At 38.9% G+C, this 134,781-nt stretch overlaps 3 protein-coding genes across 4 annotated transcripts; 1 reads left to right on the top strand and 2 right to left on the bottom strand.

Moving 5' to 3' along the window:
- Positions 1-616: 616 nt before the first annotated feature.
- On the bottom strand, positions 617-51,263 carry antxr1b (ANTXR cell adhesion molecule 1b). Its single transcript, XM_057819697.1, has 18 exons — positions 50,944-51,263; positions 41,012-41,083; positions 40,859-40,930; positions 40,717-40,798; positions 37,811-37,844; positions 33,939-34,018; positions 29,839-29,907; positions 29,698-29,778; positions 27,372-27,432; positions 27,072-27,170; positions 15,380-15,449; positions 15,166-15,244; positions 12,550-12,645; positions 8,544-8,588; positions 8,299-8,391; positions 5,609-5,776; positions 1,992-2,072; positions 617-1,478 (listed from the first exon to the last, which is right to left on the bottom strand). The coding sequence occupies exons 1-18, from the start codon at positions 51,096-51,098 to the stop codon at positions 1,179-1,181; spliced, it is 1,737 nt and encodes a 578-aa protein (XP_057675680.1). The 5' UTR covers positions 51,099-51,263; the 3' UTR covers positions 617-1,178.
- A 10,050-nt stretch (positions 51,264-61,313) lies between these two features.
- Positions 61,314-109,252, top strand: LOC130906002 (bone morphogenetic protein 1-like). 2 transcript variants are annotated; one of them, XM_057819850.1, is made up of 20 exons: positions 61,314-61,532; positions 69,649-69,747; positions 71,738-71,902; positions 71,972-72,089; positions 72,195-72,373; positions 72,433-72,538; positions 77,445-77,569; positions 77,640-77,755; positions 80,793-80,895; positions 80,974-81,090; positions 81,166-81,311; positions 83,282-83,477; positions 83,551-83,676; positions 85,494-85,657; positions 88,770-88,950; positions 94,426-94,551; positions 97,710-97,837; positions 97,915-98,128; positions 98,243-98,493; positions 105,384-109,252. In XM_057819850.1, exons 1-20 carry the CDS (start codon positions 61,403-61,405, stop codon positions 105,516-105,518), a joined length of 2,925 nt encoding a protein of 974 aa, XP_057675833.1. In that variant the 5' UTR covers positions 61,314-61,402; the 3' UTR covers positions 105,519-109,252. The 2 variants fall into 2 exon arrangements, with proteins under 2 accessions (XP_057675833.1, XP_057675832.1); XM_057819849.1 differs by having other exon boundaries at positions 81,163-81,311.
- A 1,586-nt stretch (positions 109,253-110,838) lies between these two features.
- On the bottom strand, positions 110,839-121,685 carry trim69 (tripartite motif containing 69). The gene is made up of 6 exons (XM_057819206.1): positions 120,839-121,685; positions 117,448-117,543; positions 114,810-115,043; positions 114,321-114,343; positions 114,131-114,246; positions 110,839-111,472 (listed from the first exon to the last, which is right to left on the bottom strand). The coding sequence occupies exons 1-6, from the start codon at positions 121,466-121,468 to the stop codon at positions 110,928-110,930; spliced, it is 1,644 nt and encodes a 547-aa protein (XP_057675189.1). The 5' UTR covers positions 121,469-121,685; the 3' UTR covers positions 110,839-110,927.
- Between the last annotated feature and the right edge of the window lie 13,096 nt (positions 121,686-134,781).

The raw sequence follows: 134,781 nt of genomic DNA, 5'->3' as shown, positions 1-134,781 counted from the left end.
TAATTTTTTAAATTAATCACGTTAAAATATTTGACGCAATTAACGCACATGTCACGCTCAGAAAGTATTCTGCCTTTTGGCAAGTTTTACAGCAAGGCTTTTTGTGCTGTCCAACAGCGAACTCTTGTGGTCGCTTTGCGACATGGTTTATTGTTTTCTTGCCAGTTCATTATGGCTGCACGACGTCTCGGGCTGATAATGTTGTGCTTATATGATCTTTGGACAAGATTTGTCCGTAAGTATGGTTGTTGTAAAGAATGTACATATTATGTCAGTAAGCGAAATGTTATATTTTTTGTATGAGATGCTTTTTGTTTATGTTTAGTGAACCTGTATAGCGTGCTAAGCTAACGTTGTTGCTAATGCAATGCTTGTGTACTTTTTGTAGTTTTACGACGGCCTAAAGAGGACAATGGTTTGAGGCCATTTTATTAATAAATGAGATGAAAAAGGAAGAAGTCTAATTATTAAGGCGTCGTTCACTAGCTGTCTAGCTTTGGAAAAAGTAGACGCTTCGGCGTGAGGACAGCATAGACAGATTTAAATGACGGTAGAGTGAAATGCCCACTACAGTCTTTATGTACAGTATGTTGAATGTATATATCCACTTGTCTTATGTTTCCATTCCAACAATTTATTTTACAGAATATATATATAATTTACAGAAAAATATGGCATATTTTATAGATGGTTTGAATTGCGATTAATTGCGATTAATTACGATTAATTCATTTTTAAGCTGTAATTAACTCGATTAAAAATTTTAATCGTTTGACAGCCCTAATTATTATTTATTTTGCATTTTGTTTTCTTACTGTACCGAAAATGTACCGAACCGTGACCTCAAAACCGAGGTACGTACCGAGATTTTTGTGTACCGTTACACCCCTAGTTCTGAAACAAACAATTGTGTTGTTTCAAACATAACTGGATGTCAACCAGCATTCTGAAAAAGATCTTGTTGTCCTTGGATGCTTTTTATTACACAGCGATGCTTTTACAAGCCAATCTTTTCGCTGTGCTAAGCGATCTCCGAAAAAGCATGACCTACTATTACAAGTACAATTTAAGATACTTGGTCAACTCTAATATGAAACGTCATTGCACATCAGCCCCTGTAATATCAAAAAGTACAAACATTTTCCCTGTGAGTTGTTTTCCTTACGACTCGGGATGCGTCAGCAGTCCTCGTGGTTGGGGCGTGGCGGGGGGCGGGATGGAGGTGGGGCCCTACAGAGCGTCTGCACGGAGACGGAGGAAGATCTGTTAGGAGGGGGTGTGTAAAATGGTGGCGGCGGAGGCGAGCTGGGCAAAGGGGGCAGCGTGGCGGTGGGTGAGGGCGGCAAGTCCGACAAGTCGAGCGAGGAGCGACGTCGGGGACTGTAGGGCAGCGTGTAGATGTGCGCGGACGTGTGCTTGTAGATGGGGTAGCGAGGAGCGGGGTAGGATTTGCTTCGTGTCCAGTTGATGCACTTGCCCTTCAATCACAATAACCACACATTCATTAAAAAAATATTTTACAATGTTTTGTCATTGCATTGTTTGGGAACTTAATTGCAGAAATCTATTTAAAGATTGCAGTTTTTTTTTTAATTTTTTTTTTAAATAGGTGTTATCTTGACGAGGGACGTCCCCGATTGGGCCATTTTTCAGAGGATCGGAATGGAGTGGAAAAGATCGGATTTTTAATTTTTTTTTTTTTTTTTTAGATAATGTGCTGGCTAGAGTCTACAGTGTTAAGAGCCAGTTGACATTTTATTGTACATTACTGCTATCTTGTGATCATAATAATTAATTGCCCCGTACAATACAATTAGTTTTGCAGTATTTTCTATACACTAAAATGGCAAAATAGCACTTTAATGTACCAAAATGTCATACAAGGCACAAAACATGCAAAATGTAGCATTTGTTGTGGTGTTTATTTTTTCACCAAGACTACATATTTAGAGGGTGAACTTTTTTTTTATGGAACATACTATAAATCTTACCTTATCTCCAGGATGAGGTCGCATGATGGACACTCTGTCATAGCCTCTTCTAAGGAAAACCCACAAAGCATCCAGTTTGCCCTGCACAGCACAGTAAATAATGCGTATTGAGGAGTTGTTCAAAACGAGCCTTTAAACATTGTAGTTCTTAAAGGATAATGTTAGTATGAGATATAATAATTTAATATTCAAACTTGATGTTTTAGTCAGGTGCGCCATATAGTGCGAAAATTACAGAATTTAACAAGTTACATTGACTCCACCATCAGTTGACAAGACAGCTCCCACAGACTTTGCACCACGCCTTCCTGTAGGGGGCCGACCCATGGAGCGTTGAGGTGGCTTTCACTATTCACAGTGGTAAACACACGCCGCGTTCTAACACCGGATTTAGGTGGAAATAGAACGAAGGTATTACTGCATACAAGCAGGCAGGAATGTCTCAAGGGTGATTGTGAATTAACTGAAATTAATGGAAAAAATAGCCTATCTGTAGCTTGAAATATTTACATAAAATGGATGATAACTGCCCGTTTTTTTTGCTTTTAACCAAGAGTCTAGACCAGGGGTGTCCAAACTTTTTGCAAAGGGGGCCAGATTTGGTGTTGTAAAAATGTGGGGGGCCGACCTTGGCTGACGTCCTTTACCTAGACCAATATATTTAAGCAAATTTTAGCAAGCCATTCTGTGTGTCACATTTGCTTTAGAATTTTTTTAAATCAATAATTTCAACAATCTCGCAATTAGCCTTTGTGGCGTTCTCTTTCGACTCTCGGGCTCTTGCAAAATACTGCTGCTGTGAAATTAAACTAGCTTCAAGTTGCTTCAATTTCTCACTGTGTATCTTCCCTGTAATCTTGTCGTACATGTCAGCATGTCTTTTTTGGTAATATCACCTCACATTGAACTTTCTAAAAACAGCGACTGTCTCTTTGCAAATGAGGTAGACACAAATGTTGCGTATTTTAGTGAAAAAAAATAGTCCAATTTCCACCTATCCTTGAAGTGTTGGCCGTTGCAGTCAACTTTCTTTTTGTTGTTGTTGATCGTCGCCATTTTAGAAAATTGGAAGTCAAGGCTCACATGGGGTAATGTTGCTTAGAGTACTGCTGCCTTTTAGTGGGTAAATGAGGAGCAGCATTTAGTGTGTAAGCTACTTCATTTTCTGGTAGCAGTACTTCTGACCAATTTATTAAGTCTGAGTGTGGGCCAGACGTTATTGATCTTATGACCGAGGCTGGGGGCCGAATGAAATTTGGCCACGGGCCGCATTTGGCCCCCGGGCCGCACTTTGGACACGTCTGGTCTAGACCATTTTACGTCATATCTACAGAAATGCCGTGATTTAAGCATTTATTCGCAAGAATTTTCAACTTGAAAACCTTTTTGTTCCGTGACGGCCGCCATGTTGGATTAAACAATATCGTAACTATGGCTTGAAATATTTACGTAAAATGAATGATAACTGCCCGTTTTTTGCTTTCAACCAGGAATCTAGACTGTCTTACGTTCATTGTTATAGAACTTTCACGATTTAAGCATTTATTTGCAAGAATTTTCTACTTAAAAAGCTCTTTGTTTTGTGACGGCCGCCATGTTGGATTTTTTATCACTACACAATAGCGGAATTCAACCTAAATAAGTTGTGATTGTATATAGAAAAATGCAAATTTTGCTTTTGTTGGGTAAAATTAAGATGGTTCATTCTGCATGCTTTCTTCAAGTATTAGGTTTCTGGTGTGAAAACGGTATATACTGTATATATTACGGTTATTCCGATCACGTTTTTTTTTGCTCCCGATCCGATCCCGATCGTTTTATTTTTAGTATCTGCCGATCCCAATATTTCCCGATCCGATTGCTTTTTTTTTTGCTCCCGATTCAATTCCAATCATACCCCATAATTTTTCCCGATCATATACATTTTGGCAATGCATTAAGAAAAAAATGAATAAAATTCGGACGAATATATACATTCAACATACAGTACATAAGTACTGTATTTGTTTATTATGACAATACATCCTCAAGATGGCATTTACATTATTAACATTCTTTTTGTGAGAGGGATCCACGGATAGAAAGACTTGTAATTCTTAAAGAATAAATGTGACTTTGTATATTGTGACTAAATATTGCCATCTAGTGTATTTGTTGAGTTTTCAGTAAATGATACTGCAGCCATTTCTGCCCAAATGCATGATGGGAAGTGCAACCATGACTGTGCGTCATGGTACCAATTGATATATCTTCTCTGCGTTGGGAAAGAACATAGGGCGTTAGGAAAAAGATCAACATTTATTCTAATCGTTGGGAGAGGGAATGTAAGGCTTTAGCCATTCAAAAAAGGCTCCAAAGGCTGCCAAAATTCACTCTACTCATTTCACGCATTTAGCTCTACATACTGCATGGGTAAAACGCCACCATTATAAATTGAACACGACAATGCATGAGTGGGTCGTGCAGCGCATGCGTTAAATATTGTAACGTGATAAATGTAAAAAATATTCATTCTCGCCGTTAACGTGATAAATTTGATAACCCTACCTTAAGCTTAAACTAAAGACTCTGGAAGAGTGTAACACATTATGTCTGTAACGTTAAATACAATTAGAAAACGATTTAATTAAAAAATCTATATATATATATTAAAAAAAAAAAAAAAAAAGGCATGTCCAATATTTTTTTGCAGATTCCGATAATTTGAAAATGACGTGATCGGGCCCGATCGAACGGGATGCCGATCGATCGGGACATCTCTAATATATATGCTATATTAGCTGCTGAAAACTTGCACTAAATTACAAAGAAATAAAGTTGTTATTTTGAGCAAAAACTTGTATGACATGTTAAATATTGCTATTGATCCTGAAAATATAGGTGATTATTTCTGCATTTGGTGATTTTTGTGCATCTAGCGTAAAATCTGATTTTTTTTTAATAGCCATTTTAAGTTTTATTTGTCATATATGTTTAAGAGAGGTGTCTGTTTTAGTTTTAGGTCGCTGGCGGCTTTGATTTTGAAAATATTTTGGTTTTGAAAATAGGCTCCCTACGGATCGGCCCCGAGCCCTATGTCCTGTCAACTGATAGTGAAGTCTGTGCACGTTAATTCGCCCCTCCTGTCAAAATAGATTGGATGTCTATCGCCGTCAATGGCAGCTAATAAGTTAAATGTGTGGTCTATAAAGAGTTCACTTAGTAATTGCTACTGACATGACTCTGGTTGGACTAATTGCCATCTCCACATTTTTTTGTCATTCTAGATGTCTCACGTGGCAAATTTTGATGGAAGAATTGTTATTATTTTAAGGAATAATGACACCTGTTGAAAAAAAAAATCCATCATTGAGAAGTGAGCTCAGTTCACGTCTGCTTCTCATTAAAGCTGACTGATAAATTAGAAAGGACATGGTAATTAACTATTTCCTGGAAACTCATAAACATTGCGTACATTAGAAGGTATCTCGATTCTTTTCCGTCAAATACTGTATTCTACTGAATTCTTTTAACATCTGGCTTTAATAGAAAAAAGCTTTCTGCAGTGCATCGATAAGGAAATAACACTGTGCTCATTATTTTGAGTACATGAAGCTAATGTTTGATTGTATTCGTACCTTGATGGGCGAATACCATTTATGAGAATGAACGGATCTTCTGACATGGTAACGCGGTCGCGGCGGAGCGGGCTCGTCGGGTTCCTCTTCGGGCATCACCACCCGAGCGTTCTTAGCTTTTTCTAGCTTCGCTCCCTCCTCAGTGGAGCCCTTATCGCCCCATCGGACCTGAAATGGAAAAACAATCGGACTTTGTGGAACATAATCCATTCGGTGACGAGTTGTTTTATTTCCATAGCAAATGTTCCCATAGCAAATGATGTACAGTAATGTTGTGAGATATTTTTGTTTCTGAAAATGTTTTATGCCTTCACATTTTAAATAATCGACATACAAAATACTATAACACAAGGTTTCTGAAAAAACTCCCTCGCTTGAAGCTGTAAGGCTTAACCTTCCCCCACAGGTTGTTGCTCAGTGTCAGTGAGTCAGCTGTGCTACACGATGGCTGGAGGAAGTGAAACTTCTGAACTTTTCCCCCATCGAAGAAAATGAAATCACTGGTATGGGAATACTTTGGCTACAGAAAAGTTACAGATGGCCGAGGCTTAGAGGAGGGCCAACCAACATGTAAAACATTTTTGCAGAGGGTGATGCTGGGGAGGAAATACCGCCAATATGCTTTTGCATTTATACAAAATTAAAGGTTAGTAAACATTGTCATGAACATTTCCCAACAGCTACGGGAGTTAAATCCAGCGTGTTTAGTGTGTCTAGTGGTGGTAAAACGTGTTTTTTTTTCTCTCTGGCAACTGTCTGTGTTCAGAAAGAGTGTGTGTGTATAATGTAAACATCATCCGAGTCATACACACATTTTTATGGAATTCCATTATTTTTGTTCTGATGGTAATAATGTTGAGCTGTGGGTTTAGGCTCACCTAAAGGACTGCATTTATTTTAATTTTAATTAGAATGTATACAGTATATACATATATATTCAGGGGTGCACATAAGTGGTCCGCATGCGCGCATGCGTACTGGACATAGACAAACGCGCTGGCCCTCAACGGCTTCCATACGCTTTTGCGTACCGATGGCTGACCACTGTATTTGCGGCGGACACGAGAAAATCACTTCACAAAATGTCAAAGAGGCAGCCCCCGCTGAGTAATTATTTCCGTGTTCCCCCACCCCCGCCAAAAGACAGACAGACGACAGAGACGTCACCGGAGCTATCGAAAAAAAGGACTTTTGGTGAAAAGTGGCTGCAGGAGGTACCATGGCTAGAAGCAAATGATGCTTGCACGGAAATGTGGTGCTAAATTTGCCGTGGGAATCCCAATGTCGCTGATAAGAGCACCCCTGTATATATTGTTTTAACTTAACATCATACTTGTGTTCCAATTTGATAATGGTTTGAAAAATAATCCTGTTCAATTGATTTTTTTTTAAACGCAGATATCTCAAAGTAACACATTTTAAAGCTGTAATTGCAATACCGTGATACTGTGAAACCGTGATATTTTGGTTTAAGATGATCATACTGTCAGAATATCATACCGACACATGCCCATTCATGAACTACATTTCTACACAAGCGCACATCAAGATATCATATAGCTTAGCAAGGAGAGCCATTTTTCAAGTATCTCAGAGCTCACAAAAACCTTCTAAAAAAAAAAAAAAAACATTTATTAAGGTTTCATTGGTCGTTATTTGTGTGCATCCGTCCGATGAAACAGCCTGAAAGCACAAATATCAGTTCATCTGCCCCTCTGCTATTGGATGCGTTGTTGATGTCAGCACGGAAATGCTGTGAAATTTTTATTGTTGCGCTCTGCCCCTCACCGAAAATTCACTCGAGACTTAACGCTCCGTCCAAAACGGCCACCACCGCTCCCCTTCACAGAGAAGTCCTCTCACACATACACAATGAATGGGTTGCCGCGCACCCTTTCGGTGTGAAATGGCCTCTACTACTGATTTGTAACCCTCCAACTATTATTATGCTATATATGATAAATGCGAAAAAACATGTATTAAAGATTTTTACCATTGATTTGTAAACTGAGCTAATTGATCTTTTGATAGTGTAATTACCCAATATTTGTTGCACAAAATTAGAAACGGGACAGCTTATTTTCCAAGAATTTTCAGGCCAAAATGTCCCCCGCAATTCTTGTATGACCCAAAATTTTACAACATTCAATTTCCTGTAACAGGAACTCATAAAATTAGAACAAAGTTGAGTTTCACATTTCAACCGTACTCCCACATTGTATAAAGTTGTGATTACCACGAGAAAAAAAAAAAGATCCAGCACATTGAAAGTGAAAGCGGTGATGTCAAAGCGACCTTGACGGTCCATTAGAGAGACGTAGTCTTCTACTGCTGCCACAAACAAGTCATGAAAGCTTCAACTTGGCAGTGAAGCTTTCAAACAAAGACGTGCATATTTTCCATTGCTCTGTTTGCGAGCTTCCACGACTCCAGACTGCCAAGTCGTCACCTCGCACGTGCTTTACCGCTATCTCCTTGACTTTCATCATGGATGGCAGATGCTAGACGTGAACCCTCTTAACCTATGGCGCTTGGCTATTAAGTAAAACCCTTGCTGTCATTTTCTATAAAGCATAGTACATTCAATTACATCTTGACCTTAACCGATATGAGCATCATTTCTCTTTCAAACGGCAAAGTGTGGGTAAATGCTGACAGATGCTTTGACTAAGCACAAGAAATCAAGTTACCTCCATCCTTTTGATGCCTCCAACTCCTCTGCCTCCGTAGTATGAGGCGTCCACAGTGGGCCATCTTTTCTTATGAAAATCGTCCTCGTCGTCCTGGCAACATAGCCATATTGTCATGCTCAATTGTGGGTAGTAATGTGATACATTTACTCCTTGTTACATGTACTTTTTCGGTGCAATTGTATTCTTGTAAATTCAATGTGAAGTATATATATATATATATATATATTTTTTTTTTTACTTACAGAGAAGTCCTCTTCTGCGGGTGGTGGAGGTGGTTCGTGTATGACCTGCATGACAATGATAATACCCAATAATTTAATGTTGGGTTTTGGATTTTTAGCCCATTTTTTGGTCTTACACAACCAACTTAAAGTGCCTATGACGAGGGTTGTTCCGATCATGTTTTTTTGCTCCTGATCCGATCCCGATCGTTTTAGTCTGAGTATCTGCCGATCCCGATATTTCCCGATCCGATTGCTTTTTTTTTTTTTTTGCTCCCGATTCAATTCCAATCATTCCCGATAATTTTTCCCAATCATATACATTTTGGCAAAGCATTAAGAATAAAATGAATAAAACTCGGACGAATATATACATTCAACATACAGTACATAAGTACTGTATTTGTTTATTATGACAATAAATCCTCAAGAGGGCATTTACATTATTAACATTCTTTCTGTGAGAGGGATCCACGGATAGAAAGACTTGTAATTCTTAAAGGATAAATGTGACTTTGTATATTGTGGCTAAATATTGCCATCTAGTGTATTTGTTGAGCTTTCAGTAAATGATACTGTAGCCATTTAACTTCGGTCCAAATGCATGATGGGAAGTGCAACCATGAATGCGTCGTGGTACCAATTGATATATCTTCTCTGCGTTGGGAAATAACATAGGGTGTTAAGAAAAAGATCAGCTACTACCTTTCTTCCCCACATTGCTTCCCACGAGTATTCTAATCGTTGGGAGAGGGATTTTAAGGCTTTAGCCATTTAAAAAAAGGCTCCAAAGGCTGCCAAAATTCACTCTACTCATTTTACGATGCCTTTTTAGCTCTATATACTGTATGGGTAAAACGGCGCCATTTTAGATTGAACGCGACAATGCGTGAGTGGGTCGTGCAGCGCATGCGTTAATTGCATTAAATATTGTAACGTGATGAATGTAAAAAATATTAATTCTCGCCGTTAACGCCATAAATTTGATAACCCTACCTTAAACTTAGACTCTGGAAGAGTGTAACACATTACGTCTGTAACGTTAAATACAATTAGAAAACGATTTAATTAAAAAATATATATATATATTAAAAAAAGGCATGTCCGATATTTTTTTGCCGATTCCGATACTTTGAAAATGATGTGATCGGACCGATCGAGCTCTACCTATGACAGCAAAAAGCATGTTTATGTCATATTTCACGTAGTATTTTATGCTCCTGAATGAAATGGACAGCTTTGATGTGTGTGGAAGCGATCGATATATTTGTTCAGTTTTATGAATCCGGCCAGAGTCTAGATTGAGGAAGAAGGCGAATGTGACGTCAGCGGACTAAACATCTTAGCTATACAGCCATTACTATATTATGCATAAGGATTTTGCGGATTAAATCGTTTTTTTTTTTTTTTGCATCGCGCCAGCCCAATGTGCTGCAGGCTTTTGTTGCGGCACCAGGGCGAGGCGTGTGAGCCTTTTGGGGTTTCAAAAAGATCCTGTTTACCACGAAGAATGGACAAAACAGGTCTGACAACTGTGGGACCATTGGATGGACAAGGAAGTGAGTAATAGGGTTGGGCATCAAGAATCGAGCATCGATGGGAACTGGTTCTAACACGCCGATGCTCGTGGAATCGTTCAAATTTTTAAATTTCGATTCCTTGTTTCGATGCCCTGACCGCCGAGCGGGAAAAAATTGCTCGAGTATAAAGACTGATATTTCTATACAAGTTATAATTAGCCCTGTGAGAAGTTCATTTAATTAAAAAAAAACGTCAAGAAGAATTTAATATATACTATGCAATTTTTGGGACCCTGCATTTTTTTTTCTTCTTTTTTTGACTCTGCCTCTTAAAAGAATCAGAATCGGGAATCGTTCGGAACCGGAATCTAAGTGTGGAATCGGAAACGGAATCGTTCAATTTCAAACGATGCCCAACCCTAGTGAGTAAGCTACCTGTTTTATATTATGTCAAATACTGGGATCATAGCACACGTTTTAATAAGGAGGTGGCTTGTATTTTATGGGTGACAATGCTCCCTGTCCACCGAAAAGGGGGGAGTGGCCGCCTCCCACAACGGACGACCGGCATCTTTTCGCACACCATGGTCGCTGGCCAATGAACGTCCGTGCTCGGGCAGCTACTAGCTCTCGTCTGCGGTTCTTGATTGTGTAGAGACTTCCACCCATCTCGGCCCTCTTCGTGTGCCCGCCGAGAGACAAACCCGGTTTGTCCACAGAGAATGCGCCATTTTTGGGAGTCAACAATGAGCCGAAACTCACTCGCCGCCAGGGGCTGGCCGATCGGTAAAGGCTATCACCCCCGCCGCCATGTGTGACATGAGTCGGGGTAGTTTTTTGGGGATTTTTTTTTTTTTTTTTTCGAAAGGCAGGGAAAAGCATTGTTATGAATGTAATTAAAAAAGAAATCATGCGGTGCGGCTATGTATGTTTTTGTTTTGTTTTTTTAAACAAACGTGCTGGTGTAGACTTAATTATTTTTTCAGGCTGTATGACGGCAGGATCGTCGGTTTTAAAAAACGCTAGCAGGTGTAGGCATGACCTCAAACTCAACAGAAAGTGACCTGTAAATGCCCCGAAAATCGGAAAGACTGGCTACGAATCCTCTTTTTTTGGATGAACGAACATTCACTCACCCCTCTTAGTCTAAATGGATTGGGCGTCTCGCGCCGTCAGTGGCAGCCATTGAGTTAAAAGAGACACTATTCTAGTGGAAGACATGGTTAGCAACTTGTTTGTTCCTTTTTTATGTTTTTAAAGTGACACAATTTTTAAAACGATATATCGATCCTTGGCAGGGGCATATCAATAACCTTTTTTTATACGAAGGATCACGCTATATCACCATTTCGATATTTTGTCACACCCTGATTGTGAATATCCATCTATCAGTGGCATTGACAGTGGTAGATGTCCAATCCATTTTGATCGTGATTAGTGCTGCCACGATTATTCGATTAACTCTAGTAATTCAATTAGAAAAAAGTTCCAATTAAAATTTTCCTGCATTGAGGATTCGTTTAATTCGAGTGGCGTTGTAATGGTTTGTTTTGAAAGTGTTTGCATTTAGTTTTATTGTCTTGGGAGGATACACTGCCCTCTGGTGGCAACAGTGAATATGACAATTAACATGGCTGAATCCAGATGCTCCCTGTTAAGACCAACATAAGGTAGGTTTTTGTTTGAGCTAATGTTTTTATCATGCATTCGTCATTTAGTTGTTCGGTATATTTAGCAGTTTTTGTGGGAATATGAGTTTGAACGATTTGTTAAGAGCATTGTAAAAAAAAACAAAAAAAAAACGTTAGCATTTTATAGCATTTAAGCTAGCGAACTTTTGCTATGTAGGTTAGCCAATTGTTCTTTTTTTGTACTTAATAAAAAAATTTTTTATACCATTTGACGCTCAGCTCAGGTATTTTTATTTTTTTATGTTCCTCATCCGATTACTCGATTATTCAAACTAACTAGTTCATCGATTAATCGACTACTAAAATAATCTTAATCCTTACCACTTGCTTATTGCATTTTATAGCATTTAAGATAGCTGATTTTTGTTCTTTTGTTGTACTTAGATCCTCATTTATTTATGTTTTTTTTTTTTTTGTACCATTTGAGGCTACGCTTAGGTATTTTATTTTATTTTGAATAGTTTGAAGAAACACTCAGGAATATCATTTTGTATTTGCATGTAATGCTCTGTTGAAAGTGCAATTTTAGCAAACCTTTGTTTTACATCTCCTAAAGTTTTTCTACAACGCATTAAAGGTTCCTAATCTAATTGCTCGATTATTTAAATAATCAATAGCTGCAGCCCTAATCGTGATCGTTCTCTACCAGCCTCTTCCAGTCGAAATGGATTGGACATCTAGTGACATCAATTGCAGGCAATAAGTTAAATGAGTGCCCTATAAAAGGTCAATAGAAATTTGTATCACTTGACCACATATGCTTCATTTTTTTGTTTAGTCATATTTATTTTATTGTGTAATTGAATATTGTCTTACCACAGTGCAGCAGAGAGGCCAGAACCACCACAGAAGAAGAATGATGAGCAGGAGGAGTAGGATGAGGAGAGCAATGGCCACAAAGGTGCCGTCAGACTTGACAGAAAAATATATTTGTGTCATGAAATTCAGTGATTTATTTATTTTAAAAAACAGTATTTGCTCCTTCTTAAATGATCCCCCCCCCAGAGTGTTCGCACTTGAAGGCTCCTTTGTGACTCCTTGGCTAAGTAGTCGCTATTTTTTGGGGGTTGTTTTTGTAGGCCGGCAAATACCGGGAAGCTCTCACTGTGATTCCTAAAGCTTCAGAAATCACTTCATTTCTCATTTGTTCTTGAATCTATTTGCATTTTTGCCGTGGCGTTTCAAGAGCTTTTGGAAAACTTTTGTCTTGCCAGACAGGTTTTATTTAAGTTATGAGTTAATTGAACAGGTCTGGAAGTAATCGGGCTTGGGTGTGGTCAATGGAAATAAACTCGGCATTACAAGAAATGTGATCAGCCGCAGTGAATTCATGATTTAACGATGCGGGCATTTACTTTTTCATACTGGGCCAGTTCGCTTTGAATAGTATTTTTCTTTAATTAATAAAATGTCCAATCAACCCCTTGATGCCTGGATTTACATTTAACAAATGCTGTATACAGCATAATAATAATAATGATAAAATATACATATATACAGTACATGCACATAAAAATAGTATTAATAAAAACATACTATAGAAAATTCAATTGAAAAATCCAGGTATCAATTACAAAAATCCTCAAATTAAATAAAACTAAAAAAAAAGATCAAATTTGATTAAAATATATATATTTATTTTGAAGTGAAAAAATAATTGAGTATATCTTTTTAAAAAATGTTTGTTTTAAATAAATGTATTTTTAATTAATTTCCTCTACTTTCTTTCATTTTGTCATCTTTTTGATTTTTAGTAATTTTTTTATTTTAGAATTTTCAAATATTTTAAATAATATATATTTTCCTCTGATTCTTTCATTTTTGGGGGGCATATATAAATAATTACATTAAAAACATAACCCCAAAAAATGAAAGAATTAAAAAATACATTAATCATTTTTTGATAATGATGTATTTTTTTCAGATTTCTTATTTTAAAATATTATTTTTCAAACAATATATGGTATTTTCCCCGAAATCTTTAAATATTTTGGGCCAGTATACCTTTAAATTTAAAAAGATATATATAAAAATAATATTAATAAATAAAATTTTTTGGGGCATATGTAAATAATTAAATTTAAAAAGATAATCCCCCCCAAAATTTAAAGAATTAGAAGAAAGAAAAAAAAATATATATCTTTTTAAATTATATATGCCCAAAAATAAATACATACCCAAAATATTTAAAGATTTAGAAGAAAATATATTGTTTGAAAAATATTAATTTACAATAAAAAATTAAAATAAAAAAATAAACGAAAAACATCAAAATCAAAAAAAGGATGAAGAAATAAAATGACAGAAGGAAAAATATAGGAAATATATTTTTTAATAAAATACTTTTTTATTTACGTTTTTACGTTTTTTAAAAATATATAAATTACTTAATTTTCTATTTTTACTTTACCTTTTTTTGTTGTTTTTTTTGTTTTTACTTTTAGAATTTTCTAATTCATATCTGTATTCTTCAATTGAATTTTCTATAGTATGTCTTTATCAACACTATTTTTTGTACTTTGATATTCCTGCAATGCTTTATGTGCGTTTGTTAATTCTTTGGCTGCCATTGACGTCCACTCCATTTGAAGTGAGAGGGCTGGTCCTCCTCCACTTTGAGCGCCTTGAAAGGTGGAAATGCGCTATATAAGTATAACACCATTCACCATTTACCATTCAAACGGATTGGACTTCTACTAGTTACAAGCTCATCAGGCATAAGGGGTTAGAAACTCCATTTTGTGTTTATTTCGGGTATTGGGTAAGATAAAACATTGAAAACCAGAGGAGCTATGTGGGGGAAAAAAAACCTTTTTCGCTCCATTTTTTTCCCTTCTGCAATAACTTGGCCTCGTTGTTTCTCAAAACAAAGCTTCCATCTTTTTATGTCCACGGAGGATAGTCGTCAAAAGGATGTTCTGGATGCAGGCCTAACCCCCCCCCCCCGAGCGAAACTGAAGAATGCTGATGTTGTCAACTAAGAGCAGAAGTGTTTTCACAAAGTCACATGTATAATTGATAGCAGAAACGTACACAGAGAATTAGACCGGGTTCCTGCAATCGATCATAAAAATATTTCTTCATTGAATTTGGCACTCACGGTGACAGCTCAACTTTGCAAATTTCCTGTACGTTTGATGTGCTGAAAGGCACATTTTTAAGGTGTGCGTGCTCTAAAATGAACACTAAAATAATACTTTCTTTTGTTTTTCTAGGTCAAAGTTGCTTGGAATGCGGTCACAGAAGAAGAAGAAGGTATACAGTATATGTGACAGATGTTTTTCATATGCGAGATTTTATGATCAGCAGAAGCAAAACAAAATTTAACAGCACATGTGACAGTACATAGAATGCATGTTGCAAGTGTTAAAGAACAAAATGTACATTAGACAGTAATTAACTGCCATTGATAGACTTAAACATTATACTCACACAAGTGACAGCTTTAATTGTGACGGAGCTGGATATGAAACTCAGCCCGTTGTTCATGCTGACGTGAAGCGTGGCAGCCCTGCAGAGAAGAGCGTGCGTGATGTGAATAAGATTAATGACATTTTCCAAAATATTTGGCGCTATAACGAGCGCTCCTGTAACTGCTTACTCGTGGTGACTTTATCTTGGATGAACTGTAGTGCTTTTGACTTACGTTCCTTCTTTTTCCAAAACAGGAGCCGGGCACAACAGGTAGGTGTCTCTCACCACCAAAGGTCTTTTCACTGTGCAATGAAAAATATGTTGCGTGTAAATGATTTTTGATCGATGGATTTTTATTACGAGCGGTTATAAACTAAATACAACAAGAGGAGACAGTAATAATAATAGTACTTTCTGATCATGTTAATAGCAAAATAATAATAACAAAATATATACAATTGGGCAAATAAGTATAAGTAAACCCTAACTCTAACCCTACTTGAAACGATTAGAGAGGCCTGTAATTGTCAACATGGGTTAACCTCAAACATGAGAGACAGAAAGTGGAAAAAAAAAAAAAAGAAAATCACATTGTTTGATTTTTTAAAGATTTCCAAATTAGAATGGAAAATAAGTATTTGGTCACCTAAAAACAAACAAGATTTCTGCCTGTCAAAGAGGTCTAACTTCTTCTAACGAGGTCCACTCGTTACCTGTATTAATGGCACCTGTTTTAACTCATTATCGGTATAAAAGACACCTGTCCACAAGCTCAGTCAGTCACACTCCAAACTCCACTATGGCCAAGACCAAAGAGCTGTCGGAGGACACCAGAGACAAAATTGTAGACCTGCACCAGGCTGGGAAGACTGAATCTGCCATAGGTAAAACGCTTGGTGTAAAAAAAATCAACTGTGGGAGCAATTATTAGAAAATGGAAGACATACAAAAACACTGATAATCTCCCTCGATCTGGGACTCCATGCAAGATCTCGCCCCGTGGCGTCAAAATGATAACAAGAACGGTGAGCAAAAATCCCAGAACCACACGGGGGGACCTAGTGAATGACCTACGGAGAGCTGGGACCACAGTAACAAAGGCTACTATCAGTAACACAATGCGCCGCCATGGACTCAAATCCTGCACTGCCAGACGTGTCCCGCTGCTGAAGAAAGTACACGTCCAGGCCCGTCTGCGGTTCGCTAGAGAGCATTTGGATGATCAAGAAGAGGACTGGTAGAATGTGTTATGGTCAGATGAAACCAAAATAGAACTTTTTGGTAGAAACACAGGTTCTCGTGTTTGGAGAAAAAGGAATACTGAATTGCATCCGAAGAACACCATACCCACTGTGAAGCATGGGGGTGGAAACATCATGCTTTGGGGCTGTTTTTCTGCAAAGGGACCAGGACGACTGATCTGTGTTAAGGAAAGAATGAATGGGGCCATGTATCAAGAAATTCTGAGTGAAAATCTCCTTCCATCAGCAAGGGCATTGAAGATGAGATGTGGCTGGGTCTTTCTTTGGATCTAAACAAGGTAAGTACGCGATAATCTTGTTTCTAAAATCATCGTGTCTTTAATGATGCTCGCTCATGCTCGCACCTCGAGTTACTGGAAAGCTACAAAAAGACATCCATTGCAGTCGAACGCTAGCGCGAGAATTATAGACACAGCAGGCTAACTGACTAGCGTGTTGTCCATTATCTTTTCGACCCTTGCTGCCGTTTGGATTGCTTATTATGGGATGATATTGATGTATTAGATATATTAGATGCCTTAATTATAAAGCCAAGGTCCTCTGCTTCAAGGCTAAATACAATAAATAAATAGTGTTATGTACTCACATTTATGCATGTGGCGCTTTTTATTCGGAGTATCTCGCATTCACATTCTTTAATAATAGTGATTTTTTTTTTTTTTTTTTTTTAAAGCCCACTGCAAAAATTTAAATATTATTGTATTGGAATTTAGCCCTTAAAATTCCCCTGGAAATGTTTTTTCTTTGCACAGATTAAAATCAAGCCAAATCAAAAAATGTATGCGGTAAACTTATCATTAACTATACAGCTAACTTCCCGTTTAGCCATGGTTATTTACAAAATAAAACACTGAGCTAAATTGACTCTACATCTACTCACACACCAATTTCCTTTATTATTGTACATCCACCCACATGCCCTAGTGCATGTACAGGTATATTGATTATCAAAGACTTGAGTAGACAAAGGTGGATCATCTTGAAGTGTTCCTTATTTATTATGTACCAGTGTTAGGTTTTGTGTAGGTTCCCTCCTAGTGTGTCCCTGTGATTGCCCATTGATTTCACCTGTTGTGCCTGCTCCTTGTATATCCTCCAACCTGCATCCTCCTGTGTCACCCATCTGTTTCTCGTTGTCTTATTACCCCTTGTCTCCGTGTGTATATAAACTCAAAGTTTCTGTTCACTCCTTGTTGCGGCATTGTCAATGTCAGTGTTCATGCCAGCGTCAATTCTCGCCCGTTCCTACGTCACAGCCCTCGTGTTCCTCTGCCTCAGTAAGTTTCTGATACCCAGCCTTTTGTTAGTAACCTGAGTTTTGTTTGCTACTGTGTTTTTTGGGGATCATCTCAGTTTTGGCTTGTACTTTGTTTTTCCGTCGGCTTTAATTAAATTACTTTTGCACCACCTTTTTGCCTCGCTTCCCTTTCCCTGCACTTGAGTCCACACACCACCTGCCTGCCCGCATTCCTGACAACCAGGTTGGGTGTACAAAACCTTTTTTTTAAATGAAAAAGAAAATTTCAATGGTCTCAAAAATGTTTATTTTCCCTCACCTGATTTGACATACTTTTAAGGTGTCAAAAAATGCCCTCCTGTTCAAATTGTTTCTCCCCCCAGAAAATAGAGATATTAAGCTTCCAATGATGTATCACACATGCATATTGGACAATTTTTAAATTTAGCCAAATTGGGGGTCTCAGAGTAGTTACACCGTATTTTTTCAGAGTATAAGTCTCTCAAGCCAAAGAAAGTACAAAGAAGACGGAAACAAACATATACTAGTAAGTCGCACAGAAGTATAAATTGCTTTTTTTTTTTTTTTTTTTTTGCGAGGGAGGTGGCAAACTAAAGAACCAAGATTATATGTTAAAGTAATAATGGTTAAATGGAGGGCAACAGGCTTTAAATAGGCATCTGGTAATATGCCATATTAATTTTTTTTTTTTTTTTTTTAGATTAATAACATATACAATATATATATATATATATATATATATATATATATATATATATATATATATATACATACACACATATATATATATAAACATACATATATATATATGTATATATAATAACATACATACATATAATAATATATATAACATAACAATCTCGCAGTTGCCGGAATGGGAAAAAAAAAAAAAAAACATGTACAGTATAAGTCGCACCTGTGTATAGACTATCAAAACGTACGGCTTATATACCATAAAATACTGTGTGTATTTTATTACACTTATTTAATCACTGTATTTTTTTCACATTATTTTCATATAATTATAAATAAGTATATTCATTAATATGATGTTGATAAAATTCAAATGTGGAAAAAAATGGCCCTAAGTAAAACTCAAAAGTACTTTTTAAAAAACAAAAGTTTCCTACTATTTAACTCATTGGCGTCCAATTCATTAAAGTGGGAAGACTGGCTGTGAATGCTCATCTGAAGTGCCATTGACATTCATTCGCATCTCAAAGTCAAAATGGTTTGGACATCTTGCGCCGTCTACGGCAGTCTCACCCCCCAAAAACAATCACAAATCTTGCATGAAATGGTTAATTTGACTTCCAAGCCCCCAAAGTGCAAAGATTATACCAACTTTACATAAGTTTATAAGAGATAGCTTCTCAAGACATGAAGCCATCACACATTTCAAGCTTCAGCAATTTGCGGGAAAATAAATTCCAGCACTTCCTCACTTGCAAGTGAGACAAGAGGCCAACGAGCAGGGCCGCGGTTTATTTACACTGGCCAAGAAGGCGAGTGTCTAATGTGTGCACAAAGCCGCCGCGCCTCCATGACGGGACCCGGGGTCCCTCCTTGGATATCTGAGAAGTCTTGAGCGTTATACCAGCTGATCCTAACTCAGAGGGAGCGGGTGCTGATGTGGTCTTTTTTTAGAGTGGGGGTGGGGGGGGCAGGGATTGGAATCATTGTGAGCCAAAGAATCAGAGTCAAGAGTAGGTGTGGGACCTGTGGGTACCTCACGATATGATTTGCGATATAAGGCTCACTCTGCAATTCTACAATACAACAGAAAGAGAAGCTCTTTTCATTCATCTTCTGAGAATTGAACTGAGTTTATCAATAGTAGACGTCCAATTCATTTGAAGTGGGAGGGTGGCAGCGAATGAAAGTTCGTTCATTCGCTGCCATCCCTCCCACTTCAAACGGATTGGACGTCTATAGTGGTCAATGACAAGAAATTAAATTTGGGGGCATTTCAGGTCATTTGCTGTTGATTTTCAGTCACTTCTTGTTGATAATGGGGCATTTCTGGGTCACTTCATGTTGATTTTTAGGCACTATAGGTCACTTCCTGTTGACGTTGGGTTACAGAACCGGAAGCAACCTGGGAATATCTTCAAATGAATAGGCAGTGACTCAAACTCAACAGTAAGTGACCTGTAAATGCCCTACAATGAACAGAAAGTGACCTGGAAATGCCCCGAAAACTGGAAAGTTATAAATGGTGTTGAGCGTCATCAATGGCAGACATTGAGATAACGGAGACAGTATTCTAGTTAGAGTTGTCCGATAATGACTTTTTAACCGATATCCCGATATTTACCAGCTCCAAAAATTGGATACAGTGGTATAAAAAAGTATCTGAACCTTTTGGAATCTCTCACATTTCTGCATAAAATCTCCATCAAATGTGATCTGATCTTTGTCAAAATCACACAGATGAAAAAACAGTGTGTGCTTTAACTAAAAGCATCCAAACATTTATCGGTTTTCATATTTTAATGAGGTTAGTATGCAAACAATGACAGGAGGGGGGGTGGGGGGATAAATAAATAAATAAATAGTGAACCCTCTGCCAAAGGAGACTTAAAGAGCAATTGTAACCAATTTTTTTAACCAAAAAACAAAAAGTACTTTAGAGTGTTACTTCAAAATTTATTATCATATTAATGTATACATTCATTTTTAATTATATGAAAATAATGTAAAAAAACAAAACAAAAAAACCCCCAACAATGATTAAAAAATGTAAAAAAAAAAAAAAATTAAAAAAAAAAAAAAAAAAAAAAAAAAAAATATATATATATATATATATATATATATATATATATAAATGCAGTGTTTTATGGAATATACAGTGGTATGAAAAAGTATCTCAACCTTTTGGAATTTCTCACATTTCTGCATAAAATCCCCCATCAAATGTGAGCTGATCTTTGTCAAAATCACACAGATGAAAAAACAGTGTCTGCTTTAACTAAAACCACCCAAACATTTATAGGTTTTCATATTTGAATGAAGATAGTATGCAAACAATGACAGAAGGGGTGAAAATATATAAATAAATAGTGAACCCTCTGCCAAAGGAGACTTAAAGAGCAATTGTAACCAATTTTTTTTTACCAAAAAACAAAAAGTACTTTAGAGTGTTACTTCAAATTTTATTAACATCATATTAATGTATACATTTATTTTTAATTATATGAAAATAATGTAAAAAATAAAATAAAATGAAATACAACAATGTTTAAAAAATGTAAAAAAAAAAATATATATATATATAAACATGCAGTGTTTTATGGAATATACAGTGGTATGAAAAACTATCTGAACCTTTTGGAATTTCTCACACTTCTGCATAAAATCACCATCAAATGTGATCAGATATTTATCAAAATCACACAGATGAAAAAACAGGTTCTGTTTTAACTAAAACCACCCAAACATTTATAGGTTTTTATATTTTAATGAGGATAGCATGCAAAACATGACAGAAGGGGGAAAAATAAGTAAGCGAACCATCACATTTAATGTTTTGTGACACCCCCCCCCCCCCCCCCCCCCCGCCCCCCTTTTTTGGCAGCAATAACTTCAACCTACGCTTCCTGTATCTGCAGATCAGTCCGGCACGTCGATCATGACTAATCTTGGCCCATTCTTCTCTACAAAACTGTTGTAGTTCAGTCAGATTCCTGGGATGTCTGGCATGAATCGCTGTCTTTAAGTCATGCCACAGCATCTCAATGGAGTTCAAGTCTGGAGTTTGACTTGGCCACTCCAGAACGTGTCTTATGTTATTCTGAAATCATTCTGAAGTTGATTTACTTCTGTGTTTTGGATCATTGTCTTGTTGCGGCATCCATCCTCTTTTTAGCTTTAACTGTCTAACAGACGGCCTCAGGTTTTCCTTCAAAACATCCTAATAAACTTTTGAATTCATTGTTCCATTAATGATTGCAAGTTGTCCAGGCCCTGAGGCAGCAAAACAGCCCCGAATAATAATGCTCCCTCCACCATGCTTCACGGTGGGAATGAGGTGTTGATGTTGGTGAGCTGTTCCATTTTTCCTCCACACATGAAGTTGTGTGTTACTCCCAAACAATTCAACTTTGGTTTCATCAGTCCACAAAATATTTTGCCGAAACTTCTGTGGAGTGTCCAAGTCCCTTTTTTCGGACATTAAATGAGCAACATTTTTTTTTTTAAACAGCAGTGGCTTCCTCTGTGGAGTCCTCCCATGAACACAATTCTTGGCCATAGATTTACATATAGTTTATGTGTGCACAAAGATACTAAACTGTACCAGTGATTTCTGTAAGTCTTTAGCAAACACTCGTGGGTTCTTTTTTACCTCTCTAAGTATTCTGTGCTGAACTCTTTTCGTCATCTTTGGTGGACGGCCACTCCTTGGGAGAGAAGCAACAGTGCCAAACTCTGTCCATTTATAGACAACTTCTCTGACTGTTGATTGACTTTTAGAGATGGTTTTATATCCTTTCCCAGCTTTATAGAAATCAATAATCCTTGATTGTTAGTCTTCAGACAACTCTTTTAACCAAGCCATGATGCACATCAAACAATGCTTCTCATCAAGACAATTCTTACCAGGTGTGGGTTTTACAGTGGGCAGGGCAGCTTTAAACCATTCATCAGTGATTGATGGACACACCAGACTTAAATCGTTTGGTAATATTTGCTTTCAATTGCTCTTTAAGTCTCCTTAGGCAGAGGGTTCACTCACTTATTTGCCCCCTTCTGTCTTTGTGTGCATGCTATCTCATTAAAATATGAAAGCATATAAATGTTTGGGTCGTCTTAGTTAAAGCAGACACTGTGTTTTTCATCTGTATGATTCTGACAAAGATCAGATCACATTTGATGGTGATTTTATGCAGAAATGTGAGAAATTCCAAAAGGTTCAGATACTTTTTCATACCACTGTATACGCGGTGGTGGACTGCCCCACTGGATGCTTTTCTAATGATAAATGTAACAACTTCAAGGTTTTCCAAATTAACATTCTGTAAAAAATAAGACAACAACTTAAACCGAAGTTATGGAACGAGTGCCTATATTGTACCACTATATTTATTGTTGAATAAAAAACATTTTCTTTTGCGTCAAGTGCAAAGTGCCAGTAAGGCACTTCCATTTAACATATGTATCAAACACTGCTCAAACAGAGCAGTCTTGGTTTAATTTACTCTATTACTGACACATTCTTTTGTTCAAATATTACATAATATGCTCTACTGAATCTTCCCTCTCGTGCCCTTTGATTACAAACACAACAGGAGCACGCCACGTTCCCATTAAACGGAGTTAGCAATGATTTAATTTGCCCTATAAAGTGGAATCGAACATCTGCGTAATAAATAGGCCGCTTGAGACTTGAAAGTGTCTCGCCAAACTCCTGGGAAATCTATCTAGCACTTTTTTTTTTTTCATACCACTTTACCCGACGACAACTATGCTGGGAACTTTGGCTTGGTTTGGCTCGGCATTGCGGGGATTTATATAAGAAGGCGTCTTAATTCACAAGTTTTTTTTTTTCCACATGGACTTTTAGCAACTATGAGCCAAACCATTTGGCAGTTTTATGTATATTTTAAACCTGCTGCCCTGAGGCCCTATAACACAGGTGTCAAACTCGAGGCCCGGGGGCTTGACTTTGTGTGGCCCTGCAAAATTAAATTAGCATAATTTGCATATTTAAATAGGAACTCATTGGTAGCCATTGACAATGTTAGACATCCAATTCATTTGAACTAGTGGATGGGCTGTGAATGCTCATCTTTGAGTGTCATTGACGGTGCTAGATGTCCAATCAATTTTGACTGCAATTTGCCCCCCTCCCAGTCAGAATGCATTGGACGTCTAGTGTGTCAATGGCAGCCAATGAGTTAACAAAATGAAAATATGGACTGGTTTTTCATTTTTGTTTTCAAATGTAAAAATAATAATATATTTTTTTTAAAAAAGTATTGACTTTTTTCCTTATTTATGTAAAAAAACAAAAAACAAAATGTAAATACATACAATTAAAAAAGAATAATGCAGTATAAAAGAAAATATATAATCAAAAATATTTCCTAATTTTGTAAAAGTAAAAAATATACCAGTATAGTATAATAATATAAATATTGTTATATACTCCGGTGCAACTTATGGATGTTTTTTATCTTTTCATTGTGCATTTTTTGGCTGGTGCGACTTATACTCAGGTGCGACTTATAGTCCAAAAAATACGGTACCTTTATATAAATTTTAAAACAACAAAATGAAAATGAATAAAATGTTTGCTGTGAGGCTCAAAAAGAAGATTTTGACAATTTTTAGGTCAACAATGGCTCTATAGCATTACCGTAATTTTCGGACGATAAGCCGCTACTTTTTTCCTTCATTTTGAATCCTGCGGGTTATAGTCCAGTGCGGCTTATTTGTTAATTTATTTGGGTTAATAGGTAACACTTTATTTGACAGCGGCGTCATAACACTGTCATATGACCGTCATAATTATGAGATGATGCTATCATGAGCTTTAGTGAATGCTTATGTCATTAAGTGTCATCCGGCAAATTATGTCACTAACTCCATTATGTCCAGGTTGGTTGGATCTTTTACATCCATTCAAAAGTGAGATAATTTGCCAGTTAACACTAAATGACATCTGTCATGAGCATTCATATATGCTCAAGACAGTGTCATGTCATAATTATGATGGTCTAATGACAGTCTTATGGCGCCATCGTCAAAATAATGTGTTACAAAATGCCATAACTAGCAATTAATGAAACAACTTTAACAGTAACTGAAGAAATAATTAGTACAAAACATGATTTTTGATTGAATTTACACCTGCAGTGCTGGAATGCATGCTAGGAGGCATGTTGGACAACAACAGTGTTGACAGCAGGTGGCAGCAGAGGTTGACTGTCAGCAGTGATGGCCAAATGAAGTTTCTTGAAGCAATGAAGCTTTGCAGCCAATTGATTCAAAGCTTCATAGTGGTTCATTTGGTCTTATGACAGTCATGTGATGCCGCTGTCAAATAAAGTGTTACCGGTTAACAACTTTTGGCGTAAATATCCCATAATACATTGAGGACAGCTGTGGCTTATAATCCAGAGCGGTTTATCTATGAACAAATGCCGTATTTGTGCCAAATTTGGTGGCTATCGGCTTATAGTCAGGTGCGCCGGCGGCATAGGCGAACACGACAGTTGCCTAGGGCGCTATCTAGTAGTAGGGGACACCAAATTGCAATGGGGGAAAAAAATCCTAGCTACGCTTCCCGAACGTTTTCTATAATACTGTATAAACTACATTTCAGTATGCAACATATGAAAAATGTAAATTTTTTTCAATATTACTTCTGTTCTTAATCCGTGACCATGAGTCAGATCATGACCTGGCACCCTGACCTTTAATACATGTGGCGGAACCTTTCATCACTCTTTTCAGATGAACCATACACGTATACCCTTTAAGTTATGAAAATACAATATTTACAAAATATACAATATTGAAAGACTTACTACTTACGAAATTAATTGGTAAATGGACAGTACTTGTATAGCGCATTTATCTACATGGTTACCATGCCCAAAGCACTTTACATTAGCATGCATTTACCCTTTCACGCACACATTCACACACCAATGGTGCTGCTGCCATGCAAGTCGCTGTCAACACGTTGGGGGCAAATTAGGGTTCAGTGCCTTGCACAAGGGCACTTCGACAGTGGGCAGTTGTAGCTGGGAATTGAACCACTGACCAGGGGTCGCGTTAACCAAATATTTTCCGTCGTTGACCGGTTTTTAAAAACTTTTAAAACTGAAGTCCATCCGTCATTTTGACAGGTTGCAATTCACACCCCAGACCACAGGGTGGCGAGTGAGCATATTAATTAGCTATTGTCTCTCTTGATGCATGACGTCGTTGGCCTTACTCGGAAAAATGTCAAGGCAACTGAGCGTCCGAACTAAGGCTACGTTCATACTACAGGTCTTAATGCATGAATCTGTTTTCGTGTTTTTCCGACTCGAGTGAGTCATTAACTTGATGGTCTGAACGTGAGAAGTCGTATAGAACGGGACCATTTCAAATCCGATCTGGGTCACTTTCGTATGTGGTCTAAATCCGATCTGGGCCACATTTTTCCAGACTGTCGCGGCGGTCTGTAATGTCCAGTCCCGCAAATCAGATTTAATGCAGCAATTACGTCATCAAAAAGCAAGAGACGGTACGGTAGCTAGGGTAGCGATGCAGCTATGCGTTATTAGCACCTAGCTTGCATTGAACACGGCTTTTTAGGAAGGGTCGGACTTGACAGCAGTCATAAAAAAATAAAAATAGGTTTGAGGATAAGCCTGAGAATGATCGGTTTTCTCTCTGCTCCATATAAGCAATATTTCAACATTGCTTACACGGCCGAGAGTCGGGGCAACCGATCATTCTCAGGCTTATCCTCAAACCCATTTTTTATTTATTTATTTATTTTTTTATGACTTGTCAAGTCCGACCCTTCCTAAAAAGCCGTGTTCAAGGCAAGCTAGGCGCTAATAACGCGCAGCTGCTTGATGTGTGATGGCGCGGTGTGGATTCTTTGTTAAGCTTGTTCGGACAGAATATTAATTAAAGATGAATGAAAACTAAATACTATTGAATATGTCATTATTAACATTTTAAAAATTTAAGTGACGGGTAAAAATAGATTATGACCGGATTTTTATGACCCTGTCAGTCAAAATGACAGACAACGAAAAAGTCTAGCGCAACCTCTGCCACTGACCCTTCGGTCCAGGGACAACTCCAGCTACCAACTGCGCCATGGCCACCCGTTGGTTCCGGAGTAGTTTCGTAAACTGAAAATTCTGTAAGTAGAGACGTGTTTTCCACATAAATGCCCTAATCTGCACCAAGCCCTCAAATTCTGACACAAATCTTTCATAAAGTATTTAACACAATGTACCTCACAGTATCTTATTTTTTACCTGATCGTATTAATATGACGTATATTTCATGTTTTTGGACAGTTATTTTGTATTTAGAGGTTCTTAAAGGGTTATTTTCGATTTACACGGAAAATATTGTATTACATACTGTATTGCCTCTCGTATCTTAGAATTTCGTTTGTAACAAAAGGCAACATTTTCCCTGTTGAGGCACGTCGTAACTTGAAACTTCCGTATGTAGAGACGTTCGTAGAGATACCACTGTATTGTCATTTTTGAGGGGGCTCGTAGCTACACTTTTAACATGGCATTCCTAAATGCCAGACATTATAGCCCTCCAACGGAAACCAAAACTAAAACATGTTACGCGAACTCTGCACTATAATGTAACCAATATATTAGACACAGCCCAGACGTCAGTACGTCAGCTGGAGCGTTAGAATGAGTACTTACTAACAGTCACGGTGTCGTTGATGCGGAAGCTGCAGAGGACTTTCTGAACATCTCGGGCGTGAAAGAAGCCATTTCCTCTTATAACCACCTGGAAAGATTCTGAAGTAACATCGGAGTGATTTATTTTTAAAGGTACTAGGGTATTGACCCAGTTCAAAAGGGTGATGTTTTCATCGTACGTCATTCTGTTGGCAGGAATTTTGCACATGTAAAGCAGGCGGTTTGACTTTGTGGATATCCAGACGACGGGAACAATATTGTTAGTGAGTTGTTAAATCGTAAAAATAATTGGAGGGTTACCGCCTGAACAGATGCTGGAGGGTTCGACGGCTAGAATCTCGATGCAAGACCTTTTAAGGATCTGTAATAACATAAATTCAAGAATACAATCAAGAATTTAAGCGGGCATACAGTGGGGAAAATAAGTATTTAGTCAACCACTAATTGTGCAAGTTCTCCAACTTGAAAATGTTAGAGAGGCCTGTAATTGTCAACATGGGTAAACCTCAACCATGAGAGACAGAATGTGGAAAAAAAAAAAACAACAGAAAATCACATTGTTTGATTTTTAAAGAATTTATTTGCAAATCATGGTGGAAAATAGGTATTTGGTCAATACCAAAAATTCATCTCAGTACTTTGTTATGTACCCTTTGTTGGCAATAACTGAGGCCAAACGTTTTCTGTAACTCTTCACAAGCTTTTCACACTCTGTTGCTGGTATTTTGGCCCATTACTCCATGCAGATCTCCTCTAGAGCAGTGATGTTTTAGGGCTGTCGTTGGGCAACACGGACTTTCAACTCCCTCCACAGATTTTCTATGGGGTTGAGATCTGGAGACTGGCTAGGCCACTCCAGGACCTTGAAATGCTTCTTACGAAGCCACTCCTTTCTTGCCCTGGCTGTGTGTTTGGGATCATTGTCATGCTGAAAGACCCAGCCACATCTCATCTTCAATGCCCTTGCTGATGGAAGATTTTCACTCAAAATCTCTTGATACATGGCCCCGTTTATTCTTTCCTTAACACAGATCAGTTGTCCTGGTCCCTTTGCAGAAAACCAGCCCCAAAGCATGATGTTTCCACCACTATGCTTCACAGTGGGTATGGTGTTCTCTGGATGCAACTGAGTATTCTTTCTCCTCCAAACACGAGAACTTGTGTTTCTACCAAAAAGTTCTATTTTGGTTTCATCTGACCATAACACATTCTCCCAGTCCTCTTCTGGATCATCCAAATGCTCTCTAGCGAACCGCAGACGGGCCTGGACGTGGACTTTCTTCAGCAGGTGGACATGTCTGGCAGTGTTGGATTTGAGTCCCTGGCGGCGCATTGTGTTATTGATAGTAGCCTTTAGTGCTGCAACGATTAATCGATTAACTCGAGTAATCGATTAGAAAAAAATATTCGAATTAAATTTTGTTGCTTCGAGTATTCGTTTAATTAAAGTGGCATTGTATTGTATAATTAAATTGGTTTATTTTGAAAGTGTTTGCATTTCATTTTATAAATCAGGGTGGATTCTCTGACCTCTAGTCTGCCTCATTTCACGTGGCTGAATCCAGCTGCTCACTGTTAAGACCAACGTAAGTTTTTGTTTGAAATAATGTTTTTTTTTAATGCATTTGTAATTTACTTTATAGGTATATTGCCTGAAATACTTGTTAAGAGCATTGAAAAAAAAAATGAAAAAAAAAGTTAGCATTTTATAGCATTTAAGCTAGCGGACTTTTGCTATGTAAGTTAGCCAATTTTTCTTTGTTGTACTTAGATCCTTATTTATTAATTTTTTGTACCGTTTGAGGCTCAGCTCTAGTATTTTATTTTTTTATATTCCTTATCCGATTACTCGATTATTCAAACTAACTAGTCCATCGATTAATCGACTACTAAAATAATCGATAGCTGCAGCCCTAGTAGCCTTTATTACTGTGGTCCCAGCTCTCTTTAGGTCATTCACTAGGTCCCCCCGTGTGGTTCTGGGATTTTTGCTCACCGTTCTTGTTATCATTTTGATGCCACGGGGTAAGATCTTGCTTGGACTCCCAAATCGAGGGACATTATCAGTGGTCTTGTATGTCTTCCATTTTCTAATAATTGCTCCCGCAGTTGATTTCTTGACACCAAGCGTTTTACCTATTGCAGATTCAGTCTTCCCAGCCTGGTGCAGGTCTATACTTTTGTCCCGGTGTCCTTCGACAGCTCTTTGGTCTTGGCCATAGTGGAGTTTGGAGTGTGACTGACTGAGGTTGTGGACAGGTGTCTTTTATACAGATAATGAGTTAAAACAGGTGCCATTTATACAGGTAACGAGTGGAGCCTCGTTAGACCTCGTTAGAAGAAGTTAGACCTCTTTGACAGCCAGAAATCTTGCTTGTTTGTAGGTGACCAAATACTTATTTTCCACTGTAATTTGGAAATAAATTCTTTAAAAATCAAACAATGTTATTTTCTGTTTTTTTTCTCCACATTCTGTCTCTCATGGTTGTGGTTTACCCATGTTGGCAATTACAGGCCTCTCTAATCTTTTCAAGTAGGAGAACTTGCACAATTGGTGGTTGACTAAATACTTATTTGCCCCACTGTATCTTTGACTGTATGAGAAAGAGTAGGACATGACTTGTACCGAGTCGATGACCACATGCAGTGCGTGAAAACCGTCGGTCACAGGGAAGACGTGGTCTTGGCTGTCAGCGATAGTAGACAGCTGTGGAGCGATTGTTAGTATTTTCTTTGCATGACGCTTCACATTTTCTGACTTGCTCACCTGGGTTTCATTGAAGTCCTTCACTCCCACACAGTAAACAGTGGCACCCAACTGGCGTGCTCTGCTAGCCTGAGTTTAAGAAAATAAATAACGAAAAAGGGTGGACTTCAAAGGTCATATGGGGGGAAAAATGCAGCTGTCGTGTTGTTTTGTGTTACCACACCTCTTCAGTGATGGAGTAAATCTTTTGTGTGTGATGTGACCGCACAAAAATGATCACACTGAATCCGTGTTTCTAACTTTTACACAGGTGACATGTTCACACACACTATTATCTTGTATTATAGTGTTTTAATAGTGCCTATGAGCGCGTTTCAGGACTGTATGGGAGATTTTCATCGTGTATAACAAAGTATAACAGTAGTGTGTTGAAGAATTGCAGTTACCGTAATTTTTGGACTATAAGCTACCACCCACCAAATTTGACACGGAAACGGCATATGATTGTACAGTAGATAAGGCACACTGGAATATAACCCATAGCTGTCCTCACTGTATCATGGAATATTTACACCAAAAGATATTACGCGGTAACACTTCATTTGAAAAGCGGCATCATCAGACGGTCATAAGACCAAATAAACCCCATGAAGCTTTGAACCAATTAGCTGCAAAGCTTCATTGCTTCAAGAAGCTTCATTTGGCCATCACTGCTCCCTCTGCTGCCACCTGCTGTCAACAGTTATAGTCCAACATGCTAAAGATGCAAGTTACAATACAAATTTGTTAGGGCTGTCAAATTTATCGCGTTAACGGGCGGTAATTAATTTTTTAAATGAATCTCGTTAAAATATTTAACACATTTAGCCCATGCGCGGAACGACCAACTCACGCATTGCCGCAAACAGACTACAATGGCGCCATTTTATGTATATTGAGGGCTAAGCGGCAGAGACAAGCGAGTGGAGTGGACATAGGAATTCATTGGGGCCACACTATTCATTAGCATAAGCTTTGGCATCTCTTCCACAACAATTATATCTGTTGTGGCGAGTGACGTGGGGAAGAACGACAGGAGATAATCTTTTTCTTAACACCCTGTATTGAACACAACGCAGAGAAGATATACCATTTGCACCCACCACTGACAGTCATGGTTGCCCAACTTCCCATCATGCATTTGGGCAGAACAGTTAAGTCGCTACAGTATCATTTACTGAAAGCACAACAAAAATAATGATCATATCTTTCAAAAAAAAAAAAAATAATGCTCGCAAAAAGAAAAGCGCTCAAAGCAAAGAGAACTGACATTCCCAATCAAAATAGCTATGCAAAATAATACTCAGACTTTGGTCAAACTCTATTCAAACATTTCGTTTAGCTCAACAAATACACTAGATGGCAATATTTAGTCACAATATACAAACTATCAAAATTACTATAACTTGGACTCACATTTCACATTTATCATTTAAGAATTACAAATCTATCTATCTGTGGATCCCTTTCACAGAAAGAATGTTAATAATGTTAATGCCATAATGTGGATTTATTGTTATTATAAACAAATACAGTACTTATGTACAGTATGTTGAATGTGTATATCCGTCTTATCGTTCCATTCCAACAATAATTTACAGAAAAATATGGCATATTTTAGAGATGCTTTGAATTGCGATTAATTACGACTAATTAATTTTAAGCTTTGATTAACTCGATTAAAAATTTTAATCGTTTAACAGCCCTAAAATTTATGTTTCATGTTAATTATTTCTTCAGTCACTGTTCTAGTTGATTCATTAATTACTAGTTATGATATTTGGTAACACTTTATTTGACAGTGACGTCATAAGACTGACAGTCATAAGACCATCATAACTATGACATGACACCGCCATGAGCATTAATGAACGCTTATGACAGATGTTATTTTGTATCGCCCAGGAAATTATCTCACTTTTGAATGGATGTAGAAGATCAGAGATGGACATAAATGGAGTTAGTGACATAATTTGCGGAATGACACTAAATGACAACCGTCATAAGCATTCATTAATGTCCATCATAGTGTAGTGTCTGCTGCCAGCTGCTGTCAACACTGTTATAGTCCACCATGCCTCCTAGCATTCATTGCAGAACTACAGATGCAAGTTACAATCAAAATTCTTGTTTCATGCTAATTATTTCTTCAGTCACTGTTCTACTTGATTCATTAATTGCTAGTTATGGTATTTGGTAGCACTTTATTTGACAGTGGCGTCATAGGACTGTCATAAGACCATCATAACTGTGACATGACACCGCCATGAGCATTAATGAACGCTTACGACAGGTGTCATTTTATGTCATCCGGCAAATTATCTCACTTTTAAATGGATGTAAAAGATCAGAGCTGGACATAAATGGAGTTAGTGACATAATTTGCGGAATGACACTAAATGACAACCGTCATAAGCATTCATTAATGCCTATCATAGTGTAGTGTCTGCTGCCACCTGCTGTCAACACTTATAGTCCACCATGCCTTCTAGCATGCATTGCAGCACTACAGATGCAAGTTACAATCAAAATTCATGTTTCATGCTAATTATTTCTTCAGTCACTGTTCTAGTTGATTCGTTAATTACTAGTTATGATATTTGGTAACACTTTATTTGACAGTGATGTCATAAGACTGTCATAAGACCATCATAACTATGACATGACACCGCTATGAGCATTAATGAATGCTTACGACAGATGTCATTTTGTGTCATCCGGCGAATTATCTCACTTTTGAATGGATAATTTGCCGAATGACACTAAATGACAACCGTCATAAGCATTCATCAATGCACATGATAGTGTAATTTCATAATTATGATGCCACTGTCAAATAGCGTGTTACCTAATATCCTACAAGGAACTATTCACTATTCAAACTAGGATCTACTTTTCTCCACAAGAGGGCACTCATGCTGTTTGGACGAATAATGCTTCATTTCTGTCTTTTTTTCTCTCTTGCCGGAATTCTATTATTATTATTATTATTATTATTATTTGTATTTCTTTGGCTTAATGTGGTTATGTAATTGGTTGTTGTACAGGATCATTGTAACAACAGTTCATATAGATAACTTTGTGCCATATGCAAAGATTAACTCATTCACTCCCAGCCATTTTCACCGGTGCAACCACTTCGCTCCCGGCTGTTTTACTGGATTTTGACTGATTTTGCAAGGCCCACAGAAAACTCTGTTCTATTGCTATATAAACATGGAACCCACCAAAAGAAAGATTAGACTCTCTTCTTTCAGCAGGAAAAAAAGTAAGTTCATATCTTTTTCATTCCTTAGAAATCAGCATTAGAAAATAGCTTAGTTTGAGCAATTTTCCAATTTCTGAAGAAAAACCAGAGATATTGCGCTTTTTGTGAAAGCATACATTTCAAACATAACTTCGACTTTAACACAGCTATTATAACATTACTATTATAATGTTTTCCTTTTATAAAATAATATAAACAACAAGACAAATAGAGCTTTTGATAGCAAAGTAACTTTCAAACTGTAATCAAGTTCGAGTTAAACAAGTGTAGCTGGACATTATTGGAGGTAGTGACATCATTTGCCGAATGACACTAAATGACAACCGTCATAAGCATTCATTAATGCCCATGATAGTGTAATTTCAAAATTATGACAGTCTTATAGCAGTCTTATGATGCCACTGTCAAAAAGAGTGTTACCTAATACCCTAAATAAATCGACAAATAAGCCACACTGGACTATAAGCCGCAGGATCCAAAATGAGGGGATAAAAGTAGCAACTTACAGTCCGAAAATTACGGTATGTGTGAGAGCGTTTCAGTAGTGATTGTGTGTGAAAGAATTTCAGTTGTGCGCATTAGCGAAAACAACTTTAGCATTATGTCTGAAAACTTTAGTTATGTGTTTTATGTATGTGTGTGTGACAGCATTTCAGTAGTGTGTCAATTTGCAACATAGTCACCATACAAGGCAACAGTTACCTCTGCACATTAAAAAAGCAGTAAGCACAGACAACCCCATTGCTTCTGACGTTTTGAACAGTCGCTTATGAATGATGTTGCTACTAACGACAAAGTCAATGAAGCATTAACCAATGATATTTGACGCATGTTTTAAGAAAAAGTTTCTTGCCTCTCTTTGAGCCAGATCAAATTGATTTTCCCTCAATTCACCATCCGTCAAAGCAATTATGACGCTGGCTGTCCGGTAGCCTGAAGGCAGAAAAAAATATGCTCATTAAAACAAAAGTCAACCATAAGATCATTCTCATCCAACTTAATAAATATAACACAAGACTACAGTGATTACGTTTAGTTTCATTTTAAAATTTTAATGTTCACTGCCTCCTCTTGCATAGTAGCTAAAAAAAAAAAAACAGTTAAGTTTTATATAACCAAAATGACACTTTTTAAAGTATGAAATTCCATTCTTGTGTAGTGTACAGGGTTCTCAGTTTATACTGGTTCTGTCAGGTTTTCTATCTTTAAATGCAGTACGCATAGACTTGCCACCCGTCCTTTGAAATAAGGAATCGTAGTTTAAAATGTCAACAAGCGATGCTCAGTTGCTGTAATACAGAGGTGGGTAATGATAAGATACAGTGGGGCAAATAAGTATTTAGTCAACCACCAATAAAGATTAGAAAGGCTTGTATTTGTCAACATGGGTAAACCTCAACCATGAGAGACAGAATGTGGGGGGGGGGGGGGATCACATTGTTTGATTTTTAAAGAATTTATTTCCAAATTAGAGTGGAAAATAAGTATTTGGTCACCTACAAACAAGCAAGATTTCTGGCTGTCAAAGAGGTCTAACTTCTTCTAACGAGGTCTAACGAGGCTCCACTCGTTACCTGTATTAATGGCACCTGTTTTAACTCATTATCGCTATAAAAGACACCTACATCTACAACCTCAATCTGTCACACTCCAAACTCCATTATGGCCAAAGAGCTGTTGAAGGACAAAATTGGCTCGGAAGACTGAATCTGCAATAGGTAAAACGCTTGGTGTAAAGAAATCAACTGTCGGAGCAATTATTAGAAAATGGAAGACATACAAGACCACTGATAATCTCCCTCGATCTGGGGCTCCATGCAAGATCTCACCCCGTGGCGTCAAAATGATAACAAGAACGGTGAGCAAAAATCCCAGAACCACACGGCGGGACCTAGTAGAATGACCTACAGAGAGCTGGGACCACAGTAACAAAGGCTACTATCAGTAACACAGTGCACCGCCAAGGACTCAAATCCTGCACTGCCAGACATATCCCCCTCCTGAAGCCAGTACACGTCCAGGCCCGTCTGCGGTTCGCTAGAGAGCATTTGGATGATCCAGAAGAGGACTGGGAGAATGTGTTATGGTCAGATGAATTGAAAATAGAACTTTTTGGTAGAAACACAGATTTTCGTGTTTGGAGGAGAAATAATACTGACTTGCATCCGAAGAACACCATACCCACTGTGAAGGATGGGGGTGGAAACATCATGCTTTGCAGCTGTTTTTCGGCAAAGGGACCAGGACGACTGATCTATGTAAAGGAAAGAATGAATGGGGCCATGTATCGAAAGATTTTGAGTGAAAATCTCCTTCCATCAGCAAGGGCATTGAAGATGAGACGTGGCTGGGTCTTTCAGCATGGCAATGATCCCAAACACACAGCCAGGGCAACAAAGGAGTGGCTTCGTAAGAAGCATTTCAAGGTCCTGGAGTGGCCTGGCCAATCTCCAGATCTCAACCCCTAGAAAATCTGTGGAGGGAGTTGAAAGTCAGTGTTGCCCAACGACAGCCCCAAAACATCACTGCTCTAGAGGAGATCTGCATGGAGGAATGGGCCAAAATACCAGCAACAGTGTGTGAAAAGCTTGTGAAGAGTTACAGAAAACGTTTGGCCTCCGTTATTGCCAACAAAGGGTACATAACAAAGTATTGAGATGAACTTTTGGTATTGACCAAATACTTATTTTCCACCATGATTAGCAAAAAATCAAACAATGTGATTTTCTGTTTTTTTTTTAACATTCTGTCTCTCATGGTTGAGGTTTACCCATGTTGACAATTACAGGCATCTCCAATCTTTTCAAGTGGGAGAACTTGCACAATTGGTGGTTGACTAAATACTTATTTGCCCCACTGTACCGATTAAATTGTTATTAAATATTTGCTTTTACCAATGAAGGTTCACAGTAAAGTATTGATTGCTATAATTGTATGTTCCAAGATTGATTGCAGTAAAGAGACATTTTTGTGATTGATTACTATAGACATGTTTAGCTCTTGATAGAACTGCCTTGTCATTTTGACTGGTTTAAATCCTTCAACAAGTGAACTTCAAGGACAAGCCACAGACATTGAGAGACTAAACTGTCTAGGACATTTAAGAAATCATATTGTTGCATTTTATTACTTGCCAAATGCTATTGCTTCATGAAATGTATTTGATGAGATAATTATTAGGCTGTTTATTATATAATTGCTCTAATCAATAACTGCTCGCAATGAAGAAATGCTTTTGCTCATTGTTGCTCACAAAGAAGGAATGTTTTTTCTTGAAGAAGCCTCGAAGAGGCCTCTTGCCTGTTCAAGGACAGGCAAAAGAGGCAACTTTGCTTTGCTGAAATGTGCTGACACACTTGTATATAATTCCAACTACATGCACACACATAGCCAAACAAATACAAGGGGTGTCCCCAGCTTGCGTCCCCTTTCCCTAATAGGGCAAGACACCCCTCTGTTGCTAGGGTCATCCCAAATAAAAGACCGGTGAAGGGAGGGCTAAGCAGAAAGACTGCGGAAGCTGTATAGTTTCCCCTCCTTCTCCTTGCAAGCTTTTCAACTAAATTGAGTGCCTTCTCTCCTTATTTTGGGTAGTATTATAAATGTCGACCTAGGGATTCGTATTTGAACTTGACAGGTAGCAACGCGTTACATTAACTTCGTTACATTAACTCCGTTACATTTACTTGAGTAATTTTTGAGAAAAATTTACCTATAAGAGTAGTTTTACTAAGCAGTACTTTTTACTTCTACTGAGTAGATTTGTGAAGAAGAAACTCTTACTCTGCTACTTTGGGCTACATTAGTCATTACATTTTTCCTCTTTATTCTACATATTAGATTTTTATTCTATTTTTTTTTGCCAGAGATGCCAAAAGTGGCTCTACCAGTTTCACCAATGACACATCGCAGCAATAATCACATGACTCCATTATACTAATCAGACTCAAGCTTGCCGTTGTATGATTATGCCGTCCTGTTCAATCACGTGGCGTCTTTTAAGCACCATAAAAAATTAAGTATTTGACACAGTGCGCTGCCGTCAACATGACTCGAAAGCCTGGGATTTAACCACCCTCGTAGTATTTATTTGGCACCAATTGACCAAGGAAAATCAGAGATATGAGCCTTTTAATTTCATAATAGAAAATATGTTTTCTCCACGAGAGGGCACTCATGCTCTTTGGATGAATGATGCTTTATTTCTGTAGATTTTGTTCTTAATGTTTTTTTGGGTATTTCTTTGGCTTAATGTGGTTTTATAATAGGTTATAGTGCAGTATAATAATTACAGTTCAAATAGATAATTTTGTGCTGAGAAAAAAATCAAACATCATAAGCAGTTACACTGTTACTCATTACTTGAGCATTCTTTTCACTTAATACTTTTTTACCTGTACTGGAGTACATTTTTGGATGACTACTTTTACTTGAGTAATATTATTCTGAAGCAACGCTACTCTTACTTGAGTAAAATTTTCGGCTACTCTACCCACCTCTGCTGTCATACTTACAATACGTACAATTTCCGTCAAAATAAAAATACATGATGAACTGACACTCTTATATGATACTGTATATCGGTGAGAAATTTGACAGCTGTGTTTTCAGGTTGTTTTGGCTCCCTCTGATGATTATGCCATATGTGAGTGAACTAAGTTGAAATGAATGGACACAAAGACTCAGAGAAAAATGCATGATGAAGTGTGAGAACGCAAAACTCACCATCTCCTGTGCCGTAGTAAATTTGCTCACTGGCCTGAAAGATAAATCAGCGAGAATTCCTTTATACCACAAATGTCCCCATTCCGATCATGGGATCGTAAATAGGTCAAGATCACGTTATTTTTAGAAAATTGGAATCAGGTGAAAAAAGTCGGGTTTTTAAAATGTATTTTTTTATTTCAATTTTTAAATTTTAACTCATTGACTACCATTGACGCCGATAGACATCCAGTCAAATTTTACTAGGGATGCTGGCAGTGGCAGCCATGCCATTTCAAACAAATTTAACGTCTATTGCAGTTAGTGAGTTAGGTCAACAAGAAACAAAATAATCCAGAGGTGTCACAACTAGGGATGTCAGCGAGACGATCATGTGATCGGAAAATGAGCCCTAGCACATCATTTTTAGATCAGAATCAGGTGAAACAGATTTTTTTTTTGTTTTTTTAAATTATTTATGAGCTACGAAATAACAAACAAGATGGACAAGGATATCGTCAAAAGAAATAAAAAGTATGTTTTGTACTTGGCAACGTTTTTAGAAGATTGTGTTGTTAAGATCTTTTTAATGGCTACTAAACAACAAAATAAGATGGATAAAGATATTACGGAGCCCCTGAAGGGACATCGACAGAAATAAAATGAATTTAAGCAATCTGGTGCGCACCAGAAACTATCTGGTAAACATTAGCATTATATAGTAGGATGACCAAACATCCTCTTTTGCCCGGACAAGTCCTACTTTCACGTAGTATCCTCGTCGTCCGGGCGGGTTTTATAAATTCATAAAAATGTCCGGTTTTTATGATTTTTCACGGGACCAATTTGAAGAGAATCCCTCCGGCCGCTGGGTGGCAGCAGTTGACATGGCTCCTACTAGAAGGGAGGAAAGGAGTAGTTCTTCTTGTTTTTGTTGGCAGTTTACCCCTATCATGAGGCATTACCGCCATCTACTGGATTGACAATTTGGCCACAACGCCTGCCCAGTTGTTAAGTGTTTAACGATAAATACGTAAATAATGGCAACTGTTGACTGCTGTCGGAGATTTGACTGTAAAATCCCATTTGGTGTCGCATCGTTGCGCTGCCAAAGATTGTAAACTTTTCTAGCAAAGTTTGATTTTGCCTCAGCTAGCTATCAGTAAGCTAAACCATGCTAGGCATTATGGGAAACATAGTTTTGAACAGCTACGTTTGGAAACATGCTGGTTGAATAGTTTGTCAGTTTACTGACTGGACTACATTTCCATGGGTCTGCATTTTATATATATATATATATATATATATATATATTATATTATATTATATTTTAGTCATTATTATTTATTTTTTTATTTTCAAACTGCATTTTCCCATCCAGAGTAAAGGGGGCACTCTTTAAATATATTAAAGTGATATAGGCATCTTTGAGTGAACTTCGAGTAAAATTCAAGTATCTTGAGGCCGGGTTGAGTGTCCCCTTTTTTGGAAATCAAAATATGGTCACCCTACTATATAGCATTTAAGCTAGTGGACTTTTGCTATGCAAGTTAGCCAATTGTTGCATTCGCGTACTGCACGCTAAACGTCACTTCCGCTCATTAATATTCATGACGTTAGCAACTGTTGCTAAGGGGGGGACACGCTCGCGTTTGTCAATCATGCTAAATGCATGTAAATAGTGTATGAAAGAGATATTTACTAAAATAAACCTACAAATTCTGTCTGAAAATGATGTCCCTGGTGCCAAATTCACTGGTAAAGATGTGGAAGAACATACAAATGTTCAGTTGAAGAGATGGCTTTCGTGTCGAGGGCTGAAAAATGCCACTGACAATGACGTTCTCCTGTTTTAACAAGCTATCCTTTACCGTCATATGCCCTGTCTGTCTTATATATTATATCCTATGGTTGTCTTACGTCTCTGACCATTCTTGGGGGCAATTTATATTGTTAGTTTTGTGTAGCGATCACAAATGCTAGGCAGTGACAGCCAAAGAACACTTTTAATTTTTTCGTTGATAACAAATCTTAATTCTATTTAATTTATTTGCACTTCCCCCTTACTGAAGTTGTTTCTTTACAAGAGAAAACAACGGTGGCAGTCAGATTCCATTTTAATTTTTTTCAGGTCATTCATTGTCAGACAGAAGCAGCACGGCAAAACGCCACACTAAAAAATAAGTAAAAATATCAAGATGGCTTACCTCTTCGTCCTCTGAAGGACCATGGCCCCCAACAAAATGTTTACTGCATATGAAATGAAAATAGCTTCACCTTGCTGGCGTTAAACTGGTCTTTTGGACATCTGCGCAAGTTGATCCATTCTTCACATTTTTTCCTCCGAGTTTTTGATTTCGGGAAACGTATGAAGAAAACATCCTTCATATGTCTTAATGTCTAGAGTCGTTTGTACAAGTTCCGTAGCAGCAGTGTTTGATCGGCATGTTAATTTTAGAAAAATTACCGGAGAAAACAAGCAGATATAACATGGTTTGTGTGCGAGGACGTGTCGATAATGTCCCACTTCTACGTTATGATGGTAACATCACGGTCTAAAATTAGCATTCATGCGGTAAGCTATTGGCTTACTTGCATGACAAAAGTCCGCTAGCTTAAATGCTATATAATGCTAATGTTTACAACAATTGTCTAACTTGCATAGCAAAAGTCTGCTAGCTAAAATGCTGTATAATGCTAATGTTTTTCAGATAGTTTCTGTTGTACACTAAAAACAATCTGGTACGCACCATATAGCTTAATTTTATTTAAATTTCTGTCGATGTCCCTTGAAGGGCTCCGTGTGGTATTAACAAAAGAAATAAAAAGCATTATGTTCTGTAATAAATTATTAAAGAACTCTAAACTCATCTAGACTTGATAGTTCTCAGGATTGTTTTAAGTATTGAAAATAACAGCTGATTCACCTTTGACAAACCAAGATGCATGTTGGTGTCCCCACCCGGGTCGACCATGCTGAGCTTCTCTAAGCCAGTCCGTATTTGCTCTCTGAAAGGAAAATAGAAATTAACCAAAGAAAGGACATGACAGCATCGGTTGATGTAGCACCTGTCTTCCGTTAGTGGCATGAGAATCCGTCCTTCTGTTGAAAAGACTATAAAGGACATCCGTAGCTGAGGACTGACAAAAAGAAGAGGACATGGTTAAACCATTCAGTTTATTTTAGCGTTTTTAAAACATTTCAAACTATGTGTACCCCACCTGATAAACTTGTAAGCCAGGCGGTCCACAAAGTAATAAATTTCATTCCAGTAATGTTGCACGCTGCCAGATCTGAAAATGATAGACATTTTTAGTAGGGTTGTGCCGATCATGTTTTTTGCTCCCGATCCGATCCCGATCGTTTTAGTTTGAGTATCTGCCGATCCCGATATTTCCCGATCCGATTGCTTTTTTTTGCTCCCGATTCAGTTCCAATAATTCCCGATCATTTTTCCCGATCATATACATTTTGGCAATGCATTAAGAAAAAAATGAATAAAACTCGGACAAATATATACATTCAACATACAGTACATAAGTACTGTATTTGACAATAAATCCTCAAGATGGCATTTACATTATTAACATTATTTCTGTGAGAGGGATCCACGGATAGAAAGACTTGTGACTTTGTATATTGTGACTAAGTATTGCCATCTAGTGTATTTGTTGAGCTTTCAGTAAATGATACTGTAGGCATGCCTAAATGCATGATGGGAAGTGGAACCATGACTGTGCGTAGTGCTACCAATGGATATGTCTTCTCTGCGTTGGGAAATAACATAAGTTGTTAGGAAAAAGATGAATTGCTACCTTGCTTCCCCACATTGCTTCCCATGATATATCTAATCATAGGGAGAGGGATTGTAAGACTCTAACCAATTAGAATAGGCTCCAAAGGCCGCCCAAATTCCCTTTACTCATTAAACGCTGCCTTTATCTCTCTATATATGTAAAACGGCGCCATTACAGATTGAGCGCAATGCGTCAGTGGGTCGTGCAGCACATGCATTAATTGTGTTAAATATTTTAACATGATACAGTTTTTAAAACAATTAATTACCGCCATTATCGGGAAAAATTTGATAACCCTACCTTAAGCCTAAACTAAAGACTTTGGATGAGTCTAACATATTATGTCTGTAACGTTAAATACAATTAGAAAATGATTAAATTAAAAAAAAAAAAATATATATATATATATATATATATATCGGGATGCCGATCGATCGGGATCGGGACATCTCTAATATTTAGTATTTGTATTATACCCAGAGATTGAGGGGAGGAAGGCTGAAATTTGTCATTGCATCTAACGTAATTTTCAGACTATAAGCCACTACTTTTTTCCTTCATTTTGAATCCTGCGGCTTATTTGTTGATTTATTTGGGTAAATATGTAACAGTTTATTTGACAACGGCGTCATAAGACCTTCAAAATCATGACATGAAATTATCATGGGCATTACTGAAGGCTATACCCATGTCATGAAGTGTCATCCGGCAAATTATGTCACTAACTCCATTTATGTCCAGGTCAGATCTTTTACATCCATTCAAAAGTGAGATAATTTGCCGAATGAAACAAAATGACATCTGTCATAAGCATTCATTAATGCTCATGGCAGCGTCATGTCATAATTATGATTTTCTAATGACAGTCTTATGGCGCCACTGTCAAATAACGTGTTGACAAATACCATAAATAGCAATTATTGAAACAACAAGAACAGTAACTGAAGAAATAATTAGCACAGAACATGAATTTTGATTGTTATTTACATCTGTAGTGCTGCAATGCATGCTTGGAGGCATGTTGGACAACAACAGTGTTGACAGCAGAGGTTCTTCTTGAAGCAATGGTGGTTCATTCGTTTTTAAGACAGTCGTATGATGGCGCTGTCAAATAAAGTGTTACCGGTTAATATCTTTTGGTGTAAATATCCCATAATATAGTGTGGACAGCTGCAGTTTATAGTCCAGTGCGGCTTATCTATGAACAAATGTCGTTTTGGTGTCAAATTTGGTGGGTGGCGGCTTATAGTCAGTTGCGCCTTATAGTGTGAAAATTATGGTTATTGATTTTCCTATTACAGCTAGGGGTGTCAAACGATTAAAATTTTTAATCGAGTTAATTACTTAAAATTAATTAATCGTAATTAATCGCAATTCAAACCGTCTATAAAATATGCCATATTTTTCTGTAAATTATTGTTGGAATGGAAAGATGAGACACAAGATGGGGATATACATTCAACATACGGTACATAAGTACTGTATTTGTTTATAATAACAATAAATCAACAAGATGGCATTACCATTATTAACATTCTGTTAAAGCGATCCATGGATAGAAAGACTTGTAGTTTTTAAAAGATAAATGTTAGTACAAGTTATAGAAATTTCATATTAAAACCCCTCTTAATGTTTTTGTTTTAATAAAATTTGTGAAATTTTCAATCAAAAAATCAACTAGTAGCCCGCCACTGTTAATGCCAATAATTACTTACACAATGCTCATGGGTTCTGAAGCCTATAAAATCAGTCGCACCCAAGCGCCAGCAAGAGGGTGACAAAACTCCGAAAAACACAACAAGTACAAATTTCACTGTGCTGTCATTTTAATGTTTGAGCGGGGGCATGTGCGTAAATTGCGTCAAATATTTTAACGTGATTAATTTAAAAAATTAATTACCGCCCGTTAACGCGATAATTTTGACAGCCCTAATTACAGCATAAATTATTTTGAGAAATCCTGCAGGACGGGAGTCAAAATTTTCTTAATCCTGTGATTGAGATGGGACGGGAATAGTAATAAAGCGAGCAGGAACACATAAATACAGTAGATAATGATTTTCAGTGTTAAAAAAAAACCTATAGGACCGAAGCGTCCATATTTGTAGTTTTATTTTCATGGGCCAACCTAATCTCAACTTGCGTTGGCACGTCAAATGAACTACACATTATCACAGAATTACACTTACACAAAATTCCAAGTTATCCACCTCTTCGATGTCCGGCTGCTATATTTGCATGTACTCAACATGGCGAACGGCGGAGGTGAAAACCCAAAGAGAGAACTACACATGAAACTTGGTTTCCGACAACCCGGGCGCGTTCACCTTAGTCTTAACCCTTTGTACTGACTCCATTTTGAAAGCTGGAAAAAGGCTTCGAAACACAAGTTGACAATTAATTCAGGTCGACAACGATCAAACGGCAAGGCCAAACAGCAACATACTCAGGCGAGGAAGAGACTCAGGGTCACCATATCACGAGTCAACAAAACATTGTCTTTTTGAAGGCTTTCGCGGGGCGGGCCGTTGGCAGGAAGAACAGATAATGTGACTAGCACCTCAGACACGGTCCTTTGGTTTGCTTAGCCAAAATTACACAGCAAGATGGATATTTGGAATTTCTTTGTTTCATGTTTTGCCCACAACAACAACCACCCACAACAAAAACTAAAACTCCACCTATGATTTCTTTCATAAAGAAACTAGGAAGCATAATTCACAATGTCATTGCACAAATCTTTAATCCGCAAAGTTCCTTGATATTACATAAAAATTTGAAGTCTTACAGCACTAGATCTAATTTTGCAGAAACTGAAAGCCCAAGACAAGAATAAGTATGTAAATCAAGAGAAGCCTCTGCAAGCTTCTTTCCGCTTCTGTTTTCATTTATTATCCTGTGATGTGAGTGCCGGCGCCGGCGCAGCCAAACGCTCTTTGGAACAGCTGGCTCTCATGGAGAAAGGGTTCTGACGCTAGGACAAAGACTTAGGCTGCAGCTGCCATATACTGTAAGTGACGCGTGGCTGCAGTTTGACAACACAAATCCCAGCAGTGTGTTTTTATTATCAATAGAGCATATTTGATTCTCATTGCCTCTCCTTGCTTTCTAAGATTCTACTACCGGTGGTGTTGACCGATTTGTGTGACATCATGTTTATTCAAAGAACTGAGGAGTGTTTATTTGACATAAGACATCTAAAATTTTCAGCGTGTTACTTGATTGGGTGTTGACAACTCACGTTAGGATTTGTCCTGGTACATTATGAATAGGTTTAACTTTGTTTTCTTGCTTTCCGAAGATTTCGTTTAGGCGGAGGCTGCTTTATTGATATATCAATCTGTTGGATGACGCAAGTGCAGTGGTGAAAATTTATTGGTTCCAAATTTGAAGATGAAGAGCTTTGTTCCGAGATCGCAATTACACTACTGACAATGAAGAGCAACTTCAAGGAGAGGAAGCGCCCCCCTAAAAACATGGCGCTCAAGCACAAAGGAAACGTAAGGTAAAACTTTTGACTTGTATCTCGACTAGAGTTGTCCGATAATGACTTTTTAACCGATAACCGATATCCCGATATTGCCCAACTCCAAAAATCTGATACCGATATAGAACCGATACCGATATATGTGGGTTTGAACTTAACATGTTCTGGCTAATTGTATTGTGATGCTTTAATAATGATAAATTTAACAACTTTAAAGTTTTCCAAATAAACATTCCGTGAAAAATCAGGAGAAGCTGTGCTAAGCTGTGACCAACCCTTGTACAAAGGCAAAAGGCTTCTAAATTCACTTCGAAGGCAATAAGCATATTGGCCGGAAACTGATAATGAAAAACCGATGTCGATATTATACGATATCATTTTGAAATGCTTTACAACTGCAACAAATGCAACTCCAATTTCAACTTTGTCATCGAGAGTGTCGGAATGATGAATTTCTGGTTCAGAACTAAAATCAGAGCTTTTGGGTTAGGGTTAGGGTTCCGACGAAGTCATTCTGTAGAAGACATACTACTGCAAGTGACTTTAAAATGATAGCCGACCATATTTTGGAGACAAAACCATCCAAAAAAGTGACAGAAAAGGTTTAATAGTGAAATATAAATATATAATATAAATATAATATCCTAAATTAGTCTTCCTTTTGAAGATGCTAGGCTCCGCCCACTAAAAAAATAATCTCCAAAAGGAAGATGTCACACTCAGAATGGGTGAACACTTGGTAAAAACACTTTTCCGACCCACTTAACACTGGAAGTCCCGGGGGTTTTTGGCTATAAAGAAATACTAGAAAGGCGTCAAATGACCTGATACCAAACTGACTACTTTGCATCGTCAAACAATAGACCACTCAAACAGGCAATCGAGCAACCTGGGGTGGGGGTTTTTCACTCTGGAGAGCTGCTCATCTTGAATATTTGTAAATCCAGACTTTTTAACTCCTGGGTTAGTGTGAAAATGATGAGAGGGCCATGTGGCATGAAAGTAAGTCTAGCATCTAGAACTGTAGCTAAACCACACTTCCTATATTTAGTAAATTGAGTGTTAGAACATCTGTGACAAATCCCATCAAGCACCTTTACTTTGTCTTGACAAGTCCACAGTTTATTATGTCGAAGCACACAATGACCAAAGAACTTTCCACAGCACCTCAAACAGCTGTTTTGTCACAGCAAACACAAGCTTCAGTATACAGTACATACAGCGAAAAGGTTGTCCGCCCGATTGCCTGCCTTAGCGGTCCACTGTCCCACAAAGCCAAGGCAGCCCTGCCCTGCAAACACTCAAGATGCTAATTGGAGCAATCCAACCTTGTGGTTTTGCGAGTGTAAATGGGAATGACTAATGAGGACCTCAATGCTCACAAAAGATATGCTGATTAGAGTCAAATAGTCAAATGACCCTTCCCTGATAAGAAAAGTGATTTGTATCAACTGATCCGCCCTTGGTAGTTCTAGTGTTAAGACTTGCTACTAGAGATGTCCCGATCGATCGGGATCACGTCATTTTCTAAGTATCGGAATCAGCAAAAAAATATCGGACATGCCTTTTTGAAATATATATATATTTTTTAATTAGATCGTTTTCTAATTGTATTTAACGTTACAGACAAAATGGCTTACACTCATCCAGAGTCTTTAGTTTTGGCTTAAACTAGGGCTATCAAATTTATCGTGTTAACAGCGGTAATAACTTTTAAATATTTAACGCAATTAATGCATGCACATCTATAATGGCATCGTTTTACATATACATAGAGTTAAAAGCAACGTTAAATATGTAAAGAGAATTTTGGCAGCCTTTGACGTTTTGTTTTAATTGGCTAAAGCCTTACAATCCTTCTCTCAACAATTAGAAATACCGTGGGAAGCAATGTGGGGAAGAAAGGTAGTTGTTGATCTTTTTCTTCACACCCTATTTTATTTCCCAACGCAGAGACGATATATCAATTGGTACCACTACGCGCAGTCATGGTTGCACTTCCCATCATGCATTTGGGCAGAAGTTTAATGGCTACAGTATCATTTACTGAAAGCTCAACAAATACACTAGATGGCAATATTTAGTCACAATATACAAGGTCACATTTATCCTTTAAGAATTACAAGTCTTTCTATCCATGAATCCCTCTCACAGAAAGAATGTTAATAATGTAAATGCCATCTTGAGGATTTATTGTCATAATAAACAAATATAGTACTTATGTACTGTATGTTGAATGTATATATTGGTGCGAGTTTTATTCATTTTTTTCTTAATGCATTGCCAAAATGTATATGATCGAGAAGAATTATCGGGAATGATTGGAATTGAATTGGGAGCAAAAAAAAAAAGCAATCGGATCGGGAAATATCGGGATTAGCAGATTCTCAAACTAAAACGATCGAGATCGGATCGGGATAAAAAAAACATGATCGGAACAACCCTACTTGCTACTAACTGTTTTCATATTTCTATTGCTAATTTGGCCAAATGCTCATTCCTTTATGATCATGCTCGTACTAGCATGCGCGGCATTCAGGAGCTGCATCTACGCTTTAGCCGCATTTATGCTTTAGACCGCAGGTGGCAGTCATGAGTAAAAAAAAAAAAAGTGACAAACTCCATAAAACATAATAAGCAAGTGAATTTAAAATTATAGGGGAGCCTTTTTTTGGACACAAATCTATCCCAAAGTAGTGACAGAAAAGGCTTAATAATGGAATAATATTCTAATTAGTCTTCTTCTCACAGCAAGAATGAGCTGCAGATTTTTGCAGTCTGCTAGCATGCTATCCATAGGCTTTTTTTGTTGCCATGTGACTGTTCTGTCATTCCGTCAACATGTACTAGCTAGCGGAGCACTAGCAAACTCACTACAGCCACATGCGGCTCTTTAGCGCTGCCCTAGTGGCTCCCTGGAGCTTTTAAAAATTTTGAAAATGGAAAAGGATGGGGGAGGGGAATTTATTTTTGTTTTAATATGGTTTCTGTAGGACAAACATTCTTCTAATTCATTAATATTGTTATGAAGTTTAACTTGAGGCAGCACCGTACAACAGAGTAATTACGTGGTGCACTGCTGGGAAAATAAACATTTAATCATGAACGCTATTTATATATTTAGTAGGATAATGTACAAAAATATAGCATGTGTTTCCATCTTTATAGCAATCTTTAACTTTCAAATGTTGTGATTAAACAATAGCCTTTTCATTTTTCCTGTCCTACCGAGCCTTTAACGAATCGGAACCACCGTACCGAGGTATGTACCGAACCGTGATTAGTGTCTACCTGTACACCCCTACAGAGAATGTGTCTCTGGCCCAAATCATAGACTTCATAATATATTGCTGCATCACGCCTTCCCGAAGGCACACTTCGAACACTCCGCTTCATTTATTAGCAGTCGTTCACATGCAGCGATCTAACGCCGAATTTAGGTTGAAAAATTATGACAGCTGTACCGCATACAAACAGGAATGATTGTCTAAGGAGTGATTTGTTCGAGGATTCAAGGTAAATATTATATTTTTCGTACCATGCATGCATTTAGAAAACGTTGTGGATAAAATTAATGGGCGAAATTAGCCACTACAGCATTGGCATTATACTTCACAATATTTACGTAAAATACCCGCTAACTACCCGTTTTTTTTTGTTTTTTGTTTATTTTTGCCTTTAACCAATGATCGAGACTGTTTTACGTCCATATCTACACAGAATATAGGGATTTAAGCATTTATTCACAAGAATTTTCAACGCAAAAAGCTCTTTGTTGTACTAAGGACGACATATTTACATAAAATAAATGCTAACTGCCCGTTTTTTTTTTGTTTGTTTTTTTTGCCTTTAACCAAGAATCGAGACTGTTTTACATCCACATCTGTAAAGAATTCAGGGATTTAAGCATTTATTCACAATAATTTTCATAAAAAAAGCTCTTTGTTTACATATGGCGGCCACTAATTTGCTTACTGACTAGAATCATAGTTCGCAATATTTTGCTAACTGCCCGTTATTTGCTTTTAACCAAAAATCGAGACTGTTTTACATTCATATCTATAAATAATTCAGGGATTTGAGCATTTATTCACAAGAATTTTCAACGGAAAAACCTCTGTGTTTACGTATGGTGGCTGCTAATTTGCTTACTGGCTAGCATCATTGTACGCAATATTTACGTAAAATAAATGCTAACTGCACAGGTTTTTTGCTTTTGACCAAGAATCGAGACTTTTTTACGTCCATATCTATAAAGAATACAGGGATTTAAGCTTTTATTCACAAGAATTTTCAACGGGAAATGCTTTTTGATTATAAATGGCAGCCGCTAATTTGCTTACTGTCTAGCATCATAGTTTGTAATATTTATGTAAAATAAATGCTAACTGCACTTTTTTTTTGTTTTTTTTTTTGCTTTTAACCAAGAATGTGGACTGTTTAACGTCCATATCTATAAAGAATTCAGGGATTTAAGCATTTATTCACAAGAATTTTCAACGGAAAAATCTCTTTGTTTACATATGGTGGCCGCTAATTTGCTTACTGACTAGCATCACAGTTGGTAATACTTGCGTAAAATAAATGCTAACTGCACGTTTTTTTTGCTTTTAACTAAGAATCGAGACTGTTTTACATCCACATCTGTAAAGAATTCAGGGATTTAAGCATTTATTCACAAGAATTTTCATAAAAAAAGCTCTTTGTTTACATATGGCGGCCGCTAATTTGCTTACTGACTAGAATCATAGTTCGCAATATTTTGCTAACTGCCCGTTATTTGCTTTTAACCAAAAATCGAGACTGTTTTACATTCATATCTATAAATAATTCAGGGATTTGAGCATTTATTCACAAGAATTTTCAACGGAAAAACCTCTTTGTTTACGTATGGTGGCTGCTAATTTGCTTACTGGCTAGCATCATTGTACGCAATATTTACGTAAAATAAATGCTAACTGCACAGGTTTTTTGCTTTTGACCAAGAATCGAGACTTTTTTACGTCCATATCTATAAAGAATACAGGGATTTAAGCATTTATTCACAAGAATTTTCAACGGTAAATGCTTTTTGATTATATATGGCAGCCGCTAATTTGCTTACTGTCTAGCATCATAGTTTGTAATATTTATGTAAAATCAATGCTAACTGCACTTTTTTTTTTTTTTTTTTTTTTTTTTTTTTTTGCTTTTAACCAAGAATGTGGACTGTTTAACGTCCATATCTATAAAGAATTCAGGGGATTTAAGCATTTATTCACAAGAATTTTCAACGGAAAAATCTCTTTGTTTACATATGGTGGCCGCTAATTTGCTTACTGACTAGCATCACAGTTGGTAATACTTACGTAAAATAAATGCTAACTGCACGTTTTTTTTGCTTTTAACTACGAATCGAGACTGTTTTACGTCCATATCTATAAAAAATTCAGGGATTTAAGCATTTATTCACAAGAATTTTCAACGGAAAAAGCTCTTTGTCTGTGTTTCCACTCAGTCAGCTTTGGCGGAGATAGGCCCCCTCGGAATCGTCAGAACAGAACTCATGATGCTGTTTTGCGATTGTTTACATTACTGTGACTTGCTGACAGTTTAATGGACAGTAAAAGTGAAAAGCTGTCAGCTCTCTGCCTTTTACACTGAAAAGTAAGTAAAGTCTATCTCAAACAGATGACAATAATCTTTTAAAGGCCAGTCAAATCAATGGTGTCTCATGCATATTTTTGTTTTAGTCTTATTGAGTAAATCTACAACTGATTTGTCTTGCATAGATTTACACCTCATTTTGTCATCATAAAAAGGAAGATTGCGACATTTAACTTAAAAGTTGAACATAGAAGCATACAAGTGTAAAAAGAGAAGCACTCACTTGTCTAAAACAAAGTACAGGTCAAATCCTCCGTAGCAGGATGACCCAGCTTCTCTCCTGTCGTGGCTCTGTCCGGCAGTGCCGACTACCAGCGCCACCACCACAATACCCACTTCCACGCCAAGCAGGACCTGCCTGCACCAGCACCGGGACATTCCTCGGAATTGAAAAGAATCCTCGTCCTATATATGACTTTAGGAGAATGTAAACATGAGTGCACTCCGGGTTTTGTCTTTCAACCTCAATCAGCCTCAAGCGCAGTCGCAGCCAGTCATGCTGTGGAGTTAGGAAAGCGTCTGGAATCAGACTCCCATCTCCTCAGCAACAGATGTGAGCAGGAAGAAGGGGGAGTGAAGCCTTGGATGTCCTTCCCTCTCTCAACACAAATGATCCTGTCAACAAAGCTGAGCCATAACCTCACAGCACATTACATAATCAATAATACTAACTCACATTCCATCATTTGATAAGAAAAATATTTTCTTTTTAAAAGAGCATTTGAACCCTTTTAGCGCGAGCAGTCACTATAATGGAAGAGTATTTAAAAGTTGACACTTAACACTGTTGACAGTTGACAACGTTAAACCTTTAAAGAGCAAGTGACTATTTTTGGTCATTAAAAAATAGCAAATATTAGCAAAATTGTCTTTTTCCATTATTAATCTTTATTGTATATATAGTAGCCGCGTCATTTTCAAAGTATCGGAATCGGCAAAAAAATATCGGACATGCCTTTTATATATATATATATATTTTTTTTAATTAAATCGTTTTCTAATTGTATTTAACGTTACAGACATAATATGTTACACATATTCCGGAGTCTTTAGTTTAGGCTTAATGTATCACGTTAAAATATTTAACACAATTAATGCATGTGCTGCACGACCCACTTACGCATTGTTGCGCTCAATCTGTAATGGCGTTGTTTTACCTATATAGAGAGCTAAAAGGCAGCGTAAAATGAGTAGAGTGAATTTTGGAAGCCTTTGGAGTCTTTTTTTAATTGGCTAAAACCTTACCATCCCTCTCCCTATGATTACAAATATCATGGGAAGCAATGTGGGGAAGCAAGATAGCAATTGATCTTTTACTTAACACCCTATGTTATTTCCCAATGCAGAGAAGATATATCAATTGGTAGCACTACACACAGTCATGGTTCCACTTCCCATCATGCATTTGGGCATGGCTACAGTATCATTTACTGAAAGCTCAACAAATACACTAGATGGCAATATTTAGTCACAATATACAAAGTCACATTTGTCCTTTAAGAATTACAAGTCTTTTTATCCGTGGATCCCTCTCACAGAAAGAATTTTAATAATGTAAATGCCATCTTGAGGATTTATTGTCATAATAAACAAATACAGTACTCATGTACTGTATGTTGAATGTATATATTCGTCCGAGTTTTATTCATTTTTTTCTTAATGCATTGCCAAAATGTATATGATCGGGAAAAATTATTGGGAATGATTGGAATTGAATCGGGAGCAAAAAAAAGCAATCGGATCGGGAAATATCGGGATCGGCAGATACTCAAACTAAAACGATCGGGATCGGATCGGGAGCAAAAAAACATGATCGGAACAACCCTAATATATAGTTATTTTCAAAATTAAAGGTATATTCATAAGTAGCGCTGCAACGATTAATCGATTAACTCGAGTAATTCGATAACAAAAAAAGCTTCGAATCAAATTTTGCTGCTTTGAGGATTCGTTTAATTAGAATGGCGTTGTAAAGGTTTGTTTTGAAAGTGTTTGCATTTAGTTTAATTGATTTGAGTGGATACACTGCCCTCTAGTGGCAACAGTTAATATTTCATAACTCATTTAACATGGCTGAATCCAGCTGCTCCCTGTTAAGAGCAATATAAGTGTTTGTTTGAACTAATATATTTTTTATGCATTCGTAATTTAGTTTATAGGTATATTTAGCAGTTTTTTTTAAATTGGGAATATGTGTTTATTGGGGATATGTGTTTGAATGATTTATATGTATTGTAAAACAAAAGCATTTTATTGCATTTAAGCTAGTGAACTTTTGCTGGGCGAATTAGCCAAATTTTCTTTTCTTGTTTCTTGATCGTCATTCATTTTTTTTAATACCATAATAAGTCAGGTATTATGATTTATTTTTAAATGAAACTGCAATTCTGAATAATTTGAAGAAACGTTCACAAATTTTACTTTGCCATCTTAGCAAGCCTTTGTTTTACATCTCCTAAAATTTATTCTGAAACACATTAAATGTTTCTAATCCGATTACTCGATTATTCAAACTAATTTAGCTGCAGCCCTATTTATAACTTCATTAAACTTAATAAAAACACAATTAATTAAATAAAAATGAATAAAAACAGAGATACCCACTGGTTTGTCCGCCTAATAACACTCTCAAATTGATAAATAATAAGTAAAATAGCATTAATGATGAATAAAATATACACACATTTCCTCAGTTTTTAATGAAAACATTAAGAATTGAAAGAATATTTTAAATAAATAGAAAAATGCAGTCTTTTTTTTTTTTTTAATTGAATGAGTTGAAATCAAGGGCCTGCATGTGCACTTTTTGCTCGGGGTGGGAATAAGACCACACAGATTGGGTGGGTGGGTGGGGGGTGCATGTTGTGCTGTGTGAACATATGAGGTTATGTAGCACCAGTCTCTCTCTAAGCAGCTTCCTACTCGAGTTTTACAGGTTAGCAAATTCACACAGTTTAATGTTATGCTAACTCTGATGCTGGCTGGACTGTCAGTAGCAAAATTTGTGGTGTGTTCTCCACCTCCACTACATTGATGTCTTTTTACATTATCTACAGTGACTGCTGCTGGCCAGGAAAAAAACAAAAACAAAAAAACCTTCTAATATCCCTCCTCTTCAAGGGAGGCGGAGGAGGCGGCGGCATGTTGTCGACATGTATTTCTTTCAGGGCTGTGTGAGTGTGAGCGTGCGTATGTGTGTCAGGGGTGGGTCAAGTCATCACCTAATCAAACATGCGTTTGAGAGGGGAAAAATGGACCGGCGCATTCAAAACGTGAAAAGAGGTATGTTAGGTTTTGTGTTGGTTTTGTCCTAGTGTGACTTGCCCCTGTGATTGCCCATTGATTTTACCTGTTGTGCCTCCAAGTGTATCCTCCAACCGCATCCTCCTGTGCTCACCTGTTCCTCGTTGTGTCGTTACCACTTGTCTGTGTGTGTGTGTCTGTATATAAGCTCCCAGTTTCTTTTCACTCCTTGTTGCGTCATTGTCTATGTCAATGTCGATGTCGAAGTCCTGTCAAAGCCCTCGTGTATTAGTCCCTCTGATAAAGTAAGTTTTGTTTGAACCTTGCATTTTTTTATCCTCAGTACTTTTGGTTGTACTTTGTGCTTTTGTTAGTTATTATTAAAACGTTTTTTGAGTTCACCGCCACCTGCCTTGCTGCCTTTTGTTCCCCTGCATTTGGGTCCACACCACCTGCCTGCCCGGTTTTCCTGACAAGGTAAGTGTAAGTTGGAATATAATGCAAATAATTCTTTTAATAATGGTAGGGTCAATTGTATCCTTACAACATATGGGAAAACAATATAAATTATCTGTATAAATGAACTCATGATATAATGCATATAAGGTTGCTTAAAGATTGGTGGGGACAATTTGAGCATCCTGAAAAGTTGGTAGTGTTATGTCCCTACCGTCCCTATGCAAACCTACGCCCTTGGTTGAAATGTATAAGAGAATAGCTTTTTTGTTTTTTTGTTTTTTTAATTTTGAGAGTTTAGTAATAATAATTTTAAATGTTCTTTCAATGATTAAGAAATTATTTAATATTAACTAATTGACAGTGATAGACGTCCAATTCATTTTAACTGGGAGGACCTGGCTGTGATTGCTCATCTTACAGTGAAATTGATGGCGCTGGACTTCCAATCCAATTTGACTATAGCAAATGAACAAACGTTGCTTTACTTATCAGATGATGGAACGAACGTTCATTCGCTGCCTCCCATTTCATTCCCTCGCACTTCAAAGTGATTTGACATCTACTAGTGATAAAGTCATTTAAATTCACTGCAGAAAGATGGAAAAATGCACGATTGGACGTTGAGCGTCTTCTATGACACTGAAAGAGTAAATTAACACACATTGTCTTCTTAAATCATCCTTAGGTTTTAGCACCACTTCGTGGTGAGTACGTAAATTGCAAGTGGTGAATAAAATAATACGACTACAACGACTGAAAAATTAAGAACTTCGAGGTGGGTAGTGTATCTTCACAAATCTACTAAGTAAAAGTTAAAAGTATTGCGTAAAACTACTCTAAAAAGTCAATTTAACGGGGTAAATGTAATGCGTTACTACCCACCTCTGCTTAGAGGAGACCAACATTAACGTCTAATGGTAACTTTATGAAAAGCAGTTTCGAAGGAAGCCATTGATGATAAATGTGTTCAAAACTTGTACAGACCCTGACAAAAGTCTTGTCGCTTATCCATTTTGTAGAAACAGTTGCTAATAACCTGACTTTTAATTATTCAATTGGTTTCAGAAATGGCTCATATGAAAGCTAAGACCCACCCCAATGATGTTGAATGTACAAAAATATATTTGTTTTACTGAAAAAAGATTTATCATTTAATGAATACATAAAGGTCAAATTTTGGCAAGACAAAAGTTTTGTCGCCTACAGAAAGAAGTGTGAAAATTGAACAAAAAATGTATCGTATTGGCCCGAATATAAGACGGCCCTGATTATAAGACGACCCCCTCTTTTCCAAGACTCAAGTTTAATAAAAGACTTTTTGAACACCAGATTAATTTTTATACAGAAAATAATTACATCCGAAACAAACGATGATAACAATATATTTGAGAGAAAAAGCATGTTATTTTGCCTCATTCAAATCTTAATATCTAATAACATTTCGGGCTCATCAACATGTTTTGCCGCCTCCCCGCCACAAAAGTCAAAACTCCACCTATGCTTTGTGCTGAGAAAAAAAAAATTATAGTTACTCACAATGTTACTCATTACTTGTATTTTTTAGGGCTGTCAAAAGTATCGCGTTAACAGGCGGTAATTATTTTTTTTAATTAATCACGTTAAAATATTTGACGCAATTAACGCACAAATTCCCCGCTCAACGATTACGATTAATTAACCTTTAAGCTGTAATTACCCTATTAAAATTTGTAATTGTTTGACAGCCCTAGTTAAAATATTTGACGCAATTAACACACAAATGCCCCGCTCAAACAGATTAAAATGACAGCAAATGAAATGTGTACTTGTTGTGTTGTTGATTTTTATCGCCCCCTGCTGGCGCTTAGGTGCGACTGATTTTATAGGGTTCAGCACCCATGAGCATTGTGTAAGTAATTATTGACATCAACAATGGCGGGCTACTAGTTTATTTTTTGATGGAAAATTTTACAAATTTTATTAAAACGAAAACATTAAGAGGTGTTTTAATATAAAATTTCTATAACTTGTACAAACATTTATCTTTTAAGAACTACAAGTCTTTCTATCCATGGATCGCTTTAACAGAATGTTAATGCCATCTTGTTGATTCATTGTTATAATAAACAAATCCAGTACTTTTGTACAGTATGTTGAATTTATACATCCGTCTTGTGTCTTATCTTTCCATTCCAACAATAATTTACAGAAAAATATGGCATGTTTTATAGATGGTTTGAATTGCGATTAATTGCGATTAATTACGATTAATTAATTTTTAAGCTATGATTAACTCGATTAAAAATTTTAATCGTTTGACACCCCGAGTATTTTTATCACTGGATACTTTTTTACTTGTACTTTAGTACATTTTTTGTACGACTACTTTTACTTGAGTAATATTATTTTGAAGTAACGCTACTCTTATTTGAGTACAATTTTTGGCTACTTTCCCCACCTCTGCCCGTAGGTCAAAAAATTACTCTGTCAATTAAGAGCTCTCACACTGTTGTTAAGGAGTTCCTTTCCTCTTGTGATTTGTGACTTCCTGTAAGTTCCAACACACAAAACCACTCTTTTCCATGGTAGTTGCCTGGAGACTCGGGGTCACTGAGGCCAGACTGAAGCAGTGGTGGGTGCCTGTAAAATGCCTTTGGCTTCAAAAGAACACTGCTGAGTCGACATTCATTTACACACACCATTTGCATGAGTGAATTGGCTTAAAAAAACAACCCATTAGATTTTTTTTTTCATTGTGACGGTCCACCTTTCAAGTCTGTCACGGCACACTGCAAATGTTATATTTAAAAGGAAAGACAACTGAGTTACTCTGCTTGACTAAAACTACAGGACGTCTTTATACGTGCAAGTAAAGTTGTAAAACTGATATACAGTGGGACCAATAAGTATTTCGTCAACCACTAATTGTGCAAGTTCTCCCACTTGAAAATATTAGAGAGGCTTGTAATTGTCAACATGGGTTAACCTCAACCATGAGAGACAGAATGTGGAAAAAAAAAAAACAGAAAATCACATTGCTTGATTTTTAAAGAATTTATATTCAAATCATGGTGGAAAATAAGTATTTGGTCAATACCAAAAGTTCATCTCAATACTTTGATTTTCACTCTTCTCGATACACGGCCCCATTCATTCTTTCCTTTAGACAGATCAGTCGTCCTGGTCCCTTTGCAGAAAAACAGCCCCAAAGCATGATGTTTCCACCCCATGCTTCACAGTGGGTATGGTGTAATTCAGTATTCTTTCTCCTCCAAACACGAGAACCTGTGTTTCTACCAAAAAGTTCTTCCCCCAGTCCTCTTCTGGATCATCCGAATGCTCTCTAACAAACCGCAGACGGGCCTGGACTTGTACTGGCTTCAGCAGGGGGACAGGTCTGGCAGTGCAGGATTTGAGTCCCTGGCAGCGCATTGTGTTACTGATACTAGCCTTTGTTACTGTGGTCCCAGCTCACTGTAGGTCATTCACTAGGTCCCCCCATGTGGTTCTGGGATTTTTGCTCACCGTTCTTGTTATCATTTTGACGCCACAGAGTGAGATCTTTCATGGAGCCCCAAATCGAGGGAGATTATCAGTGGTCTTGTATGTCTTCCATTTTCTAATAATAACTCCCACAGTTGATTTCTTTACACCAAGCATTTTACCTATTGCAGATTCAGTCTTCCCAGCCTGGTGCAGGTCTACAATTTTGTCTCTGGTGTCCCTCGGCAGCACTTTGGTCTTGGCCATAGTGGAGTTTGGAGTGTGACTGACTGAGGGTTGTGGACAGGTGTCTTTTATACCAATAATGAGTTAAAACAGGTGCCATTAATACAGGTAATGAGTGGAGCCTCGTTAGACCTCGTTAGAAGAAGTTAGACCTCTTTGACAGCCAGAAATCTTGGTTGTTTGTAGGTGACCAAATACTTATTTTCCACTCTAATTTGGAAATAAATTCTTTAAAAATCAAACAATGTGATTTTTTTTCCCCACATTCTGTCTTGCATGGTTGAGGTTTACCCATGTTGACAATTACAGGCCTCTCTAATCTTTTCAAGTTGGAGAACTTGCACAATCGGTGGTTGACTAATTACTTATTTGCCCCACTGTAATTGCCTTAAAAACAACATGTGATTTCAACAAATTTCACAAGATTTCGGCTCATTGAGCATCTAAAGCAGGGATGTCAAACTCATTTTGGTTTGCGCGCCACATTCATGGCAATTAAATGTCATTTAATGTTGCAACGATTAATCGATTAACTCGATTAATTCGATTAGAAAAAAGCTTTGAATCAATTGAATGAATAAGGCTTTATTTGGACATGAGAAAATAAAAATACAGGGTTTCCCCTACAAATAAAAGATTGTGGCACACCGCCACACCAGAATAAAAGCTCCCATGCCTTGCTAATGAGATGTTGTTTTTTTTAAGGCCGTATATAACTAGTGGCAGCCAATTGTGAAGGGTTCAGCGGCAACCTAATCATTGTGTATTGCAATGTCCGTAACTATGCACGGTCACCTTAAGAGACGATCGGACTGCTGAGCTGATTGATTGATTTTCTTTATTAAGCAGTCGCAACCTACATGCATTGTCTGTCTCTGCGGTAAAACCTGACAGGGAAACGCAACTGAAAACAAAGTGCAGCTGGCTTGACTACGGAATTAGAAAACGCGGCTCACTTTAGAAAGCAAGCAGACAACAATAACATAGGGACTGCGTCAAAAGGTTTATTGAACACACAAAAAAAAATATACTAACTGTCAGCTGCCAGCAAGTCAATATCTCGGCAAGCCGCCTAGGATCTGTTTAAGGAAACTGTTGATAAGCTGGAATTGGATACAGGTACGACGTTGGGAACTCACCCCACAGCTCTGCAACAGAACAATCTGACCAGCAGCAGAATGTGACAAAAGTATGCCAGTCGTCATACTAGCTTCCCTTGCTAGCTAGCATAGCTATTCTCCCAGCACTGACCAGTTGGGTCATCACCCCCAGCGTGCATTGTGTGCGTAAAACATGGCGCCCTCTGTAGGTCAATTTATGTACTAAATACAGTGGGGCAAATATGTATTTAGTCAACCACTAATTGTGCAAGTTCTCCCACTTGAAAATATTAGAGAGGCCTGCAATTGTCAACATGGGTAAACCTCAACCATGAGAGACAGAATATGGGAAAAAAAACCTAGAAAATCACATTGTTTGATTTTTAAAGAATTTGTTTGCAAATAATGGTGGAAAATAAGTATTTGGTCAATACCAAAAGTTCATCTCAATACTTTGTTATGTACCCTTTGTTGGCAATAACGGAGGCCAACCGTTTTCTGTAGCTCTTCACAAACTTTTCACACACTGTTGTTGGTATTTTGGCCCATTCCTCCATGCAGATCTCCTCAAGAGCAGTGATGTTTTGGGGCTGTCGTTGGGCAACTCGGACTTTCAACTCCCTCCACAGTTTTTCTATTGGGTTGAGATCTGGAGACTGGTTAGGCCACTCCAGGAACTTGAAATGCTTCTTACGAAGCCACTCCTTTGTTGCCCTGGCTTTGTGTTGTAGACAGATCAGTCGTCCTGGTCCCTTTGCAGAAAAACAGCCCCAAAGCATGATGTTTCCACCCCATGCTTCACAGTGGGTATGGTGCAATTCAGTATTCTTTCTCCTCCAAACACGAGAACCTGTGTTTCTACCAATAAGTTCTATTTTGGTTTCATCTGACCATAACACATTCTCCCAGTCCTCTTCTGGATCATCCAAATGCTCCCTAGCGAACTGCAGACGGGCCTGGAGGTCTGGCAGTGCAGGATTTGAGTCCCTGGCGGCGCATTGTGTTACTGATACTAGCCTTTGTTACTGTGGTCCCAGCTCTCTGTAGGTCATTCACTAGGTCCCCCCGTGCGGTTCTGGGATTTTTGCTCACCGTTCTTGTTATCATTTTGACGCCACGGGGTGAGATCTTGCATGGAGCTTATCAGTGGTCTTGTATGGCTTCCATTTTCTAATAATTGCTCCCACAGTTGATTTCTTTACACCAAGCAAAGAGGGAAGAGTTACAGAAAACGTTTGACCTCCGTTATTGCCAACAGAGGGTACATAACAAAGTCTTGAGATGAACTTTTGGTATTGACCAAATACGTATTTTCTACCATGATTTGCAAATAAATTTGTTAAAAATCAAACAATGTGATTTTCTGTTTTTTTTTTTTTTTTTTCCACATTCTGTCTCTCATGGTTGAGGTTTACCCATGTTGACAATTACAGGCCTCTCTAATCTTTTCAAGTAGGAGAACTTTAACAATTGGTGGTTGACTAAATACTTATTTGCTCTACTGTATTATACATTTTTAAATCAATGGCAATAATATATGCGTTTCTAATTACATATTTTTGTAAAAGAGAACAATTGTGGCATATTAGAGCCTATTAGAGTCCTTAAGGTTCACTGTAAAGCCACACACATTGAGTCATATTACTAATACTGTAATATGGACAGTTAACATAATGGCTCTTTTTAGGCGATTCCAATAACTAAGTTTTTTTTTTTTTCAAACAGGTGTCTTTAATGTGTCAAATTCATTATTTTGCAAATCGTCAAAAGTAATTTTGTTCTGTGCCAACATTGAGTCCGTCACACACGTTAAAATGATGAGTAAATTTGAGGTCAGTCACAGACGGTCAATGTTTTATTTATTATTATGCTCATGTTATATATAATTAAATGTTTGCAATCATTTTGGGGTAAAAAAAAAAAAAATCTCAGCTTTCTTTTCATTTGACAGTAAGTGAGTGACATTAGATGTGTGTTTTTGCAGTGAAGGGTGTGTGTGCATGTGCTCTCGGTCCTGAATGTCCACTAATCTCTGCAGCAGAATGGAGACCTGAAAGAGAAAAAAAACACAGCACTTTCAAAAAATCACACCGTCGGGGAACTTTAAATTCTCGTCCCTTTGCAATCGACTTTTTGTTGAATTACTTCTTGATTTTTGCTCATTTGAAAAGAATGCTCTTTGCTTCTACATACTTATTTTTGTGCAGTTTGCAGGTCTCTCGTATGGCCGATTGGGATTACGCAGATGCTAAAGATCAATACGTGGATGATGAGATTGACTACAAGGATCCCTGCAAAGCTGGTAATAGCATTTCATCTCCTGTTTGAGTAAAATATGTACGTTTTGTCATGACACGGTCGAATATATTGAGGAAAGGTTAGAATTTCATATTACTTTCGTTAAAGTACAATCAAACATTTTGTCAAAGTGTAGAATTTATGTATTTGTGGTAGGTACACTGTGCACTTGCACAATTTGTGGAGATGAGATACATTAATGACTCATAAATTATGCATTTACAATGATTGTGCTCAGTTTCGATTGACAGTACAATAAGAGTAAGTGGGCGCAATTTTCATTTAACACTACTGTGTGTATAAAAAAATTGTGCTTGAAGTAGTATAAAATTGCACTCGCAGAATGAAGATTGTAATATTTGTCTCTTTCATGTAATTAAATGACATAACCAAAACTATACTTAATTGTGAAAAGGGTTCAAATATGATTGATAATTGTATTGTTTTAATAATGATAAATGTAACAACTTCAAGGTTTTACAAAAAAGAAAAATACTTTTTAAAAATTAACGTGTCTTAGTCTTTTGAACATGTAATTAAATGACATAACCCAAATTATTCTTAATTGTGAACACAATTGAATTTATATTAAATCTGATTGTGATACTGAGGTTGAGTAAAAAAAAAAAAAAATCTCTCATGCGACCATAACAGTATTATGAACTATGGACTACAGTTGTCAGATAATGACTTTTTAGCCGATATCCCAATGTCTCCAAAATACGATACTGATATTAAACCGATACCGATCGTGGACTTAAAATATTAATGTTAATTGTATTGCGATGCCACACTTTAATACTTTAGTAATGATAAATGTAACAACTTCAAGGTTTTACAAATAAGAACAATTTTTTAAAGATTTTTTAAAATATTAGTTTGAACGAAAATACTTGTCAGTCTTAGTCATATTTTAGTCATTTCAAAATGTTTTTGTCTTAGTCTAGTTTTAATCCATGAAATCACATACAAATTTCTAATAGTTTTAGTTGACAGTTACTCAAAATGCTTTTGTCTGTACCGTTTTAGTCCCAAAATAAAAGTTTCCAACAATTTCGAATGACAGATGAGCACATAATGCAGCAGCTATATGGACAACGCCAACTTTGTGATGATAATAAACTGGAAAAGCAGTACATTAATTTCAATTAAACCTACAGTGCCTTGCAAAAGTATTCGGCCCCCTTGAATCTTGCAACCTTTCGCCACATTTCATGCTTCAAACATAAAGATATGAAATTTAATTTTTTTGTCAAGAATCAACAACAAGTGGGACACAATCGTGAAGTGGAACAACATTTATTGGATAATTTAAACTTTTTTAACAAATAAAAAACTGAAAAGTGGGGCGTGCAATATTATTCGGCCCCTTTACTTTCAGTGCAGCAATCTCACTCCAGAAGTTCAGTGAGGATCTTTGAATGATCCAATGTTGTCCTAAATGACCGATGATGATGAATAGAATCCACCTGTGTGTAATCAAGTCTCCGTATAATTGCACCTGCTCTGTGATAGTCTCAGGGTTCTGTTTAAAGTGCAGAGAGCATTATGAAAACCAAGGAACACACCAGGCAGGTCCGAGATACTGTTGTGGAGAAGTTTAAAGCCGGATTTGGATACAAAAAGATTTCCCAAGCTTTAAACATCTCAAGGAGCACTGTGCAAGCTATCATATTGAAATGGAAGGAGCATCAGACCACTGCAAATCTACCAAGACCCGGCCGTCCTTCCAAACTTTCTTCTCAAACAAGGAGAAAACTGATCAGAGATGCAGCCAAGAGGCCCATGATCACTCTGGATGAACTGCAGAGATCTACAGCTGAGGTGGGAGAGTCTATCCATAGGACAACAATCAGTCGAACACTGCACAAATCTGGCCTTTATGGAAGAGTGGCAAGAAGAAAGCCATTTCTCAAAGATATCCATAAAATGTCTCATTTAAAGTTTGCCACAGGCCACCTGGGAGACACACCAAACATGTGGAAGAAGGTGCTCTGGTCAGATGAAACCAAAATTGAACATTTTGGCCACAATGCAAAACGATATGTTTGGCGTAAAAGCAACACAGCTCATCACCCTGAACACACCATCCCCACTGTCAAACATGGTGGTGGCAGCATCATGGTTTGGGCCTGCTTTTCTTCAGCAGGGACAGGGAAGATGGTTAAAATTGACAGTAAGATGGATGCAGCCAAATACAGGAACATTCTGGAAGAAAACCTGTTGGTATCTGCACAAGACCTGAGACGGGGACGGAGATTTATCTTCCAACAGGACAATGATCCAAAACATAAAGCCAAATCTACAATGGAATGGTTCATAAATAAACATATCCAGGTGTTAGAATGGCCAAGTCAAAGTCCAGACCTGAATCCAATCGAGAATCTGTGGAAAGAGCTGAAGACTGCTGTTCACAAACACTCTCCATCCAACCTCACTGAGCTCGAGCTGTTTTGCAAGGAAGAATGGGCAAGAATGTCAGTCTCTCGATGTGCAAAACTGATAGAAACATACCCCAAGCGACTTGCAGCTGTAAATGGAGCAAAAGGTGGCGCTACAAAGTATTAACGCAAGGGGGCCGAATAATATTGCACGCCCCACTTTTCGGTTTTTTATTTGTTAAAAAAGTTTAAATTATCCAATAAATTTTGTTCCACTTCACGATTGTGTCCCACTTGTTGTTGATTCTTGACAAAAAAATTAAAATTTTATATCTTTATGTTTGAAGCCTGAAATGTGGCGAAAGGTTGCAAGGTTCAAGGGGGCCGAATACTTTTGCAAGGCACTGTACCTATAAGCCACGAACTGTATGTTAAACAAAATTGTCTGAGCGTTTAACATCCTCTAAACTTATTGACCAGAGAATCCAAGTGGCTCTGCTTTAGACTGGCCAGTGTTTTAAGAGGATGCTCTCCATTCAGGAACCAATCCTAATACTAACACGAATGCTACGCTAACGCTAATGCTAGGAGTTACATTTAGCTTCTGATGATTACTAAGCACAGACCTTTAAAGGTTAAAGCAACATTGCACACTCTTTCTTGCCAAGATAAGAAAACAAATCTTACCATGTGTTTCCAAGCAAGCAAGATGGAGCTTGAAACACATCCTGAACTCCGGTGAGGAGAGTGAGGGAGAGGTGCAGTACATCTTACATGCTTGACACGACCCGAACACTGCTGCGATGCAAGCTGACGTACTCCATGTACGATACAATATGAAAGTGTCAAGCATTGTGAGCATATGACAGAAACAATGTCGCATTTTCGTCTCGCTGTCATCCCGCCAGACGAAAACTGGTATTGTTCTCATTATGTTCTAATCTTCCAGGCTACGTTTTTAGCCCGTAAAGTCATCGTAATGAAAAAAAATGTTTGTCGACGAAATATTTTCGTTATTGTCCTTGTTGATGAAAACAAAACTGGTCCCATATAATAAAATAAAATAAGCCAAAATGTCTGTAATCAAATAAAAAGTAATAATTCACAAATAAACGCCCCAAACAGCCACTAGGGGTGACCAAAGCATTACAAATACAGGCAGAAAATCATAGTACATGCCAATGCAATGACAATTCCGAAGACTAATTTTTTTCTCGGCTTTTACACAGATTTCTAACTATAATTGTGTGTTTTTATTTGCTTTTCTTGCCCACTATTTCATGTGACGCTGTAGTTATATATGATGATGATATAATTATTTTTCATGTATTGTTATTTGTGCACCATGGGTGATTAGGGTCTTTCCCTCAGTTAAGAAAACCCAAACATTTTATTTTGGAGACATCTTGACGTTCCTCTAAGCACAGACACTTTGCTAAACTGTGACCAGCCCATTGACAAAGGCAGAAGGCTTGTACATACTGCAGCAAAATCGATATTTTCCAATACGATGCTTTCATCAGCCGATATTATCCGCCAACTCTCCTAAAAACTCATATTAACACTGAAGACTGTCACTGGGCCAATTTACAATAGCTAATTTGAAGGTTTAATAGGCTAAATAATAAGTCAATTAAAGATTTTTAAATCATTCGGGGATCCTTTCCAATTGTGACTTCCAATAAAATCAAAGCACTTTTCTCCACAGTAGTTGCCTAGTGACTGGAGGTCACCGAGGCCATACTGGAGCAGCGGTGGGTTCCTTTAAAAATCCCTCTGGCTTCAAAGCATGGGGTGCCTGCACACTGCAGGATTGACAAGTCATTTACACTCACCTTTTGCTTGAGTGAATTCACATTTTTTACAACAGCTTTTAGTTATTACACTGCAAATCGTCTGAGGGCCTTTCTAAAACAATATGATAGATTTAGTCTCTCCATTTGTGTGGTCACATTAGTGGAAATGAACGTTAATCACTGAGCATACATTGGAACCTTCTATTCGGGACAAGTGCACAATTTGGTATCCAGTACAAGAATTGTACAAGAAATAGTAGTTTTAACTGAAAAATCCAATACCAATATCAAACCGATACCAATTGATGTGTCGTGGACAAATAATTGTCTTGTAATGCCCAGGTGAAACGGTCTGCTCACATAACAAATCCTATCCTATCCATCTTAGTTAGGAGACATCTAATTGTCAATAATCATAACTGCTCTGCTAAACTGTGACCAGCCCATGTACAAAGGCAGAAGGCATCTACATTCAGTTTGAAAGCAACATCAGGGGCGTTACCCGTGGGGGCAGTGCCCACCCACGGACACGCTCTGCCCACCCAAAGAAAACTGGATGTAGTACTGACGGCAGTCTGGGCACCACGTATGGTATCCCATTCATATAGTACTGATGTGTTCTAAATTTTAACCTTTGCATTGTTAGCTCGTCTTTCACATGAAAAAAAATAAATAATAAATAAATTAAATGTTGGTTTTGCTCCTAGGGGGCGCTAAACACATTTACGCATATTTTGTTTTTTGTTTTTTTCACCAGTGTTCACCTGGCTGTTGAATTTGGCGAGTTTTGAAGCATTCTGAGGGGGTGAAAGTAGGGCTCAAAGCATCTGCGGGACAAAGAATGACTGCTAGGGGGCGCTACATGGTGTATTTGGAATTTGTCTTTACACGGTATCAAAGATTGTACCTGTCTTGACCTCCCTGCCCATTTTGGTGCATTTTGAAGCATTCTAAGGGGGTGAAATTGAGCTCTGCGAAACAAAGAATAACTATAATAATCATCATAATAAAACCGAGGAACCACAACAGGTTACCTAAAAAAACATTGTCACCTGCATGTCCATTCTGTTCAGTTATGGATGTGTTCTAAGTCATATAAAATCAAATCAACTTTTATTTGTTTAGACCAAATCACAACAACAGTTATCTCAAGGAGAAAACAAAACATGTTTTAAGGTTCAATAGCCCTACGCTGGATTTCGACCTATTTGAGCATTGTAGCTTGTTTTTTTTTTTTTGCCCCCCCAAGTAAGACTAATGCCCACCCACAACTGGCATCCTGGTAACACCACTGGACAACATGCATATTTGCCCAAAACTGATCATGAAAAACCAATGTTGATTAGGGATGGGAATCGAAATCCGATTTCAATTCGGAACCGGTTCCGAGTGTTTCGAGGTCTTGACATCACAATGAAAAAGCCTTAACGATCCCTTCAACAATTCCTAAAGACGCGTATTGCGTCGTGACGTGTCTTGTTGTCCAGACGCATCAAACTAGCATGGCGCCAAGAACCACTCGCTCCAAAGTTTGACTACACTTCATCAGGAAAGAGTGTGAAAATGAAAGGTTACGACGGGTAAGCACGAGCATTGCAGCCATAAACATAACGATGACAGCACGTAGGTTCAAATGCTCGAAAGTGTGTCTTCACTTCACGAGGAAAAATTACAACAAAGCGACTTGCAGTCATTGCAAGGTGGAGATAACTGCATCGGGAGGGAATACGACTGCGCCCGTCCTCACAGAGAGGCTAACGCTCAGTCCTGGCTATACAGCTAGCTAAACTCCCAAATGACGATGCAGAAGACGTTGGTATAATTTGCTGACTTTATTCAACCATCACTTGAAGAGTGAAACTAAGAATAGAAATGAAACAAATCAATTTCGTCCCCAATAACAAACAGGTTTGCATCAACGTAAATCAGCGATGATGAGCTGCTAATAACAGTAATAACAAATGGTTAGCATTCGTTCGCTAGCATTAGCACATCGTTCAAACCACTACACAACTGGATTTAAGTGTCCGATCGCGAGTGGAAACACAACGACAAAACAAAAGATGATACATACAGGCGTTGCCTCTGTAGGTATTAACATTAAAAAAGAACGTAGGCTCGTAGAATTGTTTCCCTCTCTCACTAACTCGCTCACTCTCTTGGATGCAGCATTTCTTCCTTGGGTGTAAGCGCGTTCTTCTTCGCGTGAGGAAGCGCAAGGGCGCCCCCACTTGAGCGTGTAAGCGCCACAAAAACTAAAAGGCATGCATTTCAATGTAATGTTAAATAATACACGTTAACCCAGTAGTCCCCAAACTGCGGCCCGCGGCCCAAATACGGCCCGCCTCCACATTTGGTCCGGCCATTTTGAAATTTTTTTTTTCTCAATCGTGTTATTTATTTCCTGGCCTTTTCCTTGAAGAATTCAGAGAGGGTTATTTGGTTATTATCTATTTAATTAATAGTGTTATTATTAATAATTATTATTATTACTATTATATTATATATTTTTTTTTATTTTATTTACTTTCATTCCGTGAAGAATCCAGAAAGGGTTATTTGATTGTGGCTTTCTGAAAAACAATAATTTTTTACATTTATGCACTTCTGCAATCGTCACACTTTTTCTGTTACAAACTGACCCCGGCCCCTCATCAGAGAAGGGAAAAGTTATGTGGCCCTCACAGGAAAAAGTTTCGGGACCCCTGCTTTAACACATATTGCCAAAGGCAGAACAACAACCTATCTGCCAATATATACCAATATTTTTTATTTCTATTAGATAAATGTTTCGGTAAAATGTTACACATTCTTGTGTATTTGCCACTTATTGCCACAGTTAACACTGAGGCTTTGGGCCTCTTTTGATCTCGTTGTGAGTTTGTAAGGTTGTGACTTCTGATTAAACAAACTCGATGCCAATCAAAACGTTTGTTCTTCTTTTTCCCCAAATTAGAATCGATAAGAGAATCGATAAAGAATCGAATCGTTAAGCAATATCGATAATGGAATGGGAATCGTAAAAATCCTATCAATTCCCATTCCTAATGTTGATATTATCTGATATCATTTTAAAATGGTTTAAATAAACAGACTCAGAGAGCTGTCACTATAATCAACTTAAGTTTGCCCTGAAATATCACTGTGATTAAACTGCTAATGCCACAGCATTGTCACATGCATCTCATACTGCTAGGTTCATACTGCAGGTCTTAATGCACGAATCATATTTTTTCATGTTTTTCCGACTTGAGTGAAGCATTAATGGTCTGAACTGGACAAGCTGCTTAAAAGTGGACCATTTCAAGTCTGATCTGGGTCACTTTTGTATGTAGTTTCAATCCGATCTGGGGCACATTTTTCAAGAATGTGGTGGCTGTCTGAACTGTCAAGCCTCCCAAATCGAAATTCATGCAGCAATTACGTCAGCAAAGAGCGAAAAGCGGCACACAAGACGGCAGCGATGTAGTTGTTCATTAGCGTTAGCGCCTAGCTTGAACTCGGCTTTTACTACGCAGGAGGCGGACTTAAACTCAGTCATAAAAAAATACAATGAAGAAAAGGATAAGCCTGATAGTGCTTGGTTTCTCACTGCTCCAAATGAACAATATTTCAGTATTGCTTACATGGCCGAGTCAGGGCAAACTGCACGCACGCACAGTGCATAGTTATTTGTTTTGATGGTTCTGCGCATGCGGGTCAGTTTGCTCGGTGTGTGTCGGACTGCGAGTTAGTACGCATGCGTAATACTTGGACGGGCTCAATGGACAAAGGCAGTCTGAACGGGAACGCCAAAAAAAACATATGAAAAAAAATCGGAATTGTGCATTAAGACCTGCAGTATGAACCTAGCCTTAGTTTGGAGACATCTAATGGTCAGTAAGCATTACTGGTTCATTAGCTTGTAAGGCTCACATGCATTTATATCTTTAATTTCCTACAGCTGCCTTTTTGGGAGACATTGCCTTGGATGAAGAAGAACTCCTCATGTTTAAAGACTATTTCAGAACAGAAAGTGCACGACGGAATCAGACAGCCTCAGGTATTAAAAAGTATTCAAATTAAACCTTTACTATACTTTACTTTTCTATAATTTTAGTGCATATTTGTTTAATACAAAACACCTTTTCATTTCAATTACATTTACAAGTGGCATTTTTATGAATGAATTCTCGGTATTTGTGTGTATTCAGATGTAAGTACTAGATTGTGGCACTTTTTTTCATTGGTTTGGCTGGGCCTGCTGTATAGACACTCACCAGCCACTTTATTAGGCAAAGAAGGCACAAAGAAATTGAGACAAATATGACATTTGAATAAATCATATGTATTATGAAATATGGAGAGAGTCCAAACCCTCGGGAGGATTGGTATCAGAACCCAAACTGTGTGTGGAGGAGAGTCCGACTATATCTAGTTGGAACTTCTTTGCCTCACACACCAGCTCGGGCTCCTTCCCTGCCAGAAAGGTGACATTCCACGTCCAAAGAGTTAGCTTCTGTAGCTGGGGGTCGCCAAAGCCCCCGCCTTTGGCTGCCGCCCAACTCCTAACGCACCCGACCCCTCTGGATGGGGACCCGCATTTCCTTTTCAGGCTGTGCCCGGCCAGACACTTGCCTTCGAGCCCCACCTCCAGGCCTGGCTCCAACGAGGGGCCTCGGGTACCTGCGGTAACCTGGGAAAGGGAAAACTGACTCCATTTGTGTTCATCATCATCACAAGGGGTCTTTGGAGTCATGCTTTGTCTGGTCCCTCAGATTTGGAGAAGGTGTTCGACAGTGTGCCTCGGGGAGTCATGTGGGGGTGCTCCGGGAGTACTGGGTACCGAGCCCCCTGATAAAGGCTGCCCGGTCCCTGTACGACCGGTGTCAGAGTTTGGTCAGCATAGCCGGCAGTAAGTCGAATTAGTCCGCAGTGAGCCAAGACTGCCCTTTGTCACCGATTCTGTTCATAATTTTTATGGACAGAATTTCTAGGCGCAGCCGAAGCATTGAGGTGGTCTGGTTTGGTGGCCTCATCATTTTATCTCTGCTTTTTCCAAACGATGTGGTGCTGTTGGCTTCATCAACCCGTGACCTCCAACACTCACTGTAGCGGTTCGCAGCCGAGTGTGAAGCAGTTGGGATGAAGATCAGCACCTATAAATCCGAGACCATGGTCCTAAGTCGGAAAAGGGTGTTGTGCCTTCTCCAGGTCAGACATGAGATCCTGCCCCAAGTCGAGGAGTTCAAGTATCTTGTTGTCTTGTTCACGAGTGAGAGTAGGAGGGAGCGGGAGATTGACAGGCAGATCGGTGCAGCGCCTGCAGTGATTAGGACTCTGCACCGGTCCGTAGTGGTGAAGAAGGAGCTGAGCTGAAAGGCGAAGCTCTCGATTTGCCAGTTGACCTACGTTCCTACCCTCAGCTATGGTCACGAGTTGTGGGTCGTGACCAAAAGGACAAGATCCAGGATAACAGCGGCTGAAATGACTTTCCTCTGCTGGGTGTCCGGGCTCTCCCTTAGAGATAGGGTGAGAAGCTCGGTCATCCAGGAGGGACTCGATGTTTGAGCCGCTACTCCGCCGCTTTGAGAGGAGCCAGTTGAGGTGGCTCAGGCATCTGGTTCAGATGCTTCCTGGATGCCTCCCTGGAGAGGTGTTGCGGGCATGTTCCACTGGCAGGAGGCCCCGGGGACGACTCAAGACTTGCTGGAGAGACCATGTCTCTCAGCTGGCCTGGGAACGCCTTGGGATCCCGCTCCAGCGACTCAACCCCGGATTAAGCAGTAGAGGATGGGTGGATGGATGGATGGAATAGAGAGTTATTTTTCAATCACCCTGTATAATGTTCCTCTGGATTTTTGGGGACGTGCGACTTATAGTCCAAAAATACAGAACTTACACTCATACTTAGCTTATGAAAAGTTGTATCGGTGTATCTCAAATATTCTTTTTGCGTGACTGACACTCATACTTAGCTTATGAAAAGTTGTATCGGTGTATCTCAAATATTCTTTTTGCGTGACTGATTTTCCTCATCACATTCTCTGTAGTTAACATCTCCACTTCCAATGAGATAGTCAGAAGTAAGAGATCCGCAGATAGACTGCGCTACCGTCAGCATAATAGCAAGAGGAGGAAGAGGGCAGCCACCTCCAGATCTGAGCGAATTTGGCCCGATGGCATCATCCCGTATGTGATCAGTGGTAATTTCAGTGGTACGTTCCGGCAAAAGTCCACTGCCACATCTTGAAGCAGTCAAACTCTGATTCAGAGTTTCTTTGCAGGGAGTCAGCGGGCCATTTTCCGACAGGCCATGCGTCACTGGGAGAAGCACACTTGTGTAACGTTCTCAGAGAGGATGACGGAAGAAAGCTACATTGTCTTCACTTACAGACCTTGCGGGTGAACTGGGTGACCTCATACTAATCAGAGTGTAAAACAGACCAAGCTTTTGCTGTTTTCGGATGCGAAATCCAAGTGTACCATGAACAGCGTGTCCTCCCGCAGGTGTTGTTCCTACGTGGGAAGGAGAGGAGGTGGTCCTCAGGCCATCTCAATCGGGAAAAACTGTGATAAATTCGGCATCGTGGTGCACGAACTCGGACATGTGATCGGTTTCTGGCATGAACACACGCGGCCCGATCGCGATGAGCACGTGAGCATCAACAGAGACAACATTCAACCAGGTACTGCGTTTAAAAAAAGATCAGAATTTCCGCAATGCTAAATGTCTGGACATCAACAGGACAGGAGTACAACTTTTTGAAAATGGAACCGGGTGAAGTTGACTCACTTGGGGAAGTGTACGACTTTGGCAGCATCATGCATTATGCCAGGAATACGTTCTCCAGGTTAGCACAAAACCCTGCTGAGTATCGATGAATTGTTTCCTCGCAATTATACTCAGTCTTTCTTAAAAAAATACGAAGGTAACTCACTTCTAAAATATTGTTCATCTCACTAACCCAGTGGTATGTGAGCTCCCTCTAGTGGTACGCGAAAAATTGACAGAATGAAATGTTCAAATGATCGACAGGGAGTCCCCGAGTTACGAACGGTTCCGTTCTTACGCTCGTGAAGTAACCCTAATTTCACCGTTAAAGTCGAAATTTAAGTCAAAATACTTCAGATAAAAGGTTGCAATGTTGATGTGTGGAGCATCGTGTCTTAAATGCTGTCCCTAAACACACTGTGTGACTTGAGAGAGAGAGGGACGGAGGGATGGAAGGCTGTTTGTTGTTGTTGGTGTCAGCTACGGCTAACAGTAGTCGTGTTCCGTGCTTTCGGTTGCAAATAAACCAGTGAAAACTCTACATGAAGTTGGCGATGTCCTTGTAGATACTACAATACATTAAAAAGATAATAATACTAGGCTCATTCTCATGAAGGTAACCTAAACTATGTCTTTAAAGATTTTAGGGATATAGTAGAGATGTGCCAAAAAATAGCTAAAAATGCTACTTCAGTGTTGAAGACTGAAAGTTTACCACCGAATAGTGTGACGAACCTTAGTCCTCTTGTGATGACGTCATCAAAAACAAAGGCCGACGCTGCTTCGCTAACACAACTGGCTCACAGCCAACATAATGTAATGTAATTATGTAATGTGTCCATGAAAAGCTCAGTCCAGCGTCACAAATATTCACTCAATTTCATTTAAAAAATATTCAGTGGGGCAAATAAGTATTTAGTCAACCACTAATTGTGCAAGCTCTCCCACATGATAATATTAGAGAGGCCTGTAATTGTCAACATGGGTAAACCTCAACCATGAGAGACAAATTGTGGAGAAAATAAACCAGAAAATCACATTGTTTGATATTTAAAGAATTTATCTGCAAATCATGGTGGAAAATAAGTATTTGGTCAATACCAAAAGTTCATCTCAATACTTTGTTATTTACCCTTTGTTGGCAATAACGGAGGCCAAACCTTTTCTGTAACTCTTCACAAGCTTTTCACACACTGTTGCTGGTATTTTGGCCCATTCCTCCATGCAGATCTCCGCTAGAGCAGTGATGTTTTGGGGCTGCCGTTGGGCAACACGGACTTTCAACTCCCTCCACAGATTTTCTATGGGGTTGAGATCTGGAGACTGGCTAGCCTACTCCAGGATCTTGAAATGCTTCTTTCGAAGCCACTCCTTTGTTACCCCGGTTGTGTGTGTGGGATCATTGTCATGCTGAAAGAGCCAGCCACGTCTCATCTTCAATGCCCTTGCTGATGGAAGGAGATTTTCACTCAAAATCTCTCAGTACATGACCCGATTCATTCTTTCTTTTACACAGATCAGTCGTCCTGGTCCCTTTGCAGAAAAACAGCCCCAAAGCATGATGTTTCCACCCCCATGCTTCACAGTGGGTATGGTGTTTTTCGGCTCCAATTCAGTATTTTTTCTCCTCCAAACACGAGAACCTGTGTTTCTACCAAAAAGGTCTATTTTGGTTTCATCTGACCATAACACATTTTCCCAGTCCTCTTCTGGATCATCCAAATGCTCTCTAACGGACCGCAGACAGGCCTGGACATGTACTGGCTTCAGCAGGGGCACAAGTCTGGCAGTGCAGGATTTCCCTGGCGGCGCATTGTAGTACTGATAGTAGCAGGGCCGGAGTGGGACTCATTTTCGGCCCTGGAATTTCATGCCTCAGACCGGCCCACTCATTTAAAATTATGTCATTATGCATACACGTGTTAAGTTCAGTGTTCTCTAAAGCCGTGTACTGTAATTCTGTGTATTCCAATTCAGTGCAGGTCATGGTTGTTTAACAAGGTGGCTTTATTTTAACAAGTGCAACACAACATATTTTGAACAAATTTAAAAATGGATTTAAAAAAAAACTATATTAAATGATACATTTGAAAAATAAATTAGGCCTGTCAAATGATTAAAATTTTTGATCGAGTTAATTACAGCTTAAAAATTAATTGTAATTAATCGCAATTCAAACCATCTATAAAATATGCCATATTTTTCTGTAAATTATTGTTGGAATGGAAAGATGAGACACAAGATGGATATATACATTCAACATAAGGTACATAAGGACTGTATTTGTTTATTATAACAATAAATCAACAAGATGGCATTAACATTATTAACATTCTGTTAAAGCGATCCATGGATAGAAAGACTTGTAGTTCTTAAAAGATAAATGTTAGTACAAGTTATAGAAATTTTATATTAAAACCCCTCTTAATGTTTTCGTTTTAATAAAATTTGTAAAATTTTTAATCAAAAAATAAACTAGTAGCCCGCCATTGTTGATGTCAATAATTACTTACACAATGCTCATGGGTGCTGAAGCCTATAAAATCAGTCGCACCCAAACGCCAGCGGAGGGCGGCAAAACTCCATAAAGCACAATTAACAAGTGGGCATGTCATTGTACTGTCATTTAAATCTGTCTGAGCAGGGCATGTGCGTTAATTGCGTCAAATATTTTAACGTGATTCATTAAAAAAATTAATTACCGCCCGTTAACGCGATAATTTTGGCAGCCCCAAAATAAATGAATAAATAAGACCTTTTCTGCAACATCAAATATTAACAAAATGAGTGCTTACAGATAAAACAAACATAGCAACATAACAATATGAAAAATAAAGAATACGTATTGCACATTGTAACAACTTCTAATGATACTATTATCCATTTTCCATTTCCACTTTAAAAACGCCACGTAATTGATTATATTAATTCTAATGTTCACTCGCTGAACGACATGGCAATCCTACCTTCCAGCTCTGCACCTGTGGTGTGTTCATTATGGCTAATGCTTGCTGCTACATATCCCTTGTGAGGTGCTACAAGAAGCCAAAGTTTCCACAATTACATATTGTCGTATCACACGGTGCAAGTTGCATTTTATTCGCCATCTGGCCTTACCACTTTCGTTGTAATCCTCTGTAGTTTGAGGCAGCAAGGTCGTTGCATGAAAAAAATTAGCTATTTTCGCGCATTTTGCCGATTCTTTCACGAGTGCTTTTCTCTTTTTAATTCTTATTTTTCAGCGCCACCCTTGCTCTTTTTATCCATCCGAGCACCGAGATAGCAGCTAATTTGGCTCAATACAGACTACAATTAGGGGGCGGAGCTGCATGCTGTATTTTTCGTCTGCACACGTGAGGATGAGTCTGGAAAAAAAAATAATACTGTTTTTTTTTTTTTTAAGACGGCCCACAGGGACAGCGGTAACAGAATGTAAGTTATACTCAGTGACACTGTCATAAATAAATACCAAACAAAAAATGATAACAGTGTAATTTTTTTTTTTTTTTTTTAATAAAACGCGGACCGGCCCATCTGGCCGGCCGGCCCTTCTGGAATCGTCCAGAAGCTCCCGATTAGTCACTCCGGGCCTGGATAGTAGCCTTTGTTACTGTAGTCCCAGCTCTCTGTAGGTCATTCACTAGGTCCCCCTGTGTGGTTCTGGGATTTCTGCTCACCGTTCTTGTTATCAATTTGACGCCATGGGGTGAGATCTTGCATGGAGCCCCAGATCGAGGGAGATTATCAGTGGTCTTGTATGTCTTCCATTTTCTAATAATTGCTCCCACAGTTGATTTCTTTACACCAAACATTTTACCTATTGCAGATTCAATCTTCCCAGCCTGGTGCAGGTCTACAATTTTGTCTCTGGTGCCCTTCAACAGCTCTTTGGTCTTGGCCATAGTGGAGTTTAGAGTGTGACTGACTGAGATTGTGGACAGGTGACTTTTATACCAATAATAAGTTAAAACAGGTGCCATTAATACAGGTAACGAGTGGAGCCTCGTTAGACTTCGTTAGACCTCTTTGACAGCAAGAAGTCTTGCTTGTTTGTAGGTGACGAAATACTTATTTTCCACTCTAATTTGGAAATAAATTGTTTAAAAATCAAACAATGTGATTTTCTGTTTTTTTTTCCACATACTGTCTCTCATGGTTGAGGTTTACCCATGTTGACAATTACAGGCCTCTCTAATATTTACAAGTAGGAGAATTTGCACAATTGGTGGTTGACTAAATACTTATTTGCCCCACTATATGCTCTCTGGGTGTTTACTTTTTGCCAAAATCAAAAGAAAAAGAAACCCTTCGTTTCATTCCTATTAAAATTATAATGATTAATATTTAAATTTGCAAACGATTACCTAATGTTGTAATTTTCTTTGTGGGCCCCATCAGGGCACGGGCCCTTAGAATCAATATCACTTTTCACCCCATACGGCGCCCCTGAGTGGGAGCTTGGCATCCCTCCCACTTCAAATTGGACGTCTAGCACCGTCACTGACAGCCAGTGAGTTACTCTTGGTCCTGATGACGGTACTCTTAGAGCTTGTTATAAAATGTTTGCGAACCGCTGTACTAACCGCTGAGTTCGCCTCCCACCTTGTATTCCTATGTCAGGTTTTTTGTTGTTAGTCATGTGTCAAGCCAGTCTAAATAAAGGCAGGCCATTGCAGGCTTTGTTGAATAATTTGAGCTGAAGTGGCCATTTTTACCTCTGGCATTGAGGGGCGCGCTCCACTGAACTGGCTGGCAAAGGCCAAAAGCCCCCATTCAGATCCCTGTGTTTGCACATGCCAGCTATTCACTGGCGCATCACCATGGGAACTGCACAAGAGTTAGCCCTGAAACCTGCTGAGAGATTGTCAAAAGATTATCAATAAAGCAACAAAGGATTCTGTATAGAAATGCACTAATCAGTCTTTTAGTGTGAGTGAAGCCTCTAATTGCGCATTTATATTGTAGTTGTTTTTTTTCTTGACCAGAAGTGTATTCTTGGATACAATCTTTCCACGTTATGACGTTAACGGAGTTCGACCCCCTATTGGACAGAGGCTAAAACTCAGTAAAGGAGACATTGAACAAGCACGTAAACTCTACAAATGCACAAGTAAGATGTATTTAGTTGTTTTTTTAACGTAGTATTCTATAATTCCATTAAGCTGATGTGATTATAACAGGATGCGGGGAGACTTTGCAAGACAGTGCTGGAAACTTCTCCTCCCCTAATTTTACCAATGGCTACTCTGCGTATATTCATTGTGTATGGAGGATCTCTGTCACACCTGGAGAAAAGGTAAATCATCTCTCTTTATAATAATAAATTAGTGAAAGCTAATATGTTAATGCATGCAAAGCAATCCTAGACAAGATCGATATGAAAATACAATGAATTAAATTGAGTGTTTTTTGAATGACAGAGAAGAAAGACTTTTCCAAAACAAGCTTTCAAGATTTTGTTTTTTCTATATGTGCCTGTTAGAACTCTTATATTGAAGAAAATTCTGTTCAAAAATATTACAAGACACTCATTCAACTAATTGGCTGCTATTGACAGCGCAGGATGTGGATTAGATACAGTAGATAGATACAGTAGATCCTGTAAGATAAACTTGTTTTTGGGTGTGAAATATATTGTGCTAGTTTGCTCTTCCACAGCGATTATACATGCACTCCCAAGCTATTATGAAGAATACAGGTTTAGCCATCATCATGTGCTTACAGGTGATTGTTCACATCCTGCTGATGAGTAGATACACACACATATGTTGATTCATCACACAACGTCTCAGTACTTTTTCACCAAGCTACAGTATTTTGAGTGCAAAATGTGGGTTCAAAACAAAGATATCTTGCCTGCTCAGGTAATTCAATCAGGAAGGTTTAATCAGGAAGTGTGACTGTTCAATCACCGAACCTGCCACGTTGGACAGCAGTGTTGTAACTGTATTCTGCTCATCAATAGTCCTCAATAAAAGGCGCAACCCCAGGGAGGGGGCAGAGAGAGAATCACTGACTTTGCGAGTAAGCGCACAGCACTGTCGGCTCTCTCCCTGGTGGCCGCCAGTGAAAACTTATCTCCGTTCCTGGTCTGATCTTCTCCCGTCCTTCTCTAGGTCTTTAATTAATTACAAAAGTGAGTTTAGACCTAACAATACAGTAGGTAGGTAGGTGGGGTAGGTAGGTGTGAAGGGTATGTATTGTAGGTGTGGCAGGTAACTAGGTGCGGTAGGTAGGTAGGTTGATGGCGGGTTAAAGTAGGTAGGTAGGTCGGTAGGTAGGTCAGTGGGTAGGTGGGGTAGGTAGGTAGCTAGGTTGGTAGATAGTTGGGCTTAGGTGGGTGGGTGAGGTTTAGGTAGGTAGGTAGGTAGGTAGGTAGGTAGGTAGGTAGGTAGGTAGGTAGGTAGGTAGGTAGGTAGGTAGGTACAGTTGTGGTCAAAAGTTTACATACACTTGTGAAGAACATAATGTCATGGCTCTCTTGAGTTTCCAGTTATTACTACAACTCTGATTTTTCTCCGATAGAGTGATTGGAACAGATACTTCTTTGTCACAAAAAACATTCATGAAATTTGGTTCTTTTATGACTTTATTATGGGTTAACAGAAAAAGTGATCAAATCTGCTGGGTCAAAAATATACATACAGCAACACGAATTCGCAATTTTGACTTCTCTGAGGCCATTTAAGTAGGGCTCATTGGATGCAAACGCCCACAAACGCTACAATGCGAAAGTCAAAGGAGCTCAGCATGGATCTGAAAAAGCGAATCATTGACTTGGACAAGTCAGGAAAGTCACTTGGAGCCATTTCAAAGCAGCTGCAGGTCCCAAGAGCACCAGTGCAAACAATTGTTTGTAAGTATAAAGTGCATGGCACTGTTTTGTCACTGCCACGATCAGGAAGAAAACGCAATCTATCACCTGCTGCTGAGAGAAAATTGGTCAGGAGGGTGAAGATTCAACCGAGAATCACCAAAAAGCAGATCTGCCAAGAATTAGAAGTTGCTGGAACACAGGTGTCAGTGTCCACAGTCAAGCGTGTTTTGCATCTCCATGGACTGAGAGGCTGCCGTGCAAGAAGGAAGCCCTTGTTCCAAAAGCGGCACCTTAAGGCTCAACTGAAGTTTGCTGCTGATCACATGGACAAAGATAAGATCTTCTGGAGGAAAGTTCTGTGGTCAGACGAAACAAAAATCGAGCTGTTTGGCCACAATGCCCAGCAATATGTTTGGAGGAGAAAAGCCGAGGCCTTTAACCCCAAGTACACCATGCCTACCGTCAAGCACGGTGGTGGTAGTATTATGCTGTGGGCTGTTTTTGCTGCCAATGGAACTGGTGCTTTACAGAGAGTAAATGGGATAATGAAGAAGGAGGATTACCTTCAAATTCTTCAAGATAACCTAAAGTCATCAGCCCGAAGATTGGGTCTTGGGCGCAGTTGGGTGTTCCAACAGGACAATGACCCCGAACACACATCAAAAGTGGTAATGGAATGGCTAAATCAGGCTAGATTTAAGGTTTTCGAATAGCCTTCCCAAAGTCCTGACTTAAACCCCATTGAGAACTTGTGGACAATGCTGAAGAAACAAGTCCATGTCAGAAAGCCATCAAATTTAACTGAACTGCACCAATTCTGTCAAGAGCAGTGGTCAAGGATTCAACAAGAAGCTTGCCAGAAGCTTGTGGATGGCTACCAAAAGAGCGTAATTGAAGTGAAAATGGCCAAGGGACATGTTACCAAATATTAACGCTGCTGTATGTATATTTTTGACCCAGCAGATTTGATCACTTTTTTCTGTTCACCCATAATGAAGTCATAAAAGAACCAAACTTCATCAATGTTTTTTGTGACAAAGAAGTATCTGTTCCAATCACTCTATCAGAGAAAAATCAGAGTTGTAGAAATAACTGGAAACTCAAGAGAGCCATGACATTGTGTTCTTCACAAGTGTATGTAAACTTTTGACCACAACTGTAGGTAGGTAGGTAGGTAGGGTCGGTGGATGGAGGATTTGGGCTGGTAGGTAGGATGGAGGGATGGAGGGAGGGATGGATGGATAACAGGTTTTATTGACAATCTGACTTTTTGACTCAATGTCCCCAAAAAATAAAAACAAAATGATACTAAAAAGTGAACTACTATTATTAAAAAAACAAAAACAAACAACCATTAAAAAATACGTATAATAATTGATAACATTGAAGTTTTCTTTAAAAACAGCATTTCTAATGAGAAAAAGTGAATCAATCGTGAACGCATTGTTGTTTTGCTTCCATAAGAGGGAGACATTATTTCATTATTGTACTACTGTAGTCTTTTCTTCTCTTTCAGATTGTTCTGAATTTCACTTCCATGGATGTCTTCAAGAGTCACTCATGCTGGTATGACTACGTAGAGGTCCGAGACGGCTTCTGGAAAAAAGCTCCGTTGAAAGGTTTCTACTCATGCAGAAGCCTGTGAATTAACTTATGATAGCCTGACTCAAGTTTCATCATGTCATATGTTTTGTCAGGTCGTTTTTGCGGAGACGCGATCCCAGATGCTATTGTCTCAAGTGACAGCAGACTTTGGATTGAATTTAGAAGCAGCAGTAGCTGGTTGGGTAAAGGCTTCTCGGCCATTTACGAAGGTACGGCGAACAGTACGTGACGGCGCTTGTCATCTACTGTGAGGTTGAATTTTCACGTGTCACCCATGTGAGCAGCCATCTGTGGCGGGGAGGTGGAGAGGGACAGTGGCCAGATCCAGTCCCCTAATTATCCTGATGATTACCACTCCAACAAAATGTGTGTGTGGAAAGTCACGGTGCCAGAAGGTTATGAAGTGGGTCTCACTTTCCAGTCATTTGAGGTAAAATCAAAAGATAAAATTCTTCTTTTCTGTAGTTGTAAACTTAATTACAAATGCACACACAGACATATATTTGCTGAAACAACTTACAGCCTTATGTAGTCCAAACCAGAGCGCAGCTGTCCTTTATCCATGTCAGACAAGAGTCTGCACCTCAGTCATAAGGCGGCTGTCCAGCCAGACCAAACGCTGCCACCAGAGGGCGGTGTATCCTCCATCATTAAAGAAAATACAATACTTTGGGACTTTTTGGATAGTTATTTCGGAGTACTTAAAGGGTTAATTCCGATTTGCACGGAAATTCTGTTTACGTCACCAGCGTAGGAATGGAACTCGTTCGTAACCCGGGGATTACCTGTACAGTAAAACATTATCTTGCCATATATGCTAATAATTTATGCTAGCAAGTTCACTAGCCTGCTATTTCCAGTTTCCCTCCTACTAAGAAAGCTAACATCTTTATACTAGTACATGCTCAGGTCAATGTCATTGTTCATAAAATTTCAAATCCTGGATGGTGTTACCATTTAACATGTACATTTGGTTACCATTTATATTATTGGCCCATACATGGAAAATATGACTGCTAAAGGAACACATTCTACAACACTTACCAGTATAATAACTACCCAAGGCTAAAAAGAAAAAAAACATTATTTTTTCCTTCTTGTCTTCTATTTCTGCTTCTTCGACAATGTTCTTAATTTGCGGCCATCTTGGGAAGGGTGAAATTGAATCTCAAAAAGTATATATTGCGCAGCATCAGCGCGTTTTCTTAGTACTTGCCGATACTGATGCCTGGATTTTAATGTCGCATTGGGGACCTTTCCAATACTAGTATAAAAATAAAAAACAATAGCGAACAGAGGTTACCATCTCTCACTCACGTCCAAGAATCTGTATGATATTTGCATGTACTCATAATGCTTGCACGGGTTTTCTCGAGGTTCACGAGAAAACGCTAGACCCACTCTCATCTGACCAAAGCACACGGTCCCAGGGCCTTTGGAAGTGAAACAGCCCCACAGCATCACTGGGACCGTGTGTATTTTTGTGTAAAACCAAGATTGAGCTTTTTGGCAACAAACACTCTAAGTGGGTCTGGCGTGCCAAGAAAAAATGTGTATGCTGAAAAGCACCTCATACCCACTGTAAAGTATGGGGGTGGGTCAGTGATGCTGTGGGGCTGTTTCACTTCCAATGGCCCTGGGAACCTTGTTCGGGTGCATGGCATCATGAATGCTTTGAAATACCAGGACATTTTGAATCAAAATCTCTTGCCCTCTGCCCGAAAGCTGAAGATGGGTCGTCACTGGGTCTTTCAGCAAGACAATGACCCTAAACATATGGCCAAATCTACACAGAAGTGGTTCACCAGACACAAAATCAAGCTCCTCCCATGGCCATCTCAGTCCCCAGAGCTTGTTTTGTTGGCAAAAGGGGGTTGTACAAAGTATTAACACCAGGGGTGCTAATAATTGTGACACACATTATTTGATGTCAAATAATTTTTTCTTCATGTAGTTTTTTTCCACACGGAATGAATGCACTTGTATTGAAGGTTGGATTTTTCTCTTTTTTTCCATTAAGGTCCCATATTATTTGAATTTAAAAAGAAATTATTAGAAGCTAAAAAACACATCTTAACCAGGGATGCCAATAATTATGGAGGGCACTGTAAATGAAATAATCTGACACATTCATCTGTTAACTAGTCCATAACGCTCAAAACAAGATGGAGAAAATTATTTGACTAGTTTTAAGAAAAATAATCCGAATTAAGCCGTTATAAATTTGTAGTGTACTCCTCATAAACTCACTGGCTGCAATTGACGGCCAATGCTGTCCAATCCATTTGAGGTGGGAGGGTTAGCAATGAATGACCCTCAACCTTCAAATGGTTTGGACGTCTACAAGCGATAATTCATGCAAGTAAGTGCATTTCCTTAAAAATGTTGTTGTTGATGTAGCTTGAGAGTCACGACAGCTGCGCTTACGACTACGTGGAAGTGAGGGACGGCGACTCGGCACACGGCCCACTCCTGGGCCGCTTCTGTGGCTACGACAAACCAGACAACATCAAAAGCAGCACCAACCAGCTCTGGCTAAAGTTCGTATCTGACGTCTCGGTCAACAAGGCCGGGTTCTCGGCCAGTTTCTTTAAAGGTCTGTATCGCTCGCTCCCATCTTTTTTGTCTTGACTTAAACTACAAATTATTCCCTGCTTTTCAACTTTTAGAAATGGATGAATGTTCCCGACCTGATCATGGTGGCTGTGAGCAGCATTGTCTGAATACTCTGGGCAGCTACAGATGTGCCTGTGACGCTGGATATGAACTGGCTACCGACAGGTCAAGCTGTGAGAGTGAGCACTCAAGTTCTAAGAATCTTAAGATGACTCAAAAACAATTTTTAAATTGTTAGAATGGCAGTCTTTCTTCAGTTATTGGAGCTAGCAAAATAGCATTTCAATTAACCCTTAGATGCATAAGTGGGTCAAAAATGACCCGGTGAGGTTGTTTTCTTGAAATATCTTTGGAATGAAAAATTGTTATCAATTCATATTCCAGGTATTCCTCAAAAGACATGTTTTTGATATAACGCCATTCAAATTTTTGATGAACTTTTTATACATTTGAAGAAATTGTCATTTTAGTATTAATACCCTAAGCTTGCACAAGTGCAAGTGCACAGGCATTTTCTATGGAATCCAATGGGAATCTTCCATTTTTATCAACTTTGGCTGTCAGGAATAAATCTACCGTGACAGACTAGTTATGTAAAAAGTGACATCCCTTAAGAAGATTACTTTACACAGCAAGAGCTGATAAGTGTATTGTAAGTATTATGTCCATATAGTATTTTGTGTGTATTTCATGACTCTTTATTATTATTTATCAACAAATTAACCTACTTCATAACTAGCTAGCTAACTAAGGCTAGGTTCATACCGCAGGTCCTGAAGCACAATTCCGATTTATTGTCATATCTGTTTTTTTTTTTTTTGGTGTAACCGTTCGGTCTGCCTTTGTCATTTGAGCCTGTTCAAGTATCACACATGCGCTCTAATTCGCAGTCCGAGATGCGCTGAGCAAACTGGCCCGCATGCGCAGGAGCATTGGAACAGAGAGAAAACCGAGCTTTGTCAGGCTTATTCTCAACCCATTTTATTTTTTTATGACTGTTGTCAAGCCCGCTCCTTCCCCAAAAGCCACGTTCAAGCTAGGCGCTAACGCTAATGCACAGCTAGCACCCTGTCTCTTTGCTGATGTTAATTGCTGCATGAATTCCAATTTGGGGGACTTGACAGTTCGAACCGCAGCCACATTCTAGAAAAATGTGGCCCGGTTGGGATTTTAGCCACATATGAAAGTGACCTGGATCGAATTTGAAAATGGTCCACTTTTATGCGACTTTTCCCGTTCATTTGAGTCGGAAAAACACGAAAAAATCAGATTTGTGCTAGATTTACAGCTGAGATGGTGCTACAGATGTTGGATGATGAAGAGGCAGTGATGGGGTTGGACTCAAGTGTCCGAAATTTCTGATGATGAGAACCCAGACTATTGTCCAGGTGGCAGTGGCAGTTGTGCACCTGGAAATCCAACTAAACAGGATCAATCTGACTCATAAGATTCCACTTATGTGTCCTCTGAAGAAGAAAGTGCCCAAATCATGGCCAACAGAATGAGTTGGTAGGGCTCTTACTAGAGAGAATTACTTCCCACCCAGGGCAGAACACAGAGCCACAATATCCTCGGAAATCGGTCAGTGCCTCCACAAGGGCTTAGCACTGCTGTCTCACCAAAAAGATGCATGGGAGCTCTTCATCACTGATGATAAAATACAATGAAGGATGAAGTCTATTGCTGTTTTTTTTTTTTTCCCAAAAAATTGTTAATTGAATCATAAAGATATTTAAAGCATGAAATCATTCTTGTGTGGCCCTAAATATCATACTAATTAATATACAACTGATTATTCTTCACCAAAATGGCATAAAAACACATTGGTTCTAATATGGGTCACTTTTTACCCACTTATGGAAGAGTGTAGGGTCCAGTAACTTGTGCATCTAAGGGTTAAGACATGTACAATGTGATAGTACTAAAAAACAGCCACTTTTATCGTTCACTAAATGTAGTCCTGCAATTACACAATAGTAGCATTTCTCTCTATCAGAAGCAACCTGCGGCGGCTTTATCAGCAAACTGAATGGCTCCCTGACCACCCCTGGTTGGCCTATGGAATACCCTCCTAACAAAAACTGTGTGTGGCAGCTGGTGGCACCCATCCAGCATCGTATCACTTTGGTTTTTGATGTCTTTGAGACAGAAGGCAACGATGTAAGTATAGAAGAGCTACAGTGGTATGAAAAAGTATCTGAACCTTTTGGAATTTCTCACATTTCTGCATAAAAACCCCATCAAATGTGATCATTGACAGAATCACACTGATGAAAAAACTGCTTTAACTAAAACTACCCAGACATTTATAGTTTTGCATGTTTTAATGAGGATAGCATGCAAAACATGACAGAAGGCGGGTGAAGGGCAATAAGTAAGTGAATCATCCCACTTAATATTTTGTGCCCCCCTTCTTTGGCAGCAATTACTTCAACCAGACCCTTCCTGTAGCTGTGGATCAGTCTGACACATCTATCAGGACTTATCTTGGCCCATTCCTCTTTACAAAACTGCTGTAGTTCAGTAGAGATTCCTGGAATGTCTGGCATGAATCACTGTCTTTAGGTCATGCCACAGCATCTCAATGGGGTTCAAGTCAGGACTTTGACTTGGTGTTTTCCGAAACTTACGGGTTCACGATGAGTCAGCAACCAACACACTTTTGCTCAATAGACGATGTTTATTGATTAGAAAATGCAGCATAAATGAGATTTATTGATTACAATCCCACAAGAGCAAGCAAACACACATAAAAAACAAGAACAAATGGCAACGATGACGCTAGATTTGAGTTTGTCAATCCCAGAATCCCTGCGTTACCGTTACAGCAAAACAAAATGTCCCTTAGCAATGAAAATCGCTTACCATGACAAATGAGCGGGGAGCCAAAAACACTCCGGCAAAGCGGCAAAGGAACAAAACCAGGCGACCCGAACGCAATCCACTGGCAGACTTCCAGCGAGTTGGGGGAATTTCATGACTCTTATAGGTACGTCTGACGCAGGGACACAGGTGGCCACTCCCTGCCCCAGCGAAAACGCACCACCCGAACTCGTGAGACTCCCCCCTCCCCGAAAGGGTATGAGATTCCCCCCCAATTGAGGCTCCCAGCGGTTAAAGTAGACTGTTTATTTAAGTTATCTCATGGGATTCCCTCCTAACTATGGAACTCAAGCGCGTCAAAACAAGTTATCCCGTGAGATTCCCTCCTAACTATGGGACTCAAGCGCGTCAAAACAGGTTATCCCGTGAGATTCCCTCCTAACTATGGGACTCAAGGTAAAAAACAATAGAAGTTGTTACAATCTAGGTCACAGAAGCAATCATACATAACAAAGGCATAATGTGCTAACGTTAAGGCATGACATAATATTTTCCTCCATCACTTGGCCACTCCAGTTTTGTTCTTCTGAAACCATTCTGAAGTTGATTTACACCCGTGTTTTGGATCATTGCCATGTTGCAGCATCTATGCTCTTTTTAGCTTCAACTGTCTGACAGACGGCCTCCTGTTTTCCTGCAAAACTTTTGAATTCCGTTTTCCATTAATGATTGCATATTGTCCAGGCCCTGAGGCAGCAAAACAGCCCCAAATCATGATGCTGCCTCCACCATGCTTCTCGGTTGGGATGAGGTGTTGATGTTGGTGAGTTGATCCATTTTTCTTCCACACGTGATGTTGTGTGTTACTCCCAAACAATTCAACTATGGTTTCATCAGTCCACAAAATATTTTGCTAACACTTCTGTGGAATGTCCAAGTGCCGTTTTGCGAACATTAAACAAGAAACAATGTTAGCAGTGGCTTCCTCCGTGGAGTCCTCCCATGAACACCATTCTTGGCCATAGTTTTACATATGATGTGTGGACAGAATATTGGACCGTGCAAGTTAGTTCTGTAATTCTTTAGCAGACACTCTTTTTGTACTTTTTTACATCTTTGAGTATTTTGCGCTGAACTCTTAGCATCATCTGTGGTGGACGGCCACTCCTTGGGAGAGAATCAACAGTGCCAAACTCTCTCCATTTGTAGACAACTTCTCTGACTGTCGATTGATGAACATCCAGACTTTTAGCGATCGTTTTGTATCCTTTGCCAGCTTTATACAAATCAACAATCCTTGATCGCAGGTCTTCAGACAGCTCTTTTGACCGAGCCATGATGTACATCAGAAAATGCTTCTCATCAAGACATTTCAAACCAGCACTCATCAGTGATTGGGCACACATCTGACCTAAAATGTTTGGTAAAAATGGCAGCAGGGCCGAAAACCAAAAGTGGTTTTTGCCACGTGTCAAAAATTTTTTGCCATGTGACATTTTTTTTCCATGTGGCAAAAAAATTTTGCCGTGTGGCTTTTTTTTTTTTTTTTTTGCCATGTGACATTTTTTTGCAATGGGGCAAAAAAAATTCTGCCATTTAAAATGAAAAAAATTGAGCCTAATTTGGGTGCCAGAGAATGTCGATAAGCTCTAATGTAAAGTGTATGGTCAAAAATCACAGCCTCACACATTTTTCTGCCATCTAAAATGAAAATAAAATTTGGACGTGCATAGCCGTCAATGGCAGAGCCTTACTTGGGGTGCCAGTTGAATGTCGATAAGCTCTAATGTAAAGTGTATGGTCAAACATCACAACCAACTATGTTTTTCTGGTATTTAAAATGAAAGTAAAATGTGGACATACAGAGCCGTCATTGGTATGGACTTGTATGGCCTGCAAAACAGCCATATACCCCAAAATGTGCCATATACCCCCCACAAACCAAAATACATTTTGCCACAAACAAAAAAAAATGCCACATGGCAAAAAAAAAAATTGCCACGTGGCAAAAAAAATGCCACATGGCAAAAAAAAAGCCACATGGCAAAAATGTTTTGCCACATGGCAAAAAAAAAAATGCCGCATGGCAAAACATTTTTGCCACATGGCAAATACCCCTTTTGGTTCTCGCTGTCTCTCAATTTCAATTGCTCTTTAAGTCTCCTTAGGCAGAGGGTTCACTTTCTTATTTTTCCCCCTTCTGTCATTGTTTGCATGCTATCCTGATTAAATATGAAAACCTATAAATGTTTGGGTGGTTTTAATTAAAGCAGACACTGTATTTTCATCTGTGTGATTTTGACAAGGATCTAATCACATTTGATGGTGATTTTATGCAGAAATGTGAGAAATTCCAAAAGGTTCAGATACTTTTTCATACCACTGTACTAGTGTTATAAAAAATTGTTGAGTATATTTTCATCTATACTAAGTTAAGTTGCTCCATCAGGTGTGTAAATATGATTATGTCGAGGTGCGCAGTGGCATGAGCACTGATTCAAAGCTTCATGGGAAGTTCTGCGGAGCGGAAAAACCGGAGGCCATCACCTCGTTGGAAAACATCATGAGAGTGGAGTTTAAGTCTGACAATACTGTCTCCAAGAGAGGATTCAAGGCTCGCTTCTTTTCCGGTAAAGTCATAAATTTTGTTCATTACCGTATTTTTTGGACTGTAAGTCGCACCTGAGTATAAGTCGCACCAGCCAAAAAATGTGCAATGAAGAGGGAAAAAAACATATACAGTGGGGCAAAGTATTTAGTCAACCGCTAATTGTACAAGTTCTCCCACTTGAAAATATTAGAGAGGCCTATAATTGTCAACATGGGTAAACCTCAACCATCAGAGACAGCATGTGGAAAAAAAACAGAAAATCACATTGTTTGATTTTTAAAGAATTTATTTGCAAATCATGGTGGATAATATGTATTTGGTCAATACCAAAAGTTCATCTCAATACTTTGTTATGTACCCTTTGTTGGCAATAACTGCAAAATGTTTTCTGTAACTTTTCACAAGCTTTTCACACACTGTTGCTGGTATTTTGGCCCATTCCTCCATGCAGATCTCCTCTAGACCAGTGATGTTTTGGGGCTGTCGTTGGGCAACACGGACTTTCAACTCCCTCCACAGATTTTCGATGGGGTTGAGATCTGGAGACTGGCTAGGCCACTCCAGGACCTTGAAATGCTTCTTACAAAGCCACTCCTTTGTTGCTCTGGCTGTGTGTTTGGGATCATTGTAATGCTGAAAGACCCAGCCACTTCTCATCTTCAATGCCGTTGCTGATGGAAGGAGATTTTCACTCAAAATCTCTCAATACATGGCCCCATTCATTCTTTCCTTTACACAGATCAGTCGTCCTGGTCCCTTTGCATAAAAACAGCCCCAAAGCATGATGTTTCCACCCCCATGCTTCACAGTGGGTATGGTGTTCTTCGGAGGCAATTCCGTATTCTTTCTCCTCCAAACACGAGAACATGTGTGTCTACCAAAAAGTTCTATTTTGGTTTCATCCCACCATAACACACTCTCCCAGTGCTATTCTGGATCATCCAAATGCTCTCTAGCTAATCGTAGACAGGCCTGGACGTGTATTGGCTTCAGCCAGGGGCGGACTGGTAATCTGTGGGTTCTGGAGGATCACAGAACGGCCGGTGCCCTGGACGGCCGGCGGCCGCCATTCATTATACATCACTGTTTTTATCCCCCCTAGCCTCTCATTATCTACATCTCGCATCCAATCCGACAGGTGGCAGCAATGCGCCTGGCTGTTCATCGCCAGTCTGATAGAAGAACGAAGAAAACACAAAGTACCCTTCATTAGTTCTTTGTAGAAGCAAACTAGCGACGAGCGGTAATGCACAATATGGATGGTGGTGGCAAAAGTAAGAAAAAAAGGGTGGCTCGGAGAACTTAGGTTAGGGAGAAAAAAAACAAAGAAACAGGAGAGCAAAGCATTAAAATGTCTTAAGTTGACAAATATTTTCGCAGGCAGCAGTCTGGCTGCAACGGCCACGTCGGGTAACAGCAGCCTAGCCCCCGGCAATGGTGAGAGGGGTAGCGGGCGCCGCTCTGACGTGCAGCCAGTGCAGGGAGAGAGAAAAGAGGGAGGGTTGAAATGATAAGCTGGTGGAAGTTCCCCAGACAAGCGCAGGGCAAGTAAAAAGGGATGAAGAGGGTCACTTGCTCGGTATACCGGCAATTGTTATCCACCAGGTAGCTACATTTTAAATGACAATTAAAGGGTTAGTGGCTTAGTGCCAGCTAGTCCATTTGCAATCGTGTCAAGTTACAGTATGCTAGTCCTACTATCACTCTCCTAAGGAAAAACATTTTAGCTGTAAAACAACGTATGCACACGCAGCAGCAATATTAATTCATATGAAATATAACAAAATATTAATAAAATGGTTTTACTTTAAAGTTTAGTAAGTTAAATTGGTATATTTTTTTTAATCATGTATATATCGTTTTGTTTTCTGGTTAAAACTTTCCAATGAAGGTTATGTATTCAGGATTTGTCTTGAAATGTTTATTGTATTTTCATTGAAATGTATTATTTGTATGGCAAGATTAATTGTGGCAGGGGTCTCCAAACCGGTCCTCAAGGGCCGCTGTGGGGCCTGGTTTTTGTTTCAACCGATCGAGTACCGACAGTTTAACCAATGAAGTTTCTGCTAAAACAAGCAGCACCTGACTGCACTTGTAAAACACCAGATTGGTGCATAGGTGTTGTCTTGTTTTGTTGGAATGAAATCCTGCGCCCGCTGCGGCGCTATGTGGAGTAGTTTGGAGACCACTGAATTATGGCATGAACAATGAAATCATTTTATAGACAGAGATATATTATAATAAATTAGATACATAAAACTTGCTTTGAAAAATAAATTCTTTCATTTGTTTTTTCAGGTTGATCATAGAGCTAGTACAGAAAATGAACCCAACTCCAGTTCAGCCTTGCAGTACTTTGAGCGCCCCAAGTCAGACAGTCACAGTCTAGACACATTTTCTTCATTTTCTCTCAAAGTGCACGAAATTGATGCATTTGGGCATGCCCCCGGACCCCTAGGGGGTCTGTGTTTCCCTTCGTATAGCGATTCTTGTGGGCTGGGCCGAGCCAAAGTCCAGGGCTGCTTTTTAGTCCCAGTCCGCCCCTGGCTTCAGCAGGGGCACAAGTCTGGCAGTGCAGGATTTCCCTGGCGGCGCATTGTAGTACTGATAGTAGCCTTTGTTACTGTGGTCCCAACTCTCTGTGGGTTATTTACTAGGTCCCCCTGTGTGGTTCTGGGATTTTTGCTCACCGTTCTTGTTATCATTTTGACGCCACGGGGTGAGATCTTGCATGGAGCCTCAGATCGAGGGATATTATCAATGGTCTTGTATGTCTTCCATTTTCTAATAATTGCTCCCACAGTTGATGTCTTTACACCAAGTGTTTTACCTATTGCAGATTCAGTCTTCCCAGCCTGGTGCAGGTCTACAATTTTGTCTCTGGTGTCCTTCGACAGCTCTTTGGTCTTGGCCATAGTGGAGTGTGACTGGACAGGATTCTTTTATACCAATAATGAGTTAAAACAGGTGCCATTAATACAGGTAACGAGTGGAGCCTCGTTAGACCTTGTGAGAAGAAGTTAGACCTCTTTGATAGCCAGAAATCTTGCTTGTTTGTAGGTGACCAAATACTTATTTTCCACTCTAATTTGGAAATAAATTCTTTAAAAATCAAACAATGTGATTTTCTGTTTTTTTTTCACATTCTGTCTCTCATGGTTGAGGTTTACCCATGTTGACTATTACAGGCCTCTCTAATCTTTTCAAGTAGGAGAACAATTGATGGTTGACTAAATACTTATTTGCCCCACTGTAGATGTCGCACTGGAGTACAAGTCACATTTTGGGGGGAAATTTAGCTGATAAAATCCAACACTAAGAACACACATGTTATATTGAAAGGCAATTTAAAATAATAATAGAATAGAGATCGACCAGACTGAATAAGTATACGGTATGCTAACGTTACATGACGCATAAACAACTAAATGAGAATGTGCCCGGTATGTTAACGTAGCATAGCTATTAAGAGTTATCCAGATAACTATATCGTAAAGAACATGCTAACAAGTTCACTACTTCCAGCTACAGAATATGATTTTTTTTCCTGTACCATTTTGTTCAGCCCTCTCAGTCAGGAGCGCTGGAAGTCACTCACAGCTTTTAGTTTTTGCCATCCAAAAACAGCAGTTTCGGTCCAAATTTGTCATGCTCGTTTCTTTTCTCCACATATGGCGTGGATAGTTTATGTACTACTACTAGGCTACTACAAAGACATTTAATGTACAATGTGTGTTGGAGTTTTTATATTGGAAATAAAAACGCCTGTGTATTATAATGTAAATCCCCGAAGCTAGACGGCGCAATGACACACGAACACATTTGAAAAGTAAAAGGTCTAATAAGCCTCGGTTTAACGGCCCTTTTTTCACAACACTACAATAAATTGCACATGAACATCCAACAGTAACAACAAACAATAATATGGCTACAATACAAGCATGTCTTACCTATTTGAAGACACCAAAGGAAAATTATCTGCCTTTTCGTCCTCGAATTTAATTTTAGAAAATTTCGGTGTTTTTGTAAAGGAAAAAATTGCTAATTTGTTTTTGTGCCATGTTAACGCCTCCTCTGTCAACAGTTTAATTTTTTATTCCAATAGCGCCTTATGTAACATGACCCGGTGGCAAGAAAGGTTTCGGATTGTGTTATTAACAACAACAAAAAAACGTTTTCACATATTTAATCCGCAAATTTAAATAAAATATTGTTGCAATATGTTTATTTATTTATTTTTAAGAAAAAATAGAATGTACCAAAACACTTTTTTTCCCCCTCTCCAACACCATGGGTAGCTGACGGTGCTGCACTTTCCGCGCCATTGCTCTCAATTGTTTTTATCAGTTGTTTTTATTTGTTTTTATAAGTTAACGCCAGTGTTGAAACACAGGCTTTGAGCGCCCTCTTGAGGTTTAGTATGAAAATAACATGTGAAATGATATACAGGTGGTCCCCGGGTTCGAACAAGTTCCTACGCTCGTGACGTAACCCGAATTTCCTCATAATTTGGAATCAACCCGTTAAGTACCCCTAGAAGATAACTATCCAAAAAGTCCAAAATATTGTATTTTGTTTAGTGATGGATACACTGCCCTCTGGTGGCAGCGTTAGGTCTGGCTGGACTGTATGACTGATGAGCAGACTCGTCTGACATGGCTAAAGGACAGCTGTGCTCTGGTTTTGCCCACATAAGGCTGTAAGTTGTTTCAGCTAGTATGTGTTTGTGTATGAATTTGTAATTAATTTTACAGCTACAATTTGTAGAGTTACGTGTGAGCAATTTGCTATGAGAATTATAAACACGTTAGCATTCGTAGCATTTAAGATGGTTGACTTTTGTTAGGCAAATTAGGCTAATTTAATTTACAAAATTTACATATTGATCAGACTAGAGTCACGTTTGAACACCAGTTGTTTTGTGTCAAGTATTTTATTGTTAAAATGTGCGTCGTTTTGAACATATTGTAAGTACATATGTTTGTTGTCATGTACAGCTTTACAAATTGTCAAAGGTGAATGAAGTCAAAAGCTTCAAAAAGCACAATTGCCTTGTTTGCTGTCTGTCAAGCTAAACAACTTCACGTTTAGTGAGGACAGAACACGTCGTATTAATAAAGTAAAATAAAAAAAAAAAAAAAGATACTGTGAGGTACAATTAGGTGGACTGGAGACAAAATGGCGGACGAGACTCCGGCGTCGTAAAGTCGAAATCGCGTAAGTCGAGTACGTCGTAACCTGGGGACTACCTGTAAAAATGTGTTTTTAATTTCACACATAAGTAGCTCCAGAGTATAAGTCACACCGTCCGCCAAACTATGAAAACACCTGCGACTTATAGTCCGAAAAATACAGTAACTATTTCAAAGATGGATGAACTAATTCAAAATGTAGATGTTTCAACTGATTTTAAACTGCCAATTCCCCCAACCTATTTTTTAGAACACATTAATTATAATCTCTCTAATGTTTCAACTTTGTACCCATGTTTTAGATATGGATGAGTGCTCGCAAGATAATGGTGGTTGTCAGCAACAATGTGTGAACACCATGGGAAGCTACAGATGTCAGTGCCATAGTGGCTTCGTTCTACATGACAACAAGCATGACTGCAAAGAAGGTGCATGGCTGGTATTGCTATCCACTGGTCTTTTACAGCCTTCAAAGTAGAGATGTCGGGTCCGATCACGTCATTTTCAAAGTATCGGAATCGGCAAAAAAATATCGGACATGCCTTTTTTTTAATATATATATATATTTTTTAAATTATTTTCTAATTTTATTTAACGTTACAGACATAATATGTTACACTCATCCAGAGTCTTTAGTTTAGGCTTAAGGTAGGGTTATCAAGTTTATCCCAGTAACGGCGGTAATTAGTTTTTTTTAAAAATGAATCACGTTAAAATATTTAATGCAATTAATGCATGTGCTGCACGACCCACTCACGCATTGTCGCACTCAGTCTATAATGGCGCCGTTTTACCTATATAGAGAGCTAAAAGGCAGTGTAAGATGAGTAGAGTGAATTTTGGCAGCCTTTGGAGCCCTATTTTAATTGGCTAAAGCCTTACAATCCCTCTCCCTACGATTAGAAATATAGTGGGAAGCAATGTGGTGAAGCAAGGTAGCAATTCGTCTTTTTCTTAACACCCTATGTTCTTTCCCAACGCAGAGAAGATATATCAATTGGTGCCCCTACACACAGTCATGGTTCCACTTCCCATCATGCATTTGGGCATGGCTACAGTATCATTTACTGGAAGCTCAACAAATACACCAGATGGCAATATTTAGTCACATTTGTCCTTTAAGAATTACAAGTCTTTCTATCCGTGGATCCCTCTCACAGAAAGAATGTTAATAATGTAAATGCCATCTTGAGGATTTATTGTCATAATAAACAAATACAGTACTTATGTACCGTATGTTGAATGTATATATTCGTCCGAGTTTTATTCACTTTTTTCTTAATGCATTGCCAAAATGTATATGATCGGGAAAAATTATCGGGAATGATTGGAATTGAATCGGGAGCAAAAAAAAGCAATCGGATCGGGAAATATCGGGATCGGCAGATACTCAAACTAAAACGATCGGGATCGGATCGGGAGCAAAAAAAACATGATTGGAACAACCCAACTTCAAACTTTAAGAAAACTTAGGTGGATGAGTGTTTATATCAAGTGTTGATGTCATCACACAGTATGGTTGACAATTCCTTGATAATAAAATAAGGGACATCTCATTAGGAGAGCCGGCCTGGGCGCCACGAACTGTATAAAAAAAAAAAAAATTTTGACTAGAGTTTAAGAGGATGATTTCCATTAGCATTAGCCTAACACTGACGTGAACACAAATGCTATGCAAACATTACATTTAGTGTGTGATGATCACTCAGCACAGAGCTTTAAAGGATAAAGCAACATAGCATATTCTGTCTGATCAGTCAAAAACCAAAACAAACAAAACAAATCTTAGTTTGTTGAGTGTGCAAGCCTGCATGGAGACAGGAGAGCAACAGCACATCACATGAGTGACCATACACTGCTACGATGCAAGCTAACTACACATACAACCCCTGGCAAAAAGTATGGAATCACCAGTCTCGAACACTCACTCAGACATTTTATCATGTAGAAAATAATGAATTAGTTCAAAAGTGCAACTCTTTAGCATTCCGAAACACTAACAGAAATGAATAAAAAACATTGTGGTGGTCAGTAAATGTTACCTTTATAGAGCAAGTGCAGGGAAATATGGAATCGCTCCCTTCTATCATCAAGGACTGAGGGAATTTTGATGTTTTCTTCAGGCAGTCATCTTTGTAAATCTTACTGGAACAGCGTCAAACAAAAGTTCCAGCATCATCACCTTGTCCAATGCAGATTCTTGACTCTTGACGCCTTGTCCAATGCAGATTCTTGACTCTTGACAAAGTGATGATGCCGTAACTTTTGTTTGGTGCTGTTCCAGTGAGATTTACAAAGATGACTCCATGAAGAAAACATTAAAATTCCCTCAATCATTGATGATATGGGGCTGCATGTCAGGCAAAGGCACTGGGAAGATGGCTGTGATTAAATCTTCAATAAATGCACAAGTTTACATTGAAGTTTTAGACAGCTTTCTTATCCTTTCAATTGAAAATATGTTTGTTATTTTCCAAGATGACAATACATCATGCCACAGACCTAAATTGTTAAAGCATTCCTTGGAGAAAGACTCATGCAGTCAATGTCATGGCTTGCAACTAGCCCATATCTCAACCCTATTAAAAACCTGTGGTGGAAATTGAAAAAAAATGGTCCACTGCAAGGCTCTGACCTGCAAGGATGATCTGGCAACTGCAATCAAAGAGATTTGGCACCAAATTGATGAAGAATACTCATCAAGTCCATGCCTCAGAGACTGCAAGCTGTCATAAAAGCCAGAGGTTGAGCTACTAAATACTAGCGATGTGTTTTGATTGTTATTTCTTTGTTTGTTTCTAATGATTCCATATTTTTTTCCTCAGAATGGAGTGATTCCATATATATTTCCCTGCACTTGCTCTATAGAAGTAACATTTACTGACCGCCACAATGTTTTTATTCATTTCTTTTAGTGTTTCTGAATGCTAAAGAGTTGCACTTTTGAACTAAAATTCTTTTTTTTTTAAGCTTTATCCGAGTTTGTTCTACATGATAAAATGTCTGAGTGAGTGCTCATCCGATACTGGTGATTCCATACTTTTTGCTTGGGATTGTAAAATGTCACACATTGTGGACATGTGACGGAAACTATTGCGCATTTTCGTGTCTTTCTCGTCTCATCAGACGAAAACTGGCATTCGTCTCATTATGTTTTCGTCTCCAAAATATGTTTTTAGCTCGGTATCGTCAAGTAAAACACAGCGTAAAACGCATCCTGTTGAAATTGTGGGCCGACGCGCCTGGTGTATTGCTGGGGTCAGATGAACTACTTTTGGTAGTGAATACAGTATATAGCCATAAATTTGAAATGTGAAGGGGCTTATTTTTTTCAATTTTGAAGCCAAACTAGCCTCCAATTTGGGAATTTTGGATAATACACACTCTTAAAAACAAATTTGCTTGACCTTGACTCATTCCTGTTGTAAATTCATCATTGATTTTGAGGGTGTGCATGAATGAATAAAACCAAAACACTTCTTTTGACATCAGGCAAACACAAATGATACTAAATATAGCAGAAGAGGAACTGGTGTGGTCGCCAAATGACGCAGTTTACATTGTATTGTTGTGAAATGTTTTCCAGCGGGTTGCGATCTCGAGGTCAACGGCGCTTCAGGCGTAATCAGCAGCCCCAACTGGCCTGATAAGTACCCCAGCAAAAAGGCCTGCACCTGGACACTGTCCACTACTCCGGGCCATCGAATCAAACTTGTGAGGAAAAAATGTTTAGTTAATTTAGTTGTGTTAGTTCTCAATTTGTGTTTTCATTTTGTTCACGAATACCTCAGGCCTTCAACGAGATTGATATGGAGGCTCATGTGGAGTGTGCTTACGACCATTTGGAAATCTTTGATGGGGTTGATGTCCGTGCACCCAGTCTGGGTCGTGTCTGTGGTACCAAGAAGCCTTCTCCGGTCATCTCCAGTGACAATACAATGTTCTTAAGTTTCTTCTCGGACAACTCTGTGCAAAAAAGAGGCTTTGAGGCTTCCTATGCAGCAGGTGATAGAATACCATCATATGTCTTCTGTTTGTTACAGAAAGAAGCATTCTTTCCTTTTATTCCTCAAGGCTTTTCAATTTAAGCCTTTAATTTTTCAAATGTGGTCGCTCCAGAATGCGGAGGAAGCCTTCGCGCCGAGGTCAAGACCAAAGATTTGTATTCTCATGCACAGTTTGGAGACAACAACTACCACGGAGGCGCTGACTGTTTATGGGTCATCTCTGCTGAGAAGGGTTATGGAGTGGAGCTGTCCTTTCAAGTTTTTGAGGTTGAGGAGGAGCCAGACTGCGGGTACGATTATGTCGAGCTGTACGACGGAGCTGACGTCAAGTCACCGAGGCTGGGGCGATTCTGCGGTACCTGGGTAAATACGCAAAAAATGCTAACCTAAATTTTGATAAGAACCAACGACTGAATATATTGAATTAAATTTAGAAACTGCAATTTCGGGAGAAATTACTATCTATCAGGTCACTTCCTGTTGATTTGGGGACATTTGGAGGACATGTCCTATTCATATATCATTCCGTTTATTTTGGGACATTTCAGGGACACGTCCTGTTACATGACCGTCAATGGCATGGTATTTACTAGCAGTGCAACGGTTTGCGGTTGAAAGCCGAACCGTAGGGTTCGCCCTGTACGGTTCAATACGCCTTTATAAACCGCGCCTTTTCGGTTTTGCAATTAATGTATTCCGAATGTATTCTGGTGGAATGAATTGATCGAGCTCTGTGTGCCTGTGTGTGACGTGAAGCACCGCTGTGGAGAATATCCCACCCCGCAAGTAAATGTCGGATTGCTGTCAAGCACCTGTGTAACAGAAGCCGAGTAATCGCTTACGAGCGAAGTGAAAGTGAAACAAGAAATAAATCAAATAGCTATGGCGAGCGGAGGAGTGGAGAGACCGAATTTTGAGGAAGCACCGGCTTCTTTCAAATCTGCGGTGTGGCAACATTTTGGTTTCCCCGTGGACTTCAATGCGGAGGGAGAGAAAATATTGAAGAAGAAAAAAATTGCAATCATTGCTCAGCGCTTGTTCCCCATGCTAATGTCAACACTTTTATAACATGACTACGGCACCTCAGCCGGCATCACCCACAGATATCACTTTCTCAGGGTAGGACAACCCCGAAGATGACACCAGTGATAACACACGGCGGGCTTCGTTAATTTATTTGAGTTGTCCGCGTTACATTGTTCCCTCGCGGACATATTTCTCCAACAACGTAATCCCCGACATTTATGAAATGGCACGCAAAGCAATCGAAGATGATTTCGCTAAAGCACATAGTTTCGCCCTGACCACTGATAGTTGGAAGTTGGACATCCCGTGCTACAGAGCGCTACTACCTAACTGTGACGGTCCACTATAATTCATACCTGTCAAAATGTACGGTCTCGTCGTAATTTGTACAAGTGAGCACTCATTTTTAAATGTGTACGCCGTACGTTACGTTCAAAATCTGCACGTTTTTCGTGCATTACGTTTTTTTTTTTCATCCGTTCGGATTTGGTCACCGTTTCTGCAACGAGACAATGCGTTGGTTGAATGACGCGAGAAAAGTCAGAGACTCGGAGAGGGAAGAGTATTGAGACGCTCTAGCAAACGCGATGCTAGGCGGCTTCAATATTACCTGACTTAGCCGACAACATACAATCTACACCTAGACATCTCATGAATATAGAACTACATGCGAAATTACAGACTCGGTAGCGTTAGTAAACAGCCACCATTTTAGAGCAGTACACTTCTCAGAAAGGCTCTGTTGTAGTATGCCTTACGAGCGAACCTAAGCAACTTTTTATCTAAAATACTCCTAAATTGGCAAAATCTTGACTTGAGTCTATCTTTAAAGGATGAAACACTTTTAAAATGTTCACATGTCGATAGTAGACAGAAGGGAACTAATGCAAAAACGGGAGCAATTTTATCAACTTTAACGGTTGATTCACAACGTTAAATAACCTCCAAACATAGCAAAGGTTACTATGTTTTTTTGTTTGTTTTTTTTTAATGAAAAAAAACAAAACATGAAAGGTATCACCAGTTACTTTGCCAAGTAACTTTTTTACTACTGTGTGTATATTTCAGTAGTCAGTCACTACACTAGCCAAAGAGCTAAGAGGCAATTTAACAGTCGAAAATATTTACATGTTAAGTGTTTATTTCATTTTTTTTTAAAGCAAAATAAAGGCAGTTTTTAGAAAAATAAATAAAGAAAGAAAAACACAAACCGAACCGAAACCGTGATTCCAAAACCGAGGTTCAAACCGACTCGTGGGCTAACTGAACCGTTGCACCCCTAGTATTTACATGGATGCCAGTTGAATGTCAATGGGCTGTAATGGTAAGTTTTTGGTCAAAAATGACAACCACACAGGTTTTTCTGCCATAAAAAAATAAATGGGAAATTTGGACGCACATGGCCGTCAATGGCATCGACTTACTTGGGCGCCATTTGAATGTCAATGGGCTATCATGGTAAATGGTCAAAAATCACCAGGACCTATGTTTTTCTTCCATTGAAAATGAATGGGAAATTTGGACGTACATGGGTGTCAATGGCATCCTATTAGAAATGAATTGGACAGTTTTTGGCAACTTTTGGGGGACCCATAAGTTTTTGGCAAAGTCTGTATACAGCTTTTATGCCGCTTACCATCCCGGAATTTTTGATGTGTAAATTATGTGATTTGGTCAAAAATTATAGGACTACCGGTAGATAGATACATTTTGGGAAAAATGTTTTTGTTTTTTTATAATTAAAAAAACTCGTTGACGGGCGAACACAATTTTTGGGGGGTTCATTGGAAAAATTCCCTGCGTCCTGCAAAGATTCCGGTCATTTTGATATTTGAATGGTGATGGTTGGTCAAACAGTTTGGGCGAATATAACAAGTGATCTAATTGGAGGGCAAACAGCCAATCAGAGTGTACTTCCGCCAGCTCTGATTGGTTGGCGGGAAGGGGGGATGTGAGCAAGGGACATCAACATGAATATAATGTTAAAATTAGGGCTGTCAAACGATTAAAATTTTTAATCGAGTTAATTACAGCTTAAAAATTAATTAATCGTAATTAATCGCAATTAATCACAATTCAAACCATCTATAAAATATGCCATATTTTTCTGTAAATTATTGTTGGAATGGAAAGATATGACACAAGATGGATATATACATTCAACATACGGTACATAGGGACTGTATTTGTTTATTATAACAATAAATCAACAAGATGGCATTAACATTATTAACATTCTGTTAAAGCGATCCATGGATAGAAAGACTTGTAGTTCTTAAAAGATAAATGTTAGAACAAGTTATAGAAATTTTATATTATAACCCCTCTTAATGTTTTCGTTTTAATAAAATTAGTAAAAATTTCAATCAAAAAATTAGCTAGTAGCCCGCCATTGTTGATGTCAATAATTACTTACACAATGCTCATGGGTGCTGAAGCCTATAAAATCAGTCGCACCCAAGCGCCAGCAGAGGGCGGCAAAACTCCATAAAACACAATTAACATGTGGGCATTTCACTGTACTATCATTGAAATCTGTCTGAGCGGGGCATGTGCGTTAATTGCGTCAAATATTTTAACGTGATTAATTTTTAAAATTACGGCCCTTTAACGCGATAATTTTGACAGCCCTAGTTAAAATAAATAAGATAACAAAAAAATAAATACCAGAAATATTTTAAATAAAATTGATTTTATGTAAGGTAAAACATATACCAGTACTATCAATATTAATTAGTTGAATATTAATGGAGAGCGAGAGTAAGAGACAGAGCGTTTGTGTATGACTCGTATCATTATTAACACACTATATATACACACACACACCCTGTCTCAACACAGAAAGTCGCCAGAGAGAAAAAACACCCTAGGCTGTATAATGAAAATGTTATTTTTAACAGATGTTTACAATGGCGGAAGACTTTACAAAAGTAGGCTAATGGTAGCGAGGAAACTAGTAAGCCATGCTAACTAGCCACATTATCTGCCTCCTTAACAAGCTTACGTTATTGTTAGGTTTTGTGTTGATTTTCTCCTAGTGTGACTTGTCTCTGTGATTGGCCATTGATTTCACCTGTTGAGCCTTCTCCTTAGTGTATCCTGCAATCTGCATCCTACTGTGTTACCCAGCTGTTCCTCGTTGTCTCGTTACCCCTTGCCTGCATGTGTGTATATAAGCACCAAGTTTCTTGTCACTCCTTGTTGCGTCATTGTCAATGTCAGAGTCTCCGTTAATGTCAATGTCTTCGTTCATGCCAGCGTCAATTCTTGCCCGTTCCTACATCACAGCCCTCGTGTTTCTCTGCCTCAGTAAGTTTTTGATACCCAGCCTTTGTTAGTAACCTGAGTTTCGTTTGCTGCTGTGTTTTTTGGGATCACCTCGGTTTTGGTTTGTACTTTGTTTTTTGTTGGCCTTAATTAAAACATTTTTGCACCACCTTTTTGCCTCGCTTCCCTTTCCCTGCACTTGGGTCCACACACGACCTGCCTGCTCGCAAACCTGACAGTTATAGTATTTGTTTTACCATCGCTAGACACACTAAATACGCTGGAGTGAACTCTCGTAGCTGGTGGGAAACATTCATGAATCATGACAGAGTTTGCTTTAGTGATGGAATTTTCGGCTCTTTTCGGTGCTCCGGTTCATTTGGATCGGCACCGTGAAAAGAGCCGGCTCTTTTTGGCTCGCAAAGGGCCAACTTTTAACTTTAGCTTTTCTTTTAAATATTTATGACAAATTTAGCATATATTTTTATAAATGACTTCGTGAACTAAATATTGCACTCTACTTACTGTAAATAGCAACAGTTATCAAGCAAAGAAAGTTTTTTTTTTTTTTTAACTTATTGAACATTAAAAAGGCTCCAAACAATAAACAAGCAATAAAATTAAACTTCAACCAACAACAATCAAACATGCTGCATCATAACAAAATAGTGAGTAATAACTGCAACAGCGAACAAAACAAACGTAAGCTAGTCCTTGCTTTATTTATTTTATTTTATTTTATTTTAAATTTGCATTCAAGAAAACTAAATTCAACTTGGACGGGTTGATCCGGCTCCTTCTCTCAGTAATTATTTGTCCAGTCTTTTAGCTAAATCCAGATTTTTTTTTTTTCTCATGAAACGTGCAGATGCATTTGTTGACTTGCATCCTTCATTTAAAAAAAAAAAATAAAATAAAATAAATAATGATCCATTTCTAAATTAGTCTCAAATTAATGAAATTCAAAGTGTATCAAATGTGATACATTAGGCTATAAGGTAATGATGGAGAAACCGAAGCTTTAATTCAATATCAAGCAATGTGTCCAAATGGTTCAGTGTTATTAAGCTTTTGTCACGAATCAGTGTGGTGAGTCACAACACTGCTTCACCACTGTTTTCTGTACCGCTGAAGCAAATGTGTTGAAATGGTACAGTGCTACGAGGCATTTGACACAATTCCGTGTGGTGACATCTTCTGGACAAAAATATATTGAATTTTCATATGACCAAATGACCAAGTGTCATCTGAGCAATGAAACCTGTGGGTGGTATGGTAGTTATATACTTTGTCTGAAATACAAACAGTAGTGAGTTCGACCCCTAGCCTGAAATTTATTCTTCCTCTAGATTAATGAAAAAATAACAAACAAAACAAGCTGTTACTTTTAAATGAAATATGGAAATGCTTGTGCAATAGGGAACTCTTGCTGGTAGGTGTATAGAATGCTAGTGACACTGGGATGGGGATTTGGGTGTTTCACACATTTTTATTTAAAAACAAAATCTCAGCAGCATTTGGTTTCAGCCGGTTCCTCTTTTTGCAAATGACCTCTCCAGTTTTTGAGAATATTCTCACATGGCACGAACAAATATACAAACTGGCAGATAGACGGACACAAAAACGGACACACAAAAACTGGCAAACTGACGGACACAAAAACTGACAAACTGACACACAAAAACTAGTGTGTGAGTGTGTGGGGGGGGTGACGTGTGTGTGTGCCTATTATATAAATCAGTGTATAGTGTGTCAATGAATGCCTATACTATGCGCAATTGCGGATTAATCTAATGTGTAATCTGATTCAATTTCACGTTACTCTCCCTCGTTCTCACTATGACGTAATGCGCACAAAAGCTGTCGTCACAACCCACAACATTTTGAGGGATATTTCCCCTTTTTATAAGCATTGTGAGTTTGACTGAACCAAATTGACTGACTCGACCCCTCGCTACCTGTGTGACACGTCTATGGCCACGGCCGACACGCGTGTGACATAACGCTTCGCTTCCGCGGCCAGGTGTTTTTCCACTGAATGAAGCGAGACATCGGTACAACGTATCGGGATACTTATTGCCGCAAGCGCTCAACACTTGTCGGGCATCTGCTTCGAGCGTGACATCACGAGCTGTTCCACCGGATCCAGCGAGACATCGGGACGACTGATTTGTGATACTTCTGCCACGAGCGCTCGACACTTGTCTCGAGCGTCTGCTTCGAGCATAACATCACTTTTATAAGGGGTTGTTTGCAGACACGGCATTCTGCCCTATTGTCATGTGACTTTAACCGATTAAAATGTCTCCAAATGTTACTGCGTTTTCTGCTCATCTTGAAGGCCAACGAACCACGTTCGTGTGTCTTCCTTTCCTACATAGATAGACGAGAGAGAGAGGGGAAAATGACCGAGCCGGCTCTCATCGTTCACTTCAAAGAGCCGGCTCTTTGTACCGGCTCGTTCGCGACAGACACATCACTAGTTTGCTTACCTTCAGTTTTGTGTAAAGTGACAGATGATGGCCACGTAAATGTGAAATCATGTTGGAGGTGTTGCTTCCCCTGGCAACAATCTCCCGTAAGTATGTCTTGCACATCAGCTCTCCCTTTCTCGAAGTTTCTCCCAGGCTAGCAACTTTGTCTTTTTTGAGGGGGGAAAAAGAAAAGCTTACATGTAGTGTCACCGACAGACACAGGACAGAGAAACAACCAGAGTGGGAGGGGTTTCATGCTGCATTTTTGGGACATATAAAATACAAAAATTTTTAAGGTTTTGAAACCAAGACATTTTCATACCACGGTAAACCTGGCACATGCCTGAGACAAATAAGTATTTTTCGTCCAAAAAGCTAAGCTTAAAGACAAAAATTAACAGGGCTGTCCAAAGCAGCACTGACACTGTCTGCAGTTGACTGGCATTGGACAAAACAGGATTTTCACTTTATTTTCTTCCTTTTCAGGCTCCAGAAGAAATCTACTCGGCTGGAGATGCCCTGGTGTTAAAATTTCACTCGGATGACAGCATCGGCAAAAAAGGTTTTCACGTACACTACACAAGCACAAAATTCCAGGACACTCTGCACGTGAGCAAGTGACTTAAAAAAACTCTAAACCCGAACCTAAATGCAGACTTGAAGCCAATCATTTTCTCCGCCACGCCCATTCCAGCCAGGAGCAGACTTATGGAACCATACCACAAAGCCGCAAATGTACCACTCACATCTGTTAGAGCGAAGCCGAGCAGACAAATTACATATTTACTCACTCTTTTACAGCTTTGGATGAACACTAAGGACTACTTTTCGGTAATGATTCTTAGGGGTTTTGCCTCACGCAGTCTGTAATGTGTTTTTGTAGCCTGGTAAGGATTTTAAATGCACAAATGGTGGATAAACATGAGATATTTAATACAAAATACTGTAGCATTGATACTGTTGCACCGATACTAGTATCAGTATCACTACCGATACACAGTGGCGGTTCTAGGATTTTTTTAAACGGGCCAAGAGGGGGCCATATGTAACATTCAGTGTTTTGGTCAACAAGGCAATACGCAGATTATCCTGTCTGTGGCGGTAAAAACATCTTATGATGAACCATTGTAGTTTACCTCAGTGACCTTGGCCCCCCATCAAAGGCATATTTATATAAAAATGATGTCAGTCGTTTGTGCAGTAAAAGTTTAGTTTGTGCTGCTATCGTTTTTGAGATATTTACAATACTTTTATAGGTCAATCTGAGGTCAACCAGCCCCTCATTTGAATTAAAAATGGCTAAATATAGTGTCAGTCGTTTGTGCTTTGTTTTTGCTAGTTTGTGCTGGAAATTGTTTTGTTTGTGCAGCAGCGGTTTTGTAGTTATTACACTTTTAATTTGTAGTGATGACGTTACGAAGCCCATACACGGAGATTAAGGGGGGTCTGGGGGGGAGTAGCTCCCGCCCCAGTGGCCTAAAATGTCATTGCATATACCGTATTGGCCCGAATATAAGACGGTGTTTTTTGCATTGAAATAAAACTGAAAAAGAGGGTGTCGTCTTATATTCGCGGTCTAGACATTATACCCATTCATTCATATCATTGAAGCGATGTTCTGTCATGACAGATCTCAGCTACTCTCAAGTTTAACCAGTTTGCATTATTTTATTGCAATGTTTTTCCTTATTCAGATTTGTTTCAAGACTACAGTTAGACTTCACTTTGATGGTTAATGCAGTTATTACAATTTTGATGTTTTATCACAATAGATTGGTTTATTTACATTTCAAAAACCAGAAGCCATTCATTTACAAATGTGATTGCACTTTAGTTTACATATTTAAATGTTCAGATATTAAGATTTGAATGAGGCAAAATAACATGCTTTTTCTTTCAAAAATATTGTTATAATCATTTGTTTCGGATGTACTGTAATTATTTTCTGTATGAAAATTAATTTGGTGTTCAAAAAGTCTTTTCAAACTTGAGTCTTGAAAAAGAGGGGGTCGTCTTATAATCAGGGCCGTCTTGTATTCGGGCCAATACGGTAATTTCCTATATTTGAATTTAAAATTAAGGCTTTGCCGGTAAAATGTTATCTATAAAAGTTGTAAAGCAATGAAACAGCAACAAAAATGAACGAAATGAACAAAAAAATGTTTTTAGAATGGGTCAAAATTATTTTTCAAACAGATCCTGTGACTAGCACCTTACAGACGGTCATTTGCTTTGCTTAGCCCCAAAAAAACACCTGAGGACAGAAGAGGCAAGATGCATATACATATTTTTTTCTAATCTAAGCTTTCAAAAGCGACAGCAACTACTGAGCAAAAACCAAGGATTGAAGATGTGGTCCGTGAAATGCCGACGAGCACCGCCAAAATGGTGAGGGGAGTTTCAGTTTCCTCCACTAAAGATGTTAACCCTCAAAAATGATGGGAAACAAACAAAAAAAAACAACACTAATTTTCCACGTATTATTATAAATGTTCCTGGCTGGAATTTCAGTCAAAACGGATGCGTCGTCTACTTCTCCACTAGATAAGACAGAAAAACATGCGCTCACACACGCACGCACAGACTCACAGCAGGGATGCCTGTATGTATGAGCATGGGCTAAGCTACTATCCGAGCATATATCTTGTAAGTCAGTTTTATTGCTCACACTTCGTTTCGGGGTCATCAACATTTTTGCCGCCTATGCGTAGCCCCCATCTACGGCGGAACGGAACCGCAATGGTGCCATTCGTTCTTGCTAGGTTTGTGCTCATTTCTGCTGTAAAATTTTTCGTTTGTGTTGCTATCGTTTAATAGATATTTCGAGTGAACTCGTCACTCGCAGCCATTCTGTATCCTCATGCTGCATTTGAGGAAGTCGGACCTTTCCCACTCGGATGCACAAACGAAGCACAAACAATTTACACTATTTTTAGTCATTTTTAATCAAAACGGGGTGCTGGTCGACCTCTGATTCACCTATAAAAGAATTGTTAAATATCTCAAAAAAACCATAGCAGCACAAACAAAACTTTTTACAACACAAACAAGCACAAACGATTGACATTTTTATATAAATTTGCATCTGATGGGAGGCCAACTTCACAGAAGTGTAAAATTTTGTAATAATTTGTATTTACAGTAATTTTCAGACTATAACGCGCACCTGACTATAAGCCGCCACCCACCAATTTGAAACGAAAATGGCATTTGTTCATCGATAAGCCGCACCGGACAGTAAGCCGCAGCTTTCCTCAAAGTATTATGGGATGTTTACACCAAAAGATATTAATCGGTACCACTATATTTGGCAGCGGCATCAAAAGAATGTCGTAAGATCAAATGAACCCCCAAGAAGATTCATTTGGCTATCACTGCTCCCTTGGGGGAGAAAGTCAACTTCTGCTGCCACCTTCTGTCAACACTGTTGTCGTCCAACATGCCTTCTAACATGCATTGCAGCGCTACAGATGTAAATAACAATCAAAATTCATGTTCTGTGCTAATTATTTCTTCAGTTACTGTTCCAGTTGTTTCATCAATTGCTAGTTATGGTATTTGGTAACACTTTATTTGACAGTGGCGCCATAAGACTGTCATACGGCCATCATAATTATGACATGACATGATGACACTGCCATTAGCATTAATGAATGCTTATGACAGTTGTCATTTTGTGTCATCTGGCAATTTATCCTACTTTTTAATGGATGTAAAGATCCGAGCTGGACATAAATGGAGTTAGTGACATGATTCATAAAGTCATTAATGCCCATAATAGTGTCATGTCATAATTATGACGGTCTTATGGCAGTCTTATGACACCGCTGTCAAAGAAAGTGTTACCTATTAACCCAAATAACTCAACAAATAAGCCGCACTGGAATATAAGCCGCAGGATTCAAAACAGAGGAAAAAGTAACGACTTATAAAAAATTACAGTAATCAATCATGCTTTGTGCAAGTAACGGTACAATGCAGTTAATCAGTCATCAGAATTGGTATCGGTGCAACACTTGTAATTGATAAAAGAAACAACTTTTTGATATGACACTGTAAAAATGAATGTAATTTAATGAATAATGCTAAGATTCAATGAATTTGAATCTCATTATACTATGCAAAAGTACTAGATAATGTAATGTCAGTCACTCTGTTTTAATCTGCTTTGTCACTATTGTATATGAGATGCATTGATAATAACTTGTGGTTAATGCGGTTCAATTGTATAGCGTTTCTGACATAGTCATTATGCGTTCAGGTTCAAGGGCGGGTTGTAGTGCCACAATTGCTTTAGTTGCAATACACTGTAATTTAACTGTCTGCATTGTACGAATAATACACGAGCTGTTTTCCTGTGTTTTGTTACCAATCAAAAGGTACTTCTCAATAAATTAGAATGTCTCCTAAGGTCTGATTTATGCTTCTGCATTCTTCTTCTGCAACCAGATTTTCGATACTTATCGGGGGTACTTCGATACAAAACCTACCTGAGAACACTCGCAGACGCTTATAGTACAAATGTGTAAATTTTCAAGAAAGTTTTTGGTCGAACTGTTACGGTGTCCGTAGGGAACGAACACACAGTACTTAATTTGTAAATTATCAGGTGCCGGAACGTTAAGTAAATATGACAGCGCAGGGATGATGAGAATGGCACAGATGCCGGAAAATACGCAGAAAATGGTGCTGTAAACCACACCCAAACGGCCACTTGCTATGCTGTGGGACTTACAAGCCTCAATGTCAGACAATATCCATAGTATAAATGTTATGACAACATTTTACAATTATTTAGGCTATACTCTGCACAGCAGGGGCAATTGCCCACATAACCATATGTGGGACTAAAAGTACACCCAAACCAATGTCGATATTATCCGATACCATTTTAGAATTATTTTATGCGATAATATCGGACAACTCTTGTCTCAATCAATCAATTAGGCAAAACACTTCCGCTTTTGTCCACCATCGTCGCTAAAATAAACCAAAACTGAAAAGTTACCAAGTGTTACTTTAACAGCTGAAAATCAAAATGTATTCCTTCTAGGGCTGTCAAACGATTAAAATTTTTAATTGAGTTAATTACAGCTTAAAAATTAATTAATCGTAATTAATCACAATTCAAACCATCTATAAAATATGCCATATTTTTCTGTAAATTATTGTTGGAATGAAAAGATAAGACACAAGACGGATATATACTGTACATTCAAGATACTGTACATAAGTTCTGTATTTGTTTATTATAACCTCATCAAGATGGCATTAATATTATTAAGTCTGATAACGCGATCCATGGATAGAAAGACTTGTAGTTATTAAAAGATAAATGTTAGTACAAGTTATAGAAATTTTGTATTAAAACCCCTCTTAATGTTTTCGTTTTATTAAAATTAAAATTTATTAAACTAGTAGCTCGCCATTGTTGATGTCAATAATTACACCATGCTCACTCCCCAAACCCATAAAATCATTTGGACACCAAAAAACAAGTAACAAGCGGACATTACACTGCTGTCATTTTAATCTGTTTGAGCGGTCCATGTGCGTTAATTGTGTCAAATATTTTAACGTGATTAATCGCCCGTTAATGCGATAATTCTGACAGCCCTAATTCCTTCCTATTCTAATTTTTGGCGATCTGATTTAAAGCCGTAAAATGCATTATTTAGTTCATTTAAGAACATCAACAATGTGTGTAAAAAAATTACAGATAAAGCATCTTGGGGCTCATGTCACTAAACAATAAATCCAATATTTTCCATAATTTTATATATGGTCTGTTTTCTTGATTTTTATTGCATTCACTTAAAAAGAAAAGCATCAAATTTCTTCGTGTTAAACACACCAGATGAATCAATAAAATAACATGAGCCAATAATCCTATAAAGCCATGTTTTTGTAGAATAAAATATTTTATTAGATGTATCACAAATGTGTCCATAGATCCAGTCTACAGGCTTTCAACATCTACTGTATTGTCTTATTTTGTACAAAATAATCTTCAATAACTTCACAGCAAGTTTATATCTTTGGCATGAAAACTTTAAGAGGTTCATTCTCATGCACTTTGTCGAGAAAGCCCAAATTGAAGTAAGGAAAGAGTGTTTCGCTAAAAATCTCCCGGAAGGTGTAAAGGTGTGTCATGGTTTCTGCGTTGTAAAAGGACACCAAACCTCTCTTGTAGTCCAGGTACACCCCAATCCTGGCCAGTGGCTCCTCCAGGGACAGAACAGTCGGTGGGGACGTACCCGCCATGTACTGTATACCATACGAGAGCGAGAGTGTCCAAAAGCCGTTAGCAGGAAGCGCTTTGATGACGCCCTTTCTGGGCACCGACTCCCGGGCCACACCCACGGTCCACACGGTGCTGCTGTAAACCTCAATCTCCCAGTAATGGCGCCCGTGGGTGAAACTCTGGCTCCCGAGCAGTGACAGGGCCGCGTTGAACCTGTATGGGTTGTCCTCCACGGCGTGGTTAAACGTCTGGTAGCGAACGCAGGTCAGTGATGAGGTAAGACTGAGCCAAGGGTTGGCTGTGCTGGAATTAAATGTGATGGCCGCAGGCACTGAAAATAAATGAAAGCTCTAAATTGTCCATACATGTCAATGTAAATGTAAAAATACTGGCAGCTGTGGTTGTCAGAATTGCACCGTTCAAAAATTTTTGTCAAATTAACAATAACCACTGTAATCCAAATTAAATTTTAGCTTTTTTAACAACGGACGGCTTTAAAAAGTTAAGATCCCTTTCGGAGTAGTCTTCACTAGCTCAGCAGTTAGCACGCTTGACTGCCAAGATGACGTGAAATACATTCAGTGAGAGTGCTTATCAAGTTCAACTGGCAACTGGGTTAAATTTTGGGGTGAGGTCAAAGGTCGCAGAGGGCCATGAAATTTGAGAACATATTAAGGGGTTAGAGACATCGAATCAATTAAAACTCTGATGATGGCTGAAATTGAGTGATAGTGTTTCACTGCCTTTTAGACTGGCAGCAATCATTCAATCACTGCCAGTCTATTTAAATTTAGCGTAATGAGGTCAAAGGTCACAAAAGAAAAATCTTGATGATTCAAGACCAAATAAAGGAACTATTATCAAACTTGCTAGCTGTTTGTAATATCAAAGGAAGAGGTGATTCAATTCTGAGGTAATGAGGTAAAAGGTTCCAATCAGAGTTGTCCAAAAATGACTTTTTAATCAATGTCCTGATATTATCCAACTCCCAAAATCCGATACCGATATACAGTGATCCCTTGTTTTTCGCAGTTAACGGGTACCAGAACTTGCCGCGATAGGTGAAAGATTGTATCTCTTTCCAATGTTACTTTGCATACTGTATAAGGCAAGTTTTTTCACTTTTTTCCTCTAAGTATAATTTTAAAAAAATATATAAATACCGTATTGGCCTGAATATAAGACATTGTTTTTTGCATTGAAATAAGACTGAAAAAGAGGGTGTCGTCTTATATTCGCGGTCTAGACATTATACCCAATCACGACGCTAGATTGCGCCAGATATCATCGAAGCGATGTTCTGTCATGACAGATCTCGGCTACTCTCAAGTTTAACCAGTTTGCATTATTTAATTTATTTTATTGCAATGTTTTTCCTTATTCAGATTTGTTTCAAGACGACAGTTACAGTAAGACTTCACTTTGATGGTTAATGCAGTTATTGCAATTTTGTTGTTTTATCACAATAGATTGGTTTATTTACATTTCAAAAACCAGAAGCCATTTATTTAAAATGTGATTGCACTTTAGTTTACATATTTGAATGATCAGATATTAAGATTTGAATGAGGCAAAATAACATGCTTTTTCTCTCAAATATATTGTTACAATCATTTGTTTCGGATGTACTGTAATTATGTTCTGTATAAATATTAATTTGGTGCACAAAGTCTTTTTTTCAAACTTCAGTCTTGAAAAGGAGGGGGTCGTCTTATAATCAGGGCCGTCTTATATTCGGGCCAATACGGCAAGTGGGGAGAGCAAGTATTTGATACACAAGCAAAATTGTAAAAAAAGTGTAAACAAAAGCAATTTTGCATTTTTCTACATACAATCTCAATTTATTCAGGTTGAATTCTGCCACTGTGTAAAGATAGAAAATCTAACATGGCGGCCATCACAAAACAAAGAGCTTTTTAAGTTGAAAATTCATGCAAATAAATGCTTAAATCGCAGAAATTAGGAATGTGAAACAGTCTAGATTCCTGGTTAAAAGCAAAAAAAAAAAAAAAAAACGGGCAGTTATCATTCATTTTACGTAAATATTTCAAGCCAAAGTTACGGTATTGTACAATCCAACATGGCGGCCGTTACGAAACAGAACTTTTTAAGTTAATCTCTTGCAAATAAATGCTTAAATTGCGGAATTTCTATAGATATGAACGTAAAACAGTCTAGATTCTTGGTTAAAAGCAAAAAAAAACAAAAAACGGGCAGTTATCGTTCATTTTACGTAAATAGTTCAAGCATAAGTTAAGGTATTGTTTAATCCAACATGGCGGCAGTCACGAACCAGAGCTTTTTAAGTTGAAAATTCATGCAAATAAATGCTTAAAATCGCAGAATTTCTATAGATAGGAACATAAAACAGTCTAGATTCCTGGTTAAAAGCAAAAAAAAAAACGGACAGTTATCATTCATTTTACGTGAATATTTCAAGCTAAACTTTGGCTAATTTTTCCCTTCATTTCATTGTATTCACAATGTTTCAAAGTGCATGCATGGTGCGAAAAATATAATAATTACCTCGAATCCTTGACCAAGTCATTCAAGAGACACTCCTGCTTGCTTACGTGCATTAAAACTGTCGTCCTATTTCCACCTAAATCCGGTGTTAGAACGCAGTGTGTTTGCGTTTATCAAAGTGAAATGTGAAAGACACCTCAACGCTCTATGGGTCGGCCCCCTAAGGCATGGCCCAAAGTCAGTGGGAGTCGTCTTGTCAACTGATGTTGAAGTCTATGATTTGAAGCTAGAAAAAATCAACACAAATCTCTACCTAAGCACTGTACTGTTTTCACGTGTATTTTCTCGTTTTTTTTTAACGGTAAAATTCTGAAAGCTGCCAGTATTTCACCACAAATTTTTATAACAGTGTAAATGTTTTCTGCGATTAAATGGCAACCAGCACCATGCTGCTTGCATGGTTAGTGTTGTTTTCTATGGTGCTTAAAGTGTTTTGTGACGCCGTTAGGAGTCACTATAGTACCTGGGTAAATACTGCTTTTCATGGATTTCCACACTCTGTACTGCAGGGGCCCCGCGAATCGTCCTTCACACAGACTGGGAGGTGTAAAAACTGGCTTTTCGAACTTTAGCGACGGTCTGCCAACAAAACCAAACAGACGCAATGAAAACAAATTCCCTGGCAGGAGAAGCAAGCGTTTTCTCCCACTCACCTCTGCAGTGAAACTTTGATACTCTGAAACGGGAGAAAGATTGGAGAACGATGATTAGTTTTATTGTATCGGAAAACAAGAAAAGGCTTTTTCCACATTACATCAACGTCTGCGCTCACGTACTTAATCCCACCCAGCGGGAGCTCCCAACGGCTATGGGGAAAGTCCCGCGGCTGGCCAGAGACTGGCTCGGCTAAACTTCTTATCCTCCTGATCAACAAGTGAGCTCACTGGTTTACATCCTGTCCAGCAGAGACTCTTTTGTTATCGGGAAGCGACTACTTGACCCTTGAAACGGAGTGTTTGGCTTCCTTCAGACCGTGCGCAGACTTGACAGGAAAGGCAAAACAGTCCCACCCAGCTCAGTTCGGTTTACTGTTCTAACATCTACTCCGCTTTGAAATGAAGACCTCAGCATTTTCCCTTCATAAGCACTTCAAGAGCTGACTCAATGCAAACTACTCGACCGGGGAATTCCGTTTGACTTACCCGCAGGAGAATGAATGGGTCGTGCTCCCTCAGCTTGTCTTCTATCTCTTGAAGTGCTCTCTGCAGACGCGAGATCTCCACGCACAGAAGGGCCTTGTGCTCATCTAGGCGGATCAACTCGCGGCGTTCCTCCGTCTTTAGCTTCACCTGCAGCATTTTCTCCTCCTGGTAGAGGAACTGGTGCAGATCGCTGAACTGCGCCTCGATGCGCTGCTTGAGGTCTGCCGTATGCTCCTGGGAAGTGGGATGTCACATACAGTGCCTTGCAAAAGTATTCGGCCCCCTTGAATCTTGCAACCTTTTGCCACATTTCAGGCTTCAAACATAAAGATATGAAATTTAATTTTTTTTGTCAAGAATCAACAACAAGTGGGACACAATCGTGAAGTGGAACAACATTTATTGGATAATTTAAACTTTTTTAACAAATAAAAAACTGAAAAGTGGGGCGTGCAATATTATTCGGCCCCTTTACTTTCAGTGCAGCAAACTCACTCCAGAAGTTCAGTGAGGATCTCTGAATGATCCAATGTTGTCCTAAATGACCGATGATGATAAATAGAATCCACCTGTGTGTAATCAAGTCTCCGAAGAAATGCACCTGCTCTGTGATAGTCTCAGGGCTCTGTTTAAAGTGCAGAGAGCATTATGAAAACCAAGGAACACACCAGGCAGGTCCGAGATACTGCTGTGGAGAAGTTTAAAGCTGGATTTGGATACAAAAAGATTTCCCAAGCTTTAAACATCTCAAGGAGCACTGTGCAAGCCATCATATTGAAATGGAAGGAGCATCAGACCACTGCAAATCTACCAAGACCCGGCCGTCCTTCCAAATTTTCTTCTCAAACAAGGAGAAAACTGATCAGAGATGCAGCCAAGAGGCCCATGATCACTCTGGATGAACTGCAGAGATCTACAGCTGAGGTGGGAGAGTCTGTCCATAGGACAACAATCAGTCCTACACTGCACAAATCTGGCCTTTATGGAAGAGTGGCAAGAAGAAAGCCATTTCTCAAAGATATTCATAAAAAGTCTCGTTTAAAGTTTGCCACAAGCCACCTGGGAGACACACCAAACATGTGGAAGAAGGTGCTCTGGTCAGATGAAACCAAAATGGAACTTTTTGGCCACAATGCAAAACGATATGTTTGGCGTAAAAGCAACACAGCTCATCACCCTGAACACACCATCCCCACTGTCAAACATGGTGGTGGCAGCATCATGGTTTGGGCCTGCTTTTCTTCAGCAGGGACAGGGAAGATGGTTAAAATTGACGGGAAGATAGATGCAGCCAAATACACGAACATTCTGGAAGAAATCCTGTTGGTATCTGCACAAGACCTGAGACTGGGACGGAGATTTATCTTCCAACAGGACAATGATCCAAAACATAAAGCCAAATCTACAATGGAATGGTTCAAAAATAAACGGATCCAGGTGTTAGAATGGCCAAGTCAAAGTCCAGACCTGAATCCAATCGAGAATCTGTGGAAAGAGCTGAAGACTGCTGTTCACAAACTCTCCATCCAACCTCACTGAGCTCGAGCTGTTTTGCAAAGAAGAATGGGCAAGAATGTCAGTCTCTCGATGTGCAAAACTGATAGAAACATACCCCAAGCGACTTGCAGCTGTAATTGGAGCAAAAGGTGGCGCTACAAAGTATTAACGCAAGGGGGCCGAATAATATTGCACGCCCCACTTTTCAGTTTTTTATTTGTTAAAAAAGTTTAAATTATCCAATAAATTTTGTTCCACTCCACGATTGTGTCCCACTTGTTGTTGATTCTTGACAAAAAAATTAAAATTTTATATCTTTGTTTGAAGCCTGAAATGTGGCGAAAGGTTGCAAGGTTCAAGGGGGCCGAATACTTTTGCAAGGCACTGTATATTAAATGCATCTTACCAGATAAAAAATGACTACTACATAATCTGTGGTAATAGTTTGGAGCCCAGTTTTCTCGTCAAATTGCAGCAGTCCATCTCGCTCTCTGAATACGGTAGAACTTCAAGTCTCTCCGTCTATCTTCTCTGTAATTGCAACCGACCGCCACACACGCCTTCACCATTTTGATTATTAATGTTAACGAGCAGAAAAACACGCCATAATAGGAGGAATTTACGTAGCGGTAATGCATCAACACGACGAGTTGACGGACAATATGGCGTGGGGGCGTGGTTGTGACATCATGTGAGTAGGGTCCATACGCAGAATATGCAGCTGCTTAGGGCCCCTGACCACTAGGGGGCCCCCAATCTGGGAATTGTTGAATTTATATTGTATTTTGTTTAATACAGTTTGCTTTATTTGACTTTTGTCAGTTTTGATACTTGATTACAAGCTTAAAAAATAAAAGTTCTTCTTTAATTTTGTTCTTTTCCTCTTTTAGAAAAAGGTTTGGCGCTATCTACTGTAAGTACTGACAATTATTTGGGGTGAGAAGTTTGAAGAATGCAGTGCAACAAAATCTGATTAATATACAAAATATGGACGCATGGGTTGGATTGCATGTATGGGTTTCACAGTACACTGTGATGTAATAGTGGGCCAAAAATATGGGCCCCTTGGCATTATTTTGCTTAGGGCCCCCAAATGGCCTGGGCAGGCCCTGCTTCCACCTAAATAATTAACTAATCTCACCTTGAGATTTTTGACTTCTTCCTCAGCTTCCCTGTCACACTGCATCGCAGTGTTGAGCTCAGCTTTGAGGGAATCCATGGAGCTGTTAAGAGACGCCTGAATGGAGAAACAAGAATAACCATTGTCACTTGCACCACATGACCAAAAAATACATGGGTATTTTCTTCCAATGCAATAACCCAGGTGTGTATGAATTTACTTTCTCTTTCAGGGAAACACAGACAGAAAGATTTGTAGTCCTTAAAAGATAAATGTTAGTCTGAGGCAGTGCCTCTCAATTATGTTCTGTTATGCCCACCAGGAAGATGTAAATATTCCGCGCCCCCCCCCCCCCCCCTCCAACTCTCTGCCGCCACTGTAAGTATATACTATAGTATCATTTCTATATAAAATTCTTATAAGTACATCTCTGCATAACATTGTGAAAAAAGTAATATACAGTTATGGTCAAAAGTTTACATACACTTGTGAAGAACATAATGTCATGGCTCTCTTGAGTTTCCAGTTATTTCTACAACTCTGATTTTTCTCTGATAGTGATTGGAACAGATACTTCTTTGTCACAAAAAACATTCATGAAGTTTGGTTCTTTTATGACTTTATTATGGGTGAACAGAAAAAAGTGATCAAATCTGCTGGGTCAAAAATATGCCTGTACATACAGCAGCGCTAATATTTGGTAACATGTCCCTTGGCCATTTTCACTTCAATTAGGCGCTTTTGGTAGCCATCCACAAGCTTCTGGTTGAATCTTTGACCACTCCTCTTGACAGAACTGGTGCAGTTCAGTTAAATTTGATGGCTTTCTGACATAGACTTGTTTCTTCAGCATTGTCCACAAGTTCTCAATGGGACTTAGGGAAGGCCATTCGAAAACCTTAATTCTAGCCTGATTTAGCCATTCCATTACCACTTTTGATGTGTGTTTGGGGTCATTGTCCTGTTGGAACACCCAACTGCGCGCCCAAGACCCAATCTTCGGGCTGATGACATTAGGTTATCTCGAAGAATTTGAAGGTAATCCTCATTCTTCATTATCCCATTTACTTTCTGTAAAGCACCAGTTCCATTGGCAGCAAAACAGCCCCACAGCATAATACTACCACCACCGTGCTTGACGGTAGGCATGGTGTACTTGGCGTTAAAGGCCTCACCTTTTCTCCTCCAAACATATTGCTGGGCATTGTGGCCAAACAGCTCGATTTTTGTTTTATCTGACCACAGAACTTTCCTCCAGAAGGTCTTATCTTTGTCCATGTGATCAGCAGCAAACTTCAGTCGAGCCTTAAGGTGCCCCTTTTGGAGCAAGGGCTTCCTTCTTGCACGGCAGCCTCTCAGTCCATGGAGATGCAAAACACGCTTGACTGTGGACACTGACACCTGTGTTCCAGCAGCTTCTAATTCTTGGCAGATCTACTTTTTGGTGATTCTCGATTGAATCTTCACCCTCCTGACCAATTTTCTCTCAGCAGCAGGTAATAGCTTGCGTTTTCTTCCATGCATTAAGAAAAAAAATGAATAAAACTCGGACGAATATATACATTCAACATACAGAACATAAGTACTGTATTTGTTTATTATGACAATAAATCCTCAAGATGGCATTTACATTATTAACATTCTTTCTGTGAGAGGGATCCACGGATAGAAAGACTTGTGTCTTTGTATATTGTGACTAAATATTGCCATCTAGTGTATTTGTTGAGCTTTCAGTAAATGATACTGTAGCCATGCCCAAATGCATGATGGGAAGTGGAACCATGACTGTGCGTAGTGCTACCAATTGATATATCTTCTCTGCGTTAGGAAATAATATAGGTGTTAAGAAAAAGATTAATTGCTACCTTGCTTCCCCACATTGCTTCCCATGATATTTCTAATCGTAGGGAGAGGGATTGGAAGGTCTTAGCCAATTAAAAACAGGCCCCAAAGGCTGCCAAAATTCCCTCTATTCATTATACGCTGCCTTTTATCTCTCTATATAGGTAAAACAGCGCCATTACAGATTGAGCGCGACAATGCGTGAGTAGGTCGTGCAACGCATGCATTAATTGCGTTAAATATTTTATCGTGATACATTATTAAAAAAAATTAATTACCGCCGTTATCGGGATAAATTTGATAACCCTACCTTAAGCCTAAACTAAACACTCTTGATGAGTAACATATGTCTGTAACGTTAAATACAATTAGAAAACGATTTAATTAAAAAAAATATATATATATATATATATATATTTTTTTTTTTTTTAAAAAGCATGGCCGATATTTTTTTGCCGATTCCGATACTTTGAAAATGACGATCGATCGGGACATCTCTAATCCTCGCCATATATTGCAAACATTTTCTGGGTTTTACTCACGAGATTTGTCATGCCATCTCGATGTGTAGCGATGAATTGCTCACAGGAAGACTCGATACTCTGAGTGGTCCAAAAAAACTTCTCCTGCAAAGGTTTGGACCGTGGTTTTTTATTTATTTATTTTTTTATGTAATTTATGCCCCTGTCAGTGCTTCAGCCTCCTCAAGTTTGGCTCTCACGTCTGGGATCTCCTGACGACACAGGCATACTCTTTGAAGGGTAATTACTTGAAGGTTTACAGCAACACCTGGAAAATGGTCATTTATCATTTATTTAGCCACATTTGGGCTAGCTTTACCATATTTAGATCGGTAGGAGCTGTCCCATTACCTAATATCCAGTTTTAGCTATGTGGAGAGCATGGAAAATATATACAACCATGCATTCTCTCAAATAGAAAAATCACGATGCTGGATTTAGGCTTACCAGTCACTCTCCCGTTCGTGAAGTGTCGAGCTGTCAATTAGCGTAATGACGACATCTGCTGTGTCAAGTAAATCGTCGTCATCTGATGCCTCAGGTTCAAACGTACGGATTAATTGTAGATCATCTTTCCTGGGAGCCTTTGCCATCGGTAGCGTCACGAAAGAGCGATCCTGAATGGTTACCTTTGGTGGAAATATCACTGATATAGTCGTTGCTGCTATGCTAGCTGTGGATACTAGTCTTCTGTTGCGTCGGGGAATTTACGTCACACTTCCAGGTTTGGGAAGGGACATTTAACGGAGTGTAAAAAAACTAAAAAAACGCAAATTATCCTTGCAATTACGTGTTCATAATGTCATGGTTGTTTTGACGAACTCGTCCAAAGTTTATATTCCGGAAATCCGGAAAGCTCTTCAGTTGCCCTTAAATGTTTTTGGTGAGAATTTTGATGAACGCCAGATTTTCAGTTTTGGTTTATGTTGTAAACATTATAAATTCTCCTAGAGCATGTTTTCGTGTAGTAGGATGCAGTTTCATCAAGAGAAAGCATGTGGACAACATACAAATCCACACACATGGAATCTCAGAACTTTGGAACTCACCCTGTACTTGAGCTCTGCATCTTCCACACACACCATGGTGTGGCTCCTGTGCTCTTGGGAGATTCCGCACACCAGACACACAAGCTCCTGATCTTCCTCGCAGTAGAGCTTCAGCTCCTCCCGGTGCCGGCTACAGCGCGGTGCAGGAGGGGGTGCCTTCTCTGCCGTGTCCACCAGCCTGTTTCTCCCGACGCTCTCCTCTAATCCTTGACAGTAGCTCTCGACGATGTTAGCCACGATACGGTTGGGCCTATAGCTCTCCCCGGCGAACACTTTCCTGCATTGGGGACAGGAGCCCGAGACCCCTTGGCTGTGGCTCCTCGGCCCAGTCCAGTATCCCTCAATGCATCCCTGGCAGAAGGTGTGATCGCAAGGCAGAGATACAGGCTGCTTGAAGAGGTCAAGGCAGATGGAGCAAGTCAGGTCCCTGCTGATTCTGTGCGCAGAGCTTTTGGTCACAGGAGTGATGACAGGAGGCTGGCGCAACTTCTCCATGCCTGTAGGCACGGCAAAGTCTCCTTCCTTGCCTTTCCAGCTCTTCTTCTCTGGCTTGGCCCCTTGATTGAGTTTCTCCACATTCTGTAGATAAACCGATTGGATTTTCTTGACTTCTTTCTGGTTCTTACTCATGTCTGCCGTCTTTCTGCGAGCGCGCAAGCTGCCGGACCTCTTCTGTCTGGGGCCTCCTTCCTGTTGACCAGAGAAGTGTAGAAGGAGGGGGTGGAAGGGGAGCGGCGACAGCCTCTCACATCCTCAGATAGTGGAAGGGAATCTCCTCCCCACTTCCCGCCTCCGCTCTCCAGACAGTCGCAACACATCTCGGGCAGGAAACAGTACTTGTGTTTGTTTTAACCGCGTCTGGGCAGCCACTGCGACAAAGACTCACGCCACAACCCTCTTAATCTGCAGTAGAAAAATGTAAATCCACTTCATGTGCCTCTGAATAGTTGAAACATTGAACAATCCTGTGAGATTATCATCTCTTTCTGCACTAGACAGCAACAAGTAGCAACAGGTCCTCACAGCTGCGTGGACATTTTATGTCCCTTATTGTCTGCTTTTATCACATACCTTATTTTCCGGACTAAAAGTCACCCCTGAGTATGAATTGAATCTCACAAGCCAAAAATGCACAGGAAGATGAAAAAAAAACTTACAATGGGGCAAATAAGTATTTAGTCAACCACTAATTGTGCAAGTTCTCCCACTTGAAAATATTAGAGAGGCCTGTAAATGTCAACATGGGTAAACCTCAACTATGAGAGACAAAATGTGGGAGGAAAAAAACAGAAAATCACATTGTTTGATTTTTAAAGAATTTATTTGCAAATCATGGTGGAAAATAAGTATTTGGTCAATACCCAAAGTTCATCTCAATACTTTGTTATGTACCCTTTGTTGGCAATAACGGAGGCCAAACCTTTTCTGTAACTCTTCACAAGCTTTTTACACACTGTTGCTGGTATTTCAGACCCATTCCTCCATGCAGATCTCCTCTAGAGCAGTGATGTTTTGGGACTGTCGTTGGGCAACACTGACTTTCAACTCCCTCCACAGATTTTCTATGGGGTTGAGATCTGGAGACTGGCTAGGCCACTCCAGGACCTTGAAATGCTTCTTACGAAACCACTCCTTTGTTGCCCTGGCTATGTGTTTGGGATCATTGTCATGCTGAAAGACACAGCCACGTCTCATCTTCAATGCCCTACTGATGGAAGGAGATTTTCACTCAAAATCTCTCGATGCGTGGCCCCATTGATTCTTTCCTTTATACAGATCAGTCGTCCTGGTCCCTTTGCAGAAAAATAGCCCCAAAGCATGATGTTTCCACCCCCATGCTTCACAGTGGGTATAGTGCAATTCAGTATTCTTTTTCTTCCAAACACGAGAACCTGTGTTTCTACCAAAACGTTCTATTTTGGTTTCATCTGACCATAACACATTCTCCCAGTCCTCTTCTGGATCATCCAAATGCTCTCTAGCGGACCGCAGACGGGCCTGGACGTGTACTGGCTTCAGCAGGGGGACACGTCTGGCAGTGCAGGATTTGAGTCCCTGGCGACGTATTGTGTTACTGATAGTAGCCTTTGTTACTGTGGTCCCTGCTCTCTGTAGGTTATTCACTAGGTCCCCCCGTGTGGTTCTAGGATTTTTGCTCACAGTTCTTGTTATTATTTTGACGCCACGGGGTGAGGAGGGAGTTGAAAGTCCGTGTTGCCCAACGACAGCCCCAAAACATCATTGCTCTAGAGGAGATCTGCACGGAGGAATGGGCCAAAATACCAGCAAGAGTGTGTGAAAAGCTTGTGAAGAGTTACAGAAAATGTTTGGCCTCCGTTATTGCCAACAAAGGGTACATAGCAAAGTATTGAGATGAACTTTTGGTATTGACCAAATACTTATTTTCCACCATGATTTACAAATAAATTCTTTAAAAATCAAACAATGTGATTTTCTGTTGGGTTTTTTTCTACATTCTGTCTCTCCTGGTTGAGGTTTGCCCATGTTGACAATTATAGGCCTCTCTAATATTTTCAGGTGGGAGAACTTACACAATTAGTGGTTGACTAAATACTTATTTGCCCCACTGTAACTGAACTCATTATACAATACAATACAATACTGAAAGTTGATGGGGACAATTCGAGGATCCTGAAAAGTTGGTAGTGTTTTGTCCCTACCATTCCAATGCAAATCTAGGCCCTTGTGGGCCACAGTTTTCCAGAATGTGGCAGCAGTTTGAACTGTCAAGTCTCCCAAATCGGAATTCATGCAGCAATTACGTCAGCAAAGAAAAAGAGCGGCATGCAAGACAGCAGCGATGTAGCTGTTGATTAGCGTTAGCGCCTAGCTTGAACTCTGCTTTTAGTCCCCAGAAGACGGGCTTGACCACAGTATTAAAAAAATACAATTAAGAAAAGCATTAGCCTGGTAATGCTCAGTTTCTTACTGTGCGCCAGATCAAAAAAATCGGAATTGTGCATTAAGACCGGCAGTATGAACCTAGCCTTAGTCGCAAGTCCAGCCAAATTTTCGAATACAAAGTGTGAATTATGCCCAGTCCAGTTTTTTTTTTTTTTTTTTTTAATAATATACAATGGTAGGGCTTGGAACATCTGTGTAGCAAACATCTTTCAGCACTCTGTTTTTACTGACACATAATGACAGGCCACTGGAGGAAAACTGGCAGTCAGCATGTGTTTGTGAGAAGTAGATCAGTTCCCATCCTGTCCTCATGCGTGGGAGTATTGAAGGGCGGTAACAATATTGTTTACTGGGAGCCAAGTGGTCATTAAACGTGTCACGAGAACACACATTATTTATTTACTGTATTCAACCCTCATTTGAGACAAATGACATTTTTTATTTTGCCGCCCTTGTAAACTCCTTGAGTTTGTCTAGTTGAATGTGTTTCTTGTCATCAGTCACTCAATCAGGGTGTCAAACTCATTATAGTTTGACGTTAGGATGCAGCCTAATTTATTGACAAGTGAGCTAACACCAGTAACGTGCGGTGATAGCACCATTAAAGTCATGTAATTGTACCGAAATGCTGCAAAATCAATAGGTAAATCGATAGCAACAGGAAAAACTAAATCAACAGGAAGTGACCTGATATCTATAGGAAGAGACCCCGAAATGCCCCATAACCAATAGGAAATGACCCAATATCAATAGACGGAGAACCCCGAAATGTCTCAAAATTAACAGGAAGTGCCCCGATATCAATAGGAAGTGAACCCGAAATGCCCTAAAAGCAATAGGAAGTGACACCAAAATACCCCTGAATCAACAGGAAGTGACCCTATGTCAATAGCAAGTGACACTGAAATGCCTCAAAATCAACAGGAAGTGACCCCATATCAATACGAAGTGACCCCGAAATGCCCTAAATCAACATAAAGTCACATGATATCAACAGGAAACGACCCCAAAAAATGTTTATAGATACAGTGGTATGAAAAAGTATTGGAACCTTTTGGAATTTCTCACATTTCTCCATAAAATCACCATCAAATGTGATCCGATCTTTGTCAAAATCACACTGATGAAATAGAGTGTCTGCTTTAATTAAAACCACCCAAACATTTATAGGTTTCCATATTTTAATGAGGATAGTATGCAAACAATGACAGAAGGGCTGGAAATAAGTAAGTGAACCCTCTGCCTAAGGAGACCTAAAGAGCAATTGAAACCAAATTTTACCAAACATTTTAAGTCAGGTGTGAGCCCAATCACTGATGAGTAGTTTAAAGGTGCCCTGCCCACTATAAAACACACACCTGGTAAGAAATGTCTTGATGAGAAGCATTGTCTGATGTGCATCATGGCTCGGTCAAAAGAGCTGCCTGAAGACCTGCGATCAAGGATTGTTGATTTGTATAAAGCTGGGAAAGGATACAAAACCATCTCTAAAAGTCTGGATGTTCATCAACATTCAGAGAAGTTGTCTACAAATGAAGAGAGTTTGGCACTGTTGCTTCTCTCCCAAGGAGTGGCCGTCCACCAAAGATGAAGCCAAGAGTTCAGCGAAGAATAGTCAGAGAGGTAAAAAAGAACCCTAGAGTGTCTGCTAAAGACTTACAGAAATCACTGGCACAGTCCACTATCTCTGTGCACACATCAACTACAGTGCCTTGCAAAAGTATTCGGCCCCCTTGAATCTTGCAACCTTTCGCCACATTTCAGGCTTCAAACATAAAGATATGAAATTTAATTTTTTTGTCAAGAATCAACAACAAGTGGGACACAATCGTGAAGTGGAACAACATTTATTGGATAATTTAAACTTTTTTAACAAATAAAAAACTGAAAAGTGGGGCGTGCAATATTATTCGGCCCCTTTACTTTCAGTGCAGCAAACTCACTCCACAAGTTCAGTGAGGATCTCTGAATGATCCAATGTTGTCCTAAATGACCGATGATGATAAATAGAATCCACCTGTGTGTAATCAAGTCTCCGTATAAATGCACCTGCTCTGTGATAGTCTCAGGGTTCTGCTTAAAATGCAGAGAGCATTATGAAAACCAAGGAACACACCAGGCAGGTCCGAGATACTGTTGTGGAGAAGTTTAAAGCCGGATTTCGATACAAAAAGATTTCCCAAGCTTTAAACATCTCAAGGAGCACTGTGCAAGCCATCATATTGAAATGGAAGGAGCATCAGACCACTGCAAATCTACCAAGACCCGGCCGTCCTTCCAAACTTTCTTCTCAAACAAGGAGAAAACTGATCAGAGATGCAGCCAAGAGGCCCATGAGCACTCTGGATGAACTGCAGAGATCTACAGCTGAGGTGGGAGAGTCTGTCCATAGGACAACAATCAGTCGTCCACTGCACAAATCTGGCCTTTATGGAAGAGTGGCAAGAAGAAAGCCATTTCTCAAAGATATCCATAAAAAGTCTCGTTTAAAGTTTGCCACAAGCCACCTGGGAGACACACCAAACATGTGGAAGAAGGTGCTCTGGTCAGATGAAACCAAAATGGAACTTTTTGGCCACAATGCAAAACGATATGTTTGGCGTAAAAGCAACACAGCTCATCACCCTGAACACACCATCCCCACTGTCAAACATGGTGGTGGCAGCATCATGGTTTGGGCCTGCTTTTCTTCAGCAGGGACAGGGAAGATGGTTAAAATTGACGGGAAGATGGATGCAGCCAAATACAGGAACATTCTGGAAGAAAACCTGTTGGTATCTGCACAAGACCTGAGACTGGGACGGAGATTTATCTTCCAACAGGACAATGATCCAAAACATAAAGCCAAATCTACAATGGAATGGTTCAAAAATAAACGTATCCAGGTGTTAGAATGGCCAAGTCAAAGTCCAGACCTGAATCCAATCGAGAATCTGTGGAAAGAGCTGAAGACTGCTGTTCACAAAGACATTCCATCCAACCTCACTGAGCTCGAGCTGTTTTGCAAGGAAGAATGGGCAAGAATGTCAGTCTCTCGATGTGCAAAACTGATAGAAACATACCCCAAGCGACTTGCAGCTGTAACTGGAGCAAAAGGTGGCGCTACAAAGTATTAACGCAAGGGGGCCAAATAATATTGCACGCCCCACTTTTCAGTTTTTTATTTGTTAAAAAAGTTTAAATTATCCAATAAATTTTGTTCCACTTCACGATTGTGTCCCATTTGTTGTTGATTCTTGACAAAAAATTAAAATTTTATATCTTTATGTTTGAAGCCTGAAATGTGGCGAAAGGTTGCAAGGCTCGAGGGGGCCAAATACTTTTGCAAGGCACTGTATATGTAAAACTATGGCCAAGAATGGTGTTCATGGGTGGTCTCCACGGAGGAAGCCACTGCTGTCTAAAAAAAACATTGTTGTTCGTTTAATGTTCGCAAAAAGGCACTTGGACACTTCACAGATGTTTTGGCAAAATATTTTGTGGACTGATGAAACCAAAGTTGAATTCTTTGGGAGTAACACACAACGACATGCGTGGAGGAAAAATGGAACCGCTCACCAACATCTCCACCTCATTTCCACCGTGATCCATGGTGGAGGGAGCATCATGATTTGGGGCTGTTTGCTGCCTCCGGGCCTGGACAACTTGCAATCATTAATGGAAGAATGAATTCAAAAGTTAATCAGGATGTTTTCCAGGAAAACCTGAGGTCGTCTGTCAGACTGTTGAAACTAAAAAGAGGATAGATGCTGCAACAAGACAAATGATCCAAAATACAGAAGTAAATCAACTTGAGAATGGTTTCAGAAGAACAAAATGCACGTTCTGGAGTAGCCAAGTCAAAGTCCAGACTTGAAGCCCATTGAGATGCTGTGGCATGACCTAAAGACAGTGATTCATGCCAGACATGCCAGGAATCTGACTGAACTACAGCAGTTTTGCAGAGAAGAAGGGGCCAAGAGTAGTCCTGATTGATGTGCCAGACTGATCTGCAGCTACAGGAAGCGTCTGGTTGAAGTTATTGCTGCCAAAGGGGGACAAAAAATACTAAATGTGATGCTTCACTTACTTATTTTTCCCCCTTCTGTCATTGTTTGAATCCTATCCTCATTAAAATATGAAAACTAATAAATGTATGGGTGGTTTTAGTTGAAGCAGTTTTTTTCATCGGTGTGATTTTGACAAAGATCAGATCACATTTGATGGTGATTTTATTCAGAAATGTGAGAAATTCCAAAAGGTTCAGATCCTTTTTCATACCACTGTACATGTGACTGTCTGCGATTTGTTTTAGTTACCACGTTTTAAAATTTAAAGGTGAGCTTTATTTTTTTACATTTATATTTTTTGTAACCTTTAATATCCCATGATCAGGTTTGCAAGATGATCTGCCTTGAAAATGTCCTTGTTGGAGCTAGTTTGTGTGTTAAGTAGCCGACAGGATTGATTTTGAATATTTTAAATGGGGCTGTCAAAATTATCGCGTTAACGGGCGGTAATTTTTTAAATTAATCACGTTAAAATATTATTATATATATATAGCACAGTGTAATGTCCACTTGTTACTTGTGTTTTGTCGCCTTCTGCTGGCGCTTGGGTGCGACTGATTTTATGGATTTCAGCACCACATGAGCATTGTGTAATTATTGACATCAACAATGGCGAGCTAATAGTTTATTTTTTGATTGAAAACTTTGCAAATCTTATTAAAACAAAAACATTGAGGAGTTTTAATATAAAATTTCTATAACTTGTGCTAACATTTATCTTTTAAGAAGTACAAGTCTTTCTATCCATGGATCGCTTTAACAGAATGTTAATAATTCTAATGCCATCTTGTTGATTTATTGTTATAATAAACAAATACAGTACTTATGTACCATATGCTAAATGTATATATCAGTCTTATGTCTTACCTTTCCGTTCCAACAATAATTTACAGAAAAATATGGCATATTTTAAAGATGGTTTGAATTGCGATTAATTAATTTTTAAGCTGGAATTAACTCGATTAAAAATTGTAATCGTTTGACAGCCCTAATTTTAAATTTAAACTAACCTCTGATTGGTCGAAAAACCTTGCCAAGCATTTGCAAATATGTATGCAAAACACAAATAAGTGTTTGATTTTTTTTTTTTTTTTTTTTATTGCAATCAGTGTCCTTACAATATTGTGTAATTGACTGTTATCCAACATTAACATTTCCCTACATGTTGAATTTTCCCTTTCAGTTGCTGGAGTTCATTCAGACAAGTAATTCAATTAAAAATCAACTTCTTTTTCATTGTCACAGTGACTGCATTCCTGAGAAGCTTCTCTGGCCTCTCTCCGCAACTCCCCAGTTACCAATATAGAATGAGGTGCGCCATTGTTTTTTTGTTTTTTGGGGGCTAGGTTCTGCTTAGCAACAAGTAGCCACATAAAAAGGCAGTGAGATTGAAGAGGAATCTGAGCAATTCTTTTGATGTACAGAGGGGCAAATAAGTATTTAGTCAACCACTAATTGTGCAATTTCTCCCACTTGAAAATATTAGAGATGCCTGTAATTGTCAACATGGGTAAACCTCAACCATGAGAGACAGAATGTGGACAAAAAAACCCAGAAAATCACAGTTTGATTTTTAAAGAATTTATTTGCAAATCATGGTGGAAAATAAGTATTTTATCAATACCAAAAGTTCATCTCAATACTTTGTTATGTACCCTTTGTTGGCAATAACTGAGGCCAAACGTTTTCTGTAACTCTTCACAAACTTTTCACACACTGTTGCTGGTATTTTGGCCCATTCCTCCATGCAGATCTCCTCTAGAGCAGTGATGTTTTGGGGCTGTCATTGGGCAACACGGACTTTCAACTCCCTCCACAGATTTTCCATGGGGTTGAGATCTGGAGACTGGCTAGCCCACTCTAGGACCTTGAAAAGCTTCTTACAAAGCCACTCCCTTGTTGCCCTGGCTGTGTGTTTGGGATCATTGTCATGCTGAAAGACCCAGCCACGTCTCATCTTCAATGCCCTTGCTGATGGAAGGAGATTTTCACTCAAAATCTCTTCAGACATGGCCCCATTCATTCTTTCCTTTACACAGATCAGTCGTCCTGGTCCCTTTGCAGAAAAATAGCCCCAAAGCATGATGTTTCCACCCCCATGCTTCACAGTGGGTATAGTGCAATTCAGTATTAATTCTCCTCCAAACACGAGAACCTGTGGTTCTACCAAAAAGTTCTATTTTGGTTTCATCTGACCATAACACATTCTCCCAGTCCTCTTCTGGATCATCCAAATGCTCTCTAGCGAACCGCAGACGGGCCTGGACGTGTACTAGCTTCAGCAGGGGGACACGTCTGGCAGTGCAGGATTTGAGTCCTTGGCGGCGCATTGTGTTACTGATAGTAGCCTTTGTTACTGTGGCCCCAGCTCTCTGTAGGTCATTCACTAGATCCCCCCGTGTGGTTCTGGGATTTTGGCTCACCGTTCTTGTTATCATTTTGACGCCACGGGGTGAAATCTTGCATGGAGCCCCAGATCGAGGGAGATTATCAGTGGTCTTGTATGTCTTCCATTTTCTAATAATCGTTACACCAAGTGTTTTACCTATTGCAGATTCAGTCTTCTCAGCCTGGTGCGGGTCTACAATTTTGTCTCTGGTGTCCTTCGACAGCTGTTTGGTCTTGGGCGTAGTGGAGTTTTGGAGTCTGACTGACTGAGGGTTGTGGACAGGTGTCTTTTATACCGATAATGAGTTAAAACAGGTGCCATTAATACAGGTAACGAGTGGAGCCTCGTTAGAACTCGTTAGAAGAAGTTAGACCTCTTTGACAGCCAAAAATCTTTCTTGTTTGTAGGTGAACAAATACTTATTCTCCACTCTAATTTGGAAATAAATTCTTTAAAAATCAAACTATGATTTTCTGTTTTTTTTCCCACATTCTGTCTCTCATTGTGGAGGTTTACCCATGTTGACAATTACAGGCCTCTCTAATCTTTTCAAGTCGGAGAACTTGCACAATTGGTGGTTGACTAAATACTTATTTGCCCCACTGTATTTAGCGCATTTATCTACATGGTTACCTTTTGGGATGCAAAGTGTCCCGATACATCACCATTTATTTTAAAGATTTAATGTATTTATGAAGTTATTTATAATTGTGAAGTAATGATTGATAATTAAATATATACTGTACATATAATATAAATTGCTAATGTTTAATTTTTTTAGATGACCAAAAGTACCATATTTTTCAGACTATGTTTTTTTTTTTTTCTCAGTTTTTTGTATAGTTTGGTTTGGGTGCGACTTATGTGTGAAATTATTAACACATTATTATATAATTTCCTGCCATTTGGACCATGTCATCGTTTTCGTAAACGATCACATGTGATTTATATTCAGGTTTGATTTGTAGTCCGAAAAATACGATGGTCAGTTGTAGAGATGATCGTCCGATCACGTCATTTTCAAAGTATCGGAATCGGCAAAAAAAAATCGGACATGCTTTTTTAAAATAATATATATATATATATATATATATATTTTTTTTTTTTTTTTAATTAAATATTTTTCTAGTTGTAATGTTAGAGACATAATGTTACACTCATCCAGTGTTTAGTTTTGGCTTAAGGTAGGGTTATCAAATTTATCCCGATAATGGCGGGAATTAATTTTTTAAAAATGTATCACGTTAAAATATTTAACGCAATTAATGCATGCGCTGCACGACCCACCCACGCATTGTCGCGCTCAATCTGTAATGGCGTCGTTTTACCTATATAGAGAGCTAAAAGGCAGCGTAAAATGAGTAGAATGAAATTTGGAAGCCTTTGGAGCCTTTTTTTTAATTGGCTAAAGCCTTACAATCCCTCTCCCTACGATTAGAAATTTCATGGGAAGCAATGTGATCTTTGTCTTAACACCTTATGTTATTTCCCAATGCAGAGAAGATATATAAATTGGTAGCACTACGCACAGTCATGGTTCCACTTCCCATCATGCATTTGGGCATGGCTACAGTATCATTTACTGAAAGCTCAACAAATACACTAGATGGCACTAGATATTTAGTCACAATATACAAAGTCACATTTGTCCTTTAAGAATTACAAGTCTTTCTATCCGTGGATCCCTCTCACAGAAAGAATGTTAGTAATGTAAATGCCATCTTGAGGATTTATTGTCATAATAAACACAGTACTTATGTACTGTATGTTGAATGTATATATTCGTCCGAGTTATATTCATTTTTTTCTTAATGCATTACCAAAATGTAAATGATCGGGAAAAATGATCGAGAATGATTGGAATTGAATCGGGAGCAAAAAAAAAGCAATCGGATCGGGAAATATCGGGATCGGATCGGGAGCAAAAAAACACGATCGGAACAACCCTAGTCACTTGCCCTATGAAAAAGTGAAAGCTCTTAAATGTCAATTTTTGAATATCTGTTCACCATCCCTGAGAGGGTTAAGCGTAAACATGTAAAGGCTTGACTGTTTTAAAACTTTTATCGACTTTAGCAAGTGAAGTTAATTATCCTGTAACCTTCTTAGGTGTGAATACAGGGCTGAAACGATAACTTCCCAGCTTTTCATTTTAATTAAGTCAGTGGACCGATTATGACTTTGGAGTTAATTAAAGATTTTTGCATTAGGATTCATGTGCTCTTCACAGGTTAGGTTAGACTGAACTGTATAGTTTTGCGCCTTCATATTTTACCCTATTTTGATGAAAACTGCAGTTTTTTTCTCCCGTGTTCTGGATGTACAGTAAAATAATACAGAGATATGAAGTAAACATTCATGTCTGAAAGGAAAGAATATTGCCTGCAGCCTAGAGGAGAAAAAAAACAACACTGAGTCACTTTTTAATAAAATCCCATGTTCTCATAATTGAAGGATATTACTTCTTAATCCCAAGAGGTGTCTTATTTTTCATTCAATGAATGTTCAGGTTAAGATACATTGTTGTTATCCAATATCCAGTGAGGTTCTTTCTTTTTCACTTAAATGCTTGGTTTTTAACACTACTACTTCATATGAAAAGATGCTTGGCATATTTGTGCTATTGAATCTGAGAGTAAAAATGCGTTTGAAATGTGTGTGTGAATGGGGAAATTAAATTCTTTGAGGAATGCAACATTGATGCAGGGAAGGAGAAAATAAAAGCACCACTGGCACGTGGACATCCTCCATTAAACTTTGAAATTGGAGGCGTTATGGAACTTGCGCGGCTAAAAATATCACCAGAGGAAGAAGAGACTGAGAGATAATGTGTTTTTTCTATTGACTATTGTGTCATTTTAGACTATTTCGTCAGTGTTTTTATCCGTTTTTTGCAATTCTGTTTTAAAATATTAGAGACAGAAAGCTTTGGAGGAAAAAAACTTGAATATTATGTACAGTCATTTAATAATAATAATAATAATAATCATCATTTTCCTTCACTAAGATCTGTTTGTCACTTTCCTCAATTGGTATCACCCCCACAGCCAATACTTGGTTCACCTCCAGCCTCTCTGACCGCACACAATTTGTCTCGTTTGGCCCCCACAAATTCAAATCCCTGCCCATCTCCGATGGCGTGCCCCAGGGCTCTGTTCCGGAGCCCCTCCTCTTCATCATTTACATTCTCCCCCTCGGTACCATCTTCCGTAAATACAACATTCACTTCCACTGCTATGCGTGGATGACATCCAGCTCTATAATCGCTTCAGAACCAACCACCTCCCTTCCACCTTCCTCTCTCAACCTCTGCCTATAAAACATTAGTTCATGGTTCACCTCTAACTTTTTTTCAGCTCAATAGCTCCAAAACTGAAGTCCTTCTCGTAGGTTAGAAAAAAATCGAAGACGTTAAAAATTTGCATTGTAAATGATACAGCTTCATACTCTGCCAATAATAGTATCATGATGTACCGTGATACAGAAATAACACCTTATTTGATGTACAGTATGAAATAATACTTTAAATGTTTTATGTTTAAGCAGCAAAATGTAATATGTCACAGAGCCCAGCAAAATCAGTAAAGTCAGTAGTGCTTGGAATTGATTAGGGCATTTAAATGTAAAAACGCGTCTTTATTTAAGAAAATGTCGGGTTACAAGACGACTTACAGAACCAATTAATAATGTAAGTAGCAGTACCACTGTAATTCTGTATTTTATTACTTTTCTTAGTGAGTATTTCTTTCTCCTAACACAGTATTTATATGTAATGAGTTTATAATTCATTATTTTTCTGCTGTGCTAAGCTGCGACCAGACCTTGTGCAAAAACAGAAGGCTTCTATACGTTCACTTGAAGGTAACATGCATATTGGCCCAAAACCGATGTTGATATTATGCAATTTCATTTTAAAAATGCGTTTTATCGGCCGATATTATCGGCTACCAGATAATATCGGACAACTCTAATCGGGATGGTCATTTTACTCTTTGAGCAATATACAGTGCCTTGCAAAACTATTCGGCCCCCTTGAATCTTGCAACCTTTCGCCACATTTCAGGCTTCAAACATAAAGATATGAAATTCAATTTTTTTGTCAAGAATCAACAACAAGTGGGACACAATCGTGAAGTGGAACAACATTTATTGGATAATTTAAACTTTTTTAACAAATAAAAAACTGAAAAGTGGGGCGTGCAATATTATTCGGCCCCTTTACTTTCAGTGCAGCAAACTCACTCCAGAAGTTCAGTGAGGATCTCTGAATGATCCAATGTTGTCCTAAATGACCGATGATGATAAATAGAATCCACCTGTGTGTAATCAAGTCTCCGTATAAATGCACCTGCTCTGTGATAGTCTCAGGGTTCTGTTTAAAGTGCAGAGAGCATTATGAAAACCAAGGAACACACCAGGCAGGTCCGAGATACTGTTGTGGAGAAGTTTAAAGCCGGATTTGGATACAAAAAGATTTCCCAAGCTTTAAACATCTCAAGGAGCACTGTGCAAGCCATCATATTGAAATGGAAGGAGCATCAGACCACTGCAAATCTACCAAGACCCGGCCGTCCTACCAA

This window comes from Corythoichthys intestinalis, chromosome 17 (genome assembly GCF_030265065.1).
Source record: "Corythoichthys intestinalis isolate RoL2023-P3 chromosome 17, ASM3026506v1, whole genome shotgun sequence".
NCBI lineage: Eukaryota > Metazoa > Chordata > Actinopteri > Syngnathiformes > Syngnathidae > Corythoichthys > Corythoichthys intestinalis.
Note: the sequence above shows the minus strand (reverse complement) of the source record. Positions and strands in the feature narration are given on the sequence as shown.

Bases quoted from the DNA above. Each gene is read 5' to 3' on its own strand.
- antxr1b (XM_057819697.1), bottom strand. From the start codon at position 51,098: ATGTCCCGGTGCTGGTGCAGGCAGGTCCTGCTTGGCGTGGAAGTGGGT. The intron at 15,450-27,071 runs GTAAGTACTCAT...TTCATTGCACAG, and splicing joins CAACGACACCGTGACTGTTA to TGAAAAGACCTTTGGTGGTG. The intron at 12,646-15,165 runs GTGAGTATAATG...TTTTCTGTCAAG, and splicing joins CAATTAAAGCTGTCACTTGT to TCTGACGGCACCTTTGTGGC.
- LOC130906002 (XM_057819849.1), top strand. From the start codon at position 61,403: ATGCTCTTTGCTTCTACATACTTATTTTTGTGCAGTTTGCAGGTCTCT. The intron at 72,374-72,432 runs GTACTGCGTTTA...GGACATCAACAG, and splicing joins CAGAGACAACATTCAACCAG to GACAGGAGTACAACTTTTTG. The intron at 83,478-83,550 runs GTCTGTATCGCT...TTCAACTTTTAG, and splicing joins CTCGGCCAGTTTCTTTAAAG to AAATGGATGAATGTTCCCGA.
- trim69 (XM_057819206.1), bottom strand. From the start codon at position 121,468: ATGAGTAAGAACCAGAAAGAAGTCAAGAAAATCCAATCGGTTTATCTA. The intron at 117,544-120,838 runs GTGAGTTCCAAA...TTCTCCATTCAG, and splicing joins ATGCAGAGCTCAAGTACAGG to GCGTCTCTTAACAGCTCCAT. The intron at 115,044-117,447 runs GTGAGATTAGTT...CCCACTTCCCAG, and splicing joins AAGAAGTCAAAAATCTCAAG to GAGCATACGGCAGACCTCAA.